We start from the raw sequence: 144,179 nt of genomic DNA, 5'->3' as shown, positions 1-144,179 counted from the left end.
AAACATTGATTTAAAGTAGTAGAAAGTCATGTCTATGGGAATGGTGAAAGGTCAAGAGTTGGCTTCTCTTGGCTTATTTTCTTTTAGGTAATGAAAAGACTGATCATGCCTTCATAAATTACCTAAAGATAATAAAATATATAATTCAGAAATTAAAAATACACTATTGGATCAGCGTTTCTACTTCCACATGTGATAAGCTGGAGATCTGTTGTTGTTGTTATACCAGAGATTGATCTCAGGGCCTCGTGCACACAAGTCATATGCTCTACCAATTTAGCAGACCTTTTGAGTACACTACCAGTCTCCCTGTCTTCTGATTTTTTTAAAGGTAGCTCTGTACTTTTTGCTTGGCTGGGCCTGGTCTGGCATCTTCCTACTCTTCTCTGTGTCCCTGAGGATGACAAGCATAGGTCACTATGCTTCTCCTGTAGCTGGAATAACAGGTACACACAACTCTGTTCAGCCTTGGTTGAGAAGGTGTGCATAAATTTTTCTTCCCAGGCTGGCCTTGAACTGTGATTTCCCTGAACTCTGCCTTGCAAACAGCTAGCCTTATAGGCTTGAGCCACGCTAGTGCTCAACTTACACAGCTGATCTTCAAGATGCTCTATTTATTTATTTGTTTATTTTGGGGTCTGGTCATGGGGCCTGAACTCTGGGCTTGGGCGCTATCCCTCAGCTCTTCAGCTCAAGGTTAGCACTCTACCACTTGAGCCACAGCGCCACTTCTGGCTTTTTTCTTTTTTGCTTATGTGGTGCTGAGGAATCGAACCCAGGGCCTCATGCATGCAAGGCAAGCGTTTTACCACTTGAGCCACCTTCCCAGCCCCTTCAAGATGCTCTAAATGCCATTCTATTTATTCCTGATACAATGATAATAAATCTAGGTAGCAAACATAGGATGAAAGAAAAGGAAAAAGGGACTTGGCACATATTACATTTTTAAAGTAGACACATACAGATTGAGGGTCCCTTTTTAAAGATATGAGACTTGAAAACATTAAAATGAAAGCTTTGTCAGGTGTAAACCTTAAAATAAAATAGTTTGCTGGGTGCCAAGCCTAATATGATGCCAAATTCATATATCTGGGTTAGCAACTGTAATTCTTGAAAGAAAAAGAAGTAAATCTTTTAAAATACTTCCTTTTCCTTATCCATTTGTCTTTCAGACAAGACCCTGGGGAAACTAGAAAGCCAAGATTTCTACCTCTGCTTCCTTAGGAACCCAGATTACCAACGCCTGCCAGGGAGCCACACGGCCACAATTGGTCATGGCGCAGGCTCATTGCTGGGCTGTAAAATACTAGCAGGTGGCTGTTAGCTGAAACCCAAAGCTGAAATTATCTTTACAATTGTGCCTTGACCCAGTGCCTGCAAATATAAGAGGCAGTAATTGTATATGTGGGCTGTAAAATAAAGTATTTCGGAGCTTAAATTCCCATTTGCAGTAGGCGTGGTTTCTGGATTTCTAAGCATGAGGATAGGCACTCTTTCTTTGGATGTATATATTTAAACGTAGGGAAAGGTTTTGCATGTTATTTCTTGTTGGATTATAGCCTTCCAAAGGTTTGTAAGGCCAGGTTAGACTGAAGTATCTCATGTGATTTCAGTGTGTAGCAACAGCAATAGAATGAAACATGGGTGGTGGGAACCTTAAGTCCAGCAGCCTCCAGAGCTGTCTGTGAACTACAGACTGAGTGTTTCAGCAACTGTGGAGCTGTCAGCAGCAAGAGAGGGAGGCCTAAAAGGAAAGAAAAAAAAGAATGAATATTCATACAACAAATGCCGCCTAGAAAACTTGGGAAAATAACTGATAAACCAATCTATTTGGCTGAGGTAGTACACATGACTGAAAGAAAAAGACATTAAAATATGGATGGGGGGAAGGCATTTCAGGAAGCACTTGTCACCAGATTGTACATAATTATCGCACTCTCGCTCTCTGTGTCTGCGACTTAGAAACAAATGGTCTTAGGGAAATGACCTCTGAGCTGTGTCCTTTTTTTAGAAGAGGCACAGATGACCAGTTGGTGCAAGTGATTCCACACTCAGCAGTATATCTTGGGGTGCCTTTTAATGAAGGTACCAAATTCATTTTAAGATTAAAGACAGTTATTTTTATGAAGGAGACAGCTCCATATACTGTTTGTGGAGAGAAATAACATGATCCTGAGGTTATATAAGCCACATCTTTATCTAGTGATTCCAGAAGTGTGTTTCCCTTGGATAGTTTTGGCCCAAGGCATTTTAAAATTAACTGACTGGATCAAGAAAAAGGTACTTTTCTGGACTATGCTGGCTTAAACTTGTCAGAAACATACTGGTGATGGCCTAATAGATGCTCATTCAAAGTTCTAAGCCAAGTAAGTACACCAAACACTACATTCACCTTGTGTCTCCAGTTCAGAAGCAGGTAGCACACTGTGTAGACTTTATTCTTCCTGGATAGCTTATCTCACCATTCAGGATCTCTAGGTGTTCATGAAGGGTAGTCTTTATGAACTTCAAAGTTCATACATACAGTTGGAGGAACAGGTTTTGCAGTACAAAAGTTAGTGTATTTCTGAAGATGATGATAAGAGAATTATGTTGTGAAATAGAGTGTGTGATGTAAAATACCTCCCAAGTTCCTGTGTGTGCAAGCTAGAGGGACTCTCTTCCCCCATGTCCCTTCTTGCTCTAAGAGGAAAAGGGAAAAAAAATCTGCAGTTCTAGAAGAGAGTCCTATATCCACACCCAGAAGAAATTAGGAACCTGTAGTGGCAAGCATATTTTTATGGGTGAAAGCAATGTGAATTAAATGAAGTAGTTTAGGATTTTTACTAGTGCCATCTGTTCTTTCTCTCTAGGTGTAGAGCTTTGAATTTTCAATTTAATCTCTGCTCAGTTCTAGTGAACCAGCTGTACGGTTTGCTGAGGGCACTTTCCACCGTGATTGCCAATGGGACTGGTGAACTGCCTGCTCTCTCTAAGACTCTGCCCAGGATTCCACAGGACCTTGTGGTCTGGTTTATGTGAATTTGGCTACCAAACACATCCCTGCATTCCTCTGATTCATATCGCATCTTTTTATTGGACTTTGTAACTTGCTTCAGAAATGACTATCAACTTTATCCATTCTAATTCTCTAAACACTCAAGACTCAAGAGTGAATCTCGCTATCTCAAATGGAAAATAGCTGGTTCTAAGTTTGAATTCTAACCCTGCCACCAACTGTGCAACCTGTAGCAAGTTCCATAGAATTCTTGGGCTTCAATTTCCTCATCCACTAAAGTACTAAATTCCCAAGGAGGTTTCCTCCCTATTTCCAAAGTTCTTTGATTTTGTGATTGCCTAGAAAAGGTTAAGAATAGCCATAAAAACTGGACTGTTGGGGGGAAAATGGCTTCCTTAAGTACATGCTCTTTAGAGGTGAAAAGAAACGCCAAGGGAGGTGTCCTTTGAGTATGTGTAGCCAGATAAAGCCAAGCATGACCTGAAATTCTTAGAAATACGATTATAGACATCACCGTCCTTTGAATCTGAAGTGTTGCTGACAGTGATTGCTGTGTGTGGACAGGAAGCTGGAAACACCTCTATCTGGCTGAAACCCTTTTAAAAACATACAGAAAAGGCAAACTTACGTGCAGAGCTTATCACTGACGGTAACTTTGGCTAACATCGTGAGCCACTTTTCTTGTCTGTTATTGACCATCAAGTACATCTCTCTGAAGCTGTTAGTTACAACTTCCCAAAGCCACAACTAGACAGGAAATCATTTCTCAACCTGTCTCAAAGTTATTTTTAAATATATGTTTTATCAGATGTTTTACATTCACTCTATTATTAATGACATGATCATACCTAGTTTCCACTTATGTTATTTGGGGCTGTGAATAGTTTTAATTACACCAAAAGCTTATTAAAACTAAGTAAATAAGATAATGGATTGAAATACTCTTACTTCACAGATGCTATAGAGAAATGCGCTGTGTGGTCTTGGGAATAATTTAGAAAATGATCAGAATCAAGACACTGCATATAGCAGTCATAGAATGACCAATAATTCTATTTTTTTCTTGGACCCCCAAACCACTGAAATTATCTTAGCTTTCTATCTCTTTAATGCCCTTCCATAGGGAAGGTACATTCATCAGCTAACTAACCCATTTAAGCTTTTTATTTTATTTTAAAGTACTATTATCTTGAGTTGCCAGTTCACAAAGAAGATTAGGAACACAGTGCATCTTAATCAATGCCAGCCTTTTCAACATTCTCACTTATCTCTCCCTTCACCCCTTCCCTCACTCCTCTTAATTTTGTAGGATATACATTGGATTCTTTTTTTTTTTTTTTTTTTTTTGGTGGTCATGGGGCTTGAACTCTGGGCCTGGGTGCTGTACCTGCACTCTTCAGCTCAAGGTGAGCGCTGTACCGCTGAGCCACAGTATCACTTCCGGTTTTCTGGTGGTTTGTTGGAGATAAGAGTCTCATGGACTTTCCTGCCTGGGCTGCCTTTGAACCATGATCCTCAGATCTCAACTTCCTGAGTAGCTAGAATTACAGATGTGAGCCACTGGCATCCGGCTACATTGGATTCTTATCTACATTCTGGGTACTCCTTCTGGGTACTCATTTTGTGGTGTTTTATTTTGCTGAATTTTAATCTTATCTTTCTAAGAGATTACACCATTTGAGAGCTTCTTTAAATCTACTATATTTCAGTTAATCCATTTGTATACACTTGCATACCAGCCAACCTATTTACTTTTGAGTTTGCCAGCTAAATCTAGTTTCCACATAGAAGGGAAAGCATGCATCCTTTTTCTCTTTGGGTCTGACTTAACTTCATTTCACCTAATTTCAGCTGTCATGGAGCATTGAGGTAGCTTAGCGTCTGTGGGTTAAACAATGTATTCCAAATCACTCAGCTACAAATGCCACTCTGACAAGTCTACTTTATCCAGTGTTCTTCATATACAACCAGCCTGTGATTGGCATTTGTTCTATGTTTATTCAGGTAGATAAAAGAGCACAGTTGATGAGTGCATGTGCCATTGTAAGCAAGTTAATTTTGAGGTGTTCCTGAAATTCCTGAGAGATCGAAATCCCTTTAGGTAAAAGAAACAAAACTATTTGAGACATTTGAATGGGCTGGTGTGCTACAAATATAATTCTGAGACTTTATTGATTTATAGAAGGAATTGATATGAATCTTGAGAGAATTTGTTAGCGAGAGAAAAGTTTTAGTAAAAGTCTTTGGAATAGGAAGATACGTGTTTGTGAAAGAAAGAGAATGATTAACGAGGTGTTAGAGTATCACCTCCTTTAGCTGCAGAGCCCAGGACAAAATTAGCAGAAAGAGTTATATACCTCCCCTCTTCTGTGCCCATCCCTCAATACACCAGGCTATTTGTGCATGTAGAGTGTGAGTGTATCTCCTTGCCTGAAAATTCAAATTATTTCATAAGCCATCTCCTGAAAACACTACTTGCTGGTACTGCTTAGGTCCAGGGATTGTATGTTCTGATAGCACTGTCCCTTAAAGAGGACAGAGATATATGGACAAAGAAATAACTTGGTACTGGTTCCTAAGGAAGAGAAAAGTTACAGGGAGCATATTCTTTTGAATCTGAGATTTATTATCCTGTCAAGAGTGAAAAATCAAAAAAGACACCCAAAGAAGGTCCTCTGATGAACAAAGACAAAGTCAAAGTGCGCCACAGAGTCTTATTTACATAAAGGTAGAGCACAACAAAACAGCAGGGTAAAAGGAAAGATTTTTAAATTTGGGGGAAGAGAAGATTTCCAGGTATGAATGTAAATGGCTAAAGAGATGTCCAGTAAAAAATAAGGGTTATAGGCTGGGAAGGTGGCTCAGTGGTAGAGCGCTTGCCTTGCAAGCCTGAGGCCCTGGGTTCAATTCCTCAGCACCACATAAGCAAAAAGAAAAAAGCCGGAAGTGGCACTGTGGCTCAAGTGGTAGAGCGCTAGCCTTGAGCTGAAGAGCTGAGGGACAGCACCCAGGCCCAGAGTTCAGGCCCCACGACTGGACCCAAAAAAAAAAAAAAAAGGGTTATAAAGTGTTGTTTATGTAGGTAGTTGATAATATTAAAGGGATTATCATTACTTTAAAAGTGTGATAATAATATCATTCTGAAAAAAGTATCTTTAATAGATTCTAACTAAAATCATCTATCTATCTATCTATCTATCTATCTATTATTTTGACCCAAACATTATTTATGTTATGGTAGTCTTAGATTTGCATCTATAATAAATAATCTGCTTGGGGAAGTGAATGAGATCATAAATGGCACAAGATACATTGATATTCAAAGTGTATTTACATGAGCCTCTTTACTTTTCTGAATATTTTAGCATTTCCCATAATACGTTTCTAAATTATATTTTTATTATCTCTATGTAGTTGTGTGAACTAGTTACTATTCAACAAATCAGTTTATAAGTACAATACATCTTGGTCAATATAATCCCTTTCATCATTCTTCCTTATCTCTCTAAACCCAACCACTCCTCTCAATTTTCTTAAGTTTATAGGACATGCATTAAATATAATGACTGAATTTTCCCTGCTCCCTGTCTTCATTCATTCCTCCACTTCTTTTCTCTTGATCCTCTGCCCACCACCTTTCAAGTGTGTTTCCTGTATTGATTTTGTTGGATTATGATTTAAGTTTTCTATGGAATTGCATCATTTGAATGCTCCCCTGCAAATAGTATACTTTGATTAACAAGTTTGGGTACACTTGCATACAACTGTGTATGTTTTACTTATATATTTGTATATTAGTCTTAGCTTCCACATATGAGAGAAAAGATATGCCCTTTGTCTTTCTGGACTTGACGTACTTCACTTAACATAAATTTTTCTCCAGATCCATCTATTTCTTGAAGATGATGTAATATTATTCTTACTTAATCAGTAAAATTCCATTTTATATATATATATATATATATATATATATATATATATATATACACTATATTTATACTATATTTTCTTGATCTACTTGTCTACTGAGTGGCAATTTGGCTGTTTCAGACTTGGCTATGGTAAATGTGCAACTATGAACATGGTTGTGCAAGTGGCTTTACTGTATCCTAATTTGCTGTTTGGATAAATGCCCAAAAGTGGTATTGCTGGAATATAGAATAGTTCTTGTTCAGTTTTCTATTTTTTGAAGAATCTCAAAACTGCTTTCCAGAGTGGTTGAACAAATTTAATATGGTCCCTTTTCCCTCACATCTGCACTGAGGTGAAATGGATTCTCAGTATTGTTTTGATTTCCATTCCTTTATGGCCAGAGATGTTGAACATTTCTTCATGTGTATATTGGTTATTTTTACTTTTTCATCTGAGAAGTCTTTATAATACATTTTAAAGTGTTTGTGCAATGTAGAAACTATTCAAGTCTTCAGTAGGAGAGAAATTTCCATGCAATAGTAGATGCAAGTTATGGTAAAAGGAAAGTCAATCTTAGAAAAATGAGAGAAGAGTGGGAAATGATCGTATTTCTGGAAAAAATGAAGTAGGTCAGAAGACAGTGAATACAGAGACAGAGCATGGATACTGGACTAAGTTTGAGTTTACTTATTTACTGAAGGAACAGAGCATTGAATTAGAGAGGAAGCAGACAAGAGATGGCAGATCATAACCTCCCTTTTTCCTAAGGGCAATTATCACATCATCAGAAATGTTGGCCTTTATCATTTTCAGGGCTTTATTTTTGTATGCTATGAGAAATGCCACTTCTACAGTGACTAATACTTTAGGTTTGCCTGAGACTTTGTCAGTTTTCACACTTAACATCTCTTGCCATAGAAAACCCTGTAGTCTTGTGCAAATGAAGCTAATTGTTGATCTTATATTTGACCTCTAAAAATATTTTATAAGTAAATAGCCTTTGAGAAAAATGCTAGAGCATTCATATGAATTTGTACTCAAAAAGAAGAAAAGTTGGGGGAAAAAGAATAAAAACTTTAAAAGATTATAAAACTTGCAGTTGATACAGATTTGAGCATAAATATAAACTGTTTGTCAGAGGATGTAACTGACAGACATTTTTTTTTAGCATTTGGAAACCATACCACTAAAAAGTATATAACAGATCAAATAAAGAAGTTTCAATTTTCAAACATGTGTTTGTAGTATAGTCCACATGTGGAAAAAGAGAAAACATCCAGTAATTGTAAAAAAATTGAAAAAAAATAAATCAAATAGATTCTTCATACATGACTTTTCTCGAGTGTGAACAGTATTTGTACAATGTAAGCAACATAAACACTGGTGTTTGCACCAGCAATCTCTAGAATACAAACTGGAGAGAGCAGTGGTGATGTGGGAGGTTGTAAGTACTGAGTCACCATCCTTCATGGCAAGAAGAGCACAGATGGTATCCAAAAATAATAAATTAGGTATAATTGTGAGCACAAACAAAGTGCCCTGTAGACTCTGAGCATATAAATCCAAAAGCCCAAATTGTTGGAAGAAGCTAGGCAGTCAGTCCCTTGGATGGGATCAGGCAATATGGAAGCACAAAGGAAAGTTCACAGAGATCCTGATAGTCATACCATGAAAAGGAAAGAACTTGATTATGGAGTCTGGGCACCCAGCAGTAGCTGGGCAGACTGGAGTTGCACATAGAGCTCTCCAGAGATAAATCTTGGTAGACTGTGTCTAACATATTCTGTGTTTTAATTTGGAAAGAGAAGTCAGTATTGGGATTTGAACTCATGTCATTACACTTGCTAAGCAGGCTCCCTCCCATAGAGTCACTTTGGGTTCTGGTTGTTGTTGAGATAAGGTCTTGCTTTCTGCTTGAGTTACAATGCTTCTATTCATGTTTCTCACATTAGCCTGGATGACAGGTGTGTACAACCAAGCCCAGCTATCAGATTCGATGATGTTTTTCAACCTTGTTGCCTGGGCTGTTTGTGAACTGCAAGCCTTCTGATCTCCATTTTTCAGGTAAGTAGGATTGAAGGCTTGAGCCACTGGCACCTGGCTGCATATTTTAATTTTTACTCCGAGAGAATTTTAATGAACATTTATTAAGTTCATTTCCAACCTAATGTCTAGTGAGTATCATTGTCGCAAATGTTTTATTTATGATACATTTTTCATATGTGATAGCAAAGAAAACAGAAGAACTTTGCTTTTTCAACCCACGACAACTCTATTCAGGGATCTAAAGAAGTTGGAAAAGATGAAATTGATGAATCAGAAATTTACTCCAAGGGAACTCAGAAAAAAACTGTAAGTAGTCATTGAAAATATGACTAAAACTCTTTTATCCTTAGCTTCACAACACGTATTGTGCACTTCTGGAAGGTCTCAGAGGTAAAAGTCATTTTCAAAATAATACTGAAAAATGATTTGATTTTTCCATATCTTTCATGGTGCATGTTGGAAATTTTCAGAGGAAATCGAAACTCTAAGGGTGTCAATTCTCTGATGGCTAGGTGAATTTTTGTATTTTCTAAGGTTATGGCCTTCAGAGGTAAACATACTCATTTTTAGGAACTAACTCAATTTGTTGTTAATACTTGGACTTTACTAAGTATTTTTTGACCTACCTGGTATTATTTTTATAAGCCTAAGCTTTCAGTAAAGCATTCTGAAATCTTGAAATTTTCCTTGTACCTATGTACATTCCATTTCCTGTTTTGCATTAATCTTAATTTCAAAGCTTTTCTAATTGATGTATTTCCCCTATTTTATAGTAAAGAGCTACTTTTTTCTCAATGAAATAAGCTTATTTTAAAAGTTTTATTGTAAAGGTGATGAAAGGAGGGGGTTACAGTTACATAAGTAGGGTAATGAGTATATTTCTTATCGAGCATTGGGAGTATATTTCTTTTTAAATATTGTTACCCTCTCCCTCATTTTCTCCCACTTATCACTGCCCAATCCCCTCCCCCCAAGTTGTCAAGTTCATTTCTAATCTAGTATCTCATGAGTATCATTGTTGCAAATAAGCTTATTTATAATACATTTTTTTTCATATATGATAGCAAGGAAAACAGAAGAACTTTGCTTTTTGAACCCAAAGTAACTCTATTCAGGGATCTAAAGAAGTTGGAAAAGATGAAATTGATGAATCAGAAATTTACTCCAAGGGAAATCAGAAAAAAAAAACTGTAAGCAGTCCTTGAAAATATGACTAAAACTCTTTTATCCTTAGCCTCATAAATGTTTTAACATTTACATTGCAGTGTCAAATGCAACTGAGTTTCAGAATTATATTTTATCCTAGTAAAGATGTGGCATCTTTTTGTTATCAATCCTTAAGAGTTTAAAGAAAAGTTAATCGATCATTTTAAATATAAGCAAGACAGAAATTGTAAAAGCCGAACTATGTTTACCACTTTCCAACAAGAAAGGAAAACTCCACTGAAGTTCTTTACAGGATAAATTATGTTTAATTTTGGAAGAAAAATAGCATACAGTTGAAAGTCTACCAAATGTTGTCAGTTGGCTTTACAAATTGTGGGATAAATGAAAAGCTAATAAAAAAATCACAAGGCTTGGCACAATTGGCTCACACCTGTAATCCTAGTTACTCAGGAGGCCAAGCTCTGAGGATGAAGGTTCAAAGCCAGCCCAGGCAGGAAAGTCTGTGAGACTCTTATATTTACTAAACTGCTAGAGAATAGCCAGAAATGAAAGTATGGCTCAAGTGGGTAAAGTGCTAGTCTTGAGCAAAAGAAGTTCAAAGACAGTGCCCAGGCCCAAAGTTCAAGCCCTGGGACTGGCACAAAATAAAAAATAAAGAATAATATTTTCTTACAATATAGAACTTTGAGGACTGAGTTCATATCATGTCAGCAGAATTATGGTGTTGCTTTATGACAACACTCCATAAGTGTCTGGACTATTGTTTTCTTGTCCATGTCTATCACAGCGTCAACTAACCATTAAAAAAACAAAAAGAAAAAGAAAAAAACATTTTATTTTATGTGTAAATGGACACTTAAGATACTGAAATGTTCAGAGTCAATATTTTTTTTCTTAATCTCCTATTTTTTCTGGGGAAAAAATAAAACACATTGCTTTTTACATCGATGGTGTAAAGCCTAACACATAGCGTGAATGCAGCAGACTGCATTGTTTTCTCCTGGGCACCTGCAAGGTGGCAAGAAACCCATTCACTTTAGAATGTCTTGCTGAAGAAGTAAAAGTGATCCTCTCCATAAAACGTCTACCTCTATGTACACATGCTTTTGACTATTCTGTGTATGAACTGAGAAGAAAAGCTGTTCTGGTATATTTGTCCTAAGGAAGATCTCTGTGCAATTATTTGTGTGGCAAATGGATCTGGATGCTCTTTTCACATATCATTATTTTTCTTTACCTGAGACCAAGATATATGGATAAATGGTGGTTATTTAGACTTACATATGCCAGATCTTTTATTTAAAAAATAACTTTAAGCAACCTGTCACGTCAGGACAAATACTGTGAATGAAGGGATGGGTGAGGTTGGGACAGATGGGGAGAAGGTGGAAAGGGTTGATCTTACGTTGTACTCATAAATTGACAGGTTGAATTGAAACCCCTTTGGACAACTATTTAAAAACAATTTTAAAAATAAAAAAATAAAAGGAACCAGTAAATGATTTTTACAAGTAAGTGATTAATCTTAGAGTTACCAAGCGAATTTTGGAAAGCTTGCATGCACTAACATGAGCCTGACAAGGACCAAATTCTTAAAGGCTTCTATCTGTGGTAATGATATTAACAAATGCAATATTTTGCTATTACTTAGTGAAATGTATCAATGTTAGGGGTAGCTATATAACTTGGCAAGCTAATATTTTCCAAATGAGTGTGTGATGTTATAAAATCAGTCATAAGCAAAGGATCCATTCAAATGTTAGACAGATGAATGTATTTTGATGTTATGTAGTATATGAAAAGTTCACTGATGAACTTTAAGAAATATTTCTCAGGGCTGGGAATGTGGCTCAGTGGTAGAGTGCTTGCCTAGCATGCATGAAGTCCTGGGTTCAAGTCCTCAGTACCACATACACAGAAAAAGCCGGAGGTGGTGCTGTAGCTCAAGTGGTAGTGTGCTTGCCTTGAGGACAGAGAGGCTCAAGGACAGTGCCCAGGCCCTGAGTTCAAGCCCCAAGATTGGGGAAAAAAGGGAGAGAAATATTTCTCAAGTTTTGGAGGAAAAGTAGAGGAATAATGAGGGAAGGGGTAATAAGTTTGACAAGAAATGTACTTATTACCTTACTTATGTAACTTTAACCCCTCTGTACATCAGCTTGACAATAAAAAATTAAAGAATATCTAAGAAATGTATTAAATAAATATTCCTCCCCTATGAAATTCTTCTTCTCTGGAAGCTGACTTGCTTCATAAACTTAAACTACAAGAGGTGCCTGACTTACATTAACTTAGTAATTTTGCTACTTAATGATGGTGCAAAAGAGATACGTAATCAGTGGAAATGGTATTTTGATTTTCTAATTTTTGTCTTTTCTAAGTCAGTGGCAATCAGAAGGGTTCTGTCTCACAGGGCTGGACAGCATAGCAAGCCAGAGCTCTTTGTCAGGGAGGGAGTGAGAAATCCAACTCAGAGGGTAAACAATTAATATTCTACAGCACTAGAGCTCAGGGGGTGAACTATGCTAAATGCAGTTTTGGCTTATGATACATTTCAAGCTTCTGTGGGTTCATCAGGACATAACTTCTCTGTAAGTCAAGGAGCATGTGTAACACATCAACAAACCGCAATAAATTGGGCCCTGCACTAAATTGCGGTTGTCTCATATTCACATGGACCTTCAAGATATCTGCAAGAATGTAAAGCATTGCTACTTTTGTTAGTAGTTGGAAAATTCTATTGTTTTTCGCAAGGTGTCTGTACTGCAATATGTAATGCCATAATTGTTGTGTTTCCATGAATCAATCCATGCATCAATACTTTCCAATTTCTCCATTTTCATTTCTGATATGGGAACTGATAATAGACATACCCAAATGTACTAAAGCTTTTAGAGGCTCTCAAAAATTTGAAGAGTATGAAGGAGCTCTGAGATCAATAGCTCCAGAAATGACTGCTCCAAATGCTCCAAACGACGGCTCCTCAAAGACAACGAACATGCTGGCATGATGGGGTTGGTGAGAACAAGTCTGTAGGAGATGTGGAGGCCAAGGGAAGAGCACTGACACTCTTGCAGTGTCTAATTGACAAGTGATGTTAGATTAGATTGATGTCAGAGCAAATTGAGAGCACTACACAGAGTTGAAAAGAACCCATTGGTAAATCCTAAATCAGACAGAAGGACTGAAGGGGTCGGGGGCATGGCGTAGGGAAACCTGGGGGAGGATGTTGTGGTGTTAGGGAACTACCTTTAGGTTTTATGGGGTTTTTTGGAAGACAGAAGACCATCTGTAAAGTACAAGAAGAGAAGAGGAATAAATAACGGAAAGGGCGATGATACTTTCATCATGTCCAATCTGAATCCTCCTCATATTGTCAGCTACATGGTAGGTAGATTTCCTCCATTATTGATTCCCTAACTGTGGTTCACTTGGAAAGGGTTTTGAGCTCATAGGCAGGGCAAAATTGTAATTCTGAAGACCCAAGTATTAAAGAAAAAAAGTACTATATCTAGCAGGGGCAAAATTTCTTGTTTGCCTTTGTGAATCACAACTCATTACCTTTCTTAACAAACTGCACCCCCCCCAACTGTGAACAATCTGCCCTTTACAAGCTTTAATGCTGAGAGGCAATGTGGGTGGGATAATTGGTATGTCTTTAGTATTACATTAAGCAATCATTGGCAAGCATTCACTAAGAAATTTTCTTTGGATATTTTGCATAGTGTATAAAATAATTCAGCCAAGTTCCAGTGGCTTTTCCTTATTTTATCCACCCAAGAATCTGAGATCTGAGGATCAGATCATGGTTTAAAGCCAGCCTGGGTAGAATAATCTGAGATTCTATATCCAAAGAATCCCCCTAAAATTTGAAGTGGAGTTGTGGCTCAATGGCAGAGAACTAACTTTGAATGAAAAATCTAAGGTATAGCACCCAGGCCCTGAGTACAAGCCCGTGATGGCACAAAAACAAAAATAATACAAAGGATAATCATTGCTCAATTATATGTATTATATATACACACATATATATATACTATAGATACTATGTATGCATATATATAGTATATTATTACTCTTGCTATGGCCATTCAAACCAGCAGGATAATGGGGGAGAGAGAGAACTGTCAGAAAACATTGATGACATTTAAATCTATAGTATACATTCTCTTCCAACAAAAGTGAAAGTTCACATTAGATCATCCTATCTCTATCCTAGCCTGACTTGATATCTATCATCTGCAGCTGCATTAACTTTGCCTTTCTGAATATTCTGTACTGAACATTAAACCATTTCACCTTAGCAAGAGATAAAATAAAAGAAAGAAAGAAAGAAAAGAAAAGAAAACTACACAGGGATTAACAAATAGAATGCTTAGAGCATTCCAGATATCATTGATGGTGGGCAAATGTTTGTGAAAAGAGTAAAATTAATTAAATAACAAATACTTCCCCCCACACACACTTTCTAGGACTATCTCTCCCTGTCCAACTTCCTGCTCACCCCTCCCCCCAACAGGGCCCCCTCCCCTTGTGGATGTGTTTGTACACACACATGAATTATATGCAGGGACCTTTTTCATTAAGGGTGCGGTGTTTTTCATGCTAGTGCAGAACCTATCTATCTTCTTTCTGGCAGGGCTGTCTGCTTTTCAGTCAGCATCTGACTAAAGATCAATGAGAGAAAGCTTTTTGAAGGTGCTTTCAGGTCCTGCAGCAAGGGAGATGATCAGAAACCTGCCATAAGCTTCAGACCCACTTGACAAATTAGGAACTATTTTGGTGCTCTATAAACTACTGCCACATCAGTTACCAACACTAATTAGAGATACAATACTTTGATAGGGAAAGTGTCCACTACATTAAATACCAATTTTGCTTACTGCAATTAGCTTATACATTGACTTACACTTTGTATTCTAAGACAGAGATTAAATTGCATCACCCATTATTAAAAAATTTATAAGGTAAATATGAGCTAACTGTCAAATAGCTTTTTCCTGTTGTCCTTTGACCCTTCCAGTTCTTATTTTTCAATGCTTTTGTCTGCCAAGGTTTTTTTTTTCTCCTACCCATTTTCATTTGTCTGGGCTAAATGTCATGCCATATGATGGCCAGTCACCCAGCATCAATTAATCAAATTCTGCCTCCTGAGAATGAGTTGTGTAAGGAATGCTGCCTTTGGTTTTCATAAAGCAATTAGCCATTGGGCCATTATAAAAGCCAACAGTCTCAAAGAAATAGAATTTTGTGCTGTTTCCATGATGCAATATTATTGACGAATAGACATTTAAAAATCCATCCTGTTGATTTTTGAAAAACTACTTGAAAGTTTTTTTTTAATGGCATTTCCACTTTGGTAGCAGGATAAGTCTGCATTTGAAAAAAAAATTGCAGCCATAACTGACAGAAGTGGTGTGTTTTTAACACAAGAAAAGAGTGGGGAAAAAATGTCAGGATTTTGCTGGTGATTATTTCTAGAGTTCTAAGAATACTTTAAAAAAATCAACGTGTGTGTGTGTGTGTGTGTGTGTGTGTGTGTGTGTATGCGTGTGCGCACACGCCTAGGCATGTATTTGTGTTCGGAAGATATATTTGAAACCTTTACAAAGATGAAAAAGCCTCTGAAGCAAAAAAAAATTCATCTTATTTTGATGCATTTTTCAGATGGCATAAGAAGCATTGTTTAAAACACACTCTTCCAAAATAAATAATCACTCCTGACTCCCCTTACCCATCCAATGTTGCTTCAACAAGCAGCATTGTAGTTCTCTCAGCCATATTTGTTCAGACATAGCTATAAAATGATCATCATTTCATAAGAACCTGTGTATCAAATAGAGATAACCTACATACTCATAAAAAGGTGAAAAAAATAAGCATGGTAAAATATATTCTAAGGAACAACCTCTACAGTGATAAGTTAGATGGATAGAATTCAAGTAATTGTTTTCAAACTATCTTGTGGATGTGCTTAGACCTTGCAAATAAAAAAAGAGGGGGAGGGGAGACTTATCTATTCTAACTGCCTAAAAAAAAATAAATGTGACTTAATTTCACGGAAACAAGCTCTGGGATCCAAATCTCTCTGTTCTCTTCCCACTTCAATTTATATCAGGGAGGCAGCATATGGCGCAGGACAGATGAAGGCCTGCAAGTCACCTCTGCAGAGATGGTTTCAATGGCAACATGGTGAAGACCAGTCTGGAAAATGGATGCAATAAAGCTCATCACTTTTCTACTTCACTGAGGGGCCGTGAGGATTAAAGAGCTTGTGCTCCAAATTCAAATTCACATTTTCTTCCAAACTCTCAGCAGAATTCTTTATCGTCCCCACAGAGACGATCTGAGTGAGAAGTGCCATTGAGGAAATAGTTGCACATTCAGAAGAGTTCCAGAGGGACTCAGAAGAGGCAGTGGCAGGAGGTCCGGGCTAGATATAAACTCAGCCCAGTGCTCATAAAGCACGTTGAAATCCTCAAGTGAAAGGCACTACAGGGGAACAAATCATTCTTAATTTAAGACATAAATATGCCATATCCAGAACTAATAATGAAGGGGACAGAATAAATACAAGACTGTAATGATTACAATCACTTATCCCTACATCTGGCTGAGTGTTTCAGTGACAGTTGGAAATATTACCACAATTGTCTGTCCTGTTGCTGTACAATGCTGGCAACATGGACAGTCTCCGATGTTGCTGTGGATGTCATGAAAACAATAGCTGTCTAAGCAAGCTTGATCATTCTGCAATGGCCCAGTCCTTTTTATTCCCCAGCACCTACAGAAAGACTCCATTCACCAGCCTTAGCAATTAGGGGCTGCTCCTGTGATTTGCAACCTGTCCACACCTGCTCCACATCTGTTTCCCGAGTTAGATATTCAAGAGGCAAATTGTGTGCACAGAGTCAGGTCATCAGTTTGTAAGGTCAGAGATCAGACCATCTGCACTTGTGAGAATAATGAAATCTGCAAGCAGGAAAGAATTATAATCCAATTTTGACCTTTTTTTAAGGTAATTTTTGTAAGGAAAATGTGTTTCCACCCAATAAAATTTCTGTCTCAAAAGACACATGCTATAAAAGATGATTTATTTATCTTGCTAAGGTTGAAAGCAGAAAATGTCTTGGAGAGCAAAATCATCTTTCCCTAAAAGTTAAAGTCATATTATGAACCTTGTGACATCTTTTTTTGTCTATGCATTGAACCCAATTTGAAAAAATGTGAAAGTATACTTGGTATATAATTATAAGTGATAGCATTGATTGAGTTTATATCAATCTGGTAATAGTTTGAATATGGTCCACCAAATCTCTTTTGAGCCATCTATTGGATACGATAATTCTTGTATGGAATATATTCTTTGAGCAGTGGTTTGCTGAAAGTCAAACAGCCCAGAATTTTTCAATCTGTAAATTTAATCCATCTAGCCAATGGCAATTTGTTGAGTCTAATGTTTTTATTTGGCCAATTTGTTGAGTCTACTGAGTTTATTTGGATAAGCTGATGTTGACAATGTTTGGATTTCTTTGTCTACACATTTTGAGACCTTCAAGAAATTGATAAAATGGGCTAGGTTCTGACAGTGTGGATAACCTTCCTCTTTTATAAATTGTTCCATCATTAAAAATAATACAAAAATACCACTAAGGCGTGATCTCACAAATATGTTGTATCTAAATAATGTTTATCTCCTGGGAGTTGAGAATAGGTGGAGGTTACCACAGTGTGGGGGAAGTCAGAAGGAAGGACAGGTGGGTGAAGGTTGAGCAATGGACACTAAGTTACAAATAGGATGATGATTACAGAAAACAATAATATACATTCCAAAAAGCTAGAAGAGAGGCATTTTAGAATTTTTACTAGGAAGAAATGATGTTTGAGGAAATAGCTATGCTTAATTGGATCTAAATATGATGGAATATGTTCATGATTTTGTTGTTTAGCACATTAAATAATCTTTTATAGTAGGTGTGTGTGAGAGAGAGAGAGGGGAGAGAGAGAGAATGGAGAGAAAGAGATAGAGTATATGCACATTGTTGTCAAACACTTTCAGCATAAAGGAATGGGATGAGAATGGTGTTGGCTAAAATATAAACTAGTTTCTTCTATATTATTTTTCTGAATTTTTTTTCAAACAGAGATGGAGAGTATATCTTGGAGAATTGCATAGGCCAAATCCATAGTTAGACAGACAGAAAGATGGATGGATGGATGGATGGATGGATGGATGGATGGATGGATGGATGGATAGCTAGATATAAGAGAGATCGATATACACATATAAACAACACACTACTTAAATTTCAAGGTAAAATTTATCAGTACGTACTGGGTTCTTTCTACTTCATTATTTCCAAAGTCTTTCTCACTTCATTTTCAATAAACAGTTCCTAAATATCAAGTGCTTAAGTCTTCATCGTGATTTCCATTTATCACAATGATGGTGAGAATATGAAGATGGCAAAAACCACCCAGTTTTCTGTCCCATTTTACTGTTTTCTTTTTTATATTTTTTATTGTCAAGGTGATGTACAGAGGGGTTGCAGTTACATACGTAAAGTAATAAGTAAATCTCTTGTCAAACTTGAGCTTTATTGGTTTAGATGACATTTGTTCTTGAGCAAAAGAAATCTCCAAATAATGGCCTCAAGGAAAGTCTTATAGATACAAATGATATAGGTATCTATGATATAGATGTAGACATAGTTATGTAGATAGATTCATATTCAAAGTCAGATATTGGACAATGGCTGTGAGACTCACCCTATTCATCCTATTCTTTCTTCCCAGCCTTCCTCTCTATGCCTGATGCCCACACTCTAGGCTGGCTCCAGGTTACCTCCTGTTCTGACCACTAGAATGAAAGCAATGTACAAGAATGCTTTCTCTTTGATTTCTTCACTACACACTTACTAGTTTCTTACTGTGTGTCAGATATTATTCTAAGCTGTGATGGAACAACTGGAAAGAAAACAAATAAAACTATCTGCTCTGTGACACTTCCCCTAGGGTTACCCTACACAAGGAAAATGCACAGAAACTTCCACCTGATGCTAAGATTATAGAGAACATAAGAGGCACAGACTATGGGGGAATATCTAGAAGTCTCACTTTTTAAAATGTCATTGAAACAAACAGGGGTGAATATTTTCGCCAATGGAAGCTCTTCTCACAAAAGCTTTGGTTGTGCTGTTAAATTGTTGAAGGGATCATACATTCAATTCCACCCATCACTATTCATTTATAGAAATGAATAGCTTGTTTCCTTTAAAATCTGTATTATCATAATCATGCACTTTTTTGCTTTTAAAACAATCAAGATTGAAACAAATTAAATTTACTCAAAATAAAATTTAAAAATTAACATGAAAAATATTTCCCCAAACAAATAGGAAATTTCAAGTGAAAAAAATTATTATTATTTTTAACTACATAATACTTTTAAGGTAATTTTTTAGTGTTAAAAGGATATTATTCTGGGCATGTGACCATAACAAAGGCCGAATTGACATACATTTAAACACCATTCTCACAAAATAATAATAATAAGTATTATTATTATTGTAGGAGAAGGAAAAGGAGGAGGAGAAGAAGGAGTAAATATGCCTGGCTGAAGACTAGGAAAAATTGAGACACAAATGCTCACGAAATAGTTTATTATTTATTATTTTTTCTTATTGCTATTTCTTTTTCAGTTGAGGAAACGATGCTTATATAGGATGCAGCATAATATTTTGGAATAGGTACAAATTGATTAGCAAATGTACTGCCTCAGATACTTATTGATTTCTGGTGATGGCACTTTATTAGCAATGTTCAACTATACAACATATTGTGACAGACTCTGCTCTGAGTTTTGTATATTGAGTTTTTATGTTGAAATTTTCTGTTAGCTGGCATGCTGCCCTTTGTTCAACATCTTTATTTAGTTATTTAGAAAAATGAAAGGAAAGGGACAAAACGACGGAGACTATACCAAAGAACATCCCAAATGAAAAAGGTAAGCTAAAATTACTAAAATATAAGTTTTAAAGTAAAGATAACAATAAACTATAGCTCACACATGCATTAGATGACATTCTGGTCGTTATTTTTAGTGATAGAGTGGGGCTAATACGCATTTCTTGAAAATGTTCCAGTGCTAAATCTGTCTCCTTTTCTAGCCTCCACTCTCCCTTGCTTCCCTCATCCCTTCTCTTTTTCTCTCTTCCCAGACTTTTGATTCAAATTTAAAGCATCTGTCAACGAGAGGCAGTTTTAAGGAGATTCGAGTCTGCGATACATTCTCAGTTCAATACTTTTGAGTGGCTTAAAGATTGCCTTTGGAAATTTGCCTAAACTTCCTGTATATAGCTTTCACCAGAATGGAACATGTTAGATTAGAGGTTGCTAAGAACTAAACTAAAATAAAATAAACTTATTTCTCTCTGATTTCTGAATTGCAATTTAAATCTCAAAAGCCGACAGCTTGCCTCCTCAGTTCTGCAGTGTAGTGCCATGGGAAAAGTACTGGACAAGCAGATTTTTCAGTTCCACACAGACATTTCCTCATAGCTATACCACCCCAGGTCCTTCTTAACTTCCTTGACCCTCAGGTTGTGCATCCTAACAGCTAAGAGTTTAATGTGGTGACTGTTTGTTACAGCTTATAATTCTATTACTCGAAAATGATACTGCTCCAATTCAATAGCTTACAAGAAAATATATTCTTCAATAAGGGATCATCTATGTATGTCTGTGAGAGTGAGAGAGATGGAGGTAGACAGAAAGAGACAGAGACTGAGTATGAAAAAGAAGGATGATATCCTAATAGCTTAATCAATTGTACTGATATATATATATATATCAAGACTACACAGTGAATGAACCAAAACTCTGCTGGGTATGGTGGTCCATGCCTATAATCCAAGCTACTCTCAGCAAACAGAAATTGAGAGGATTGAGTTTTGAGGTCAGTCCAGGGGAAAAAGTAAGGCCTCCGTGTCAACAAATCATCCTGGTGTGGTATTAGTGGTGGTATGCACTTGTAGATGACAAGTCAAAGGATGTCTGCACAAAACTGAGACTTTATCTGAAAAGTAACTAAAGACACACACACACACACACACACACACACACACACACACACACACACACACACACACACACACACACACACCTGCAAAAAAGGGCTGGGGTGTGGCTCTAGTGTAAAGCACCAGACTAAGTTTTATGAGACCCTACACAACCACCACTAAGTGACACAGGCTATCATACCCTAGTCTCCCTTAGGTAGTGTTAATGAATCAACCAATCAAGTGAAGAAGGGTAAAGTATGTCCTGTCACAGAGAAAAGCTGCCATGACACTCTTAGAAATCTTGATACTGACTTGATAGCAAGAGATACATAAGTCAATGGGTAAAACATTCATGTGTACTTTCTAGAAAATATTAGACACTTAATGCTGCATTTGGAATCGTCATTATCATTATGCTTTGCTCTCAATGAGTAAAAAGAGCCATATAGTCAAAATACAGATCTAAAGAAGATATTTCTAGCCACACGTTGGTAGCTTATGTATATAATCCTAGTTACTCAGGAGACTGAGACCTGAGACTTGCAGTTCTAAGCCAACCTGGGCAGGAAAGTCTGTGACACACTAATCTCCAATAAATTATACCAAAACAGCCACAAGTAGCACTGTGGCTCAAGTGGTAGAGGGCTAGCCTTGAGCAAAAGCAGCCTAGACAATGCTGAGGCCCTGAGTTCAAGTTCCAGGACTGGCAAAAAAATAAATAATTTTTTAAGAAAGAATGTATTTCTAAGACATTGAAGTCATTTTTCAGCATAGGAAAGTCAGTTCTAAAAATATGTTGGCTGTGGGGTTTTTTTGTTTGTTTTTAATCTTCTAGTTTTTGTTAAGCCAAGTAAATCTAAGAATGTTTATTACTATTTCACTATTTAATGTTTACAAAATTCCTCCTCAGAGAGCCTAGCACAGTGGTCAAGATATAATAAACATTAATAAAAATTGTTTAATGATTTTCAAAAACCTCAAATTTATCCTTTAAGTTAGTGTTTTTTTTAAAACCTTATTTTATTATACTTGGTAGTTAAACTAGTGAGAATGTTCATCAGTAACATGTCAGCTAAAAGAACATCTACAATAATAACTATTTCAAAAAGAAAAGAGATAACAAAATATTCATGTTTTAAGTTTGGGTTTAGAGAGATGGTGAAATAATAACTTAAAAAAATCAAAATGAGTGCTGGGTGCCAGTAGCTCACATCTGTAATCCTAGCTACAGATGAGACTGTGATTTGAGGATTGTACGTTGAAGCCAACCCAGGGAGAAAAGCCTATTCTCCAGTTATTCAATTCTCAAGTGTGAATGCACCAGACTTCAGCAAAAAAGCCAAGTAAGAGCTTGAGGTTCTAAGTTCAAGCCCTAGTACCAGTGAGCACAAACACACACACACACACACACACACACACACACACACACACACACACACACACACAAAATCAAAATCAGAAAATCTGAATGACTGTGTTAAATATAATTTTAGTTTTGCAGACTAATCTAATATAAATCAATTGACATATATTTTAGACAAATATTTGGCATCCTATCTACAAAGGAAGTAATACATGAAATATGCCCATTGCTACTGCTAATACTTACTACTGTCCTAAAATTGTTCAACAACATGAAAAGATAACACTTGAACTGAAACAGTAGGAACGAATAAAAATATTCTATTACTAAATGATGTTATATTCTAACTAGGAAATTCAACAGTGTGCAAATGAATTGCAATAAAGGTCAAGAGAATGAATAAACAATAGCTTCCTTTTTTTTGTGGTCGGTGGTGGGACTTGAACTCTGGGCCTGGGCCCTGTCCCTGAGCTCTTCAGCTCAAGGGAAGTTCTCTGCCACTTGAGCCACAGCACCATTTTCAGTTTTCTGGTGGTTAATTGAAGATAAGGGTCTCAGACTTTTCTGCCTGGGCTAGCTTCAAACTGTGATCCTCAGATCTCAGCCTCCTAAGCAGCTAGGATTACAGTGTGGGCCACCAGTGCCCAGCTAATAGTTTCTTTTTATCAATGGAACAGCCTTAAAGGTAAAGGGTGTGAGACAATTTTCAGATTTAGGAAATTTCGGAAAAACATTTAAGGGAAATGAATATATTTGTGTATATATATATATATATATATATATATATATATAATCTCAATTTATATATATATGTATATATATAAATCTCAAAAATACAACTTGAATTACTCAAGTTACTCATAGAAAAATGTCAGTTCTTCCTAAAATTAACTTTACAGATTCAGTACAATTTCAGTCACAATCTGAATGTTTGCCTTGGAACACAGCAAAACGATTTTAGAGTTCATCAGTTAGAAAAATGTTTGAAACCAGCCAAGACCAAAAGGAATCTACCTCTGTACAACGAACTGGAGGAATAAAGCAAAAAAGAAACTGTGTTAGTGGCCAGATGCTATCAATGAAAAAATAAGCTTAAATAAACTCACTAGATGAGAAAATATGAAATATTTGTATAAGAAAAGTTAATTTTCAGTCAATATGGACAAAGAGATTGCTTAGAACATTATTCAGAGACTGGAAGCCACCATAGAATAGGGATTTAGAGATACCAATTACACAATTCAGAGAAAAACAACTATTAAAGTCCCTAAATTGAATGTAAGAAAGGAGAAACAAGTAGGAAAGAATAAATTTGAATGTTTCTTGACTCGGGATTGAAAACTTTCTGAAAGTAAAAGGGCAGAACTAACAAAAGGAGCTAAATGATAAATTTGACTCCATGAACAGAAGTAAAATGTCTCAAGTGTTGAAAAACATCAAAAGTATGGCATTGTGGTACATGTCTTTAATCCCAGCTACTTCTACAGGTGAGTCTTGGAGGGACTGAAGTTCTGTACTTGCTTGGGCAAGCCAAATGAGGACTGTATGTCAATTACAGTGCAATACCCATTCCCATCAAACCAGCTCTGCTGAAGGTAAAAATAGGATACTGGAATCTAGAATGGCCTGGGCAAAATTGTAAGACTGTATTTGAAAAATAACTAAGACAGAAAAGGGCTTGGGAGGGGATCAAGTAATTTAAACCTCAGTACCACAAAAATAAAAAAAAAATAAGAAAGTACCCAAGGAAATGAAACTATGGCTCAAGTGGTAGAATGCTAGCCTTGAGTGAAAAACATTCAGAAACAGCAGCCTGAGCTTGAGCCTGAGATCATCTCCCTGCACCTCTCTCTCTCTCACACACACTCCAAAATAAAACTCCGACAAGTTGAGGAACTATTTGTGATGCATTTAATAAAGATTTGGAAGTTCTTATACAACATGTTTTAAATCATTTAAACATTTTCATCATGTTTTAAATTTATAGGAAAATATAAGTAATGTTACCCGAGCATGCATCAATTGCTCTTGAAAAGCATAAACATTAAAAAAATATTAGTGTTCCAACATTTTTATTGTATTTTTTCCAGAATTTTTGGTTGGCTGTGTGAATAGAAGTAGTAGAGATTCACATAAACTCAAATTAATACAATTCCTACCATTTCTTCTCCATAACAGCACTCTTGGTTCTCAAAATCATTCCAGGTTGGAGGCCTGGCTCAAGTGGGCAATGGCTACTGAGGGAGAAAATCAGGTACTATGTTTGTCCTGGTCTTGGTCAAAAATGGAAGGAAGAAAAGAAGGAAGGAAGGAGGGAAGGAAGGAAAGAGGGAAAGAAGGAGAGAATGAAGAAGGGAAAGAAGGAAGGAAGGAAGGAAGGAAGGAAGGAAGGAAGGAAGGAAGGAAGGAAGGAAGGAAGGAAGGAAAGAAGGAAGCAAGGAAAGAAGAGAGGGAGGGCGGGAAGGAGGGAGGGAGAAAGGGGGGGAGGGAAAGAATCAAGCCAGGCACTGCAGTAACCTTTGTAATCCTAGCTACCCACAAGGCTGAGATCTGAGAATTCTGGTTCAAAGCCAACTTGGGCAGGAATGTTTATGAGACTCTTATCACCAATTAACTATCAAAAAGCTAGAAGTGGAGCTGTGATACAGGTAATAGAGTGTCAGTCTTGAGTGAAAAAGCTAAGGTACAGCACCCATATGCTGAGTTCAAGCCCTAAGAGTGGCAAAAAATAATAATAAGAAAGACCAAAAGAACAGTATAAAGACCCTAAGGACTCTGTATACTACACAGTTTCCAAAGGGCCTTTGGTTATATATGTTTAGGATGCTTAAAATAAAGATATATTTATAAATAAATATTTCAGGTCTAGTTTTTCCTCAGGAAATAATCAAATTCATGAATAAAATTTTCATTGGGATCTTACATATGACCTCATTAAAAAATCCTTAAATATCCAATTAGGAAGAACTGGTCAAATAAATAAATTATGATACTTCTAAATAATAAAGCAATGAGCAGTTAGCTATTAAAAATGAAACTACAGAACAGTAAATATTGGCATGAGGAAATATATTTGTGGAAGAAAATTCAGCAGAAAAAACTGCAGGCTAAAAGAGTAGGTACTCAGATATGTAAAGCACTTACAGATAGAATTTTATGTGAAAAAAAGGATAAGAAGTTTTACACAAAAATACTAACAACATGACTTTCCTAAAATGGATATGTTAGTTTTATAATGAGAAAACAGAAATGGAAAATGCTGGGTTTTTTTAAAGCACATATTCAGTTTTTCCAGAGAACGCACATGAAGCCATCCAAACTTTTTGACAGTATCTAGTGATATTCATTACTACAGGTCCAGTTTCTGACTCTCCCACCGCATGGACTATCAAGGATAAAAGTCATATTTCATTGCTTTTATGATTTTACTCAGCACTCCCAACAAATACCCAACAATGGTATATGTAACAATGCATAAATAAACCCCAGTAATTAAGCAATTCTTATAAATGACATTGCTATAATCAACTGGCTAGAGGACAGTAAGAACTAGAAAAGTGAAATAAAGCACATCACTGTATTAAAAGGCATGTTAATAACAGCCTTAAAAAGTGCATCCAACGTCCCCCAAATTCATCTTCTGAAAGCGGTAATGCAACTGTTGATGGTATGCTTAAGATTTATATTTCTGGAGGCTGTTAATAAAATTCCAGATTGGAATAAAATATTTGGACTTCCTTTAAGAAGTTCAATGTACCAGTCATAACCTTTATACGTTGTCCTGGTTCCCACTGAAGGATTTAGCTGGATTGCTTCTGCTAATGGCTCTTGAGTTTATGCTTTTGAAAGAACACATAGGAGAAGAGAGTGGGGAAACATATTCAAGGTACTCAATACCACATTTCTTTTCCTAGCCTTACTAAGCGCTCCAGCAAGTGGGTACCAAAATGGGCTTTAAGTGATAGCTGCTGAAGTGCTGGCTTCATACATAAAGATACTCATAAAAATCACCCAGGAAAAAGTAAACCAAGACAGAAAACTCCTCAAAGGGAACATTTGAGTGTTCTATGTATGCCAACAGAGTGCTTAAAGGTTTTTTCTTCTGCTTTTCTATATTAGACTCCTGATGGCAAGTAAGTCATGTTGACATTTGCTTGGTACACAATCACCTTCATATTTTAAAAATAAAATCGATGTTCAATAATGTCACACCTATATAATCATAAAGGGTAAGCTTTGGGATTTTCAAAGGTATGAATGGCCTTAAAGAAAACCCATAATTTTATTAGCATTTTTATATTAAGAAATTCCAACCCCCTTTTTTTAAAGTATCTTACAGAACCAATCTACCATGCCAATCCAAAATATTACAATAAGATAAAGATAATTATATGATCAGATTCTGGTGTGAAATTCTGTCGGGGTGAATGGTGTATATTTTTAATCAGTCTAAAAAAATCTCTGATTTGGGAATTTAATATCAACAATTGCTGTTAATTTTTTCAGATTGCTACTCATTACAAGGGGGAAAAAAGATATTTCCATGTGAATTCTTCTTCTCTTAACCCAAGCTGGCTAAAATCCTTCTGAAAGCACAGTCAAACCTGTACTCATAATGCAGAGATAAAACATCCTTTATGGCAGCATTCATTACAGTACTAGACAGAGTACAAAAAAGCAGCAACAGGGAGCGTTCCCCTAAAAGCTTTTAATACAACGCTTTCCAAGACCCATTAAATCGGCCCAGCACTAAAGCCTTGGCTACCCCCTATATTGATTCTTATCACTATGATGCCCGAGCTCCGTCCAACCGAAGTCTTAGGAAATTTATCTCTGACGAATAGTCTACTGGAAATGTCACCAATCCAAAGGCAGCCAGTTCCAACCCTAACCCTGAGTGATGCCATTGTCATGTGCCTGGTGGATATTTCTGAAGGGTAACTGCCAATAAAATATTTGGCAAAGTTCTTTTCCTTCATTTGCCTTGGACTTACCCAAACAGGTGGCCTTTATTGAGCACATACTGTGTGGCTGTTGTGATGTGTGTTTAAGCATTACTTTCATTTAATCCTTATACTAGTATATAATGTTCTATTGATCTATAGCTTGTAGAGCAGGGAAGGAGACTCAGCTTATAGAAATGTCCAGAATCTTAAATAATAGTAGAATCAGTGTTTTTAAAACCTTGATAGTCAATTTTTCTTTCTGTTCACCCAACTCACTTTTTTGTGTCAGGTACTAGGGCTTAAACTGTCCCCTAGCTTTTCCACTCAAGGCTGGTGTTTACCACTTGAGCCTCTACTTCGGGCTCTTTTGTTATTTTTTGTTGTTGTTCTTTTTGAGGGGAGGAGTAGATAGAGATAAGAGTCCCAGGGACTTTTCTGCCCTCACTGGCTTTGAACCATGAACTTCCCATCTCAGCCACTTGAGTAGATAGGATTACAAGCATGAGCCATTGACAACCAATTCCTAACTCCCATTTTATTTTCCCCATGAGTTATTTTGTTCCAGTATTCCAGTATAATGTCACTGAAAAAATCAGACCAAGTTCTGAACATAAACTCAATAATGTTGTAAATCATTTAACTTCCAAGGCTCCAGAAATGATCAACAAAAAATGAGCTGCAAGTTCTTTTGAGAATTGAACATAGGTAACCAATTAAGAATGCATGCCTCAAACCTTTCTTTCTTCTTGAAGGAAAACTTGGAGTGCTTTCAACAGTACCACAACACATGTCAACTATCAGTAGAGTAATATTTTTCTTGATTTTTTTAATGTTAAAAATACAATGCTGCTAGGCAGCGGTAGCTCACGCCTGTAATCCTAGCTCAGGAGGCAAAGATCTGAGGATCTTGGTACAAGGCCATCCCAGGCAGGAAAGTCTATGAGACTCTTATCTCTGATAAACCACCAGAAAACTGAAAGTGGCGCTGTGGCTCAAGCACTTGCCTTGAGCTGAAGAACTCAGGGTCAGTGCCCAGGCCCAGAGTTCAAGCACCAGGACGGATTAAAAAATTATAATAATACTTTTTTTCCCCAATAGATAATTTAGTAGCCCCTTGTGAGCATGATAAATTCAATTTGGAGCTCTCTTATGTGTTTGTTTATTCCATTAAAGTGAAGAATCCTTTAAGAGCTAAAACTATGTTCAACTATGCCTCCAAATTGTGTGTACTTAATGTATCTTATAGATGGTGCCTGGAGGTCATTGTTTGTTGACTAAATGAATGACAGAATGAGTAAAGGAGTCAATTAAGCATAATGGTGAAGACTTGCATAAGTAACAAATTTTCCTGATATTTCTAAGCATAAAATATCTCACTATGACTAGGGCTATAAGGAAGAACATTCATACATTTTAGTTATCAGCCCTTAGGTGTTTTTGTTGTTGTTTAGTTTATGTAAATCTATTGCTCTTCCAGAAGAGAGAATTCCTGGAAAATGACTTTCAAAATTAAGCATACACTCACAGGTTCTAAATATACACATTATCGCTCCATTAAGAGTACTGTGATACTTGAAGTAATTAATTACTGAATGTTTCTGAATTTAGCACAGGTGGCTTTACATGATGATCTCCATACAGCTTCACTAACATGGGCAGCCAACACTCTTTGCATCTCAGCAGTAAAAACAGCAGTCGTTATTTAAGAATATTAACCTGACTCTGAGCAGAAATACTAAAAAAAATGTAAGACAAAAATATGTTTAAAAATATATTTATCCAGCAAATGGATTTATTGTGAGTTTTAGCCCACAGATTTATTATTATGAGTTTTACTGTGTTCAATAGGTAAGGCTACATTTTATTCCAATCTGGAAAAACAAGTATTATCTTAAGAAAATATTATATGTATATTGTATATGCATCAGGGGAAATCTTTTTTTTTGGGGGGGGGGTCCAGTCATGGGGCCTGAACTGTGGGCCTGGGCGCTGTCCCTCAGCTCTTCAGCTCAAGGCTAGCACTCTACCACTTGAGCCACAGTACCACTTCCGGCTTTTTTCTTTTTCCTTATGTGGTGCTGAGAAATCGAACCCAGGGCCTCATGCATGCAAGGCAAGTGCTCTACCACTGAGCCACCTTCCCAGCCCATCAGGGGAAATCTTAAAAAAATAAATGAGGGGGGGGGGGAGAAGGGGAGAGAGAGAGATTGGTTCTCCCAACCTATGAGCCTAGGAAGGAAGCTAAGCAGAATGAATAACTCTTACATTAACTGACAAAGTGTACTTTATAGTTTTTCCCCACCCCAGACAAGTCTGTGAACCACAGATAGCCTTTTAGAAGAATCCTTTACCTGCAGCCATTAGGATGTAGGTGGTATGGGGGAGGGGAGAGTGAACCTGAGAAGTACACTAAAAACTGTCGATTATCCATGATGACCCAGATCAATCTTGTCACACCCTGAGATAAATATCAAAGCTGATTTAACCAGATTGCCTTCCCACATCAATTTGAATATATCATTGTAACAGAGGTTTTAAGGATTCCACAAATAGAACAAAAATAAAGTATCATATTAAACAAGGGAAACAGAAAAAAATGGTTATGTGTCCTTGTTCTGAATCCTTCTGATGCTGAGGCTGATAAGCATCCATTTTAACCCATGAAAAACTTCCATCTCATGGGTCCTTATTTCTTCAACTGGAGACAGTAGTTAAGATTGTAAGTAGTCAGACTTGGGCAGGTCTACATAACAGAGGTAGAAAAGTAATCCTATCTTTTCTCAGACCGAAAAGGAGATGCTTTTGAATTATTTCTTGAATGGGATTATTCTCCTGATTTACCTGCCAGGAAGTTAATGGAAAAGGAGATCTAAACTTGCTACTTATCTGATAAGTGCTGACTCAAGAATTTCTTATATTCACATTCATCTTCTGCCTTCCCAGGGTCCTCCTTGTTGTCCCCTGGGACTTGGACTGAACTTACAGCACCAAGAAAGAGAAAGAGCAAGAAAAGCAATCTGCCAAGAGACTTAATTACCTGCTCTCTCAGAACTTAACATTGGGAGTTACTTCCTCAAGAAAATGATGCAAATAACTAATTTTAAATAGTTGATGTCTTCAAAAGAAAAAAGAGAGAAGTGGTCTGAAAGTAAGGGCCTCACACTGAGTCCTTTTTATTTGCATTTTATTAGTATTTTTAAATGTACAAACAAGTTTCATTTTGCTACATCCAAACATATGTGTCAGGTGCTCTGATGAAATTCACCCCTTCTAGTCTAATCCTTTTCTTTTTTTTTTTTTTTACAGTTTTTATTGGGTGTCTTTCTGTTTCCATGCATGTATATACAGTATTTCATTTATATCCACTTCATATCACCCTCTCCTGCCAATCACCCCTCCCATTCTGATTCTCTCCTAACAGTCCCATTTTGTAATCCATGTCTCTTTCTCAGCTGGAGACAGGCCATCTTGGGATTCCTCAGGATCAGATGCCTGCTGAGGTAGACCAGCATCTTCTTTGGACTAGACTAGACTTTGGACACTGTCATCTGCTGAGGTTGTTTGTACCTGTGGTCCACATTTTTGTCACAGGTAGATTCAGTCTGATTCCCACGTGTCATTTGGCACCTTGCTTCTTGAAGGTTCTCTAGAATCTTGCTACCATCTACTGTGGCCCCTGCAGCCATCTTCTTATGAAAACTCACCCCACATCCTTGGTAGATGAAGTACTTGCCACTTGCCATATTTAACTGGAAAAAAAACCCACAGGCCCTCAGTGTTATTTGTTGTATAAGCCTTCTTCATGTTGTTCAGGAAGTGAGCACAAAATCAGGCTTTCCATGGCTTAATCATGCTGCCTGCAAAGTTTGGTGGGAATTAGCCATCCTCTAGATTAATCCAGAAAAACCCAAGAGGCCATCTCTTTCCAGAACAAAATCTCAGGATGGGCAGCTTTGCACCCAGGTGTCTCACTATGAGCTTGCCTGTTTCATGTTTCATGATGGCCAGTAGAACCTGTCCAGTACCTTCACCCTCCGCTTATCTCCACACCCTCAGGAACACTGGAGTTTATGTAATTGGCAGGAAATAATTTCCATCCAGAAATGTCAGCTGCAATACATCCTCGGAGTGATTGAGTCTGACTTTCTGACTTCTGAAATAAAGGAAGACAAAATAGGAGAATGAAACCACTGTAGTCATTTCAAGAAAGCCACAATTCCTCTCATGCTGATCACTTCAGATAGCTTTACGCCTAGTTAGGAAGTCTGCTTACTCTGGGGAACTTTCTAGAAATCCTTCTGGGAACTGATTTCATATCCCGAGTATCTCCATAAAGGAAATTTTCATTTTTATAAGAATAAAGAATAATAATAAATAGGATTGCTCCCCTAAGAGAGTTGCCCCAAATGCCAAGAAGTCTTTCATATGAAGGAATTTGCAAGTTTACACGGAGGGAGAGAGAATGGTCTAGGTAAATTTCAAGGCTGCTTCTTTTGGCTTCCTCTACCTCTCTTTTATCTATGTAGGGAGCAGTTTATCCCTTTATTTAAAAGCCTAATGAGAAAGCCTGGGCTTGGCCTTCTGCCCAGTGAGGTCTGGGCAAGGGGCCTTCATCACATTAGGCCCAATAAGGCTTTAATGTGATGAAACCCAGGGGAAATTTGAGCCTTCTGCCTTTTCAACTCCCCAGAAACTGAAAGGCCCTTCTATTTCCTGGATGCAATGACCTCAATGCTTTTATTTTTTTCAAAAGCTAACTAGAGGAAGCAGGATCTCCCTCTCTCTCTCTCTCTCTCTCTCTCTCTCTCTCTCTCTCTCTCTCTCTCTCTCTCTCTCTCTCTCTCTCTCTCTCTCTTTCTCTCTCTCTCTCCTCCCTCCCCCTCTCTCTTTCTCTCTCTCTCTCTCCTGATCTACAAACAAAGATTGCTAGGATTCAACCTTTTCTATGTCCATATAGACAATTCCAGGCAACGTATTGGTCATTTTATCACATCACCTCACGTAGAAATCAAGGGCACAAACTCTGACTCTGGACTGCCTGAATTTGAATGTTGGTGGCTCAATCACTCTAGATGTACAATCTAGATTAATGTCTTAAGACCTCTGTACTGCCTTTCCCTCATATGTTGTAATGCAGTAAATCATAACACATCAACTTTTGTGGTAATTAAAATTGATCAGTATATGTGATGCCCTTAATGTGATGCATTAGCTAGATGGCAATTAACAAGCTGATACAACCCCTTCTTTGGCTTTTACAAATAGGGCAATATGAAACACCTCTTGGTGTCCTGACCTTCACATGGTAAGGTAAAAGGACAAGAAGCATCATAATCTGATCCAGAAAAAGCAAGTGCCTTTATCTGAAGCAGACTACACATTAGAGCTTTACTTCCTAATTTCTTTTTCATACAAATATTTATTGAGTAAGATGTATTAGTACATCTGCTGGGAGTGGTCTCATATCTTAACACCTCTCACTTCAAAACAAACCTCTAAGACATTAATTTCCACTTTTACAAATGAGTTTACATACAGAAAGATTGTGCTAATTTTCTTATGAACAAGGCCAAATAAAGTTTCTAGCTAGGATCCTAACCTCCATCTCATAGTGTTTAAGTCCAATATCTGTATCACCAAAAGACATCTGTAGAGTTATTTACTGCTCATAAAGAAACTGTACATAAAATATTTTATTTGATTATCACAATAATTAGATGATGACCATGATATGTTAGGCTCATTCAATGGCAGGAAAGCCAGAGAGACAGGAGAGCAGTTATTTAATCAAACAAGGATTTCTTCCTTGCACATAATAACAGATATCAGTCAATGTTAGCGTAGTTATTGGCATCAGTTCAGCAACTGGATTCTTTTCCTTTTACCATTTGATGTAGAATGAGTTTTGATTTTTTTTTTCTTTTTACATTCTCACCTTGTATATGAAAAGTGTTTCTAACAGCTCTGGAAAAAATAAGACCGGAATCAGGGAGTTGGGGCAAGTGCTGAGAAAGAAAAGAAGCAAAGAGAACTTAGCCCTTTAGCAAAGAGAAACAAATCTCTCCCCATGGTCACACCTAGCCGCAGAAGGCAATGAGAACAAGTGTAGACTTTTTGTTTTCTTGGTACTGGGAGGCAAGTTCAGGACAAAGGAGATTGGTGACAGAATATAAGGGCAAGTTGATCGTTTCTTTCATTCCTAAGCATTTCATATGTTTTTCTCAGGTAAGGTCAAGAATTCAGTGAAATGGTGACTTGCCCAAATCTGACTTTTATGTGTCAATGTATGAGAAGTACTCGTTACTTAATGAATGTTGTCATATACCATGATTTTCCATTTCAATCTTATATTACAATTATGAGGATATATATTAGCATGGTAGCTTGTTTCTTTTCTTATTAACTTTGTTTATTGATATTATAGATATGTTGTACAGAGGGATTGCAATTATATGAGTCAGGTAGTGAGTGCATTTCCTTTCATACACTGTCTCTGTTTCCCTCATTCTCTCTCAGTCTCTCCCTCCCATCTCCACCCAAAAGTTATATAGTTCACTTTCATCAGTGTCCAGTGAGCTCAAAAGCTGTACTTTTTCACCTTTTTTCCCTCAAGTTCTGTACCCTCTTCCAAGCCCTTCCAAAGATATATACTTGAATATACCATACATAAGGTAAAAGAATACAGAATCATCAAAAACTAAAATAATAATAAGGACTCTTGTTTCCATATGTGGTATGTTATTTTATAATAATATGAAGAGACACCTAGGCATTGTACCTTTCTATGTCTCTCACCCAGGATATCTTCTTTTGGTCTCACTGTGTGTGAGTATGTAGAGTCCTGTGTAATTTGTCTATCCCAGTGCATTTTAGATCTAGTTTCTGCATATTAGAGAGAACATATGCCGCTTGTCTCTCTGAGCTTGGCTTACCTCACTTAATATGACTTATTCTAGTTTTGTCCATTTCCCTGCAAATGACATTATTTTATTCTTTCCAATGGCTATGTAAAATTCTGTTGTGTATAGGTACCACGTTTTTTTGTATTTATTCATCTATTGTTTCTTAATTTAAATACTTAGGTTTACATTTTTCTTTTACTGTAAGTGAAGCAAAGATGTCAGGTCTGGCTGGAGCCATATTGGCCATATGGTGGGAAGATAGGGGCTGGCCACCCGTCTTCATGCTGGGGGAGGGAAACAACGGGGCCCATTACCTGCCTCTCAGGTGATGGGAGTGGGGGGCGGGAGACCCTGGAGGCAGGGGCAGCACTTGGCTGATAGGTTACTGAATTTGTCAGTCCAGTACCTGGGACTGTGAATTTCCTGTGGATCCGCCCACTGCTCAGGCCGCATTTAGGCCCAGCCCAGCCCAGTCGCCATTACTCAGTGATCGGTCCTGTGTCCTGGCTCCTGGCTTATCTCAGGTCATCATGGAGCCCCAATTCAACTCTCATGGGTTGTTAGTATTGTTGGTATTGTTTTTGTTCTTTCTTTCCTCTCTAACCTGTTTCCTAGCTGTGTTATGTGTATTTGGGGGCTGCAGGGCTTTGTAACAACAGGCTAGCAGCCTGCTAACTGAATAATAAAGACTCCAATATTCTATATTTCAAAATGTGGCCTCTGGGACGATTCACCTTACAACATATGGCACAGGCCAGACCTGACCTCCTTACTTCATAAGCGGAAAGGTACAACATTGTACACACAAACACATACACACATGCATATCATGTGTGTATATACATATGTATATGTGTGTGGTGTGTATATATATGTATAATTTTGTACATACTCTTGATAAGTTACCAAAAGTGGAATTGCTTTGTTAAAATGTTGACATGTGTTTACACCTTTTGTCACATACTGCCAAACTGATCATCAGAAATGAATTCCTTTACCATTTCAACTAAGCTTTTGACAGAAGCTGGATGGCAAATAATTTGAACCATACACTCTGAGTATGATTTCTTCCATGGCCTTCCCCATTCTCTGACCTCTGGGACCTGGCAATCAGAAGAGGTGGATTCTGGTGCAGGCATTATTACCTGGTGTACCCATGTAGTTAGTCATTGTAAGAGCAAATAAAACAACATATGTGAAGTTTTTTGTTTTTTTTTAATACCTTAGAATTTGGCAAATATAAGAATTTTCATTCAACAAGTTAATTTACGTAGGAACATCTTAGAAAGTGGAGACAATTATTTTCCCTTAAGTGAAACCAAAGCAAAAGAAGCCCCTGGAGAATTCTCACAGGTCTGGAATTGTGTGAATAGTGATATCTTATGCCACTTTTTTGTCTGAATGTTTTTAGAAAATATTTAAAGAAATGCCAACACACGCTTAGTGGTAGAAGCATCATGCTGGGCCTCTGGTTGATGGTGATTATCCCATAATGCCTAGCAGAAGTTGCATATTAAAGACAATAATATGAGAAAAGCAACAAGCAGCTCTTCATTCCTTTCTGATACAAATGAAGAATCTGAGCATGGTATGCATGAAACACAAGATCTCCTGGAGATAATGTTGTGTGTGTGTGTGTGTGTGTGTGTGTGTGTGTGTGTGTAATTTTACAATTCCTTTGTATAGATGGTGCATCAAAAGAGTCACTGAAACTTATTCAGTTCGATTATCCATTCAGACAGGATTGTTACTCTTACTAATTCTACACCCATTCTCATTAAGTAACAATCACTGTTCTACATTGTCTCCTCCAAAAGCTTAACTTTTTTTGTAGGATATGTTCATTGTTAGCATAGCATGTTGAATGATTTGTTCAATGTAAGTGATAGTGAATACTCAAAATAGCACAATATGGGACCGTGACAATAAAGCTTGTCATACATTAAACAGGAGAGTCTCATGCCAATGGAAATTATAAGTAGCTTTGCTTTAGAAAGTTGGTCGGAGCATGAAATATCATTTAATGTCATTTTTGGGAGGGTGTCTATCCATTTGGCAGAGGATGTCAGAGCATATTCCATTTCTGACAAAGTTTGACTCTTGGCATCAAAGAATTAATAGCATTGAGCTCAGGGAAGGAGAAATTTATGCACTGATGCTTTTCCATGGAGTTTTCTCTTGCTATTAAATCAGCCGTTCACACACACACACACACACACACACACACACACACACACACACACACACACACACACACTCACACAGTATTGTCTGCACTCATCTCACGATTCTATGCTCAGACAACCCCTGAATTCATGGCATTTTTCTTGTGTCATATACTTCATGTCACGCTGGCTTCAATTTCAGTACCTTTTTTTTTATTCCCCCAATATTTTAATGGGCAAACTTGAGTAATATATTTCCCAATTTCAGACCCTTCAATGCTGACAGTCCAAAACTCCTGAGGATATGAACTACTGCAAAAGGTTCAGGCAGCTCTGAGCATCTACAGCTTTGGCCTATCAGTGTCAAGTTCTCAAGCTCTTGAGAAATAATTTTACTTATTAAAACACATTTTCCCTCAAAAATACTGCAGGAAAGACAAAGCTCTTGGTGACCTCTGAAGGGAAAAAAATATTGAATTAAGGAGAGACATCTTCATAACTCCTGCATTTGAAAGTCTAGTGAAAGCATAATTAATGTTCCAAGAAAGAGCTCTGCTTTTTTGCTCACAGATTTGAATTATTGAACTGAACCTGGATTTAGGGCTGGGTGGCAAACCCTTGGTTCTCCCAGCCCATTTCTGTTCTCTGAAAAAAAAAATAAAGATAGACAGAGCCAATAGGCTAGATTCAAGAATATGTCACTCATGGGCAGGTGTTTAGTAAATGACTTAGAATCCTTTCTTCAGAAATTTCGTTCCTTTTAATTAAAAACTAATCATTGAAGATGTGACAGTGTTCAAATATCTGAAAAGTCATTGCTTAAAGAACATTTTATTTACTCATTTTCAATAACAAGGCAGCACCATGGTCAGATGTGTGTACTGAGTTTAGTGTTCATGAAAAAGCTACTTGTATGTTCATTAATTTAGGTCCATTAGGTGATTTGATGAAACTTTTATATAACTATTATGTATCCTGATGATAACTCCTTATGGAAATATTTATTCAATGAAAGACTTAAGTAAGTCTAATCATTAAGTAAACCAGGTGCCTTTGGTTCAGATTTTGAATCCTAGCTACTCAAGAGGCTGAGATTTGAGGTTTGCAGGTTTGAAGCCAACCCAGGAAAGATCTTGAGTCTCTTATCTCTAATTAACCACTACCAACAACAAAGAAAACAAACAAACAAAAAATAATGAAAACTCACCAGTGGAGTTGTGATTCAAAGTTCAGGAACAGAACTCAGGCACTGAGTTCAAGCCCTAGGACCAGTACATATACACAAAAATATTAACTCACATTCACATTCTTTATCTCCATATTTATATTACAATCACATTTATCCTTCCTCTCATGTAAGTAGTGATTATTCAGTTGTCACTCTGCACCAAGTGCAGGATCAATAATATCCCCAAATTTGTTCATTTATTAAAATAAACTATCCCAGTTTAAAGCAAAGTTTCTGATTGAAACTACCAAGCAAGACAATACCACCACTTAAAAGTCTGATGTGTCATTTCTCTTTTGAAAATATTGTCTTCATTTGATGATAGCCCTGGTCATCAAGTAACTTAGAGTCCAGTAGAAGCGAGCAGACAAATATTTATGGAAGAATCCAAAGATTTCCACACAGAAAACATTGCATAAGAGGTAGCAAATATTGGCTGTACGTACCACTCCATGCAGAATAAAGCTGAGAAGAGAGCTCATCATTAGCATTGTCTCCTTTGTCCTACCAATACCTACCCAGCAGTTCTGAGCATTTTTCAAAATGACTGCATCTAGCACCTTTCTTCTTTTTTTTTTTTCTTGGAAGTAGGGGGCAGACATTATCATAAATATTCAGAGTTAGGTACAAAGAATTTCAGTGCAATGTGGTTCATAAAAGCAAGAAAATTGACCTAATTTTCAAAAAGAAGAGTTTGAATACAGCACAGTATATTGAAAAAACATAAAACTGTATAACATAAACTATGTTATACAATCCAATGTGTCACTGAGAGATCTTCAAAATGCATGAGAAACATTATCCAATAATATGTACATAACTGTTTAGAAAATAGATAATAGATATTAAAAATGTGGATAGTAGTAGATTTTTACAAGAATTTCTTCTTCTGGCTTAGGTATATTTTTATACTATATAAACTTGGACTTTGTAAGGAGAAAAGTAATGTTAATGAATTTAAGTCATTTCCTTATGGACTCAGTCTAGTTAGCAAGCAGCAATCTGGAGGTCTTCATAGTAAATGCAGTGTTGTTTATGTCACTTTACTTACTATTGTTATAATAGGGAACTTCCCAAAACACACTTTCCAAGTGGACAAGTGAATCTTTCATGGAGAGATTTAATTGTTTGGTAACTTTCTTTGGAAAGGGCTTTCAGAAACTTCCTCCAAGATCATTCTTACCTTTGATCTGACTGTTAAGTTTGTTCCCAGAAACTCATGTGCAGGAGACCCGATTCCCCAGGGCAAGCGTGCTGAGGTGGTGGAGACTTTGAGAGGAGAGATCTGATGGAAAGTCATTAGGTTGTTGGGTCTCCAAGCTTGTGAATACACAATCAAATGTCACCCATCCATTAGAATGAGTGATACTGTACCATTCATAAAGGAATGAAAGAATTATATGAAGTGAACTAAGCTTGACCCAGAGAAACAAAGGGTGCATGGTTTCTCTCATTAGTGGTAGACATAATTTGCCTATAAGTCTATAAGTAAACACACTGGGTGGTATGCCAGCGGTTACAAATGAGTTAATTGAATTAAAATAGATGCCAAGGAGGACTCAAATACTACCATTCTTTTAGAATCTAGACGAAGTCAAAATCCAACAACATAGGCACCAAGAAATGGATAATTGCAAAGGAATGTGGGATCAAGGGGAGAGGGGTAAACAAATGAACGGGTAAGCAGGGGGGTAGAATGCAGTCAAGAATCCACTGTGTATGCTATGGTATTAAGAAAATAAGAGAATGGATGGGTCAAAGGAGGATGAGATTGAGATTTTTCAAGATGGTGACACAGAGCAAGATGCATTGTAGTCATATACTGCTTTGTTAAATGGCACCTCCCTTGTGCAACTATTTAAGGATAATCATTAAATTAAAAGTGTTCATTAGAGTGTCATCAACAAACTACATCTTACCCTATTAGTAGCAGTGTGATACAGACTTCAAGAGAGACAATCTTGGAATCAGGGCTCAGATTCAAATTCCGGCTCCAAGAGCTCGGATGACTTCTTTGCTTCACAGTTTCCTCTTCTGCATTTACTTTCTATGCTTTCATTTACTTTCTTTTTTTTATTGTGAAAATACTGTACAGAGGGGTTACAATTACATGGGCAAGATAATGAGTACATTTCTTATCAAGCATTGTAGCCTCTTCCTTTGTTTCCCTTTCCCATCCCTTCCCATCCTCCCCCCACCCCTCCACCCAATTCCCCCCACCTCCCACCCCAGTACCAAAGTTGTAAACATACGTGCATAGGAATTAGGACAAAATAAGCTTTTATCAATGTTAGCTAGTACCTGTTGGCATTATGTCACAGATTGGGAATATTCCAAAACATAACTAACACCCTTGCATGAAGGTATTGTCTGTGTGGCACTAACAAAGTAACAGTCTCAAAGAATATGGACTCTGACAGGTCCAATGATGCATTTGAGACTGTTATCTGACAAACAGATGGGAATGTGTATCTGCACACCTTCGGAGACTTAGTGTCTGATAACAAGCTCACTCACAGTAACTACATTTTATCTCCCTGAATAATAAAATGAGGGATGCTTCAGAGGTCCAGGACTTCACAAGAGGTCACCCAATAAGAAAGCTTCCTGAGTGTACTCATTATCTTACTCTTGTAACTGTAACCCCTCTGAACAGTACCTTTACAATAAAAACATATATATATTTTTAAAGAAAGCTTTCTGCTCTAGCCTGATGCTAGTGGCTCACACCTGTAATCCTACCTACTCAGAAGGCTGAAATCTGAAGATCATCATGGTTTTAAGCCAACTGGCCAGGAAAGTCTATGAGACTTTTATCCCCACTTACCCCTAAAAGCCAGAAGTGAAGCTATGGCTCAAGTGGTAGAGTGCTAGCCTTGAGGGGGAGGAAAGAAAAAATAAAAGCTTCTTGCTCTTTTACTGATATAAAATGTAGAAAACACAGATTTCACTGCTGAACAAAAAGATCTCAGGAGATCTCATAAGCTGAGATGTAAGAGGAGAAAACCCCAAAATGCCAATGCTTCTGTTTATAGCACCTTTCCCTGTTTATCTTGTCATTCATTGTCACAGCGGATAGGGTAAATACAGCACATGCCTGCCTATGGCCATGGCCCAAACATCATCAACTCACCACACAATGAATCACTTTGACTTGGAAGTTTAATTTTCAGAATTTGAATATCAAAGCCTAGACACATTAAAATATAATCGCAAATCCCCTTTGTATATGAAAGTAATTGTATACATTATGATTATGACTGTGTGTATGTCCAAACTTTCTCAGACAGAAACTAACTGGCAAGGCAGAGCTTAGGAGGGAAATTCTGTATTCAAGCATCATTGTTATATGATAACAGCATTCCTAATTTTGGAGAATCATGGTAGTAAAACATTACAAAAGTCACTAAGCTGCATTTCTTGAGTGGTTATCCTCTTAATACATGGCTGTTGGGAAATCCCAACAGGTTACTGAGGCATATGGAAAGTCTTGCTCAATTTTAATGTTCGAATGCACCATCGTTTCTTCTTTACTAACTCATTTTGCCTGTTCTATAATCTCCAGCAGTTATTTCCTTTTAAAACATTATTTTTCAAATAGCTGAATTAAGAAATATCTATCTATTAACCTGTCTGTCTGTCTGTCTTCAGTATTTGAGGTAGAGAAGAATGCAGGTTTATTTGTAGGATGAATCTATTATCCATCCATCAACTATCATCTATCTAGCGGTCTACCTATCTCATACATATGTATGAACATTTATCCATACCCACAAATATTACAGATAGTTTGAACATCTTGCAAGGTTCTAATGGCTCTGGGGAGTGGAATGTATTCCATGTCCTCCAGCCCTGTCTTGTACATTCTTTTTATTTGCTTCTTGACTCCACTACAGGAATTTTATCAAAAATAAGCATTTATGTTTATGGCATTTCAGGGGTTTCTACCCAATCTATTCTGTCTGTCTAGAATATACCCTTACCCCTACTGTCTATCTACCTGCCCTCCTCAAATCCACTTTTATTAAATCTCAGATTGTTCACTTATTCAGGTATTCTTTAAAACTTAAATATGTGAGTAAAAGAAATGTAGAATTCACTTCTCATAAAATTTGAAATCCATTGGGAAATACAAACAAATAATTATAGTAAATCCACATAGAATGTAATTATGGCAATTGGTTTGAACAAACAACAAGATTCTAAGAGAAACAAAAATATGAATCTAATTTAGATGAGCCTGGGGTTGAGTGGTGGAGGAAGTTAAGCATAGCTCTAAAAAGTGATAGGCTGAAATCTGAAAAATAAGCTAGATAAATGATGGTGGAAGAGCTTTCTAGTTATCAGAAACAACATCAAGACACAAGCTTACTCAGATCACCCCCACATTTTGTGTTCTTCTGGTTTTCTATTCCCATATTTTCTACTCCCTGATCACAATAATGATTAGAAAAGTGTTTGGAAAACATTTGCCTCTATCACCAAACTACAACCAATCTCCCATCGGATCAATTGTAGGGTCTGCCTTAGTCTCTGCCCTTTCCTAGGCCCTAAGGTCAGTATGGTCCCAGACAGATACTCACAAAGGTCTGTCATGGAAGGTAGTGGGTGGGTTGGAACGTCAGCCAAGGAGATGCTGGTTGTTATTATTATTAGTATTGAAGCTCTGCTTAAGTGAGTGAAATGTATTTTGCTCTCCCCTGGCCATTAAAAAACGTTTAAACTATGCTTGCAGTGGGAGATGAGTGGGTATTATTCTAAAAGGAAAACATGAGAAAGTCTAAATACTTACTCACTCTAAATTGATATAGCTCTCACTCTGCACGAAACCAACCCCAAGTAGATCAAAGATCCTAATATAAAACCTAAAACCTTGAAATTGCTAAAGGAAAATGTAGGGAAAGTTCAGGAAAATATAGATATAAGTAATTGTTTTCTAAATAAGACTCTAGTAGCCTGGAAAATAGGAGCAAGAATGGACAAATGGGACTACACCAAATAAAAAAGTTTCTGATTATCATGAGTGGGGGTTGAGCTACCTGGACTTGCCATTTTTCTTGTGTTTTTCTGGCTTGTTCTGCCCACTTGGTATAAAAGTAACACAAATTTTGTGCTAGAACACTATTTTAAGGCAAGCATCAACCAAAGTCCTGTAGTTGCACAGTCAAAAGTCTGCAGATACAATCTAGTTCAACAAATACAATCTACTCAACATCAAACAACAGCAAAGGAGAATTTGGCAAACCAGAAATTATTAGGTTTAGGGAGAAATGTGGGGGAAAATAGGATTAGAGGGATGTGGCGAGGTACCATAATCACATGTCTATATAGATGTCCATCTTCAGTAAATCTAGGCATAAAACTAAAGTTATCCTTGTCTTTGGGTCCTAATTTCTTAAGTCTCTGTGTCACATAAAACTTTGATTAAAGAAATATGTTATGCTTAAAAAAAAGTTTCTGCACAACAAAAGAAACAATTAGCTGAGTGGAAGTGGCTCACACCTGTCATCCTGGCTACTCAGGAGTCTGAATTCTGAGGATATGAGCGAGCCTGAGCAAGAAAGTCCTGGAGACTTGAGTTTTGCTCGATATAGAGGCAGATACGTCTTAAAGAATTTGAGACGTTAATAAAAAAAAGGAGAAAGTCAGATGAGTGACCTAAGTGCTACAAAGACATAACCTTAACTTACTATCTTGGTTGAGGAGGGGAAGTAAAATAGGCAGAAACTAGAGAGATCAGTGTTGAGGCTTCTTGAAATACTAAAAATAGAATTGTCATATGATCTTGCTATACCACGTCCGCGTATATTCTCAAAGGAATCAATGTCAGCCACAACAGTGAAATCTCTACACTCACATTTATTGTTGCACAATTCATTATAGCCAAGTCATGGAATCTGCCTATATGTCAGCCAGTAGATGAACCTAGAAAGTACAAAATGATGTCATCTGCAAGAAAGCAGAACGAACTGGAAATCATTGGGTTGACTGATATAAACCAGATTCAGAACAACAAATATTGTATATATTTCTCTTGCCTGTGAAATGTTGATTATTAAAAGAGAGCGAGAGAGAGAGAGAGAGAGAGAGAGAGAGAGAGAGAGAGAGAGAGAGAGAGAGAGAGTGAGAGAGAGAAACAGAAAGCCGTCAACTAGAGGAGAGAGGAAACCAACAATATGGGGTCTAAATGATATGGGTCCAAATGATATGGGGTGAATGTGATTGAAATAGATAATATGAAAATATGGCAATGTCTTGGTAAAACCATTATTCTGTAAACTTAATAATAATAGCAGAATAGGTAGGATAGTTTTTCAGTTTGGGGTCAGATTAACTAATAGTGTTTTCAAGAAGTGGTGATATACTCTAAAAGAACAGGACTTTACCCAAGATATGTAAGCGAGGAAACAAGAGTCCTTCCCGGGTATTTAAAATGTTAGCACTAAGGGTTGGAGGCATGGCTTAGTTTGAACAGCACTAGTCCATGAGCAAAAGCATCAGGTACCAAGTTCGAGTCCTGGCCTCAAACCTGAAGGAAAGAAAAAAAGAAAGAAAGAAAGAAAGAAAGAAAGAAAGAAAGAAAGAAAGAAAGAAAGAAAGAAAGAAAGAAAGAAAGAAAGAAAGAAAGAAAGAAAGAAAGAAAGAGAAAGAAAGAAAGAAAGGGAAGAAAGGGAAGGAAGGAAGGAAGGAAGGAAGGAAGAAAGAAAGAAAGAAAGAAAGGAAGGAAGGAAGGAAGGAAGGAAGGAAGAAAGAAAGAAAGAAAGAAAGAAAGAAAGAAAGAAAGAAAGAAAGAAAGAAAGAAAGAAAGAAAGAAAGAAAGAAAGAAAGGAAAGAAAGAAAGAAAATGTTAGCCCTGATTAATGGGGACTAATGTCTTGGTTGTCAGCCACTTGAGAATGATCTTCCCCCAAAATGATACCTGGTATTTAATTTTTCAGGCAAAGTTATTTTATACTTTATAGATTGCTGGCTGTGCATTAAACCTGAACACTGCCATCCTAACTCACCTTATTCATAATTACAGTCAAGGGTGAGAAGAGTGAATATATATTTCTTCCTTCGGAGAAGTTATGCTTTCATCTTTCTTTACCTCCTCACTCATCTTTGCTTTCTTTTCAACCTGAATGAATTCAAGGAGAAGTGTTGTCCACACAGGAGAATTTCTGAAACCAAAACAGTAACTTGGAATTTACTCAGGATCTGAAAATGTGGCAAATATGACAGAACTAAGCAGACATGACTGAGACCTGTTTGTGGTGAATTGCTAATTAGTATAATTATTAACATTCTGGGAATCGCAAAGCAGGAAATTTTCAGCCTTGACTGCTTATCATTCACATGACAGCACTAAATTAAAACAAAATAATACAGCAGCGGAATAACCAATAAAACATTATAGAAAACTTCTCAGAAGCAATTACAGCATGATAGAAGCTATTCAGGACTTTAGATTGCCATTTTGTTCCATTTTGATCATTTTATTTTAGACATTTTTAGAGGAAGAGCTCTGAAGAGAAGAAACATTCATAAAAATCCTATGTTCAATTCTTTCTAGATAGTGTGAGAACACATCTCACTACACAGCTTCCTCTCAGCCTCCTCAAATCCTTTATTTAATAAAAATCTGGACTCTCTTTCATTGTTCACATAAAACCTGAGAACTGTATGATAGATTGCATTTGAGGCAGAATAATATTCATGGAAGTACCCAGGCATGTTAGAGAAATCGAGAACAAGCTAGAAGTTCAGCCACAGTAAAGCTTTTGAAAAGGTTATGTATCTTCCTATAGTGAAATACTATATAATCATTAAAAGTTATAGACTATAGCTATGTGTAACATAATAAATAGATCAAAAATAATTCCTGAGTCTAAAAAAGTCCCAAGAATATACGGCATATTTTCTCAAGCTCAGAAACAGACAAAACTAAATACCTTATTGCTCAGTAAATTTATATGTGTGATAAAGATATTTAATAAAGCAAAAGAATGATAAGGGAGGGTATGTCACCTTGAGACATTGAAAGAGCACACAGGGACATGTGACGTTATTGGTCATACTCTAGTTCCTAGACTGTGGTCACCTATGTTGATGTTAACTGTGAACATTAAGCTCTACTAGTTGCCATGTATTTATTTTTAGATTTCAAATATCATCAAGTAAAAGTGAAAATCCCTCTTTCCTCATTTCAGAATGATGTTCAACTCAGAAGAGCCTGAAGTCCAAATCAATAAACACCATATTTTCCCAGTAAATCTTCCTTTATTCCTTTTTTGCATTTAACCAATTTCATTTCTTTATTGTTCCCTTTATAAGCCATAAGAAAGAGTTGAGTTCTTTGAAAGAATTACTTTCTAAATATTTCTTATTCCTTTACTGTTAAAATATTCCAGATCCGTGCAAGTTGTTTGAATGAATTTGCTCTCTGAATCATTTGAAGCACTCAGTCAAAGCAATAATGCCTAGCAATTTATTTCCCATAGGTATAATTTATTTTTTATCACATTATTTAGTACCTAGCACTTATTTCTCTCTTTGAAGGATCAGATAATTAATTTGTGAAAACTTCCTTGAATTATATGTCTGTCTCCACAGAGGTGAACAGCTTCATTGAAATTAAAGTGAATATACCTGATACCTCACTGATCACTTTGTAGCAAAGGAAGCATCTGGAATCCTATATTCTAACCTGACTGTCATGTCAGACACACTTGCTCATGGCTGGTTCTAACCAGTCTACCACATTCATATTCAATTTACTCCCCATAGTCCAAATCTTAGTGTTCTTACTTTTTACAGTTAAAGGGTTGTTTTAATTATTCATTATGTAAGGTATTTATATACATATAATTATTTAAATCATACTATGAATGTTTCATTTGTTTTTGGTACCAGTCCTGGGGCTTGAATTCAGGGCCTGGGTACTGTCCTTGAGATTTTTACTCAAGGCTAATACTCTATCACTTGAGTCACAGCTCTATTTCCAGCTATTTGGTGATTAATTGGACTATCCTGCCTAAACTGTCTTCAACCAGCAAACTGCAGATCTCAGCCTCCTGAGTAGCTAAGATTACAGGCATGAGCCACTGGTGCCCAGCTTATCATGAATATTTTGTAGAGCTGAAAGGAGACACTGTATAAAAGACACAAGGCATGGTGTTTGATGCTTAGGACTGATACCAATATTTGGGTTATAAAAATGAAAGTTTTCCTTCAACTGTACTCCATCATTTGCTGTTGATTCATTTCTACTCCACTCCTACATTTAAACATATTACTAGATTAAAAAAAATACAAACAGATACATCCAGATATAACTACATCTATTGAGTAACCGTATGTTGTTTAATATATGGTCTTAGGGAGGAAAAAAGTGTCCTAGTTGTTTTGAATTTCAAAAGCAAAACATTACTAAAATATCAATATGCAAATAATTAAATTATGTACACACTCACACACATTCACTATATATGTGATATATATATATATATATATATATATATATATATATGCTTTAGAGAAAAAACTCACGATAATATAAAACCAGTTTCTTTCCAAAGTAAAACATACAGTCAATAATCTAGGTGGGCAAAGGAGAGAATTGATGCAGGAAAACAATGGCATAAAACAATATCAGGCATGTTCTTTGGAGAGTCCAAGCTCTGGCGTCCTTGTCCTTGGTTCTGATGAGGCAGGCAGAGGCAAATAACAATCTCAGGTTTAAGCATTTTGTTTTTTCCCTTCCCCTCCCCAAATCAGAAAAGTATATAAACAAGGTGCAAGGTTAAATAGGGATGCAGGTTGACCCACTGTAACAACGAGATGTACAAGACACTATGCTGAAAAAGAACTTTACAACTTGTGGGGGGGAGGGAGGGAGGAGTGGGGGAGGGAGGGAGGAGTTGGGAGGTGGGAGGGAAGGGATGGTAGGGGAAAAACAAAGGAGGAAGCAACAATCCTTGATAGGAAATGTACTCATTACCTTGCTTATGTAACTGTAACCCCTCTGTACAGTATTTTCATAATAGAAACCAATCTCAGGTTAGTTTTATGACGTGAGAACAAGAAGAGCGCATGCACCGCAAGTGAGCAGAGCTATGCCCCTCACCAAGGAAGCCTACCTAACTTCTTACTGGGGCCTCTCCTCTCCCTTGGTACCAACAGAATCCCTATTGCTAAATAAGAAGTCTCTTGGTTATAGGTTTGGGCCATGTTTCAGTTTATTTCAGGGAAGAGAGAGACAGACAGACAGAAAGACAGACAGACAGAAACAGACAGACAGACAGAAACAGACAGACAGACAGACAGAGACAGAGAGGGAGGGAGAGACAGAAAGGAGAGAGAGACAGACAGAGGGGGGAGAAAAGAAGAGAAAAAGAGAGGAGAGGAAAGGAGAGGCGAGGAGAGGAGAGGAGAGGAGAGGAGAGGAGAGGAGAGGAGGGAAATGTGAAAACCTTAGGGAGGGTAGAGCTAGCGGACGGCAGGTAAAGAGCAAAAGAAGGACGGAGAACACTTAGATTTAGGCTAGAGGCCATGGCACCTTGATGAAACTCAGCAGACATGTCTGTGTAAGATGACCATATACCACAGAGACAAAATGGTGGCCAAGAACCACATATGCCCACCTCCATGAGGCTATCTTCACACAAAGAATATATATATATATATATATATATATATATATATAGTGACTTCTCTGAGTCATTATTTTATCCAAAAATGAACCAATGGTTCCTGCTAGTAATTCGAGCTCCTTGGTTGGGGTAGGGATCAGGAGAATAAATATTCAATATCAGCCTAGGTGAAAAATTGGCATGACCGAATCAGAGAAGTGGGATGGTACACTTCTGTAATCAGCACTATGCTCTGTGAGAAGAATAGGAAGGAGGACTGTGGTCCCAGACTAGCCTCAAAAACCACGAGAGCCAGTCATGTCCAACTGAAATGCTTGTGGCTGTAATACTTCGTTCCTTACTAATATATCTTTTCTGTAATATACATGTTAAATAAAGGTTATTAAAAACAAAAAAAGTCAGAGCCTATCTGCAAAGTAACTAAAGCACAGAAGCCTTGGAGCTGTTGCTCAACTAATAAGAGTTTATTTATCATGCAGAAAGCCCTGGGTTGAAACCTCAGCACAAAAGAGAAAGAGTGAGGGGGGAGAAAGAAAGAGAGAGGGGGAAGATAGAAAGAGAGAGGAAGGAAGGAGAAAAGAAAGGAAGGAGGGAGGGAAAAAGAGAGGGAGAAAGGGAGGGTGAGACAGACAGCAGACAGAAAGAAGAAAGAAAAGAAAGGGAGGGAGGAAGGAAAGAAGGAAGGAGGGAAGGAAGGAAGGAAGGAAGGAAGGAAGGAAGGAAGGAGGGAAGGAAGAGGGCTGAGAATGTGGCTTAGTAGTATAGTGCTTGCCTAGCATGCATGAAGCCTGGGTTCGTGTCCTCAGTACCACATAAACAGAAAAAGCCGAAAGGGATGCTGTGGTTCAAGTGCTAGCCTTGAGCAAAAGAAGCTTAGGGACAGTGCCCAGGACCTGAGTTTAAGCCCCAGGACTGGCAAAAAATAAAATTAACTTAAAAAAGAAAAGAAAGAATGAAGGAGGGAGGGAGGGAGGGAGGAAAGAGGGAGGGAGAAACAAAAATGAAGAAAGAAAGAAAGAAAGAAAGAAAGAAAGAAAGAAAGAAAGAAAGAAAGAAAGAAAGAAAGAAAGAAAGAGAAAGAAAGAAAGAAAGAAAGAAAGAAAGAAAGAAAGAAAGAAAGAAAGAAAGAAAGAAAGAAAGAAAGAAAGAAAGGAAGGAAGGAAGAGAGAAAGAAAGGAAGAGAGAAAGAGAGAGAGAGAGAGAGAAAGAGAGAGAGAAAAAGAAAGAAAAGAAATGGCACCTGGTAGCAAAATTATATCCACTGATTTTTATTTTCTTGAAGTAGCATTACATAGTTCTAATTAACATAGATTTATAATATTTGTACATAATAAAGCAAATCTTTCCTTCTTATTGTTGCTGCTTTTTTAAGAATAGCTTTGGAGTAAGGCACAAGTGGCTCATGTCTATCTTCCTGGCTACAGAGGCTGAGATCTGGAATATCACAGTTTCAGGCACAAGATACCATCTTCATAATAACAAGCAAAAAGTACAGGTGGAGGTGTTGCTCAAGTGAAAGGACCATCCAATTCAGTCCCTGAGTTTAAACCTCAGTACTTTCTAGAAGCTATGAAATTTTGGTTATTTTTATCTTCATATGAACTTAGAAATTAATATATCTTCTATGAAGTAGGTACAATGTACTATGTGTTTGAGACTTCATTATTCTTATACATCAGTAGGTTAATTAACCATAATTGGCTTGATATAGCATCTCATTCATAAACACTCACACTTAGTTCATCTTTAATTTCTCTCAATGATATTTAAGAATTTTCTCTATTTAAATATTATTTCTTCTTGCTTAGAATTATTCAGAATGCTATAACCTTTGTATTTTGTTTTAGAATGTTTTTATTTCTATTGTAGAGAAATATAGTTAATTTTAAATTTAATGAGAATTTGTTTAATTCATCAATGAATACTACTAATTTAACTTTAGATTTGATGTCTTTTATGTGTTACATGGATATACCATCAGCATATGATGATCACCTGATTTCTTCTTCAAAATCTTTGACACCTTTAATTTTTCTTCTTGCATCATTGCTAATAAAATATTTCATAGAAGTTGTGAAAGCTGACATCTGTCTATCTCTTCATGATCTCAATGCAAAAGATTTTGATATGTTGTCATTATGAGGCTAGTTGTGAATGATTTTGAGATTCAGCAGATGAAGAAATGTTTGGTTTGGGCTCAGGTGTGATGTCTCATACCTATAATCCACTCACATGAGGGGGTTAGAGAGGCCAGTCTGGACTACATAGCAAGACCATCAGGAACGATGGAAGGGAAGCGAAATGGAAAGGGAAAGGGAAAGGGAGAAATAAAGAAAAAAGACAGAGGAAATAGAAGGGAAGGGAAAGAAGGAAGAAAAGAAACAGTAAAAGAATGAAAGTAAAAATAAAAAATTATTCTACGTTTCCCAAAGATATTCTTCAAGCATAAAGGCATTAGAATTTTGTAATTATTTTTCTGCATCTATTCAGAGAATTACAACTCTTCTCTCTGTTCTGTCAATAATCTTAGTTACATTGTTTGCTTTTTTTTCCCTCCTCTTTTATCCCCAGGACTGGGGGACTCTCAGACCTCAGCCTCCTGAGTAGCTATGATTCTAGGTGTGAACCATTGGTGCCTGGCTATACTTTGTTTTAAATTTTAAGAAAAGTTCACATTCCTGGGGAAAAAAAAACATAATGTGGTTATATTACCTATCATACTCAGTATTGGGCAAAATCTGATACCTGCTTTTTATTATTTTTCTTGTTTTTTTAAAATGAAATTAGCCTGTATGTCTTCTTTCTTTAACATCTTGTCAGGATTTCAAGTCCGGATTTAAAATGGCTTTTGGAATCAGCTAGGAAATGTTCTATTTTCTCTTCTCCAGGATAGGTCCTAAGAATAAATGGCAGATTCACTGGTGAAGCTAGTTTGATTGTCATTTCTTCATGAGAAAGTCTAAAGTGGCAGAATGTGTTTCTATGTACATGATAAGACTATTAAAGTTATCACTTATCAATTTTAGTAACACATAAGAATGTATATATGTATACGATGTATACCTTAAAGGAAAATTTCTGTGTTACCTATTTTGAATTTAAGTTGCTCATCTCTTTCTTATTTCTTCATGTCCAGGCTTGTGAACTTGAGACCCTTTTTCTCCCAATTGAAGAATACAATTCTAGAACTTCCTTTTTGATACTTTTTTAACAGACATTTATATAACAGTAATTTCAATATTGTTTTTTAAAAAAATCATTGAAGCCAAAATGTTTTCTAACTGACCTCATCTTCTTTTTTCTTAGCCTTCAGGGGTTTTTTGTTTTGGAAACGAATTTTTTAAAAAAGTGATATTGGGAAAAGTGATATTGGGATTTTGACATGGCTGTGCTGTTATTTGTAGTACAATTCTATGGTAGTCAGAAAATAATCAATTAATTCTCTAAATTGCTAGAATGTTCTGTAGTCTTCAGTGCTCTTGAAGTTCAGGTCCATCTGCTGCACTTCACTATAGCACTAGAAGTGAGGGCACTAAAATGTCATGTAGATAAATGTAGTTTATTTATTGTATATTTTATTGCTTTTCCATCTATTTGTACTAAGTATTGAAAAAGGAGTATGGAGATCCTCACTAATTATTATGCATTTTAACTTGATCTCTCTTTTTTTTTTTTTTGCTTTTGTGTTCTGGAGTTCTTTTATGCTATTAACACATTTAAGACTTTTTCTCCTCCTGCTGAATGTTCCCTTTTACCAGAGTGGACTGTCTCTTCTTAACCCTGGTAAAATTTCCTGTTCTGAAATGTTCTTTGGCTGATATGAACATTGCCTGTCAAACTTCTGTCATTTGAGATTTCATTGTATACCTTCTTCCATTCTTTTATACTTACCTGTTATCATTGAACCTAACTGTGGTATTTGTTCTCCATGTGTCCCATAGTCTATTTGTTCATTTTTCATTGTTTCCACTGTTTGATTTGGTTTTGGTTGTTGGTGGTGATAGTCGTTGTTGTCGTGGGACTTGAACTCAGGGTCTGGGTGCTGTCCCAGAGTTTTTTTGCTCAAGGTTAGCCCTCTACCTTTTCAAGCCACAGTGACACTTCCAGTTTTCTGGGGGTTAATTGGAGAAAAGAGTCTCAAAGGCCTTTGCTGACTGGGCTGGCTTTGAGCCAAGATCCTCAGATCTCAGCCTCTTGAATAGCTAAGATTATGGGTATGAGATACTGGCACCTGGCCCTTTTGGGTATTTTTATGGCTCAGTTTTATCTCCATTATTGTCTTATATGCCCTAACTTCCCTTTTGTTTTAGTGTTTCCTTAATACAACCTGTATTTTCACTTATTACTAACTACCCTTAGAGGGTACTTAGAGCAGTCTATGTAAAACACAAATGCCTGAAATTTACTTCTCCTTTCTTTCCTTTGTTTTGTTCTGTCTTCTTGTATCTTACTTATAGTTAAATTAAACCAGCCAAAACCTACTGTTGCTATTTTTATAAGTTTTTTATTGTGAAAATACTGTACAGAGGGGTTACAGTTACATGAGCAAGGTAATGAGTACATTTCTTATCAAGCATTGTTGCCTGCTTCTTTATTTTCCCCTACCATCCCTTCCCTCCCACCTCCACATCTAAACATATAGCCATTATTCTATAACTTTTTTAAATAGAGGATGAGAAATGTACCATAATCTGGACAATTTCTACTGCTCTTCATTCGTTTGCATAGATTCTATTGTTATCTTGTATTATTTTCCCTATCCTTAAACTTTTTTTTTCTTTTAAAGACTATTTTTATACTGGAGTTCAACTACTGATAAATTCTCTAAGCTAAGGATTTGTATGTTTCTTTCATTTTCAAAGATATCTTCATGGAAAGATCTATATTGAGGTATACAATTTTAAGTTGACTTTTTCTTTCATCATCTTAAAGATATCCCTTCACGATCGTCTGGCATTAAAGATTCTGCCAACACACACAGACTTTCTTTTCATCTTTGTTCTACCCACATTTATATTTTCAATCATTGTCCTATGATGAATCTTGATGTGGATTATTTATGTTTAGCCTTGTAGGAACTCATTAAACTTCTTCATGTGCAGATTTCACAAGTAGAATAGGGATCGCCCCGTATGTCTATGGCTATCCTTCAAGAATCCACGAATATGTTGTATAACATTGCAAAGGAGGACTTAAGGTGGAAGATCGAACTTATTTTGTTAAGAAGACCTTAAAATGAGATGGTTCTTCTAGCTTATGCAAGTGAACTATCAGGATCTTTGTAAGTGAAAGATGGGGGGAAGAGAGTAAAGGGCAGAGTGAGGCGGGGCAAAGGCTAAGATCATCATTGGAATTTTGGAGAAACTATAGAGCCTGGGAAAGACAAGAAAGTGGGTTCTATTCAACCCTTCAGAATGAAGCCTACATCTTAATTTTAGGCAAGGGAGACCTATGCAATATTTTTACCATAAGATCCCCATTTTCAGTTACCTTATAGCACTCTGTATGTTATTTTATTATAGCAAGAACAAGAAGATAATCCCTGTCACACAAATTTTTTATTCTTTTTTTCCAAATGAATTAGGCACATTATATTAATGCATCTCCAATTCTTATTAATTTTCAGAAGTTTTCTTTTTCAAATTCCTAATTTTTTTCCACCGAGCATCTATTTAATTGAAATAAATTTTCCATCTTTAAAAAAAAGACTATAATCAAGAGGAATTGATAGATATTTCTCAAATTGCAAACAAAAAAAAAGGAACATCGTATTTTTCAACCTTTTCAGTTTTTCTCTCTTGCAATGCTGAGTTATGATACTTGATGTTACAAAGTAGGTCTCCGGTGTTGTACTCATTTTGTTTGCAGTGTTTCTCTGTTTTCAGTGTTCATGTTCACTGATCTTTTCCTCTTCAGTATCTGGTAATGTGTTGTTGCTACCTTGGATAGTTTCCATTTGCATGTTGTATTCTACACGTCAACATGCTTAATTTTAATATTCTAATTCTTGTCATGCTGTCTCATGACTCTGCTTATGTTCATATTCATGTTATTATCTTTTTCAATGAGTTCTATCATTAAAAATTGCTGGGCCTGCTTCTTTGGTCATTTCTTATTTAAGTGACATATTTTCCAATATTTTGAGACATTGCCAATTATTATTTGATTATAAATATTACAATATTATTGATTTTTTTCTTTTTTAACTGCTGTATTATATTGCCCTTCCTGTCTTCTTTTCTGCTTTCTTTTCCTCCCTCCCTCCCTTGGTAAATCTTGACTCTGATTAGAAGCTGGACTGTACACTTAATGCTTTATACTTAACAGTTATAAAGCAAATACCCTCTAGCAATCTCATCATTGCCTGTGTGATATGCTATGTTGTCCTTTGGTCATTTCTGACATAAAATTTATATCTTCTCTTACTTGTTTCTTTATGAGGTTTTGAGGGGGTCTGGTAATTTTATTTATTTATAAAACAAAAATAATTCACAAAGTGCTTCATTAAATGGCAACTCCTTTGTACAGCTTCTTAAAGATAATAAAAACAGTGAAAGTAAATAAATTAACTTTTGGTTTTGTTTATACTATTTATATTTCTTTTTATTTATCTTTCTTCCTTGTTGTTTTCTTTCTGTTGAATTTGCTGTGTATTTGTCAAGTTCTTAAAATTTGTGCTTCATTCTCTAGCCATTGTTTTATGCTTTTGTCTTTCTTATCAATTTATGATGTACATATTTATTGAAATATAAACTCTGATAAATTTCTCATACTTTGATACTTATATTTTTGTGATCATCCAGTTTAAGTGATTTTAATTTATTCATTCTCTTAATCTCTTAATAAGGGGGATTTTTTCTAGTTATCATCCTATAATTAATTTCTAGCTTAGTTTCATTATAATATGCTCATATATTCTATTTTTACTTTTCTTAGGAATGCAGTTTTCTTTGCTCAATATTTTGTTACTTTCTATAAATATCCTTTGTATATTTGCAAAGAAAACTATAAGACTTCAAAACAATATAAATCTAGTTACTCAGGAGTTTGAGATCTGACAATCACAGTTCAAAGCCAGCCTGGGCAGTAAGGCTCATAGGAAACCCACAGGAAATGATAATTTTATGAAAAAAAACCTGTAAGTCACATCTTATTATATAATTTATAGGAAAGCGTTTCCTAATAACATAATCATCAATTTAAGATTATAAGAATAGTGATAAATAGGTTGGAGCATATAATGTTTTGCCATAACAGGAAGTCAATACTAGAATTTAGTAAAGCAAAAAAGAATGGAGCCTTAGCACTATTTATAACTATAACAGTAATGCAAACATTTTTATTTAATTGTTATTATAAATTAAATTATTAAAAACAACCTATAATGCCCATGATTTGGAAGGATGAAGGAAGGACCATCATTTAAAGGTAGCTTTGGAGTTCATGAAAGACTTCTATCTCAGTCAATATCTAGATTCAATGGCCCATGCCTGGCTTCCTACCAACATGGAAGACTGAGACTTCTTCTGAGCAGAAAGAAGCTGGGCGTGGTGGCATGTGTCGTTGTAGCTACTACAGGAGGCCTAAATTAGGAGGATCAAACTTCAGAATGCCCAGGCAAGAATGAAGACCCTATATTTTAAATAATCAGCATACAAAAGGTATGGCTCAGAGGTAGAGGCCCTGCCTAGCAGGGAAAAACCCCAATTTCAAACTCTAGTATTACCATAAAGAAAGGAAGGAATAAACAAATAACCAAACAAATAAATAAATAAGAGTTGGGGGGCAGCTGGAAGTTATGATCCAATTCTGTCCCCAATCCCACTTTTTCTTCATCTTCCCGCCTATGTACTTTCAAACCCATTCTTCACATGTCACCTCTAATGGGTTTTTATCTTCATTGAACTCCTACACTTCATATGCAACTTTGCAGAGAAAGTTTTATTGCTTTGGACTAAATTCCTTCAGAGTGAAGCCCATGCACTCAAATCCACATCTCTTTTAATCATCCCTCTCTTCCCCTGTCTTTCCTGTGTCCAGCCACATTGATCATGGTTTATTTCTTTGGAAATGTCAAGCTTCTTGCACTCTGTGTTGTTTAAATTTTGTTTCATATCACCCCTCCCCATCTCTCCTCCAACTCTCCACACTTTTAAAACACACACACACACACACACACACACACACACACACACACACACACACACACACACACACACACACCTTTGATTTCATGAAGATGTCTCTGTTTTATTGTGTGTTTTATTAACCCAAGCTCACTCGTTTATTTTCAGAGAGGTTACACTGCTGACTCACAGGTTACCTGAGGATCCTCTGCTCTGAATGCTCCTGAAGATTTCTCACTACATTTTCCACCATCCATTACAACAAGCACTTCATTGGTGCCCTACCTACCCTCCGGTCCCTTCCTCACCTCACGAAGCTCAAGAAATGACAGATGCTATCTCTTCCTGCTTGTCAATGTAAACCAGCATACAGTGCAATATGTGGACCCAAACAGGCATTCAATAAATACTTTATGAATGTGTGAACAGTTGATAAATAGACTAAACTCCAGATCAGGTGCTACCTCGCTTTTCCACTTACTCGCTGTGTAACATTGAGCGTGTCATTTAATCTAAAATTGGCTTCCTCATCTGTAAGTCATCCTAATGCCTACTGCTAAACATTACCATGATGATTATATATATAAAAAAACAGCTACATAGAGAAACAATTTATTTCTTCTCTATATGTATGTTAAATAAATGCAAGCTTTCTTTCCTTTCCTTTCTTTAAATCATTAGTGCTGAGCCAGGGATGTATTTGATCATAACAAGTATGCTCTAAACTTAAAAGGATAAAGGGAAGACGCTGGCATGCATGCTTCAAGGGGCTGCGGAGTCTGTGTTCTCAGAGTAAAAAGGAGAAGGCTCCTCTTAGCTTTAAAGCTTCCGGCCCCCTTCATCGTTATTCACACACAGCCACCAAAACAAGCATAATTGTGACACAGTCCAGAAGTGCAAAATATAGCATTTGTGGCCGGAAGAAAAGAGACATATCATCCCATCAAATGTGCATTCGGTAGGAATTCCATATTACCATCTGTGGGTTTCCACACACTTCCCTGTAACTGAATTTCTCACAGAAAATTCAGCTCTCAAGGACATTATTTGAATGTGACATATCGGTAGGACACTTGGTAAAATAATGAACATGATCGATGTTTTTTTCAATCTATCTAGCTTTATCTGTGACATGTAACAGTGATCATAATTTAATCAAAATTATGCCAGCATGCCATATTATTGTGACAGTTAAGGTTATAATTTGATGCCATGCCCTTTTAATTCAATAAAAGTTATTAATGCATTAGAAATATTTTAGTAGTGTCAGTTCATATCTAGCTAGAATTTTTCTTTCTCCTGATGGCATAAAAATCATGTTTAGGCTAAAAGAACAATAGCTTCATGGCGCAAGTGACAAATTAAGGTATTAAATTTAGATTCCAAGAAGAGGTCTTGGATAATTAACTTACATTTTCACTTGTGCATTGTGCCTCTGTCTCTGTCTCTCTGTCTCTGTCTCTGTCTCTGTCTCTCTCTCTCTCTCTCTCTCTCTCTCTCTTTCTTCCTCTCTCTTTCTCTCTTTTCTGTTTTCCTCTAGCTACATTTGTCAGGGTTTTTTCCCCTCTCTCTGAAACATTTACTACCTCTCTTATAGTGCTTATTTCTCAATCTTCTTAACCCAGTTGTTTTATCTCTCAACAGAATTCACTCTTTTGACATCAGCCAACTAAATCCCCCTCCGTACCAGGTCTGGAGCTGAAGTAAAAACATATATAGGGACAAGACACTGGTCCACAGAAAAAGAGAAAAACAAGCTATTGTGATCGTGTTGGCAGCTCATCAAGTTTCCACTATTTTCATGTGATTTCCCCTGAGTCTATCGAGGATGATACTGGTGCCGTAGCTGTGCTAAATCCCAGGGCAACCACTCCTGCTGAGCTTCCTTCTTTATTAGAGTACTGAGTGCTGGGTTTCCAGACAGCACTCTGGATCTGGCTCTCCCCTGTTAAAGAATATACCAACTCATCTTTCGGTAACCTAGATTAGACCTTCTCAAGTTTGACCATATCCACTAATTCTTTGGTAATGTAAAGACAATGTAGAACACAACAAATCAAAAAAAAGTTGGACAAATGGGATTGCATGAAGCTGCAGAGCTGCTGCATGGTAAAGAACATAGCTAGCAAGATCAATAGAAAGCCCACGGATTGGGAGAAGATCTTCACTAGCCAAACAATGAACAAGGGTCTCATATCTAAAATATACCTGGAACTCAAAAAATTAAATCCCCCAACAACAAATCTTCAAAGAAACAACTGCCCAATAAATAAGTGGGCTGAAGACTTAAAGAGAAACTTCTCTGAAGAGGAAAGAAGGATGGCCAACAGACATATGAAGAAATGCTCAACTTCTCTAGTCATACAAGAAATGCAAATCAAAACAACATTGAGATTCCACCTTACCCCAGTTAGAATGGCTATAATCAAGAACTCTAATAACAACAAATGCTGGAGGGAATGTGGCCAGAAGGGAACCTTACTGCATTGTTGGTAGAAGTGTAAACTTGTTCAACCACTTTGGAAAGTAGTATGGAGGTTCCTCAAAAGAATCCACATAGAGCTCCCCTATGACCCAGCAATCCCACTTTTGGCCATTTACCCAAGTGATCACAAACAAGACCATATTAAGCCTACCAACACAACTATGTTTATTGCAGCATTATTTACCATAGTTAAGATATGGAACCAACCCAGATGCTCCTCAGTAGATGAAGGGATCAGGAAAATGTGGTATATATACACAATAGAATTCTATGCCTCCATCAGAAAGAATGACATTGCTCCATTTGTTAGGAAATGGAAAGACTTGGAAAAAATTATATGAAGTGAAGTAAGCCAGGCCCAGAGAAACAAAGGTCCCATGGTTTCCCTTATTTGCAATAACTAGTATATGTCTGAGACAAGCAGAAATGGTCAGATAAATTGATGGTAGGCAAAATGAACCCCAAGATAAGGACTCAATGGTTTTTTCTTGATATTGTTTCTAACATCTTTATAAAATGATTTCATTGTTGCTTTGTATATCCCTCCCCCACGGTATAACCCCTATTTTCACTGTATTTGATGTTGGTATAATTTGTGTATGGGAAGGGAAAAAAACAAATTGTTTAAATAGGGATACAGGTGGACTCATTGCAACAATGAGATGAACAAGACGTTATGTTGAAAAACGAACTTAATAACTTTGGCGTGGTGGGGGACGTGGGGGTGGGAGAGATGGGAAGGGAAAGCAAGGGAGGAGGCAACAATGCTTGATAAGAAATGTACTCATTACCTTGCTCGTGTAATTGTAACCCCTCTGTATGGTATTTTCACAATTAAATAAAAAGACAATGTAGATGCTAATGTGGTAGTTATGGGGTGGGGATAAGACACTGCCTTTTTTTGGTCATGGGATTCCCAATTGAATTTGATGCCACTTGCTCCTGGAAGAACACGACAGCTTGTTGATTATTTTCCCAAATTCAACCCCACAGTATCCTCATCTGACTTGTCTCACTCTCCACCTATCTCTTCCACTTCGTCTAGATTCCCACGTTTTTACTCTCGTGCTAACATTTAAAATTAAGAGCATAATTCATCCCAGAACGAACAAGACTTAAACAGAATAGAATTTTCCAAGGACACTTTCTTTGATTGAACAATTTGATTCTTAGAAAGAACAGCATGATAAAATATCAGCTACATAATTATACAGAGCGTGGTATAAATTTCGTTTGCAGATCTTTATTGCCAGGCAATTTTAGGACAAGTTATTGACCCTCATCTCAGTCTTTTCATCCACAAAATCGATGTCATTTATCCACTTCATATGTCTTTGGTGAAGCATAATAAGACAGTAGAAATTAGTCCCTAACATATAGGTTCTTGGTAAATATTGGGAAAGTTGATTAGATACACTTGTTTCAATTGAATTTTCTCAACATTATAAAAATTATTTGTAAGTTGAAATTTAGTGTGGTAAATATGTCAAAGTTTGAGACGATGCCTTTTTATTTTAAAAAAAAGGCAAAATCAAGGAGGTATTCACGATTATATGCTTGGCGAACAGTCTATTTTTAAATTTTGAGTTTCATTTGCGATAAATTATTGCGTATTATAAAGTGGTTGTGTGGCAGATTTTTTAATCAGCTTTTGCCGCCTTTGAAATACTTCCGTTAATTGGAAACAAAATAAGTGGCTTAAAATTTCTGTGGATGCAGCAACTCTACTTAATATTTTCTAAATGGTGCTTGAAAACAAATATGTATGTATCAAAAAGTACTTGATAAGCAGCTAAATATGGAAAGAATAAAAAAACCTGGGGCCTCAATCACTAGTGCATCAAAGTCTGTTGGTGCATGCATAGTATGGTTGGTAGTCATTTGTTGCTAATCATTTTTAGGGACTGGGTGACAGCAAGGTATTTTTAAACAACCCTTTTGCAGCTGAGATGAATTTCAGATTCTGTGACCTGCCTCACTGTTTCAGTGTGACTCTGTAGAAGGATATGTTCTTGATGCACACAGACCTTCACCTGAGGTTTAACGCTTGTCAGTAGCAGAGGAAGCCAACTTTCAGCTTGTAATGTATTGTCTCGCATCTCTGCCTTTTGACAACAACCCATCAGCAAGAGGAAGGCAAGCATATGAAGTGTTAACGCTGCGAAAGTCACCCAGCTTTATCCAAAAGGAGCAGGCCAGGAGGAGAGGGCTAATCTTCCTTTCCACGAAAAGTCAAGTTATGATCTGAAGATTTATTTATAACTTCCAGCCCTAAGCAGTCAGATTCACATTTGCATGGAACAATTGATTTCCTTTCTTTCTAGGTCACTATTGTCTCTACAAGGAAAATACTGAATTTCCTGGAGTATCTTAGACTCAAGGTATGAAGAAACATAGACTGCCAGCATGGGACTCGAGATAACTAGGGAGGTAGCTGATCCCAATGGAAAATGTTAAGTAAGTTAGGAGAACATGGTTTTTTTAGTGACGTGTTCCTTCTCCCATTCCCAAGTGGGAAAACAGAGCTGTGCCATGAGGAGCATGTTTGCTGGAGTCAAGGAGGACCAAGACTCACAGCAGAGAGCAGAGCCTTCCATCTAGTGTTCAACCTTGTTTCTTAACATTTCTTGTTTTCTCCCCAATTTTCTTTTAATAGCATTCTTCCCCCTCCCTCCCTCTTTCCCCTCCACCTCCCTCTCTCTCTCTTCCTCCCTTCTCTCTCCTCTCCTTCCCTCCCTCTCTCTCTGTCTCTCTATCTCTCTCTGTCTCTGTCTCTCTGTCTCTCTCTCTCTCTCTGTGTTCAATGTATATACTATATGTTGAGACATACTGTCTGTGGCTCACACCTTTAATCCTACCTACCGAGATCTGAGGATCAAGATTCAAAGCCAGCCTAAGCAGAAAAGACCATGAGGCCTCTTCTTCCAGTTTACCAGCAAAAAGTCCAGTGTGGGACACCAGCCTTGAGTGAAAAAGCTAACTGAGAACACAAGGCCCTGAATTCAAGCTCCAGTACTGGCACAGACAGAGACAGACAGACAGACGGACGGACGGACGGACGGACGGACGGACGGACGGACGGACGGACGGACGGACGGACGGACGGACGGACGGATGGATAGATAGATAGATAGATAGATAGATAGATAGATAGATAGATAGATAGATAGATAGATAGATAGATAGATTGTGGCTCTGTCTCTCTACCTCTGTGTATGGATGAAAGTGAAGAAGTATATTACATATCCATCAGAATTAATCAATGTGGACTCCCATCTTTGAAAAGCACTATTGACTTTGTTTTCTTAATGGTATCTTCTTTTGATTTATGGCATATGATAGAAAACAGCCACTTCAAACAGTTTCCATAATTTCTAATGTGCTTACATATACACACGTGTATGTATGTGTTCACACACACACACACAGAGAAGACAGAATGTGCTGTGCAATGAGACTGACTTTTATTCATTCTGTGAACCGGATTTCAAAGAATCTGTACAGTTTGTGGAAATGAAACAAATGATTTTTAAAACCCTGCCTATTTCAGCAAGTGCAACTTTCTATCCCTTTTTAAAACCCCATCTGAATTGCTTACAAGTAGAAAATGATTTTTTAAGTGTAACATTTTTATCACTTGGTCAATTTTACACACATTGAGATGCCATAAATAATGATTATCAGTGTATTAAGGGACAATAATGCTTAGATCAGATATCTAAAAATATTTAAATCACAAATCAAAATCAAGTTGTGTTTTATGGCTCCAGATCAAATCCAATCGAGTTTATGTGTTTATGTGAGCACATATATAGATATAACTGTACAGTCAAGTGTACATACAGATATAGATAATGTAGAGACATAATGTAGAGATAGAGGTATATTGGATATCAAGGTAGATATGTCTAAATATATAGATAGTCATATAACCATGATTTGATTTCATTAACACATGATACTAATAATATCTATAATTAGCCTATACTTTTATAACTACATATACTGAGATCTGAGTTTTTATTATTTGTCCATTTATTTTACCAATGTAATTCAAGATTGCATTCTACATACTCTCTTCTATAAGGTTTCTCAAGCCTCCAGAATGCATAAAGATAAAATAAAAATAAGAACATCTCTCTTGGAATTGTAATCTCTCTTGGAATTGTAATCTACCTATACACTTATTTCTGTTCTTCCTTGAATACACACACACACACACACACACACACACACACACACACACCACAAAAATCCCAATAAATATATTTCTAAATTTATTTTCCAAATTTCTAATAGTTGCATCTGAACTAACTACCAAATTACTGAAAATAGCAAATAATTACTCCTAATATTTAACATGTACTATCACAACTTCTATCATTTCCAATGTTTAGAACACAAAACAAATGGTGCAACTACATTTCAGGGAAATAAGAAAAAGAGAATGAAGGAGAGAGAGAGAGAGAGAGAGAGAGAGAGAGAGAGAGAGAGAGAGAGAGAGAGAGAGAGAGAGAGAGCTTTTCATAGCAAAAATAAATATGTATTCAATTACTTTTATAATTTCTCTATAATACCAAAGCAAATTGAGGTGAAATTCATGCCTAAAAATTCATAAACAAAGTAAGTGAGATTTGTTAAGCCACAGTGTACACATGGCTAAGAAACAAACTGTGTGTAAGTACAATGCAATCCATACTTATTTTATTACACAAGGACCTAAGTGTTATTTATCTAAGATTAGTGATACACCGTGATTATTCTTTTCCTAGGAAATCACTATATGAAACAGTTCAATATCACAACAGGGACATGGCTGCTTTTGATAGGCATAATTTAGGTAAAGTAATTGCTTCCAGTGACCTCCCTGCTTTTGTACATTTCATAGCTCATGTTTAACACGACATATTGTCTACAAGTAAATTTCTCTTCATTATTTCCCTTTATAAACCACAATATATTCCTGTTATGCACACCAGCCATGAGAATTCTAAAAAATTCAAAATTACAAACCATTTACATTCTTAGCAGCAAAAGTAACTGCTTATTATTTTATTTGTGTCCCCATATATTTTTGCTAATGCTAAGCTGGAAGAGGAAATAAGTAACGCAGTAGGCAGCTTTAATTTCAAGAAATGCAGGCAGCAATTTCAGGTAGTTAGTCTCTTTTACAGACTAGTGTCTTTTGATATATTGAAAATACCAGAGAAGCTGTTACACCGATAATGGAAGAACCTTATACATTTTCATTGACATCAAGTTGCCATTGACATCACAAAATTGACAAGGTAATGGTTTTCACACGTACTTCCATTGACACCATAACATCAGAAGTGTCAGACACAATGGAAGTGTCTCTTACAATAATCTATTGGGTATTTTTTAAAAAATAGGAAGAAAAGCAAATTCATAAGGCCATGATAATGTAATATTATGTACCTTCACATTGCTGTGTCCATAAATTCATCCAGTTCTAAAGAAGTCTCAGAGCACACATCCCCTTTCCCACCCCTCACACAAATAAAATTTGGGTATGGAATAAAGGTGAGATAATTGAAGATGATGAGCGCCAAGGCTATTGTGATGTAAAACTAAACTTCATGTGGAGTGAACGGTTATAAAGTACAATGTGCATTGTTCCAAAGTGGGAACAGACTGTGGTAATGAGAAAATAGTGAAGAAACTCACACTAGTTTGATATTTTAGGTTAATTGCTTTATTATTAATACAGGGAGGTTGCACATTAGTTCTGTATAATTAGACAGAAATTATGCAGTGTTTGGTAATTGTAGCAAAATTCTGTAATTTGCTGTAACTTTATGCTGAACCAATGTAAAAAAAATAAAGAATTATACAATCTCTAAAAGAGACACATAGTTGGCATCAGAAGCTAATATATGACAGATTTTCCTTATTTCTGGGAGGTGAGTTAACTTAATATATTTCTCTGAAAAAGTATTAGTATGATACTAGACATAATTTTAATTAAGTGGAAGTACTTTCAGTGGTTAGAGAATTTACTTGTTTTCTTCTTAGTTATGTGCTTTATTTCTGGATAACCTAGTTCATTATTTCCTCTTTGAGGTTCTAGAAAAGTAGAGAAGACTGACTCTTTTATGTAATTCTCATCAAAATTTACTTATTTGTACAAGAATGTTTAGTCTGTATACGCCTTAAGGCATTCTGTTTCCAGCACCCATCAGACAATGAAGACAGGAAGAGAGGAATCAAGAGTTACTCCATCTCTTCCCCTTCAGACATCACCTTTCCAACAAGGAACAGGAATTTCCTAATTGCTATTGCAGGACTATTGAAAGCTTTCTTGGAGAACTTGAAGGCTAAGAGATTGTATAAATGGCAGACCTGAAGCAGCCTTGGCAACGGGCTGCTTCTTGGAGCAAGTGATAACTCAGTAGACTCATTGGCATGAGGAAAGGAAACGGAGTAAACATTCAGAATAAAGGGAACAATTTATAGAAAGTCTCCAGGCACAAAGTATCGTTGGGGACAATCAGGCTGGCATGCGGTGCTCCTTAAAATATGTGTTTATTTTTGTTCTGCATCTTGAGTGAAATATACCCAAGTGAAGAAAGCCAGGAAGAAAGAGTATTCTCCACCAGGCTGTAAATTAGCTAGTGTTACCAGCCTAGTGTGTCAGCTTGGTTTCTCTGAGATGCCTCTATCATTCTGTCAGCCAGACAGTTTTGACACAGGTTTTTTGTGGGTTTTTTTCCCCTTCTCTCCTCAATTTATCTCACAATGCTTCTTATAACACCAGTAAATGGGTTGATTTTCTTTTCAAAACTGATTTTAATCTCTAATAATCAACTTATTCGTATCTTAAAGCTATGTGGTTTAGAAATTCCCATTCGACATCTGCCCAGCTAGTGAGGTAGGGTGGCATACACCTGTAATCCAAGCTACTCTAAGGCAGAGGACCTTGAGTTGAAAGCCAGCCTAGGTAAAGGTATTGAGATTCTATCCCAACAACAACAATAATACAAATGATACCACAGGTAATAGAATATTTGACCCTGGCCTGAATTCAACCCCCAGAACATATATATATATATATATATATATGACCAACAGGGATTACAGTGATAAAACACAGGAATTTCCATCTTTGGCCAAGGAAGACAAATACAAGTAATAATATAGAACACTGAAAAGCTTTAAAAACGTTCCTAAAATATAAATTAGTACCTAGCAGAATGCAAAGATGAAAGGTTCAATTAACTCTGTAGATCTGCTCCTTCCCAGATTTAAATCTATAAGGACATATAGCAGGAAATGTAAGGGCCTCTCTTTCTATGCTAGATTTACTTCAGTTCACTAACTGGCACTAACTGCTACTGACAGCTCCTGTGTAAAGCACTGGGACTCTGGCTTTCCCTCACTCTGCTTCCCCCCTCTGGCCTCCTTGCTGTTTTGAACACGTCCCAACATGCTCCCATCTCAGAGATCTGGGCTTGGAACCTCTCCATTCATGTTCTCCAAAATTATCTCTAAAATCACTCTCTCGTTCTTCTCTCTCTCCCTTCTTACCCAAAGTCAATCAATGAATGAAATATCCTTAGCCATCTTACCTAAAATGGAGTCTCGGTTCCCATCTGTTCTGTCTCCTTCTGAATTTCAGACATCTACGTAGGTTTTTTTTTCCCCCCAGCTAGCAAAACGAATATTTGATATAAATGTTTATGTTTCATTCCTGGTTTGTGGACTGCTTGTAAACTCTTAGAGACCCAGGGACACATCCTAGAATGACTAGGTCATCAACACTATTTATACATAAACCAATTATAGGCACCTAACAATTGGTTTGGCAGTGTAATCATTTGGAGTTCATAATCTTTCTCTACATTTATTTTATATAAATTTATTTTATATAAATTGTGTAGAATCTACATAAATAAAAATCAAAATTTGCTTAATATATAGAATAAATCCCATTTTGTAAAAAAAAAAAAAAAGAAAAAAGAAATTCATTTTCAATAGCTTCAAATCAGTGCATAGCTGTTTCAAGAAAAAAAAGACAAACGTAAATAAAGAAAACGTTCAAAGGGGTGTCATTGGTCAATATATATTGTATTCATAAACAGGTTTTAAAAACTCCTTTGTATAACTTCTTAACGATAATAAAAAGGGAGAAAAGTAGAAAGAAACATGAAAAGTAAATAAAACAAACCCATTAAAAATAACTTTTAAAAAGAGAATAAACCCAGTTACAATCTCAAAACCAATTATAATAATTATTGCTACCTCAATACTTTTCAAATTTGAAGTTGAATTTTAATGTTTTGCTGTTCTGTAACCCCCTCCATCAATGTCCTACCATTCAGATGTTCAGGCCTCTCACAGGTGGGAACTGATCCACTTCACAAGGACACAAGAAAAGGAAACTAAGAAGGATAGCATAACAGATCCATAACATCACCTTCTGCTGTTGGCTTTGACCTTTCCTTACTCACATGCACTCTCTTCCTCTTCCTAGACATGCACTTCCTGACCTATAGAAGCACCTGGATCTGAATCAGCTTCCTAGAAACCCTATGCTGAGCCTTGATTTTTCTTTTAAAAATACTTATGAAAGGTAATGTTTAAAAAATCATAGCAATTCTTCCATCTCTAATGAGAATTCAATACAATCATAGACTTTTTATACTCAGGGGTTTATACTCAGGATCTAGATACTATCTTGAGATGTAGCTTTATTTATTCATTTATTCACTTTTATTAGCTTCATTTTTATTAAGCTTCCTATGATAGCTCCATACATGCATGTAATTTACTTGGATTATATTGATCCAATTATTTTTATTTTTAATAAATTTAAGAGTCAACCATTACCGTGAAGTAGGAGTCTACCTTCCTTCAGTGTGGTTGTTCAGACAACAGTTTTTTCAAACATCATACAAGTTGAACATGCAAGTTGTTCTAATTTTACCTCACTTCATTTGCCATGGTTTCACAGCAAAATTTTGGCTCAGGCACAGAATTATTTCCATATTCTTAAAAATGATGTCGCATTCAAAAGATAGGCAAAATTTTAGGGCTATGTCACATGCATTCTCTATCCAATTTGAATAACATTTATGACACTCTATTAATGTTAATCCCTTAGCAACTCTTCTAAGGAATCAGAATATTTTCATAACATTGGCAGATGAAAGAAGACTATCTTGTGGTCACCTGCTTCAATCTGGTACGACCACCTGGTACAATCCTAGGAGATTTTAGAGGGCAATAATGGGCCCATCAGTAGGCCCAAGTCCAGAGAGAAAAAAAATTAAACCTTACTGCTAAGTGTGTGTGTGTGTGTGTGTGTGTGTGTGTGTGTGTGTCCTTTCTTTCTTTTTCAAGTAATGTCCATCCTTCTTCCCACAGCTCATGCCAATAGTAATTTCCTTTTCATGTCATAGATCTCAGTACTAAGCAAATTACACACCATATCCATAGCTATAAGCTCCAAATGCTCAGACCAATGTTTTCATTCTAAACCATGGTCAAAATGATTCCATGGTGGGCTCTTTTTTCTGATTGTAAAAGAAATCCTGGAAACTCTTTACAATTACTTCTGCCTGGATCAACATAGCATACAACAGTCCACAGATCTGTGTGAGATATATTTGAAGCCGAATCTATGCTGACAGTGAGATTCTTCCCATTCTTCAAATGCTTGAAGTGCCTGCTTTCCCTGGACTGGATTACATCTTCATACAGCACAGGCTACAGGGCTCAGGGCAGCTCAGCCCTGGCTTTGTTACTGAATATAGCAAGCAGATCTGTGAGTAACTGATACAATAGAATAATCTGTTTCAGAAACAAGCCAAAAAATAAATAAAATAAAAGGGAAAAAATAAATGTTTAGTATTTGGGAAATGAATCCACCCATTCTCAGAAACCTATTTGCTGTGATGAGTTTCAGTGTGCCTCAGGACTTTATGTTGGAATTAGGAAGACTGCTCTTGCTCAGTATTGAATTAATTATTCAAGAAGGATATTCAAGTTGATAGATCCCAGAAAGCCTGCTAAGTGCTTTTATTATATTATTTTATATCAAGGCAATATCATTGAGCATCTTTGTAAACAGACACAAAAAATACAAAAGCTTTTATTTCCTTTTCTTTGACTAGGTCAAAAATTTGTTCATAAAGCAAGATAAACTTCTTTAAATGGTATACTTGCTATCCTGGGTAGTTTAAATGTCTTAATTAAACACCTCTCTCTCTCTCTCTCTTTCTCTCTCTCTCAGTCTTAATAAGGACAACAGGATCATATCATTGACAAAACATTATCACTAGGTCCGGTGTGAAAAAAAAGGCTGCCTGTGGCCAGTGTAAGCTACAGTTTTATCCACAGCAAAGTGGGAACTGTAATGACTTTCAACATAGGCCTCCATTTCTGCTTTAATAAACTTTGTTTAGACTTTCCCTGACATTTTTTAAAACACATATTAAAGAAAGGATTTCACAACCCAGACTAAGGACAAACCCCGAGCCCTCTTAAGTATGAACATGTTCAGCTTGATATTTTTAGTTCTGTGTCTATGGAGAGAAAGCAACTTGTGCTCGACCTTCATCTATGAATTTCTTTGTGCCTATTGACATAGTATGTAGATGTCCTTGATCAAATGAAAAGACCATATAAAAACAAGGTATGGGAGGGGATGGGGGAAGAGGAAGAAAAGAAAAAATCCCTGCCTGTTGTAATCTATGAAGTTTTCAATACAAACCATCTCAGAGATCTTTCTATCTAATCAGAACAATTTTGCGAGGTTGAGACATGGCCTGACAAAACAAATAATAAAATAAAATAATGAAAATTATATCGAGTTAGCACAAACATGATTGCCTTTTCTGTATTGTTTATTGGTTAATTTTGTTTTATTTTTAATTGGAAATTTGCATTTATTTTTTAAATTTTATTGTCAATTTTATTTTAAATTTTATGTATAGAGTGGTTGCAGTTACAAAGTAAGATAGTGAGTACATTTCTTGTGAAACTTATTTGTTTTGTGCTTGGGCACTATCCCTTCGGTTTTACATGTGAGCCTGGCACTCTGGATTTGGGGTGATTAATTGGAGATAAGAGTCTTACAGACTTTCCTGCCTGAGCTGGCTTTGAACCATGATACTCAGATCTCAGCCTCCTGAGTAAGTAGGATTCTAGGCATGAGCCACTATCAGTGCCCAGTCAACTTTTCTGTGTTTAACCACAATAGATTCTGTTCTTGCTAAAGCAATCCTAGTTTCTCTTACATCTGTAAACATGTAGTCAACCAGCATTCACAAAGTGATCAGCTAATAGTAGATTACAAGTCTAGTATGCAACAACTAGCACCTGCAAGAACTCTACATGCAGTCTTGAATTCACTTCCATGATCAGCTCTCTGCACTGATTTCAATGTAATTTGTAAATGCCAAAGAAATTGTCTGTGAACTTGAATCTTCCATGACTTGATCCTTCAATGACAGGATCCTGTTAGTCTAAGTTTCAAACTTCGGGTACACTTTGGAATGCTGATTCCATTATAAAGACTGTTGACAATGTAAAAGAGATTATTGTCACATTCTCCAAAAGCTACCTTGTTTCCAGAATCATAAATGATCTTCATTTCCCAAATCAATGCATCCTTTATGCATGTTTTTCCTTGAAAATGTCAATTGTATATGTTTAGCTTTCACAAATAACTTGATTCTAGCTCTTTTCCTCTCTCTTTGATTACTGGAGATTGTTCTGACATCATGGGGAGATGTATAAAAGCAAATATTAAATACCACACTAGCCCTGCCCTGTCAGAAAGTAGTATTGAAAAAGCTTTTCAATGCAAAGCCACATGACAGCAGAACAGTTTCTGCCAGACATAAAGTGGACTTGCCTTCACTCGACATTTCAGCATTTTTTGGAACATGACCACTTTTTTAGAATTACAAGGTTTTTCTTAATTGAAAGTAGATTTTAAAATTATAGTAGTTGTTAAATACTAGGAGCTAAATTTTCACTTGTGTGCTTAAAGCTGTTATTTGGAGCTGAATTGAGCAGGCAGTTTAACAAGCAACAGGAAATGTTTAAAATCACCAAGAAGATCATTATCCAGTAAAATGAAAGTCCTCTCACCAGAGGGCTGAGTACTCACTCCATGGGGATTTGCAAGTGAAACCAGCATCTTGCTCAGGAGCACATGTGCACGGGGAAAACTGTGGCTTGCCCTCGTGCAAAGGATGGGGAGGAGAGGAGAGCAAGCCAGGCAGTGCCCTGCTTAAGCATGCCTCCTCTCCAGGGCATCAGATGTGTTGATCATTGTCCAATGTGAGACCTGTCAGGTCTCACAGAGAGACCTGTGAGACCTGACAATGACTCTGCATTGAGCAGCATTTGTGAACATCCTATTCTTCAGGCCTCCTTTCTTTTTTTTTTTTTTTTTTTTTTTTGGGGTCCAGTCGTGGGGCCTGAACACTGGGCCTGCGTGCTGTCCCTCAGCTCTTCAGCTGAAGGCTAGTGCTCTACCACTTGAGCCACAGTGCCACTTCCGGCTTTTTTCTTTTTTTTTTTTTTGCTTATGTGGTGCTGAGGAATCGAACCCAGGGCCTCATGCATGCAAGGCAAGCACTCTACCACTGAGCCACCTTCCCAGCCCCTTCAGGCCTCCTTTCTGATCCCATGCTCAGATGAAAACTGCTGTAGTGTAAGTGATTGACTGACCTGAACTGATAGCAAGAAATGATTCATTAGCAGCAGAGGCACTGTCTTCTAAAGATCCCCACATCCTAATACCCTATTTGCTCCATATGATAAAAAGAGGCCCAAGTAGAGTCAAAGAAAGGCCTTGAGGTAGAGAAGATGTTCTTGAATTTTCTCTGTGGGTCCAATGAAGAGGGCTCCAAAGAGGGAGTCAGGAAGCTCAGAGTCAGATAAAACACCGTGACAATGAGACTAGGAATCAGAGGGGAAGGAAGGGACTGCAGGATTTGAAAATGGAAGAAGGAACCACAAAACGGGAAATGAATAAGGTCTCTAGAATCTGGAAGACGAACCGACTAACTCCTTGAGCCTCCACAAGGCATCATCCTGCCAACACCTTGATTTGTCTCCCACTTGACCCTCAAAACTAAGTGAAATGTGTAGAACTTGGTTACAACTGCCATAGCCAATTAATGTGGAAGTGTTCTGGAAAATGAAAGAGAAGCAGCTCCCATTCTATCAAGAAACATGATGCTATGTGAAGCGGTGACTCAGTAGTTGTCCAACAGTTTTTCCAACAGTTTCATCCCAACTACAAGTCCAGAACATCTTTTCCATTCAGGCCATTACTTAAAGAACTTGCGATTGTACATCATTCCCTCTTTGGGAAGCAAATCTCCCAGCCTCTTGACAATTATATAAGTCAAGAATGTCCTCCTCAAGGCCCTAGGGAGATGGGCTGAGATGGTGGGCGTGGAGGGGGGGGAGAGGGGGCGTCAGTGCATTAAAGCAACATCCTCAAAGGAAATGGAACCTTCCCTTCTGCATGTTGATTACTGGAGGGTTGGATCCCAATTTCCACAAGCACAAACTAGTCAACCCAGATGTCCTACTACCCACCCTCAACATCTTCCAGTCATTCAAACTCTCCACAGCCCTTAAAACTCCCCATCCCTTCCACTTTTTGTATAGTGAAGTTGAGTTCAGTCTCTACCTCCCTTTCAACAGTCTAAACTCCTATTGCAATAGCCTGGAATTCAGTTTCCATCTGCTGCGCTCCTTCTTCTGGAGCTGAGAACACTGTGATTCAGTCCAGGCAGATGTGATGGTGAATAGCACAGTCCTGGCTTCTGAGAGTTCCTTTGTGAAGTGGAGCAGGTGATATTTGCTTCGCTGGGTGGTTGAAAATTAAGTAGGGCAATGCCAGGTGGTATCCACTGTGTGCCTAATTCTGTCTTGTTTGGCCTCCCATTTAGTCTCCTTCCTGCCACAACCCTGAACAGATGATTAACCAAACCATCTCTGTTCCCTGAAAATGGATACCTTTGTTCATCAAACTTTTGATCCATTCTTGTGTTCAAGGGAAAAGTAAATCCCAAACTCCTGCACTGGGAGAAGAGGCCAAACTAGATTCTAAGTCCTGGGGATTTTTTAATGCTCTCCAACCCCCACCTTTCAGAAATATAAAACCACATCCAAATTCCAGGCTCAGAACTTGGTTCATTTTTGCTGGATTTACTTCAAAATCCAGTTCAAGGCTTTCACATCTTCACCAGGGAGAGTTGGATCCTTTTTCCGCCAGCATAGGTTGTTTCTCTGTGAATCCTCTATGTCATCTAAATCAGTATTGGTATGCATGTAAAGGTGATCTGATGATTTCAAACCATCTGAGTGCTTCAATTCACCATGGCAAAAATATGGAGTCGGCCCAGATGCCCCTCAATGGACAAATGGATCAAGAAAATGTGGTTTGTATATATGCACAATGGAATTTTACTCATTCATTACAAAGAATGACATGGTACCTTTTATAAGGAAATGGAAAGAGTTGGGAAAAAATATTATTAAGTGAAGTAAGGCAGACCCAGAGAAACAAACGTTGCATGGTTTCCTCATTTGTGGTAGATAAAATGTATATATAAATCTATATATGTTGGGCAGTATGCAAAGGAATTAAGTGAAGTATAATAGAATCTACAGAAAACTCCAATAGTATAATCTTTTAGAAGACTAGGTCAACACCAACAAAATCAACCCCAGGTAGTGGGTACAGTCAAGATGGGAGGTGGAGCCAATGGGTGAGAGGTAGATGAGTAAAGAGGAGAAGAAGAGAGGTTAGAACGCAGGTGAGAATTCAGGAAGAGGTGAGAATGTCCAAGAGGTGACACTGATCAAGATGCATTGCATTCATAAACTGCTTTGATATACAGCACCTCTTTTGTACAACTACTTAAGGGTAATTTAAAAATAAATTATAAAATTGATGTGATTAGAATATAAAAATAAAGTGACATATATATAGCATGTTATCATCTACTCAATGCTTTTCCTTATACCATCTAAACTGATACTCTCACTAACATAATTATTCTACTTTATAAATAACTTGATGAAGTTAAATTAACTCTGCCTGCCTGTTTTCACTTTTTGTCAGTGCTACAATTGAACCAAGAACTTCACACATGCTGTGTACACACTATAACATTAAGTTACATTCACAGGCACTACTTATTTTTAACATATCCTACAAACACTATAAGTATCTGAAATTGGGCCCATTCCGTTGGCTTTCTTGATATTTACTATAGAGTAAAGATACTGAAAATAATTGTGGAATAGAAGTCAGGTACAAAGGACTCATAATCCTAGCTACTCAGGAGGTTGAGATCTAAGGATCGTGGTTCAAAGCCAGCCTTGGCAGGAAAGTCTCCAATTAACCACCAGAAAACTAAAAGTGGCACTGTGGCTCAAAGTGGTAGAGCACTAACCTTGAGCACAAAAGCTCAAAGACAGTGCCAGGCCCTGAGTTCAAGCCCCACTACTGACAAAAAAATGTGGAATAGAAACCAAAAGAATCAATGTTTGTCCAGTTTGAATTTCAAATTTTAGATAGACTCCAAGTTGTCAACCTATTGATTAAGTGAACTCTAAGTCACTTGTTAGTACATTCTATATGCCTTTGACAAACACTTGCCTGGTTTTACAATTGTTTCATTCCTAGCAGCTGCTATTTCATCAAATGAAGGTACCTAAGTAAATGGTTATAGCTTTTAAAAATTGTGTATTATTGGCCCTGAGAGTTGGTCATTTTTGTCATTGGTTGTTCATATGATAATGACACAATCTTCCTGAAAGTCTGGTGACATTTTGTATTTATTATTGGCTACCAAGTTTGTGGTGAGTAGAGAAAAAAATGTAAGCACTATACTAGAATTGACTTGTCTTTATAAGGTGCATTTGCATCTGTAGTTGGGTATGTTGGTGACATCAATGAATAATTGTCCATCTTCCAGCAATCAATGAAAAGGTGACCAAAGCATACTTGATAAATTGGATTGGATCTTAAATTTTATTCATTTTTCATTTAGTCTATGCAATTGCGCAAATAATTTTAATGTAACTGCCATTTTCTTTTAGAAATAGACCGTGAAGCTAAAACAGTAGAAAGTGGTAACTTTTTTATTAAGAAATTTATTGAAGAATCTCTCACAAGGAATTATCTAGAAGTTTATAGCAACAAGGACATAGTTAAGAAATAGTAGAATTTCAAAAATAATTTTCACATTAGTGCCTCACTTTAATATTGATCCTGAAAGTCTTGATAAGAAACAAAAACAGAATTCTACTCTATGTTGAACTATAGAAAGATGAAGAATTTAGATCAGAGAAAGACTAGTACCATTCATGATACCTCCATTCCAGGATTAGAATATAGTATTCCCCAGGGTAATAGTTTGTAGAGAAAGTAAGTTAGACGCTGGCTACCTCTTCCCCTATCTGTTATGCCAGAGGCTTGTTTTCCAGATAATTCTATCACAGCCAATCCCCTAATCAATGATTTGCCATTTCTTTGTGTGTGGTCCAAAGATGCTTGAAATAAACCTACATATCTTGTCTTTTAAACATCTTTTTGTCTTCTTCAAGTCTTATCTTGTTTAATTTCAGTATATATTTGAAAATTTTTTCATGCTGAAAGGTTTCAATTTTTCCATTATCTTTTATTTTGCTGTCCTACTTAATTGATTTTTGGACTGAATTTAGAAGTATTTATTTTTTCTTCAGAACTCTGCAATCATTCTTCAATCACTTCAGGGTTGAGTGTGATGAATAACTCTAGTTTCTATCCTTTGCAAGCACCTTGTTTTGCATTGTTTTTAACAGTAAGAGTGAAAAATCACTTTGGCTATAGCCACCCAAACTTCTAGGAATAAAGAGAAGGAAACAGAGGATGAAGAGTGACTGATGATACGTTTTTAACTTCTTTACTACCCAAATAAATAATTTTCCTGTTTTGCATTAGAAAGCAAAATTGCTTGGTTCCTCAAAGGATAGCAAGGGCAATATTAATTAAAATAGCTCAGAGACTTGAACTACTAAACCAATGTCAGTTCTGCCTTGTTTCTTTTCTCCCTTTGTCCCTCCCTCCCCCTTTCCTTCATCCTTCCATCCCTCCTTCTTCCTTCTCTCTTCTTCCTTATTTTCTTTCCTCCCTCCTTCCTCCTTGTTTTCTTCCTTCTCTCCTTCTTTCATTTCCTCCATTCCCTTCTCCCTTTCCCCCATCTCTCCCTTCCTCTTTTCCTTCTTCCTTACCTTCCTTTCTCATTTCTCTCTTCCATCTCTTTATGAATATTCTATTGAGTATTTCCCGTGTATCAGGGATTTTCTGGAGGTGAGAAATATACAGACAAATATACAGTGAGGTCTCAGAGGGTCACAGCACAGCCCCGCATGGCTGTTCTCATGGGGTGTGACCACAGTCCTCTGAGAACACAGTGCTCACCCATTAGATTTCACCAAGATGACAGTCCTCCACCTCTGTGGATTGCTTTCTGGGAAGATAGAAGCAAAGGCAGTTGTCACAGTGTCGTACACACAGAGGCCCCTTGTCATGGCAGGGACTGGGGGTGGTACAAAGTCAGCCTGAGAAGCACATGCCATGTACACAGGAATCATGTACACAGGAATCAACTTGTAAAGAACTTGTGTTCCCTGCCAAGGAACGTGGACTACAGTCCCAGAAAACAAAGGTTAGCACAGTAAGCAAGGGAGCAGCATTTACACAAATTTGGTGTCTGGATAGTAAATGTTCTCAGCTCAGGCTTGCCTAAACAATGACAATGACTGACTGGCTTTGAACTGCAATCCTCAGATCTCAGCCTCCTGATTAGCTGGGATTAGAGGCGTGAGCCACCAGCGCCTGTTGGAATAGTATGTATTAAATGAACAATTACACAAGACACAGTCAGATGATGTCATGCAGATGCATGTGCATTTACCTTTATTGAAACTGCTGAGAATCAAACAATTTTGTTTCCTTTGGGATGAAGAATGAGAAGGGGTATTGCAGCCTACCATGTGCCTTGGTTTACCAGTTTGGCCCAGTGATTAGAGTCAACGCTTGTCCTTGAACCTCAGCTATTCACTGAGTGGTGGAGTATCTGAGGCTACTTTCCCTGAGCCCTTCTTGTTGTCTCTTAACAATAGCTATTGAGATCCAGTTACCAATTCTACAGCTTTCAAAAAGGCCCCTAGCCTGCTGCTTTCAAGTCTAAGTAAAATCAGCAACGTTTTGTATATTGAGGAAGTAAATCCTTTCTATCTCTAGGCAGAATTTACAATAAAATGGAACCCTTTGGTGTAGCTCTGGAGATCACTTTTGCTGTGCAAAATCCTAAAGAGCATCAGTAGGGTCTTAGGGTTCTGAGCAAGTCAGCCTGTGGCAGCCAAGGCAATGGATGAGAAATTTTGGTTTGTTGGCTCTTAGTTGAAATTTAAGTAAAAATGAAGACAGATGCAGAAAAATCACACTAGAGGGGGGAAAGCAATGTCTGAAAAAGTGGCAGAGTGACCTCAATAGGAAGAGCAGCCTATGGTGAACATTGATTTTCTTTTATGAGGAAAAAAACCCCCTCAATTTTAAGCTTCCATATAAAGGAAATTAGTAGGATTATGAAACACCTATTGATTAGTCACGTGATGGTGATGAAAGGAAATTCAAGATGCCAGACCTCCCACTACACACACTTACATTTTCCTCCCTTTTCAGCATTTCCAATCCCACTCATCTTCTCTCTCCCTTCCACAAATCAATTCAAAGTGGCATCAAAATACAGAATAGCAGGAGAACACTTGAAAATGTTTTGTACTTCTCTTCCCCCACACTCTGCATCCCATCATTTAGATTCTCATTAATACATGTATGGAGATGTAGGCCTCTTTCAATGCGTCTATCTTAACGGTAAGCTTCTTAAGAGCAGAGATTAAATAAAATAAAAGCCTCCAACCCTCTTCTAAATGCCTAGCATAGTGCCATGTGCACAGTGAGCTCTTAATATTAATTGTTGTTCAGTTCTGGTGAGGCTTATTGATGAATAACTGTTTTATAGTAGAACAATGAGAGCAGGCTTTGTGCTGTGCTATTTGGATCTCTACCACAGTAATATAACTTTGTGCTGATTTTAGTCCTGAACTTTTTATGTATACAAAAAGGAAGAATATAAAAACTGATCTCAAAATCCATTTTGCTTTTGTGTCCTGGTACTTATTTGACCCTTATATAAAGCATTTCTGCTCCATTTTACTTTCTTTGGCTCTTCTTTCTCATTTAATTTGTGTCTCTGGGAGATGATAGGAATAAACTCATTTAACTTCATTTCTTTTCAAATTTTCCAACTTTAAAAATGTTTACACATGTACTTTAAAACATTATTTATCATTGTTCCTAAGTCCATCTTAATAGGTAGCTACTATGTGTCAACATATTCTGATTATTATTTCATTCTGTGGGCCAGTACTGGGGATGGAACGCAGAAACCAAGTGCTATTCCTTAGTTGTTTGTTGCTGTTGTTATGGTCTAAAATCTGGCATTCCAATACTTGAACCATATCTCTACTTCTTTCTAACTTTTTGGATGTTATTTGGAGATAACAACTTTCCTGCCTTGAGTGGCTTTAAGCCACAATCCTCAGATCTTAGCCTTCCTAGCAGCTAGAATTACAGGCATAAATCACCACCTCAGCAGTATTCTCTTATTATGAAGGATGAATCAAAGATATGACAAAAGGTAGTCCTTAAAACTCCAGTGAGTTGAACATCAATCTCAGATGCTGTATAAAAGAAACATATGAAAATATAGGAAGTGTGTAGATTTCACCCTGAGTCAAAAGAGGCTTGTAATTATCATGGTGGTTTTGAGTAGAGCGAGGATTTAATATCTAGAGAAAGGAAGTTGGAAGACTCTTGGGGGTGGGGTATGTGGGGAAGAGGTGGAAAAGGAAAAGCAAAGGTAAAGAAAGGTCTGCTCTGATGGCCCTCAGGCCCCGACCAGCCTGATATCCTAAGAGATAGTGACAGAGAGATGATGGATGGAAGACTACAACAGATGCCAAATGTTGACTTATTTTCAGTTTTATTAAAAATAACCCAACCTATCAGCATGAATAATCTCTCCACCCAGTATGAGACAATCATCAGAAGCCCTTAAGTTATGGAAGCTTTTTGTAAACCAGTCTAGGGGCTCAAACTCAGGACCTGGACACTGTCCTTGAGCTTCTTTGGCTCAAAGCTAGAATGGTACCACTTGAACCATAGTACCACTTCTGGCTTCTTCTGTGTATGTGGCACAGAGGAATCAAACCCAGGGCTTCATGCATGCTAGACAAGCACTCTATCACTAAGCCACATTCCCAGCCCCAATTATGGAAGCTTTAAAATATATTATAACAGTCACTTCACAGGGGCTTGGAGTCAGACATACCCCGCTCTATAGATTATTACCAAAATATTACACACTATTGGAAAACTACTTAAACTTGCTAAACTTCATTTATTCACCTTTATTTATAAAATGAGATTGCATTATTTATTCCAAAAGCATGTTGCAAGGAATATAGTATAGGATGTATATCAATGCCATATCCCATTGTCAATTACACTTAGATTTTTGGCTGTTAGTGACTATCAATCCCTCTTGATAACTTGAAAAAAGCTACCTAACATCCTAGAACTTTGTACCCACATTTCTTCAGATCATTACCCAAATCAAGTAACATTTCACATCATTAGTTGGCCAGTTGATTATGACTATTTCCATTATTTATGACACCATCATTATTAGCAGTCTCTGTTGGTTCATCTCTCTTGACATATAACGGTATAAAATGTATTCAATAAATAGTTGTCATGTAACTATTTCACAATATTGAGTGACTTCTGTATAGCATTTAGTTCTGTGAGGGAGCCAATGGAAATCTACTGATAAATTAAAGCAGTTGTTGGCAAAGGGCTGCATGGCCCTAGTTAGTCCACTCCTGTTTTTATGTAGCATCTACAGTTCTCATGTTTTACAGCAGCAGAGCTGTGTAGTTGTGATGAACAACATGCTCCACAAAAACCACAGCATCCATTATATTGACCTTTACAAAATGTGTTTGCTCACCCCTGAGTTGTAGTATTTCTCTCCTGGCAAGTTATAATGAGAGTATACACAAAAATCTCCATCAAAATATACATTTCATTTCATTAGCAAGGTTTCATAGAAGGAAATAACTAATCAATAGGCTGATCAAAACAATTACAGTAATCATGTTTGGAACTCTTTTTTATTAAAGTTAAGCTAGATTAATGAAGTCTAATTTTACATATCCATTTGATAATCCACCAATAGCTTCCCATTTACCAAGCATTGTTCTAAGTGCCTGGAATATGGCAATAAACTGAATAGATCAACACCTGTCTTATATAGCTTACATTCTAGCAGGGCTTTCAGCATACAAATAATTATTTCATAATATTGAGTGACCACTATGTAAAATTTACTAAGATGGAACCAGTGGATATTCTGATTAATTAGATCTACTGTTGGCAAAGTACTGCTGGTGGCCCCCATACCTATCCACTCATTTTTATGTACAGTCTACAGCCTCCTTTGTGTTGGTGGACAACATAGTCTGCACAGCCTAAGCTAATACATATATACATCGAATATTATGGACTGTATTCACCCAAGAATTTGGAGTAGTAGGGTAAGTTGGAATAACTTTGGGAAGATCAGTTTGGCAACAATGAGTGTGACAGATCTGAGCAACGAAGGCTGGAGTTGGAGGATCCTTGGTATTTATCACATTGGCCCAAATTAGCTGCATGGTGGCTTTAAACTGGGGTGGTGGTTTTAGGACAGGAGACAAGATGCATGGCCATAGGAGAATGAACAAAACAAAATGACTGGGAGGCCAGGTCTAGAAGAAGATGGGACATCTGGAGTTCTCAGACTTGAAACATTCTGATCTCACCCTTTGCTTGATGGAGAGGAGTTCTATGGTCACCTGTGAAGAGTTCATTACAAAATGGCGGTGGGGCTCTACCAGGCAAGAAGCTCTGGACTCCTATCAGCCTGGGACTTGAGCTAGGAATGACCTCAGGGGAAAATTGTGTGAGAGAGTAAGTGATTACGGCTGTAGGGAGATTCACAACCAGACGAGTGGGAGGAGGTGAGTAAGGACAAACAGAAGGGGATGGATGGCTTTTAAAACAAAGGGAGAGTAATGGACCAAGATGATGTCTTAGGATTGCTTCTAGTTAGCTGGCTCTTTATATTTTGTGATGCCTTTGGCAGAGATCTTGAGAAGGTATTGGCCCTTACCTCAAGGAAAGGAAGGATTAGGATTGATTGTACTATTAAGAGAGGGCAATCTCTCCCCCATATTCAAACAGAAACACACACACACACACACACACACACACACACACACACACACACACACACACACACACACACACACACACACACACACACACACGAAAAGGCAGCTTGGAAATACCCAGTGTACTCAAGTGAAGGGCAGAACAAGAACTCATATAGTGGTCCATTTGATTCCAAAGATTTTTGTCATCACCATTTCCTGGTTTCTTAAAATTCAGTCATGCCCCAGGTCACAGGATTTAGTAGCTCAATTATAACCGGTTGCATCGCCTTGGTTTCCAATTTCCATGCCATGGTTTTAATTTGAAACTCAAACATCCAGAGCATATTAGGACTCAAACAGCATCATGTCATTTGAAAATGCAAGAAATCATAAAATATATTTTGTCATGTGCAGTTGACCTGATTGTTCTTCATCACTGAGTCACCATGAGAAGTTAAAGGTTCCTAATGCAAAGTGATGGTAGATGGCAGATGTTTAAAGAGACATAAGTGTCAATTATTCTGATTCGATCATTACATGGTCTATAAACATATCAGATTTTCAGACTATAAAATCTGTGTGATATTCTGAGCCACATAGATGGAAATAAAAGAACTAACTATGCTCTTATATTTCAGTAAATAATGGGATTTTTTGTGCCAATCACAGAGCTTGAACTCGTTCCTGTTCCTGAACTCCTTTTTGCTCAAGGCTAGCACTCTACCAGTTGTGTCACAGCCCCCACTTCCAACTTCTTTTCTTCTTCTTCTTCTTCTTCTTCTTCTTCTTCTTCTTCTTCTTCTTCTTCTTCTTCTTCTTCTTCTTCTTCTTCTTCTTCTTCTTCTTCTTCTTCTTCTTCTTCTTCTTCTTCTTCTTCTTCTTCTTCTTCTTCTTCTTCTTCTTCTTCTTCTTCTCCTCCTTCTCCTTCTCCTTCTCCTCCTTCTCCTTCTCCTTCTTCTCCTTCTTCTCCTTCTTCTCCTTCTTCTTCTTTCTTTCTTCCTCTTCTTCCTCTTCTTTTTGGTTAAATGATTGGAGGTTAGGGTCTCACAGATGTTCCCACTCAGGCTAGCTTTGAATGGTAATCCTCAGATATCAGCCTTTGGAGTAGCTAGGATATTTGTTTTACTTCCTCCTCTCCAATAAATTCTGTTTTCATGTCATCTCTGCTTTTTTTCTTTTAATTTGACTAGTGACTCCTGATCAGCAGATATCAGTCCTTAAAGACTTTAAACCCTGATTTTCTTTTTTTTTTTTTTTTGATGACCAGAGATGTTGAGCATTTCTTCATATGTCCATTGGCCATTCTTATTTCCTCTTCAGAGAAGTCTGTCTTTAAGTCTTTAGCCCACTTGTTAATGGGGTAGATTTGGGGGAGGGATTTGTTTTGGGGGGATTTAACTTTCTGAACTCTAAGTATTTTTTAGATACTAGACTCTTGTCTGTTGTATGGCTAGTGAAGATCTCTTCCCAGTCAGTGGACTTTCTATTAATCTTGCTAGCTATGTCCTTTGTCATGCAGAAGCTCTGCAGTTTAATGTAATCCCATTTATCCAACCTTTCTTTGATTTGTTGTGTTTCTGGGTCTTTATTAAGAAAGCTTCAACCTGCGCCAACAAGCCCTAGTGTTTGCTCTATTCCTTCCTGTAATATTTTGAGGGTGTCTGCTTTTACCTCAAGGTCTTTGATCCATTTGGAATTGATTCTGGTGCAGGGTGATATATAAGATCTAACTTTGGTTTTCTACACATGTTTAGCCAGCACCATTTGTCTTGTATATAACTTTATCAGATCCAAGGAAGGGAAGGGGAATCACAGAAACAGCAGGGCAAAGGATGAAGTAATGCAACAATGACACTCACTAGACACTGTATTGGAAATGAACTATCCAACTTGGGGGGAGGGGCAGTTATAGAAAGGAACAAAGGGGAGAAAATGAGGGAGGAGATGACAGTGTTTAAAAACAAATGTATTCCTCACCTTATTTATTAACTGTAATCCCCTGTTCATCACCTTTACCATATACATATGATACACACACACACACACACACACACACACACACACACACACACACACACATATCACTTTAAACCCATTATACAATCTCTGACACTCAGTTAAGACCTTGCTTATTTATACACTGAGCAAAACTACAGCAGTTGGGAAAAGATCTGGATAAGCTCCCACCACTCCACCTAACTTACTGGTACTGATTTACATCTACTGCTTTATCTGCAGATCCTAGGGGATGAAGGCCATAAGGAGTAGCACCCCACACCCTCACTCCCACATGTGTGTGAGATCCTGACCATACCTCACCCAGGAACATTCCCATAGTGAATATGTTGCTATATTAATTAGTTTTCTCCTTCTTCCTGAATTATAGACACTCCCCAATCTATCATCTGCAAGCACTGAAGTTGTGAAATCTTAAGCCCACATCTGTTTCTAAGCTACCACTCCATTTTTTTTTCCACTCCGCAATGAAACTCCTCAAAAGTGGTTGACAAGTCATTGTTGACAGTTCACAACCACTCCCGTTCTGCCTGGATCCCAGCTTTCTACCTCTCTCTTTCAATAAAAGAGGCCGCATCACGTCGCCACTGAGTTCATTGATCCATTGCCAGCCCTCTTCTGATTCCACCTACCTCCAGCAATTGGCAACATTGATTGGGTCTTTCTTGAGGGGGAAAAATACAACAGGGTATGTTGTCTTCACTTTTCAAGCCTCTCTAACTTTCCAGGCGTGTGTACCTTTCCAACTCCTCTAACTTTCCAAGGCCTTCTAACCTCACTGGCCACCCTGACTTGCCTCTCTCAAGTAGCTTTGTTTCTTTTATTTTTCTATCTTGGTCTTGAACTAAGACCTCTTTCTTTAGATCTCTTTACTCTCAAATAAATAAACAGATCGATGAATAAGTAGGGGCCTTCGGTCTAGTCTGTTCAAAATGGAATTATGAAGAATAATCTGTATATTGTCCCCCAGGGAAGCATGCTTCTTTCTTCATGCACCCTATGGAGGAATTTTAATATGGAAATTTTTTTTGTTCTCCCAGGAAACACAAACTGGTAGGTTTTTTTATACAGAATAAAGCTGTCAATCTTATTCTAATCTAAAATAATTTAACTCAGACATCCTAATTAAAAATCCCATTTAAAATGCAAACTCAATATATTCTCATCTTTAAAGTAGGTAAGTCATTATGGCTTCATATAAAGAATTTCAGACAAATTCAGAGTTTTGTGTTATATTTAATAATTTAGTGTAGTAAGGTGTCATTTTCACTGGGCAACTTTATTTCAATTTCTTGGCCCTATGGGCTAACTTCTGGTATAGTACACATGGCGAAGGTCAATTTCTGAACTCTTCACCTAGAACTGACTATTGTTTTATTTTTATTGAACCTGTAGTCTCCATTCAATGACCACACAAAGCTGTTTTTGTATCTTTTACAGGGTGCCAAACTTTAACTTATTCACACTCTCTGATGATGAAAGAAATGTACAAGACGGATGCTAAAGTATTATGGCTCAAGAAAGACCACCTTGTTTATCCAGCATGCCCTATTTAGGTACAAAAGTACCATGCTGAGGTTGAAAGGCCCAGTTACAATTATAGCAGATTTTAAAAGAACCGTTATATTCTTCACCTGACCTGGATTTCAACTGAGTACCTAATTCCCTCAATAGTAGAAGTTCATTAACCTTTACTGGACTTTGTGTAGCAGTAAGCACAAATCATTCGCATTTCCCCCTCTAATGCCTGCAGTATTTAAGCCATAATAGGACATTTTTATGGAGATAAAACCATCATAGGACATTTTATGGAGAAGACACGGCAACACAAGTAGAGAAGAAAGATGATCCTAAATATATTATGATGCTATTCTATAAAATGTTTTCATCTTAATAAAAGAAACATTTTAACTCATACCGCCTGAGCATCCTTGCTTTTATTTCTCTGCGAAATGAGTCTGAAGTCTTATTATTGTGTATGTGTGTGTGTGTGAGGCTCCTTGAGTCTTTGAGATGTCATTTTCAGAAAGGGTTGAAAGAACCAAACAGATGGAGCACAACAACAAAGAGCATTCATTTCAAAATGCCCAGAAATGTATGTGAGCATCTGCACAATTTAGTGGAAATCTTCCTGAAGACCCATGAATCTTACCTCTCTTTGAATTTGAATAGAATGCATTTGAATTTTGAAAATTCTGCTGAGAAAAAAAATAGCTTCTTACAAACAATGTTTATGGCATTTTATGAGTGTCCTGATATTGTTTAAAATAATCAAGAATATCAAACTCCATTTAGTAAGTTTGAGGTAAAGATTTGGTGGTCTTTGAGTTTCATTTGAAGGATAAATCAATAGACAATTCTAAGTGACAGAAATATAAATAATAATTTGTCTTTGGAACTGTTCACCTCCATGATATAATTGTTATTCTATTAAGCCCTCATCTCCGTTTCTTTTATTAGCCTTTATTTATAGTGCCACATCAAATAAATAGTAACTGTCTTAATCAGGAAGTAAGTATCTGATTGCAAGGTATAGAGACCTATGAAAGTTATCTTGGGAAAATCAATAATGAGAATGTCCATAATAAAAGAAGTTTCTAAGATGCTCCTCTACAACTTGAACTTACCTGTGATTTTTAGGTAGCTAAGGTATAGATACTGGGTTCCAATGTTATATCACACTTGATACAGATTTTTTCCCATGGTTTTATTTTCCATGAAGAGAATCTGACAATTTGCTGATTTGCTGATTAATGTTTTTTATTATACAGTCAGAAATACTTGGCAGTAAGCACAAGACATATTAGATTCCCTTTTTTATAGAAGCTCTATGAAGTTCATATTCTCTGGAATATACTGCTGGAGATGAACAAATTAAACTAATATCTCCAGAATGTTCATCATTCTAATGACAATACTCCTATAAAATTGTCCTACATGTGTTCTGTCTCAGTTTTACAAGTAGATCTTGAATATGAAACAGCAGCTCTCAATTTTTTATGGGCCAGTTTATATGTGATAAATATATTAAATTTACAGATCATTTTAACAAGACAGAAATGAGTTTTTTTAAGATGAGATAAATTTTTATAAAAAGTTTATTATTTCTCCTATATCTTCATGATCAGAGATTAGTTTTCTATAATCAGTACTTTAGATATGTTGGATTAAAACAAATATACTTGGTATGTGTTGAGCATCATTCTGCATGCTTTTCAGATACTAATTCAATATTAACCCCTACCCTGTGATAAAGATACTGCTATTGTTTCTATTTACATGTAAGAAAATTGCATAGAATTTTAAATAAGTGTCCAACATCATAGACAGAACAGTGTTAACCCCCTCCCAAAAAATTAATCCATATGATCTCACAACTACTACCCTTTACTCTGTTTTTTGAGATTCATCTGTCTCAAATGTCAGTGTCCTAAGATTTCTCTGTCATAAAGCAACCCAAAATTTCCAGATGCTTCCATGGCCTTTGCCAAATATCTCTCTCTAATAAAGTTTTCTTTCTTTAGAAGATTCTTTATTCACTCTCTGTGCTCTTTGTGTCATAAGAAATAAAAAAAAAATCTTCCACAGCACTGGCAAAGTAATCAGTAAGCTCTCCAATATTCAGATTCAGTAAAAACACAATGTAGCTATAGAAAATCTTCAAACATGTCATTGTAGCTGTGGACATGGAGACCACCCTTGGTAGATTATTCTTGATATATGTATTAGGAAAAGCCAGCATCTATCTTAACTCTTACATCTAGGCTCTCAAAAGAACAACTTGATGTAGATTATATATTCTGTGTCTCAAGCAAAGCTGAGCTCATACTTCATGTGTGGCAGTAATAGAGATTTACATGATCTATTTTCATAGTAGGATCTATGTCAAGTATACACACCTACTGTTTATATTTATCTACGTATAATCAGAAATGGTTATGGTTATATAATGCAACAGCACCAGGAGAATGCTAGTAGATTATCTTCCTTATCGGTCTTTATGTCTTTTTACCAGGCCTTGTTGAAGTTTGGTTCTAACATGACTTCCCTCCCTTTGTGAATTTGAAGATTAAAATTCTTTGACAAAATGACATTTGCCGTTTCAATAGCTGATATCCAGCTCAACCAGGTTGTAGTGTGAAAGGAAGTAGGCACCGATTTCAAAGGTTGAGTGAAAATAAGAGCTTATCTTTTGGATTCATTTCTTAGCATTTTCACTGGGGGGACAGGTGAATGCTGCCCCTTTTAGCCCTGCTAATGTAGAAGACATTGAGTATAATGCTTTTTTTATTATTTGTCATCCTTCATTAATTCTCATGAGCTGCACAATACTTTGAAATATCAACTGAGGTAACATGTCATTATCAAACTTATGACAAACATGGATATTGTGAATTTTCAATCAACTCAGATGAATGGGGTTGTGCTTTTCAAGTGAACAGAAGACTTCTGCTAATGGAAGTGGACAGAAAAGTCAGAAAATTTCCTGCCCAGGGGAAGGTGAACCTCCTGCTTGCATTTCATAAAACTACAGTGCATTTGGGGCAAACAGAAGGAAGCCAGGACAATTGGGAAACTAGAAGCTTAAGAACTTCCCCATAGGTCTGAGCTTCCCTCCACTCCTCTCCCTGTAGGAATTCAGCAGAAATAGAAATAGTCTGTGAATAGGCATTGGTCTCAGAATCTTTGACTCTGCAAAGAGAGATTCTACAAAGAGCAGTCCCCAGATACCAAGCTCAGCTTCAGGGAAAGTTGCCTTTGATATATATGTAACATATGATAGCAAGAAACATAATATGAACTTCACACTCTGTTCAATATTAATATACTGCTACAACAACCAGCAAATAGAAAATGAGTTTGGGGAAAACCCAAGGGGCGGGAAGTCTTCTGGGAAGTGGTGTTCAGGCTGGTGGTAAAACTAAAAAATAAAAAGTATATGCTAGAAAATGGAAACCATAGAACGAGGTTGTACTTTGTAAGGTAAAGTGGCTACATTTCAAAAGTCGAAGAGCAGTAGCTTGAAAAACATACCAGTGCCAGTACCAGTGCCCAGACATCTAAGATGGTCAAATAGTAGTGTTCTTGCCTATGATGCCAGAAATCACGCATCACGACAGATAGGAGAGAGATTAAGAAATACTCCTGTGCACAAGGGACAGGCATCTCAGATCAGCTCTAGTGGCTCATGTCTGTAATCCTAGACACTCAGGAAGCTGAGATATGGAGAACAGTGGTTTCAAGCAAGTCCAGGCAGAAAACTACCAAATCCCATCTCCAACATACCCAGCAAAATCCAGGTTGGAGGACTGGCTCAAGTGGTGTCATTCAAGCAAATCCCTAAACTAAATCAAGGACAAGGCTTTGAATTCGAACAGTTGGTACCGGGGAAAAACAAACAAACAAACATATAAACTCCAAAAGCAAATCAGTAAAACAAAATAAAGGAAACTATTTATTAGGTAAGAGCCCTTGTGCTTCAATCCTTTCGAGAAACACTTCCATAGATTCCCCAGACTTGCAATTCACTATTCTCTTAGGTGTTGCTCAAGCTAATCAAGTTGAAAATCAAGATTAACCATTGCATTGCTTTACAGCCAAAATTCGGTTACTTGTAGGGAAAAAAGTCTCTTTTTTTGTATTCACCTATGCATTTGTGATCATTTTCTTTTTTTTTTTTTTTTGGTTAGTTATTGTAAATGGCCCTCTGGAAGTTTGCTTAAGGATGGAGTCATTATGTAATGTCATTATGTAATGGCAAGAAACATGCATTGATCTGACATTCCTCAGGGGCATGCGCAGTGGCTAGTCTTGCTATTGAAGCACTGATCTTCAATATGAGGGACATTAGGCTGCCAATAGTCTACATGGAACAGCTAACTCCTTCACTGTAACATTCATCAACAACCTTTCAGTGACTGTCTACACTATCCACACCATTGGCTCTGCTATTATTTTTTTACTCTCTTCTTTATTAAATTAATTTGCATTCTTCTGAACAACAACACATATAAGCAGTTTTCCATTACCTGAAACTATCTACTTGCCCTGAAATTTAGCATAGTACAAAGCAGGATAATGCTAGATTATTCCTTTATAATTGCTAATAATCAAAACAAGAAATTAGTCCTACTCATTTTTTTAATAAAAAGAGGACCTCTTATATTGTCCAGTCAGAAAAAGAAATAAGGAAAGCCATCAAGACAAAGAAAATAGAACTTTACTCCTTTCACCTTCCATATTTGACAAACTTTAAAAATTCCTATATGCTAAATTTACTTGAAAATATGTTTAGTGGGCTTACATGTGGAATAACCATGAATGAAACACTTTTATAGATAACATGATGTTACTAATTAGAATATATTCACTCTGCCCAGCTTTATCATCATTCTCTCCCACTCAAATTTTTATCATGATGTGGAAGAAGCCAGCCTCTGGTCTACCTCCTGTTTTAAATTTTTTAGAAGACTTTTGTTGTTGTTGTTGTTGTTGTTGTTGAAGCCAGGAAATTTGCTGCTGCCCTTTCAATTCTTTCATTTTGTTAGTTTTGAAAAAAAGATGTATAGAAATTTATAGCTCCTGTTTGATATTCAAAGAATTAGTACGACTGATTCTTGACCCTCACCTAGAAAGCGTAAAGATTGTCACAGTCTAGGAATAAATATTATGATGGCTTCAGAGAATGGTTTAAGGGTCATGCTCAATTATATTTCGTTCAAATCATCAATAATGGATATTTGTAATCTTCATTTGTACCTCCCCACAAGGAAACTCTAAAAAAAAAATTTAACTCCAATTCGCAAAACGAGCATAAATTTCCCCTCCAAGATAAGCAGTTTCATCAGGACACAAAATAGCTACAACTATTTTTCTTAATCCTGAATATTAATGTGTTGTGAACAAAGCATGAACTCCACAAGCAGATGGATCATGGATGAGGGGATTAAACAGCCCTCAAAAAGGCTCTCCAAAGAGCCATTAAAAATTGTCAAGGAATCAGAAAATTTCATAGTAAATGACCCAAATGACTTTGAGAGATGAAAAATAAAGAAGATAAAGGAGCAAAATAATAATAGTACTTGCTGCTTACATAATAGCTTTCTCATAAAAATTCTGAAACACTTCCCAAACATTAATCCAATAATTTTTGTCATCAGTCTACACAACATAGGGACCTTTAACGTTATCTGTCACTGAGCACTTGGAAAAATTAAGGCTTAGCATGACAAAGATCGAGTAACTTTAATAGAATTTTCCCTGCTGTAGAAAGATGTTAGTTTTAGAAGAGAACTCAGAGAAAGGATGAAATTTCAGGTTCCATCCTAATACTCCTAGGTGATAGTGATTCAAAATTAACTTGAAGCCAGGTGCTTATTTCAGTACTCTGAGCTACTCAGGAGACTGATCTAAGGATCATGGCTCAAAACCAGCCCAGGCAGAAAAGTCCTAAGATTCTTATCTACTCAGAAAAAGTGGAAAGGGGCACTGTGGCTCAAGTAGTAGAACCCTACCCTTGAGTAAAAAGAAGCTCAGGAACAGCCCCCAGGCTCTGAGTCCAAGCACACGGCCCCCACACACAACTTGAAATGTTAGCAGAGTGCTAACAGATAAAATAATAAAACATTGTGAATTCAAGATAACATGAATTCATTCACACAGAATAAAGCATCCCTGAAAGGAAGATGTAGAAAGAATGCAAACTCCACATATGGGAAGCTTTTGGAAAAAGACTTTTTTAAAAAAGGGAAAGTAAAGAATTATACCACACATATTTTTGGTCAAAATCACCCATTCCATTCTTAAAACGCATTAAGGAAAACAGCTCAATAAACTCGTTAATATAACACAGCTAAGTCTAAATGAAAAGTCACTGGTTAATTACAAAGGGCAAACCAGGTTCTAAGACCAAATTTTAGGAAGGAATCACAGCCTTCTGGTAATGAATTCACAGCTTCTGTGACACACACTCACAGTTTCATATAAACAGCAAAGCATCTGAGACTCACAAACGTCTGCTGATGGAAGCTAACCAGGTAAGGAACTCTGCGGGGGAGAGCGGTGCAAAGCAGTAAGTAGAAACAGGAGAATTGGGCGTGTAGTAGAAAAAGATTACATGGCACAATGAACTGGCTTGAGAGGAAAAGCACTTGCTGCTGATCAAGAATATAGCCTTTGGGTGAAAGACAACCCTGTGGGGGTCTCCAAACCTATTCTTTGTTATTGTAAAGATACAGAGGGCTTACAGTAACATGAGGAAGGTAATGAGTACATGTCCTATCAAGCATTGTTACCCCCTCCTTTTTCCCCTACCATCTCTTCCCTCCCCACCGCCCCAACTCCTCCCTCTTCCTCCCTAAAATTGTAAAGTTCATTTTGTATTTATTTTTTCATTATTGTGAAAATACCATACAGAGGGGTTACGATTACATGGGCAAAATAGTGAGTACATTTCTTATCACGCATTGTTGTTGCCTCCTCCTTTGTTTCCCCATACCATTCCTTCCCCTCTCTACTCCCCCACCCCCATACTCGCCTGCCACCACCACCACCACCACCTCCCCACCCCCCACCCCTCCAAAGTTGTAAAGTTCGTTTTTTGACATAACGTCTTGTACATCTCATTACAAAATTCATTTTCAACATAGTGTCTTGTATGTTTCATGGTTACAATGGGTCATCCTGTATCCTTGTGTCAGCATTTGTTATTTCCCTTCCCCTCCCCAAATTAGCAAAATGTATATACAAAGGGTTAATTTCCTTTATTCCTATGAGGAAAGAGTTTGTATGTCAGACTAGTAGTCCATATTGTGAAATACATGATGGAAAAGTTGGCTCATTTCTTATGCAAAGCTGTGGATCTACTGAAAAATAGGGTAGGGTGAGGACAAAGGGGATGAAGTTGACCATTCAACAGTACGGCTCAGCTGTTACCTATGATACCAAAAGGGCTGTGTCACCTATCCTGCCTCTTTTTTTTTCAGGGGGAGAAGGGGGACCTGGTAGTGGGGCCTGAACTCTGGGCCTGGGCGCTGTCCCTCAGCCCTTCAGCTCAAAGCTAGCACTCTACCACTTGAGCCACAGCGCCACTTCCGGCTTTATTTTTCTGCTTATGTGGTGCTGAGGAATCGAACGCAGGACCTCATGCATGCAAGGCAAGCACTCTACCACTGAGCCACCTTCCCAGCCCTACCTTGCCTCTTAAAGGAATAAAAAATGAATTTCTTGCTGGATGCCTAGTTCCTCAGGAGGCTGAGATCTAAAGATCATGTCTCAAAGCCATCCTGAGCAGAAAAGTCCTTGAAACTCTTATCTTCAATTAACCACAAAAATGACAGAAGTGGAGGTATGGCTCAAGTGGTGGAGCACTACCCTTGAGTGAATAAAACTAAAGGAGAGCATGCAGGCCCTGACTTCAAGCCCCAATATGCATGTACACACACACACACACACACACACACACACACACACACACACACACACACACACACACACACACACACACACACACACAGAATTCTTAGAGACTTGGATATATTTGAAATAAGGAAAGAAACAATTGTGGGTACATTTTGACACTCTCATTAAATATTGACTTATAGTTGGTTATTGTTTTTTATTTTCAATCCACTATTGGAAATATAACAAGCTCATTATAAAGCTGGGGACCTTCAAAGTTCTGTACTTTGATTCTGAAGCCTGTGTTAAGGGAAGTTAAGCATCCTAGAATACTGGGGATTGTTTTCAGATCATGGTGTCCCCGATTCAGAAATTCTGTGGACAGCCATAAATTATGTATTGTAGAATTTAGTTTAACTTTAAACTAAATCCTTGAGATTTCTATTCCATTGAATTTGACATTTTTGTTTTATTTTACTTTGGAAAATGAAGGATTTAATTTATAGAAATAGTCCCCAAAGCTATCAGTGTCTTCCTGATAATTTTGTAGAACCCATGAGTAGTAGCTCTCTGTGGGATAGCCAGGCCCCTGACATGAGCATACCTGCCGCAAATGCTTGCTAAAGTGATCATATTGGATTAATGGAAGAACTAAATGAGACTAAAAGTGATAGCATATATTCTAGACTTAAAGGGGGTGTCTAGGCCATAATAAGTACTCAGTAGACTTAAATTATTTTAGATCACTTCATACCACTGTAGCATAGTGAATCGGGATCTCATCAACATCATTCTATTTAAAGCTGACACCAGCAACTGAAAATATGACTTACAAAACGTCTTGAAACTTTAGAGACAAGGACACACCTTCGTCATGAAGGTACAAGCCAGCTCCAGACCTGTATCTTCCAGGAAAGGAACCTTGGCAAGTTCTAATGCTCTGTTCCCAACCAAAATGCCAGAGGTAGAGGTGGAGCTCAAGAGCTCTGCTGGGAAGGTAAAATTGCCTTGCGTAGAATGAGTTAAAGGGCCCACAGATTCACGTTACTGCTCCCAGGCTTTTCTCTTCCTAGTAGACGTCTAAATAACCCCACAGGTATGAAAGTACACAAGGTCCCTTGCCTGGTGAGGAACTCATTCTGGAATTCTGAGGTGTGGCAAATACAGTAAGAGTGAGCTGAGCTATGTCATCTCCTTAGCCACACTCTGCTATCCTGGCTTCTTTAATGGTTTCTCTCGAGAGTATTGAATAACATCACCTGCACTTCATAATAAAATCAGCCTCAGTTCAGGGTCTTCTTCTAGAAAAACCTGATTCTAAGAAGCCTTAGTTTGAAAGTATCTTACCAAAAAAAAAATGACAGGAGACATCGAAGTAGAAAAGAAAGTATATATTCCAATTTGAAAAAGCAGGCTTTCAGACTCATAGACTAACAATATTCCATGCCTATATCATACAGCCACTTTCTCTTTCCTTCTCAGAGTTCTTTACCAGTGTGCAGGCAAGGAACAGAAGAAGTAACAATTTAATGACAGAAAAGAGCTATATCCTTCCAGTCCCCTTTTCCTCTTCCAGAAGATGACTACAGGGCTGATCCAACTTGCTTCGGTGATACAGTGTTCAGGCAGAAATCACATGAAACTAACATTAAGTATAAAGTTCTGTCTTAGAGAGAGGACTGAGGGTCAATCAGTTCAGAGGAACGTGTCCACATTAGACATCCAATAATGAATCTGGGACAAGAATGAGAAGCCGAAGACCATGGAGACTCACAGGGACAGTGGAGAGAAGTAACAACTAGGCAAACCCTCCAGCAAACTCCACTGTGCTCCTGAGGCAGAATATAAGTAGTTGTTTTCTTCCAAATGTCACCCTCAACTGTATGAGATATGTGAGGGCTGGCTTAGAGAGCTACAGAGCTGAAAGTAGGTTATCTTCAACACATGGTACAGCTATCTGTGTGACTATAAAGAAAACTAAGCAAACACAGGACAATGTCTCTGTCTTTCTGTCTGTCTGACTGTCTGTCTCTCTCTCTTTCTCTGTCTATGTCACTCTCTCTCTCTCTCATATACACACACACACACACACACACACACACACACACACACACACACACACACACACACAATTACTTCTGGTAAATTCTATAGGACTCTAGCATTCCACAGTGAGACCAAATGATGGTACTCTTAGGAGAGGAACGCAAAGGTGCAATATCTAGGTGTATCTGCTCATATAAAATAATATTTATCAAAATGAACTCCAGGAAATAGAAACAAGAGTTTCTATGAATCTTTGTTTCTTTTTCTTCTTGTTTCTTTGTCTGTCTTTGGGAGAGTAAAGGGGAAACAGAAATTGAAGGACAAATGTAGCCATGGTCCTCACGACACACTACGTTGAAAATGAACTATACCACTGGTGGATAGGGATGGGAGGGAAAATAAAACTGGGACAAAGTGAGGGAAGGGGTGATATTGTCCATAAAGAAATGTATTTACCTGACTTATGTAACTGTACCTCATCTTTACAATAACTGTATTTTTAAAAATCTAAACAAACAAAAAAATTACTTTCCAGTATAATAGAGATGATATGAAAAGACTGTTAAGATTGACTCGGAAGGGGAAGGGGAAGAGAGAGCTAGAGGGGACAAGTGTGATCTAGGTACATTTTATGCATGTATGGGCATGTCAAAAAGAAATCCCTCTGTGCAAGTATTTGATGTAAATAATATTTTAAATGATTATAAGAAAAGATATAAGTATCCAAAAGATTTATCAGCCAAGTACTGATGGCTCACTTTTTTAATCCTAGCTTCACGGGATCATGAGATCTGAGGATTACAGTTTGAAGCCAACCCTGGCAGGAAAGTCTAGAGACTCTTATCTCCAATTAACTACTCAAAAAAAAAAAAAAGCTTGAAGTAGAGGTGTGGTTCAAGTAGTAGAGCCACTTTTTGCCTGGAGCAAAAACGGTTAGGGATAATATCCCAAAGTTCAAGCTGCCAGTGCACGCATGCACGCATGCACACACGCACGCACACACACACACACACACACACACACACCCCACACACGGTTTATCAACATTTATAAATTCTAGGCTATTGGATGTATACTGTGATACCCTAGTCATAATTTTAAATTATTAATTACATATTATAAAAATAAAGCACTAGCACAATCTCCCAAACGGAGGCTGAATATTGTCAAATATTTTGACAATAGTCTGTAGTAAGAAACCTATTTGAATCAGGACCAACATACACACATACACGTACACAACTATAACCAAAACAAATGTTTCACAACTAGTTCTGTCACTTTGCTTAAATGTGCTGGTAGTTCTTTCTTTTGCTCTAGTTCCTTAAAAGACACTGGTTGCAGGTTGACCCATTGTAACAATGAGATGTACAAGACACTATGTTGAAAACAAACTTTACAACTTGGGGGCGAGGAGTTGTGGAGGTGAGGAGGGAAGGGATGGTAGGGGAAAAACAAAGGAGGAGGCAACAATGCTCGATAGGAAATGTACTCATTACCTAGCTCTTGTAACAGTAACTCCTCTGTACAGTATTTTTACAATAAAAAACATACACTGGTCAAAATCTCCTAATATAATTCTATCAGAGGCTCAATGTTTGAGAAGCATTGCTCCATGACCCAGATGATCAAATCTGTCTGGGTGCCCAAGTTCTTAGGGCAAGACTGGTGGGTGACAGATGGATACAGAATTGGAAGGTATTGGAGGATATCTCCCAAATTGAGACAGAAGCTGTATATCAGAGTCTGAGACAAGACAGTGCCTGAAAATTAAGGATGCTATTTACAACAGGTTTTTGGTATACCAAAGGTCAACTTTTGTGAATATTACATACATACTATTTGTTAAAAAAAAGAAACCTCCTATGTTGTAGGTCTAGGGACTCTTGGGGTCCTATCCAGAAGTGTCATTGTATTTTATCCTTCACAAGGTCAAATTTCTCTCAGTTATTACTTAACATATTCAGGCATGAAGGAATAGTAGAAGGAGAAAATGTTCAGGGTAGGTACTTAATGGAACGAGTAAGATTGGGATAAAGATAAAAGAACAAATAATGGGCACAGATAGAAGAAGAATTTATGCAAAAATGAATTACTGTTGTTTTTCTTCCACAACTTCATTTTTTTTCCATTCTTCGGGCTTGAACTCAGGGCCTGGACAATGTCTCTGAGCTTCTTTTGCTCAAGGCTAGCACTCTATCATTTGAGCCATGGCACCACTTCCAATTTTTTTCTGTTATGCTACTGAGGAATCAAACCCAGGGCATTCATGCATGTTAGGCAAGCACTCTACCACTAAGCCACATTCCCAGCCCTCCACACATTCTTAGTAGGCTTTTTAGTATATTTTTAGATGCAACCAATAAACTGATGCAACAAATAATCATAATAATTCACACTAGGAAATTAGTGTAACCAATGACAAAAATATCAAATAATTTCTCAGTTCTCACTGTCCAGGAACCAAGTTGAAAAATAAAAATCACACAATTAGCTTATCTCTTACTTTGGTGACAGCCAAATCAATTAATGCACTTTTATCATTAATGACAGCACAGAACATGTTTTTGAAAGCATCTTTGGACCACAAGAAAAAATATGACATATTTCAGTAAGCTGCCCTTATGGCCTTTTGCATCAATTATTTAAAATCAAAGAGCCATTAAATCAACTATCTGGGTAGATATACTAGTACTGTTTCAAAAGACAGAGAGAGGGGAGGGGGGAACCTGTCAATAAAAATCATTGGACCTTTCAAGACTGATAAGATTTACATGGAATCATTGCAATCTAGCCAGTGCTGTGCTCTTTGTGGCTAGGCATGAGAGGTTTGAATTATTCATGTACTCCTGGTCAATATACATATGTACATACATGTGGGAGAGGATGCTTGTGTGCAGATACACACACACACACACACACACACACACAGAGACAACCCCCCATACACACACCAAGGAGCTCTTCAATTTTTAGACTGCTTGCATGGATTTTTGAGTCTTTTTTTTTGTTTTTGGAGAGATTCAGGGTCCATCAATAATGAGCCACATTCTTTGCACATGGACACCAACAGAGGCTTAAAAATAGGAGCCATGTGCACTGAGCTTCTTATGCCAACCAACAGATTCTATCTGCATCTGCTACATATGGACTGACAGGAGAGGGGCCAAGTATACGTTGGTGTGAGGCAGCTTGCTGCTTCTGTTTTGAGAAAAGCTCATCATTGTACAAATCCTGAGCAAATTAGCCTTCCAATCACAATGCAAGGATATTGAAATAGGGTGAAAAACCTAGATGATATCAGGAGTTCTTGCCAGATTAGGAGAGGATTAGAAAAGGAAGAGAAAAACCACGTTGAAGACTGATAATTAGGAAGACATAAAAGATGGAAGGATGTGTTCAGATAATTGGCTGAACCTCAAATTAAAATAAAAACAAAAACAGAACCCCTCCCCCCAAAACAAAATTATTGCCGCTGGTTGGAAAATAGCTTGAATGGATACAAAATAGCATAAATATTTCATATCATGAATCAAATGGATAGGAAATACCATAAATCTTTTAGTTGTTTGTTAGTTAGAACCAAAAGAATCTCAGTGGAGAGGTTAGAATCAAAGTTGGGAAAGGAAAGGAAGGTACATTTTTTGAGTCTAGAAGTCATTTATCAAAATTAATTGGGTCCACAATGATTTAAGGAATAATTGAAATAGAATGTATATTAGGATTTTAGTCACAATGGAACAGTAGTGTGAATGAGCCCTTTCTATGGGGCTGGGAAGGTGACTCAGTGGTAGAGCGCTTGCCTTGCATACCTGAGGCCCTGGGTTCAATTCCTCAGCACCACATAAGAAAAAAGCCGGAAGTGGCGCTGTGGCTCAAGTGGTAGAATGCTAGCCTTGAGCTGAAGAGCTGAGGGACAGCGCCCAGGCCCAGAGTTCAGGCCCCACAACTGGACCCAAAAAAATAAAATAAAATATAAAACTATGTACAGATAATAATTATTGTATCATCAGAATATTCTTGTGTTTTTATTACTATGTCACCTTCTGCTGAAAAGATATGTAATCTTTTTCCAAGTATACCACAAAATTAAGCAAATTTATAGGATATCAAGGTTGCATGTACAGGGTCATCTATCTACCTTCCTTTACCCCCTAAACCAATAGCAAATGTTGGTCCTCACTGAAAGGTAATAGAAACAATGCATGTGTCTATACCTAACCATTTTATTTATTTTTTTCAATACATGATACTGCTATCTTGCATAACTTTGACTTCATATCTGTGTGTGTTTGTGTGTGAGTGGGTGTGTGTGTGAGCGCATGCGAGCGCGCATACGCCAACCCTTAAACTTGACCTCAGGGCCTGGGTACTGTCTCTGAGCTCTTTTGCTCAAGGCCGGTGCTTCTACCATTTGAGTAACTGGAGAGAAAAGTGTCCTGGACTTCTCCGCCTGAGGTGGCTTTGAACTACAATCCTCAGATCCCAGCCTCCAGAGTAGGCGGGATTGCAGGCAGGAGACAACGGCGCCAAGCCTGCTTCATATCTTTTAATCCCGTTTGGACATTGGAGGAGAATGAAAACCTTTAAGAACCCTGCATGGCAATAGAACCCTGCATGGCAATACAGCTTCTTGCACTGGAACACGTTCTCTGAACCCTGCATAACAACCCCCAAAGTTATCAAGCATCTACAAGATACTACGGGGTTGCATTAGGCGAGGGTCACATGGCCCTGCCTGTGCGCTCAGAGCACAATGCCGGGGGGTGGGGGGGGGGGTGGGGGGGGACACAAAACAGGAGAACTGACTGCTGTCTTCATGTGAGGAATGGAGACCCACAGCATGGCTAGCTCTGGGAGCATGTGGACGGGTATGCCAGGCCTAAGCTGTGCAAGTCCTTAAACGATTACTTTAGGAAAATGAAGAGATTTGTATCTACATTAAACTCACTAAACCTATCACAAATGCATGACTTCTGATTTTAAAAAAAATCTCTGCTTTCTGCTTTGTGATAAGGTTCATAAAGAAACTCCCCTTCCTCCCTCTCCTCCTCCTCCTCTCTCCACCTCTCTCCTCTTCCTCCTCCTCCACCCCCACCATCTCCTCCTCCTTCTCCCTCTCCCTCCCTCCTCCTCCCTCCTTTCCCACCCCCCTCACCATCTCCTCCTCCTTCTCCCTCTCCCTCCCTCCTCCTCTCTCCTTTCCCATCCACCCCCCACCATCTTCTCCTCCTCCTCCCTCCCCCTCCCTCCTCCTCCCTCCTTTCCCATCCACCCCCCACTATCTCCTCCTCCTCCTCCCTCCCCCTCCCTCCTTTCCCATCCACCCCCCCACCCTCTCCTCCTCCTTCTCCCTCCCCCTCCCTCCTCTTCCCTCCTTTCCCATCCACCCCTTCCTCATCTCTCCTCTGCCACTGAAGTTTCCTTGGGGAAATTGTAGAAGGCGGTGAGTCTTCAGTGAAAACCAGATCCATCAGGTTCTAGACTACCATTTCTGCCCTGAAATATGTCTAATGGCTGACGACCTAAAAATATTCTGTCAAATACAGAGCACACTCGCCCTTTTTCCAGATGGGGCACTGCATAAGGAACTACTGTTCATAATTAACCTCTAAAATATACTGAGTGATTCATGTGTGCCAGGCACCAACTATTTTGCTGATGGCTGCTGTTTGAATCCTAAGAACCCTCTGCATAGATCCTATTATTACCCAAAGTTCACGAAAAAATGCAATAAAGTTACATGGCTGTCTGAAGGGTGCACACTTGAAAAAGTTAAGGTGTAACTTACACCTGTTATCTCTGAAGCAGTAGTATTGTATGTATGTGAGTCTGAGTGCACACATGCACTGAGTCTTGAACTTAGGGCCTTGCACTCTTGGTTATAGTTTGCTTAAGGCTAGTACTCAACCACTTGAGCCACAGCTCCACTTTTGAGATTTCGGTATTGAAGGGGAGCTAACACATATCTGCCAAGGCTGGCTTTGAGCCTGGATCCTCAGATCCCAGCCTCCCCATCAGCTGGAATTACAGGAGTCAGTTACCAGTGCCTGGCTTGTTTAATATTATTACCATTATTATGAGTTCTCATGTCAATCCTTTATAATTTGTTTTGGATCACTTATACTGTTTTTCTAGTTAAAAACACTAAGTGAAAAAAAAAGATACTAGTATTTCCAGATTTTTTTTCTTTTGGTTTATTACCGATTGGGAAAGTAGCTTACACTGCAGAGTAAAGAAAAAAATAATCGCCTCTTCTCTGAGCACAGAGGGATACATACCGTGGCCTTAGTTATTAATTAAATGTTTTAAAACATTATTTATCGGCATGCTTTTTCACTGTCAGGATGCCTTGGGGCTCTACACAGCAGGTCTTCCACAGCTTTCCGGCAAGTACTGCCAAGAGTCCTTGCTCAGGATTCACGGCTATATTTGTTCATTCTATTACAATATATACTGCATTTCTCATACTGACTTCACTACTTTAATCTATGTCAGCAATCATGCAAAAAAAAAGAGATGATAAATCTGGTGATCGGTTAGTGCAAGATATAACAAAGAAATTGAGATTATGCAAATGGGATATTTTCTCTGGTCCTCAAGTAAAGAAAATATTTACATCTCTGTGGAATAAACATTGGCCAAAGGAGAAACACAAGTATACTATGTCTACATTCTGCATTTTTTAGCCAGGAAGTAGTCATCACACCTATGTGGTAAAAGCTGATGGGATGAAGGAATAGTGACCTGAGGACATTCTCATGTAGCTCTTTCAAGTGTCTATACAGATTCTAATAACTATTTGGGTAAATATTCTATTAACTGCCTTTCAAAGTGTCATTACCTACATTTATTTGTGCGTGTGAATGAAATTATTGTGGTTTAAAGGAAAGGAAATATATGCAGTAAGCAGTAAGAAAAGTCTCTTTTCCTTCCCCTTTCTGCTCCCTTTTCTTAGGGTATGCCATAGAAGATGAGAATTCTGGGATCTTGTGTCCTATCAGCACAATCTTAATCTCTTTGACTTAGGGGGTTTAAAAAACTCTGAGGGGAAGTGGTGCTGTGGCTCAAGCGGTAGACTGCTCACCTTAAGCTGAAGAGCTGAGACAATGCCCAAGCCCAGAGTTCAAGCCCCATGACCGACAAAAAAAAAATTGAGGAAGTTGAACTATGGTTCAAGTGGTCGAGTTCTATCTTGGACAAAAATACTCAAGGACAAGGACTAGGTCCTGAGTTAAAGACCCAGGACAGTGTGCACGCACGTGCACAGGCATGCACACATGAAGAAGAAGAAGGAGGAGGAGGAGGAGGAGAAGGAGGAGGAGGAGGAGGAGGAGGAGAAGGAGGAGGAGGAGGAGGAGGAGGAGGAGGAGGAGGAGGAGGAGGAGGAGGAGGAGGAGGAAGAAGAAGAAGAAGAAGAAGAAGAAGAAGAAGAAGAAGAAGAAGAAGAAGAAGAAGAAGAAGAAGAAGAAGAAGAAGAAGAGGAAGAAGAAGAAGAAGAAGAAGAGGAAGAAGAAGAAGAAGAAGAAGAAGAAGAAGAAGAAGAAGAAGAAGAAGAAGAAGAAGAAGAAGAAGAAGAAGAAGAAGAAGAAGAAGAAGAAGAGGAGGAGGAGGAGGAGGAGGAGGAGGAGGAGAAGGAGGAGGAGGAGGAATTATTATTAGAGGAAGAAGAAAAAAATTGAAACCCCTATCAAAGTATTGACTCATAAAAGACCTAAGGAATGACAAACCAAACAAATATCCTCATGGAAAATGCAGTCATGAAGCACTGCAGAATCTACCTGTAACTACTTAGATTTCTTAAATTAGAGCTGAGAGGCACGACTATGTTTATTGCAGCACTATTTACTATAGCTAAGATCTGGAACCAACCCAGATGCCCCTCAGTAGATGAATGGATCAAGAAAATGTGGTATATATACACAATGGAATTCTATGCCTCCATCAGAAAGAATGACATTGCCCCATTTGTTAGGAAATGTAAAGGCTTGGAAAAAATTATATTAAGTGAAGTAAGCCAGGCCCAAAGAAACATGGGTCCTATGGTTTCCCTTATTTGCAGTATCTAATACATGTCTGAGTCAAGCAGAAAAGGTCAGATAAGATGATGCTAGGGAAATGTACCATAAGATATGTATTCAAATGTTTTTTTTTCTTTCTTGCGATTGTTTCTAACGCATTTATGAGATTATTTCTTTGTTGTTTTGTATGTCTCTCCCCTACAGTATAACCCTTGCTTTCTCTGTATTTGATGTCGGTATAATTTGTGGAGGGGAAGGGAAAAAAATCGTTTAAATAGGGATACAGGTAGACCCGTTGTAACAATGAGATGTACAAGTCATTATGTCGAAAACGAAATTTACAACTTTGGTGAGGGGGGAGGGAGGGGAGGACTGACTGGGGGACAGGGGGAGGATGGGAAGGGGAAACAAAGGAGGAGGCTACAAGATAATGTACTCATTATCTTGCCCATGTAATTGTAACTCCTCTGTACAGTATTTTCACAATAAAAAAAATTAGAGCTGAGAGAAGTCAAGAACCTCATCCTTCCCATTCAAGGTTGCTTCCTATCTGAAGCTCCAACTAAGCAATCAAAAATGACTGGGACTGGGCTGGGAAGGTGGCTCAGTGGTAGAGTGCTTGCCTCACATGAGTAAAGTCCTGGGTTTGATTCCTCAGCACCACAGAAGCAGAAAAAGCGGGAGGTGTGGCTCAAGTAGTAGAGTGCTAGCCTGCCCAAGCCCAGAGTTCAGGCCCCATGATCGACAGAAAAAAAAAAAGGCTGGGATCGACAGAAGAGACAGAGAAGAAAGAGGAACTGGTTACATCTTATTCCCTGAGTGGTATTTGGTTGGTGCCTACATTTGCATTAGTGCCTACCTGCTTCTTGCTTTGGGATTTAGCTATATAGCATTTAAAGTAAGGAAGGTCTCACCAGTACTAGGACAGAAACATGCCTCTCCACAGGCAATGATACCAATGGTCAAAAAAGTCACAGGCTGCTTTTATATAGCTAAGTAACATTTATATCTCCAACACAGGCAAATAGATACTATGTGGTGAAGAACACTGGCAATTATGACTTTATGAAAGGATTCTGTATATAATTAGAAGAATGCCTGTTTTTCCCCCTTCTGAGCCCAGTGGATCTAAATTTAACTTCTTTTCTCACTAATGGTATTTTTCTTCTTAGAATAAAATCCAATTCCAGTGGAAAATTTGGGTTCACAATGTGAAAAGCCACACTTAGCATATGTAGTAAGTGTAATGTATTCATAAAGGAAATTTCCTACCCGACTTGGTCTCTGTCAACAGTGCACAGAAAACAACATAGTGTTAATTAAGTTTAAAAATGTTCCTTCCATTTTAAAAACTAATTAGCATATAACACTTCCATCAGGTTTATTGATAATTTATACCAGAAAATTAGCTTCACTGATCACTGCTTCATGGCATAGAAAATCCCTCCTCTGGTAAACTCCCCAGTGTGATACATGGATCTAATTAGTTGTTATCTAATAGGAAAACCTCGAATGCTTTAATTACTGTCACTTGTCTCTATCTTCCATTTTACTGACATCTAGTATTTTATTTCTTTTTGTTTAAAAATTCCACCATGAGTTCTTGTGCCAGGATTGCTTTGGTTATGGTGTGTGCTTTACTGCATCTAGGAAGATGACGCATGATAGTTGCAGTAGGAAATTATTACAAAGTTCAGGTCAAAGATAACGGTGGCATAGATGATAATGAAGCTGGAAACAAGGGTGATGGTTACAAAATCCTTGAATTCAGGATATTTCAAAAGGTAAGCCTCATTTTATCACTGTGGTCAATTGGATAAGTGCCCAGGAGTGGAATTGCTGAGTTCTGGAAAAGGTCTATGTTTAACTCTTTTTGAGGAATCTCTGTAATGGTTCCAGAGTGATTGAACAAACATTCACACCAACCCACTACCTTCTTTAAGAGCATCTCTCTACCATACCTGTTGCTCTTACCTCTCTTCCCAAGTGCTGCCACATCTGTCTACACAGAAACGTTGTATCTGCCACACTGAGGAGACCAGTGCTTCTGGCAGGTGGCACTTTTCTATAGTGGCAGTATTTCTGGCTGTCCTTCCACTTCAGGTAACTTATTCACAGAGTATCTAAAGCAGGAAGCAAATTTTCTTCCAGAATTAGGGGAGTTTCATAGGAGCCACTAAGTTCAATCAATCAGCCACCTTGTCTTAATTCCTAATTCTAAAGCAGTTAGCTCTACCTTTCTGAATTATTTAAGTAGAACTCAAGACACCGCTAGCTTCTATCTCCCAAAGCTGAGGGCTCCTTCCAATTCACCACCAAAGCCACTGCTTCGAGTTTCATGTCTGAAGTCATAATATATTCCATCTGATACCACCCCTTCTTAAGCCTGAGAAAACACCTCCCTTGTGCCACAAAAACTTAGCCGAGTAGTGAAGAATGTGATCATTAGAGATCCAAATAGCTATGGGCCAATCTGAGCAATGTATGAACTGTGTGACTAGCAAAGAGTTGTTGCTTGCATCTCAGCTTCTCAGTTTGAAGAATGATGATACTAATAGTCATTTATAGGGTTCTAAGAGGCTTAAAATTATCCTTTGCATAGATTTGTGTCTGCCCTCTGTGAGAAAAATGGGAATTAATCACATGCATGCTAATTTTCTCAACATGTATACTAATTTTCATCACAAATGTAGTAGTCAATCACAGAGCACATGTGCTATCTCAAAATACTCTCTCTCTCGTGCTATCTCTGTGGCTAGGGGACCAGGGACACCTAATCTCTGTCCTCAACTCACAGTCTCCTAGGCTGCCACTGAAGAGTTGGCCAGGACAATGGAATCTGATATTTGGAATAATCTTCGAAAGTCAACCATTTGGTAGAAAATTTTATTTTCCTGTGTCCATAAAACCATGGCCATTTATATCTTTAAGGTCCAGAGGAGACGATCCTACTGATTCCCTCTCTGATCTCTGTTCTTTCTTTATAATGATTTGACAACTTAGAACAGAAATACTCAAGATTGTTTCCTTTTTGTTATTCTAAACTCAAGTAAGAACTTTGACTATTTAATCAATACCACATAAGGAAATGGAATTATAGGAAAACCAAGTTACTTGTCTGACATAAACCTAAACTGACATAAACCTAAGTGAAGGGGCACATACAAAGGCCTGAATTGGTAGGAGAGGTTTCTTAACATTTGATTATAATATGAAAATAAATACAGCAAAGAGTATATACTCCAAACCCCAGTGGTAAATTGTAGCCACAGATGATAATTAACCCCATTTACCCATTTATATTGGTGTTTTTTGTTCCTGTGAACAGACACATACGACCAAATTTAATATATAAATTGGACACAATACAAAATAACTAATAATTAGACAGAATGATTACAAGAAAATGGTAAGTGTTATCACTCTCTCTTCAGTGATCAGCATCAGCATCATTATAATTATTATTATTATTTTGTCAATTGTGGGGTTTAAACTCCGAGTCTGCATGCTGTCCCTGAGCTTCTTTGTGCCAAGGCTAGCACTCTACCACTTAAGCTTCACCACCACTTCCAGTTTTCTGGTGGTTAGTTGGAGATAAGAGTCTCACAGACTTTCCTGCATAGGCTGGCTTCAAATTGTGATCCTCAAGTCTCTGCCTCCTGTGTGGCTAGTATTACAGGTGTGAGACACCAGTGACCATTATTAAGTAAGAGGAGGGTTAGTTGCACCATATCCTTGAGAGAGAGAGCAGCAATTACTTTGACAACTGAGATGACAATGGTATGGATACAGCAGACAAACAGGTGACTTGTTATGGCAGGACAAAGCCTGGACACCGAGGCAGACAGATGATAAGAAAGCCAGCCAGATGGACAATGGAACTGCAGTTTCACTTGGAATGTGGGATTAAAGCAGAAATACAAGAAAACACTGAAGAGACTTAGAAGCAGGGGGACTTAAAACATAAGGGATCCCTTGTATTGTTATAAATGATAGAATTACAGATTTTATATATTTTTTACTGTCATTAAGTACTTGGACAAAGCAGTTGCCATTCAACAAAGCAGTTTATGAAAACAGTGTGTCGATGTCACCCCTTACCACATTCTCATCACCCTCCCATCTCATCCCTTCCCTTATTTTCTTAATTTTGTAGGATATTTATTGATTATTTTGCCATTTAACACAGCAGTTTATGTGTACAATGCATCATAATCAGACAGATATTTTTTTTTTAATTTTTTTTATTGTAGAGATACTATACAGAGGGTTACAGCTACATGAGTGAGGTAATGAGTACACTTCCACTTCCTCTTGAACATTGTTACCCCCTCCATTGTTTTCCCCCTACCATCCCCTCCCTCCCTCCCTTCCCCAAGGTTCTTTTTTTTTTTTTTTTTTGATCGTGATTAAGTGATTACTTAATTTCCGGAAATTCACAGTATTGTGGAATAATGATGCTCATTTAAAGTCACAAGTTCATTCTAACTTTCCTGGAGCAAATTGTCTATCACAGTCTGTAATATATAACGGTGCTCATATGTTATATACCATATATGTGATCAGCAGCATGGGGATATTTAGTAGTGGTTCAACCAGATGAGTGGGAGTTCTTTGTTTCTTAAGTCCTGTTAGTTTTGTCATATCACCTAACATTTTGGATTCATCATCCACTTATCAGGGAGACCATGTACTGTTTGTCTCTTCGTTCTTGGCTTACCTCGCTCAACATGATTCCTTCTAGCTCCATCCATTTCCCTGCAAATGCCATTATTTTGTCATTTCTAATGGCTGCATAATATTCCATTGTGTATAGATACCACAATTTTTGGATCCATTCATCTGTGGTGGGGCATCTAGGTTGTTTCCATATCCTAGCTATTGCGAACAGTGCTGCAATAAACATGGAGGTGCACGTGTCCTTGTATATTGGTTCCTGTTGTTCAGGGTAGATGCCTAGAAGTGGTATGACTGGGTTGTAAGGGAGGTCAATCTTTAGCTTTCTAAGGACCCTCCAGACTGCTTTCCAAAGTGGTTGTATGAGTGTACATTCCCACCAGCAGTGTAATAGCGTTCCTCGTTCTCCACATCCCCTCCAGCATTTGTCGTTGGCTGATTTGTGGATGTGGGACATTCTGACTGGGGTAAGGTGGTATCTCAGGGTTGTCTTTATTTGCATTTCCTTCACCACCAGGGATGATGAACATTTCCTCATGTGTTTCTTTGCCATTTTTATTTCTTCATTTGAGAAGTCCCTCTTTAGTTCCCTTGCCCATTTAGTAATTGGTGTGTTGGGTTTGGGAGGGATTAGTTTCTTGAGTTCCCTGTATATACAGGATGTTAACCCCTTGTCAGACAGATATTTTTAAAGATTAGTAGGTGAGAAATTTTCCAAATAAGAACATAAAAGAAACATTTAATTACAAATTCAAAATTTTCTTATCTGACCTTTTCTGCTTGTCTCAGGCATATACTAGTTATTGCAAATAAAGGAAACCATGGGACCTATGTTTCTTTGGGCCTGGCTTACTTCACTTCATATAATTTTTTCCAAGTCTTTCCATTTCCTAACAAATGGGGCCATGTCATTCTTTCTGATGGAGGCATAGAATCCCATTGTGTACATACACCACATTTTCTTCATCCATTCTTCTACTAAGGGGCATCTGGGTTGGTTCTATATCTTAGCTATGATAAATAATGCTGCAATAAACATAGTTGTGCTGATAGCTTTAGTACAGTCTTGTTTGTGATCACTTGGGTAAATGCCCAAAAGTGGGATTGCTGGGTCATAAGGGAGCTCTATGTGGATTCTTTTGAGGAACCTCCATACTACTTTCCAAAGTGGTTGAACAAGTTTACTCTCCCACCAACAATGCAGTAAGATTCCCTTCTGTCCACATCTCCTCCAGCATCTGTTGTTATTAGAGTTCTTGATTATAGCCATTCTAACTGGGGTGAGGTGGTAACTCAGTGTTGTTTTGATTTGCATTTCTTTTATGGCTAGAGAGGTTGAGAATTTCTCAGATGATGTTAGGTGAAATGAACCCCAAGGTAAGGACACAAGTGGTTTTTTTTCTTGCTATTGTTTCTAACATATTTATAAGGTGATTTTTTTGTTGCTTTGTATGTCCCTACCCCACAATATAACCTCTGTTTTCACTGTATTTGATGTTGGTATAATTTGGGGAGGGGAAAGGAAAAAACAAAATGTTTAAATAGGAATACAGGTTGACCCATTGCAACAATGAGATGTAGAAGACACTATGTTGAAAAACAAATTTTACAATTTAGACAGGGAGGGGTGGAGTGTAGTTGTTGAGGTGGGAGGGCAGGGATGGTAGGGGAAAAACAAAGGAGGAGGCAACAATGCTTGATAAGAAATGTACTCATTACCTTGGTAATAAAGTAAGAATAGATGGGCAAATTCATATAAACCCTATACTTAATTGTTGCATTTAAAGTAAAATCATGTTTAAGGACATTTGATACCACAAAACCTTTGCTCAAGACAACAGAGATTTAGGCAGACATGTGTATGAATCTGGTGAGCTAGCTTAGAAGAGAATGGCTATAGATTTGTAGTGTATTTGAGAGGGAGAGAGAAATACCGGGGAGATGGAGGCTTTGTTGGAAGTGTTAATACTTAATTACGCATGTCAAAACAATTAAGGAAGCTCTTTCTGCTAAAAAAAAAAAAATAGAAATTTAACACAAGGCCTGCAAAGCAGCAGAATAAATATACAGGAAGTTTTAGGATAATCAATTCTAAAGAACAAAGGGAAAGGAAATTTAAGACAAAGAACAAAAGAAAATGTAGAAATGATACATATTTATAATATACATAAATGCATTTTAAAAACAAAACATGCTAAATGTTAACAGAACACCAAAATTGGACTAAAAAAATCAAAGCATCAAAACTGAAATGAAATCACTTAGAAAATTTAAAGGAGTGAATGGATGAAAATTAATTGCTAATTATCATTAGAAACATCGATATTAGATAACATGGAATTTAATACAAAAAATAAGCACCCATTACAGAATAAAGATTGTAACATAAGAAAAAAGTCTACCTAGAAGAGGTAATTATCACTATGTAAAATTATAGCTAATAAAATGTCTATGTGAATACATAGTTTCCCAAAGAATTTACTGGATGACAGGTAGCACTTGGGAAGTTTCAAACCATTATTCATTGGGAAAATCCAACTCAAGACAAAAATGAGCTACTACCAGAATCCAATTGGAATGACAAAACTAAAACAATACTAGACATGAAGTGATAGCATATAATGATAAAGATGCAGACAGACTAAAATTTTCATCTATTGCAAAATGATAGCAATCTTTCTGGAAAACGTTTTGACAGATTTTTACAAAGCAAAATGAACACTTGTCTTCAGTAACTGCCTTGGAAAAATGGAAAACATATGTTCACATAAACCTATTCAAGAGTGCTAAGAGTAGCGTATTTATAATGACTGAAAACTGGGAAGAATTTCAATATCTCACCATAGGCTAGTGTATAAACAAATTGTGGTATATCCATACAGTGAAATATTATTCAGCAATGAAAAAAGTCCTTATTTTTAAAAATGGATGAATCTTATGATAGGTAAGATACATCAGACTATAGACCATTTATATTGTTTTAAAGAGACAAGTCAATATTCACCTCCATGTAGAAGAGTGAGTGAAGAGTTTGTTGCCCAGGAGTGAGCTACTTGGGGTGATAGACCTGTTCTGGAATGATCTAATACTGAAGTATATAGATCTGTCAAAGCTCAAAAAAGTGTGCACAAATATACTTATGACTTTTATCTCATTTAACTTTAAAAAATGAACTAAATACCTACATATGAAAATCACAACTAAATTTTTGAAGAAAAAAGAAAGTATAGGAGAATGTCTTTATGGTATTACTGTTTTAATGACTCAAAGGATTAAACTATAAAATATTAATTTAGTTATATTAAAATAAAAGCTTATGGACCACAACAGAAAAAGCTAAAAAAAACATGCTTCACATAGAGTAATGTATTTGTAATGCTGGCAAACAAACAAAAGCTTCCTATCCAAGCCAGGCACCCTTGGCTGCTGCCTGTAATCTTAGCTACTCAGGAGGCTGAGATTTGAGGATTGTGGTTTGAAGCCAGCTCTGGGAGGAAAAAAGCCAGAATTGGTGTGGTAGCTTAGGTGGTAGAGTGCTAGTTTTGAGAACAAAAGCTCAGGAACAGAGCCCTAGTCCTGAGTTCAAGCCCTGGAACCAGCAAAAAGAAACAAAAAGAAAAAGAAAAAGCATTCTATCCAAATTACTCAAATAAACCTACCAGTAAACAAGGAAGCATGGAAGAATAGAACAAAAGTAAATTAGAGAAATGAGTGGAAGTTCACAGCAAATGAAAATTAAATAGCCATAAGCCTGGACATAAGGGCTATCTTACCCACCCATCATGAGTTAAATAAACTTTCAAGCATGATACATTTTTTACAACTTTATAATGGACACAATTTAAGATATCTGAAAAGGAAAGTTGCAGATCTATCAAATGTCCAAGCCATAAATCCTAGGTTTTTTTAATATAACTTAAAAAATCTGTCTCACATATGTTCAAAATACAATTAAATTACATAGAGGTTAAAATGAGTAATCTTGCATATACTTACAGGTATGGTAAATCTGGAGACACAACATCAAGCAAAATAAACAGTTATAAGATTAAATCACATATTGGAATTTTCTCTGAAGTAGGGAAGGAGGGACCAAGAAACTTGTAGGTAAATGTCTAGGGGAAGCCAGGTGCAAGTAGCTTATGCTTCTAATCCTAGCTACTCCGGGTGCTGAGATGTGAGAATCATAGTTCAAAGACAGCCAGGGTAGAAAAGTGCATGAGACTCTTTTCTCCAGTTAACCACAAAAAGCTACAAGTGGAGATGTGGCTCAAATGTTAGAGTGCTACCTTTGAGCGCACACGAGCACACACACACACACACACACACACACACACACACACACACACACACACACACACACACACACATCCTATGGGGAAACAGTATAAAATCATCAGTGAGAAATATAAGCATTTTAGAATAATTGTTAGTCTAGAGTTAAGAAGAAAATATAGGGGCTGGAAGAATTTTAAAGTGTTTCTATTTTTAAACATTCTGAAGTAAGTTTAGCAAGATATAAAAATTTGTGAAATTGAATGGGATGCAAAGGTGCAAATATATATATATATATATATATACATATATATATATATATACATACATATATATATATATATATATATATACATATATATATATATACATACATACATATATATACACACACATGTGAGTTCAAGCCTATCTATCTATCTAACTATCTATCTATCTATCTCAACAAGAGATAAACTGAGATATAATAAACAGAAATAGCTTTCTATGTCTCATCTCTACAGCCTGTTACTCTCCACACTGGAAGTAAATGTACCTCTTCAAGCCCCAAATACAAAATGTAATTCTTGCATCCTAAAGAGTTTATAAAACCAGCAATAATGACAGAAATTACTTCATTTCAAATCATAATTATATTCTTCACCTTTAATAGATTTTAAAATTTGTGTCTTTAGGCATTATCCACATTTAGTAAATAAACACAAGATAATATCCTACATGCAGTGGATGCTGTAAGTTTTACTAATTAGTGTCTAGTCAAGAATTTGGAGACTGTTACACCAAGTCATGATTCTTCTACTTTGAATGACATGTGTCCTTTATTTTTTATTTTATTTTATTTTTGTCGGTCATGGGGCTTGAACTCTGGGCCTGGGCCCTGTCCCTCAGCTCTTCAGCTCAAGGCGAGCACTCTACCACTTGAGCTACAGCGCCACTTCCGGTTTTCTAGTGGTTTATTGGAGATAGGAGTCTCACGGTCTTTCCTGCCCGGGCTGGCTTTGAACCGCGATTCTCAGATCTCAGCCTCCTGAGTAGCTAGGATTACAGGCGTGAGCCACCGGCGCCCGGCAACATGTGTCCTTTAGAATGGGGATCATTGCATCCCATGCTGGGTAATTCAGTTCCTTTGGCCTGAAGTGAGACCTGATGATGCATGTTTTTAATTCCAGAACTGGTGGATAGCGTTATCTGAATTAGTTATAAGGATTTATTTTTTATGAGTCATACTAGGGTAGTAAAAGCTTGATCTTCTTCTCTGGGATCGTTTGTAAATATAATAGTTATCTCAGTCATATTTATTCTTTTTTAAATTAATTTACTATATTGTTGTTATAGAAGTGATTTACAGCGAGATTACAATAACATGAATCAGGTAATGAGTGCATTTCCTTTCCTACAGTGTCTTTGATTCCCTCACTCTCTCCCAGTCCCTCCCTCCCATGAGCTGTATAGTTCACTTTCAAGCTGTAGAGTTCACTTTCATCAGTGTCCAGTGAGCTCCACTGCTGAACTTTTTCACTCTTTTTCCTTCAAGTTCTGTATTCTCTCCCTTCCCATCCCAAAGATATAAACGTGAATACACCATACATAAAGAAGACAAAATCATCCATTTTTTAAAAAAGATCCATTTGGAGTTGATTCTGGTGTATGGTCATATATAAGGATCTAACCTCAGTTTTCTACACATGTATAGCCAATTCTGCCAGCACCATTTGTTGAAGAGGCTGTCTTTCTTCCGTCCATCTGATGATTTTGGCTCTCTTATTTAAAAAAATAGGTGGCCATATGTCTGTGGGATCCTTTCTGGGTCTTCAATTCTATTCCATTGGTCCTCAGGCCTGTTCATGTACCAGTACCAAACTGTTTTTATAACTACAGCTTTATAGTAGAGTTTGAAGTTTGCTTCCATCAGAAAGAATGGCATCACCCCATTTGTAAGGAAATGGAAAGACTTAGAAAAAATCATATTAAGTGAAATAAGCCAGACCCCAAAAAACATAATCTCCATCGTTTCCCTCATTTGTAATCATGTGTATTTGCCTAGGATAGTCCTAACAGAGGTTCACAATAGTCTAATAGGCATGTATATATGACCATATAAAATGATGCTAATAAAAATGATCTCTATGATATGGTCACAAGAGAGTTTTTTTAATATGGTCATTTTTCTTTTAAGTACACTGTTTGCAATTTTGTCTTTTGTGTTTCGTTTTTTCTCCTCTGATTTCTTTCCTGTAGACACTGTTTTTGATTTTTGTACCCTTTGTCTTGTATATAAGTTTATCTTATTTGGGGAAGGGAAGAGGAATCACAGAAACGGTGGGACAAAAGGTGAACCAATGCAACGGAGATACTCACTAAGCACTATGTTGAAAATGAACTTTACAACTTCTTGGGGGGGGAGGCTGGGGAGAGGGAAAGCAGGAGAAAATGAAGGAGGGGGTAACACTGTTCAAAAAGAAATGTACTTTATATAATTTTATATAAATATGAAGAGGCACAAAGGCATTGCACCTTTGTGGTTCTTTTGGTCTGTGTGTGAGTATCTATAATCCTTTTAACAGGCATCTCACAGGATATACAAAGGACCATACTGTAAATCAACTGCTCTAGGATAATATTCTCATAAACAGTATTGCAAGTAAGGTGGCAGCAGCTCAATCTCGTCAAATTTCTGCCATATTGCACATTTAGTGGTTTCTATACCATGTCGCTGACAGAATGCCACATTATGCTACCTATTTTCCATTTCCACTGACAGCAAAAGATACAACTTTTAAAGTAATTTAAAAAAAAAAAGAGGCTTCTTTTTTCCCCCTCCCTTCATTTCTATAGGTGGAAAAGAAACTGAGATAGGAACTTCAAGTCTATACATCTGGAGACATAGCTGACATTATAGTAGATCACTTGGATCTCCAATGGCTACACTATAGTTCCAGAGTCAACCATCCTCATCCTATCCAACAGGTGAAGAAGCAGAACAAGTAACAAGAGTCACAATTAAATGGGGTTCCAGCTGACCCAGCCACGTAGTCGCCACATCTGTGCATTCCTGTGATTGTTGCTCCAAGCATCCTTAGGAAAGTCCGTGCAGGGAAAAAAACTCTACAGAGACAAAACTTTCCCAGAAAGAGGCTGGATTGTCAGTGTTTCATTTGCCATGAAAACTCATGTGTGTGTGTGTTCGGGTGCAACAACTTTCCAAATGCAAAATGAAAATTAAGGCTTCCTGGAAATGAAGAAGAAGACAAGGAAGGCAACGCCCTTTCTCTCCCTGCACCCTGGAATCAGCCTGCCTGCATTCAGCAGGTCTGCAGACCCAAAGGTGAGGCTTGCTGTCTGGATTAACCCAGTCTGTGTTTAGTGTTTTGGTGAAGCAGAGCTGTGTGGATCTCTTACCACTCTCTGGGAATTCTGAGACAGGAGACATGTTTTATCATCAGAAATTGTGGGTGGTTTTTTTTTTTTTTTTTTTTTTTTTTTTTTTTTTTTTTTACGTTTTGACTGCTGGGAATGGAATCCAGAGGATCAGGATGGTGGAGGCAAGACCATCCTACTGCACTGCCTCCCAGCCTGGCTCCACCACGCTCCCACTCCGCAAGGTTTCCCTGCATTTATCACTGTTTTATTGGGTAGAGGAATTTGCTAAACCTTAAGAGATCAGCTTTAAGATTTTAATGTGTTTTTCTCTTTTTGGAGACTATTACTCATATTTAGCTAGCATCCAGGACACTTAACCTTCTACACTACCTACAGCTACTCTTACATAGGTGAACAATTTAGAAGGGGAACATCACATGAATGCAACTCAAATGATGATGAATTTTGTGGGTTGTTGGGATTTATTTTAGATATGATAGTGGTGAGTTTTACTGACATTTTTTCTGTCAATCTGACCCGAAGTATGAGAACAATAATGTTTTTATGGCATATATGTGAGATTATATGTCTGTCTGTCTGTCTGTTATCTCTGTATCTCTGTATTTCTGTATCTCTGTATCTATCTACCTACCTAATCTAACAATGTCACACTTACCTCCAGAGACAAAGCTCTGTCTTACAGAGGGTTTTCTTTCATGTCCTCCTTTAGTATCTGGACTAAAAAATGGTTTTTTTGCCATTCATATACTATATGAAATAAATATATACTATATATAATTTTATATATAATTGTAATATATAAATTATATATTGTATATTACATAGTATATAGTCTAATAGTATATATAACATATATAGTATTATGTACTATATATTATATAATATGTATTAGTATACTATGTGTAGTATATATTATATAATGTATTGAACATATTCTAAATAAACAAGATACATTTAATATGCATTTTAATATATTAAGTATATTATATATTACATATTTTAAATATATATATTTATAATAGGCCATTTAGGATCCATGTGAAATGACTGTTCTCTTTTGAATAAAGTATAGGTCAGGAAGTTCTGCTTTAATTTTTTTTTTTTTAGTTTTTAAAAACAGCTCTCCACACAAAGAAGTTGGAAAGCCCAGTCCAGTTAATAAGGGTCTGAGAAATGACATTAAGTCAGAGAATTCTTTGGAAGAAAAATCAAATCTCCAAATTAAATTTATTGCCTTTTTTTAAGACTATGAAATAAAGCTGTAGAATTTCAGAGGAAAATTTTCCTCAATTGAACAAGTGGCAGGCTGTCTATATAGAAGTAAAATATGACTGAAAAGTGTCTTGGCCATTGAAAGGAGAAAAATCTTATTTTTACAATCTAGCATACACATACTCTTTCATATATAGTGTGTACAAACCACAAGACCACAAACAAGCTACCAAGTAAAGCTACCAGCACAACCATGCTCAATGCAGCACTATATAACCACTATATTAAATGAGGCCAAATGCCCCTTTGTAGATGACTGAATCAAGAAAATATAGTATACATATGCAATGGAATTCTGCGCTTCCATCAGAATTATACTGCACTATTCATAAGGAAATGGAAATACATGGGGAAAAGTTGTATTAAATGACTCAAAGGGACATAGGCTGCATGTTTTCCCTCATTTGTAATTATTAGAATGTGCCTATAAACCTACAAATAAATGCAATGAATAGTAAAAGATAAATAATTACCCTTGGACATAATTAATTAAACAGCAGTCTAAACATTCACACAGTGAGATCAAAGGAGGATATTCTTAGGAAAGGATCACAAGGACTCAATAGCTATGTACATATGATCATACAAAATAATGCTTATTGAAGTGAACTCCAAGAAATAGAAGCAAGAGGGTTTTTAAATTGTACTGTGTGATTCTTTTGTATTTCTCTCCTTTTTCCTTTGGTTTATTCCCTCTGTTGCTGAATGTTTTATGTGTCTACTATTTATTGAACCTTTGCAGGGTCCTCAGAGATAACAATTAGTACCCACCATTTTATGCAAATGAGATTCAAAGGTGCAACATGGAGAGCCTATGGCTGAATAGTGCCTTAGATGATGCACAGCTAGAGCTCTTCAACTTGCAGGCAAAGACCCACTTGATGACTGTTTCTTCTCAAATAGTTAGAACATGAACGAAACCCTGAGTAACAGAGTAGGTTGATGATTGAACACTGTAGATCATATTATGTGTGAAAACACTAATGAAGGCTTTGGTTAGGAAGACAGCAACCATACCAAGAATAATAAAGCCACAGAATATCTTTGTATCCACTGAAATCACTTGCCTATTTCCTGTTTTCATGGGGAGTTCTAATTGCCAGAAGGCATGTAGGAAAAAGATGTATCTTTTAGTGTAGAGTTAAACTCAAGAAAAACCTGTTATTATTGATAATAGCTGTCAGTCAAATGGGATGTATATCTTTTTTAAAAAAAATTTCAGTCTGGGGGATGAAAATGTGAAGGCAAATAGCATTTAAAATTTGTTCAGTGGTATGGGTTGCTTCCAGAGAAAAGAAAGAAAACAAAAGTCATATTTTTTATTTCTTATTCATTGAAATTATTCCTTTGTATTACTCCTCCAGATACCTAATGAATACTTATATGTTCTTGTGGGGGGTTTTTATGCGATGTACCAAACTATTGAAAAGAGTATCCAGAAAAACTGAAAGGAGACATTAGTGTCTGCAGTTTCCTGCATTTTAAAACTCGAATGAACACACACCCTGTAGCTTCACTATTTCCCATCATCTAAAACAAAAAGATCATAAAAAGCATTTTTTTCTGCGTTTAGCCATTTGTGACAACAGTTCATTTGAGTGTTCTCATTCCTCAACCTCTCTTCACATCTTAATATCACATAAAAAAAGTAATACAGACTACATTTCCTCAGACTCATTTTGGTGCTACTTCCCTGATGAAAAAAATCAAGTATTAACAACACGGGCACAGTTTGACCCTCCTTCATAGAATTCTCCAAATTCACAAAGACTTAAGTGCTTCACTACAAATACTGTGCAAGTATCAACTTGTTAACCAGACAGCAGACACTGTAGCTAGCATGGGGCTTTGACAGGAAGCATTGAGCATTAACGTGGGTCACTTGTGGATGGACACTGTTTTCCTTTAAAAAGTGTACTCTAGTCAAAGATGGGTTCCAGCGTGCAGAAGTGAAGTAGAAGGCACCACCAATCTATACACCGTTGCTAAAGGGTAAGTGATGAAGCAGGGTAGGGATTTAGGAACATCATACCTAATTACTCCAAGAGGATGAGATTGAAAGAGTCCAACCCAGAACAATTTCAGTCACTCCAGCTAAAAGCAACGGGAAAGGTATAATATTTATTATAAAAACATTAGAATTTCTGAGATTATTATCTAGATAAGAAATTAAGGAATGACTTCATGTGAAAACCATCCATTTATTTTTACCACTCCTTCATTTCATAATATTCTCTTTGATAAGATCATGCCAGCCCATCGATATAAGGATAATTACAAACTGCAAATAAAATTCCAACAGCCACTTATTGATTTCATCTGATTTATAGATCACCCAAGTACAACTCAAAAGTTCCCATGACTGATACTTTTTCTCTACTACCCGATTCTCATCTCAATTCTATTGAACCAGTTCTTTTCCTTTCCTTGAGGAAAACACACAGAAATTGCCAGAGTAGTTTTGATTACTCTAAAATGATAAAGGTAGATTAAACCATGGTAGTGACTTGGCCGAGCACATATAAGTCTTTGGGTTTAATATACAACCCAGAATCTTAAAAAAAAAGTGAAAGAAAAATGCATTTTAAATAAAATATTAATAAGCTTTATTTTTTGATTCACTTTTCACGTAGGTCTTATGGAAATCACAGCTGGGTTACTGTTTTCTAGATTCAGCCTAATCTTTTTGTATTTTGCTGGTAGTGGATCTTGAACTCAGGGCCTTGAGCTTTCTCTTGGCCTTTTTATTCAAGGCTGGCAATGTACCACTTGAGCTTATAACTTTCTGTTGGTCAAATGGACAAAGGAATTTCACAGATATTTTTCCACTAGCATATAGCCCAATATAACTTTTTTGTTTTTCTTTGTGCCCGTTCTGGGGCTTGAACTCGGGGTCTGGGAGCTATCCTTGAGCTTCTTTTGCCCAAGGGTAGTGCTGTACCACTTGAGTCACAGCTCCACTTCTGGATTTTTGGTGTTTGATCAGAGATAAAACTCTCACAGACTTTCCTGCCCAGGATGACTTTTAATCATGATCCTCAGATCTCAAGATCCCTGAGTAGTTAGGATTATAGGTATGAGCCACAGGTATCTACCTTCCCATTTAATTTTTGAATTAAAAACATAATTTGCCTACTGTTTCTTTGGCATAAGCATAGCACTCATGAAGCCCTAACAATTCGAGAGTGAAAATGATTTATTCAAATCTAAAACTTTTTATAATAGCAAGGTCATTATAAACATGATACTTACATCAGAGGTTTGTATTCCACTAGCCTTTTGTATTAAAATACAGACTTATTAAAGTCCACTGTTGAAATCCCTCTTACCTTCTGTGTGTGTGGCCAGGCTTTTTACCTGGGGCCACTTTTTAAGAACTGTAAACTGGCAGAGCTCAGATATAAAGAATGAGTCCATGTTTTGCTGAACTGAGCAGGCTGTATTTATGAGAAACCCAGCGACTAGAACTTCCATGAGAATGCATTCAAGGAGTTAATCTGTACCTACAGGTGTTTCTAATGTCTGAAATACTTGAGGTTTTCCCATAAGTCTGACTGAGCATTTTCCATGAGTCACTACACTAACTAAGATAGGTCCTAAGCTAAGATTTAACACAGGAATACAAGACTTAACAAAAGTCATCAGTCTGAATCGAAGAGGTGAATTGAGATATGGAAGATACACAGGTTGAGATAAACATAACTCAGTGATGAAGTCATAAAATCTTATTTCATTAGAATTAGAATTGAGTCATTAGAATACTGGAATTTGGTATCAAAACTACACACTAAAATTGGGACTAAGGAAAACAAATAAACCTATCCTAACAAGGCCTAAGACTAATAAGCCTTAAAGATTAATAATACTCAATTGAAACTTAACTGCATGCCAGAACAAAAGCAAAAACACTATTTAAGGAAAGCAATAAAATTCTAACTCCTTCCAATGCATGATTTACAATAGCCAACATACACTGAAAACTTACTAGACAAAGAAGCAGAAAACTTTCATTAGTAAAAAGGGAAAAAAAACACACAATAAAAACATCCCCCCTAGATTACTCAGGTGTTGAAATTCATAATCAAAGACCCTAAAACTAAGATTATAAACCAGGTACTAAAGCTCATACCTGCAATCCTAGGTACTCAGGAGGCTGGGATCTGAAGATCACAGTTCAAAGCCAGCCTGGGCAATAAAGCCTACGAGACTCTCATCTCAAATTAACTACCACAGAAGCTGGAAGTGGAACTGTAATTCAAAATGGAAGAGTGCTAGCCTTGAGCACAAAAGCTCAGGCACAATGCCAAAGCCCAGAGCTCAAGCCACAAGACCATCACACACACACACACACACACACACACACACCACACAAAACCTAGGATTATGCACATGTCCAAGATTACTGCATACAAGTAGACAGCCAAATAATAGAAACAAAGAAATGGAAGCTATAGAAAATAACCAAACAAATTGAAAATACACTATCCACTTGACAGGCTTGATAGTTGGACAGTACAGGAAAACAAAACAAAAAGAACATTGATTTTTTTTTAAGACAGATCAAAAGAAATGAACTATTTTGAAAATCATGATGGGAAAGAGCAAAAACCAAATAACCTATGAAAAAATACTTACCAGTATAAATGCATCCATTTAGAGTTCTGAAAGAAGAAGGAAAGAGGCAATAATGAAACAGAAAAATAATATTTTAAGAAATAGTTATACCATATTCCCAAGTATAAAAGATAAATTTATAAATTAAAAAAACTTAAGCCAAAGCTGGAAGAATTCAAAGAGAATCATATCTAGATGATGCTTCATTGTCAACTGCTGAAAAGCTAAGATGAAATCACAAAAGCAGCCAGGAAAGAAATCATTTTGTATGAGAATAATAATATCTAATAGTTTTACTTCTCATAAAAAATAATGGAGCCCAAGAGAGAAAGTGAAATTTTAAAATTATTGCAAGCTAATCAGATTTCTATATCCAGTGAAAATAGTCTTCAGATGTACAAGAGAAATAAAGACATTATGCAGATAAACAAAATCTGAGAGAATTTTTTCCCCAGAGATCTGTGCTACAAGAAACACTAAAAAAAGTCCTTAAGACTAAAGGGATTTAGTAGAATATAGAAATTTGCATCAATAAGTATAAATGAATAATATAAAACTGGTAAAGTTATAAGTTAATATTTCAAAATCATTTTTTATTTCTTCTCTTAATTTCTGAAAGAGAAAAATTATTCTTCCAAGCAAAAATAACTTTGTATTTGGGAGTTCAACTCTGTGACAGAAATAAAATTTACCATGACCATAACACAGTGAGTGAGGGTGAATGGAATTCACTACTGCTAAGAACTTATATTTTTCTGGAATATGTATTCCAGAAAATTATTTTAAATGAGAATAATAGTCATCCCAAATTCATTGCAGTAACTAAAGGATACATATTGAAATTTGTCTAGCACTAATTGTCTAAGGAGCCAAGAGTGGAAATGGAAAGGGATGCAATATATATTCAATTAACAAAAATTAAAGAAAAACTTTAGCTAATAGAAAGAGCAAACAAACCACAAGATGATAATTTGAAGATTAATCATATCAATGATTGTATTCCATATAAATGAAACTGAAACCAAAGATTTCCAAACCAGATTTAAAAAGTACTAAGCACAAGCTTTCTACAAGAGATATTCTTGAAACCAATATTTTCCCACATCCCTACGATATGTATAGTAGTTTATTATGCCTTGATAGTTCTCACTTCGGGATCCCATTTGAGAGGTGAACGAAGTGAAGATGCACTTCATAACTGCATAAACCAGGCCAATCTGTCAGCTTTTTCCTGAAGGAAAAAGTAGGTTTTAAAAGTAGGTTTTAAGTTGTTTATACTGGGAAGAAGCAGATCTACTTGTCGTAAAGCTGCACAGATCTTAGTTTTGAGGCTCACATTCGTTCACCGTTTCCATTTAGGGAAAAACTAATTCCATTTAGCTTTCTTATTAACTGTGTGCAATGTCTCAAATAGTTGGTTTTTAGGCATAATTTGCTATTCTGTTTTCAGAGTTCTGTAATCATATATATTACAAAGGACATTTTCTCCAGGTGCTTTTCTTATTTGAATTTGAATTGCATTAATTCAGTGTTGAGCTAACCACTGCTTTCTTTTTTAAAGCAAATACATACCTTGCACTGTTAGGAGCTGAGTATTAGCAAAAATTGACAAGATATTAGAGTTTGCTCCATTGCATCCCAAACCCAGGTTCCTTGTTTTTTTATTAATTTCTTACATAAGTCTGATTCATTTGTCATGGTTTATAAAACTGATTCTATATTATTATTAAAGTCTATACTTTATTCATATTTTCCTAGTTTTCCCCAATGCCCTATTTTTTCCACAGGGCCATGCAGGAGGCCACATTACATTTGGCTGTCCTATCTCCTTAAATGTCTTTCCATTACGACATTTTGTCGTTTGTCCTTTATTTTTAATGACCATGGCAGTTTTGATGACTATTGGTAAAGTACTTTGTCGAATGCCTTGCACTCGGAATTTGTTAGATATTTTCTTTACCATTTGACTCGAGTTAGGAGTTTAGGGGAGAAAAGATCAAGACCATTTTCACCAGGTTGCTTGCAGAATACAAGCGAGCTTGTGCATGCTCACCTTACCTGAAGAGTACATGCCAGGTGATACCAAAGTTGTTTGTCCCCTTCCTGTACTGACCTCTGTGAGAGGCAGTCTCTGAACAGCCTACCCTTAAAGAGTAGGAATTATGTTTCCTCTTTCTATTGGTAAAGATTATCTAGAGAAATGGAATCAGTAGTACATGTGTGTTTATATTCATTGTAACATATTATGTTTACATATTTATTTTAGGAATTTTGCACATGTATATTCATTCATATGAGGGTCTGGTAGAGAAGGAGAGAGGATAGAGAGGAAAAGGATGAGGGGGGGGAGGGAGGGAGAAACTGATTTAAGGGAATTGTAAAAACTTGCAACCTAAACCAAGTTTGAAACTCACACAGGATTACGGTTTTGAGACAAAATTGAGAAAAACAAGCTGTTTTGGAGAACTTGGTTTTGCTCTGAAAGGCCTTCAATGGGTTAAATGAAGCTCCGTCACATTATTGAGGTTAATCTCATTTAGTTAAAGTCAATTGATGGTAGATGTTAATTACACCTACAAAATATCCTCACAGCCTCATCTAGATTACTCTTTAACTCAATTCTTGAGTGCATTGTAGCTATGTAAGTTATTTGGAATTAATCTGTCTAACTTTGCTTTTTCTCTCTTTTATAAATGATTTAGTAATTTATTTTTAATCAGTATAGATTCAAGTATATTTATTTTAATCTTTAATCTTTCTACTATAATCCAATGCCACTTACTTTATTTTGTTGCACAAATGATTGAAATAATTGTCCCTATTTAGCTGTTGGACAATGTTTGATCCTTTGACATGACCTATATTTCTTTCTTTCTTCTCTCTCTCTCTCTCTCTTTCTCACACTCACACACACACACACACACACACACACACACACACACACACATTTTGTCACCCATGAGGCTCCAGGTTTATCTTGTATATTTGTATATATTCTGCCTCAGATTTAGAAACAGACATTTCTCTGAAAAGTGTTGGTTTGTTTCATTTTATTGAATTAAAGAAATAATAATAGTAGAAATCAAGACCTTGTTGTTGGCATGTCCCCTGATTTTCTTTGTTTCATATAATAGTTTTACAATTTGGGTCAAAAATCTTCAATTTAGATAATCTAAGTGGACTGAATAAAAAATAATCTAAACTGTCTATATAGGTCTTTATCCACTTTTTAATTGGGTTGTTTCCAATTTCTGGATTTAAAAGTTCTTTTAAGTAATCATTGTTAATTTTAACAATATTTTAGTGCCCACAGAAGGAATATACAATGATAATATGCTCCATTCTAAAATTACAATTTTGTTTGTTTCATTTATTAGCAATTTAAAATGATGCACCTACTACTGAGAACCTTTTAGTAATATATTGTAGAGACTAATAATGGTTTCCTTGCAAATCATCTAATCACAAAGCCCTGAGCTCTCTGGTCTTTTAATCATTTTTCACTCCTTCACGAAGGAAATTCTGTTCATCAAATAAGATTCTGGCTGAATCCCTTCTTGGATTCTACAGCCTGCCAGCCAAACAGCCTTGGAAACAAAGTAGAATAGAATTACTGTTTGTGTCTGGCTGTGATGATCACAAGAGAGGTTTTTTTCCTTCTATAGAAGAAAATCTTCGCAAAGAGGAAAGTTCACAAATGGAGTAGAAGGTTATTCAACAAGTAGCTCTTCAGACACATATAATCCATATTTCGATGATTTTATAGTTTTACAAGTCCCCAAATAATACCCCCAAGTGCTTCACTCTATATCTATGTCCTCATAAATCACTCCTTACTTCAGACTGTTAAAACTGTAGGGAAAAATCACAACAGTCCTTCTAAAACTTTGCTTCTTTTCTTCTAGACTGTGAAAGACTGAGGCAAATGTTCTAGACATCTTTTACAAAACATAAGAGGCCATGTGTCCAAAGGGCCAGGAGCCTAGGCTTTGAGACAGACAGGTGGAACTCTGACCAGCTATGTGGCAGACAAGAATTACCTGGAGGAAAGTCTGTAACTTGTCCTATCTCCACAATGGGACATGATAAATTATACAGGTCTCTAGGCATTCACACAGAGTAAAACCAAAGGAGGATACTCTTAGGAGAAAAACACAAAGGCACACTAGCTATGAGAAGCTGATCATACAAACTAATATTTATCAAAATGAACTCCAGGAAATGGAAATAAGGAGGTTTTGTTTTCTTTTCCTTTAGTCTTGTTTATTCATTTTATCTATCTTTGGGAGGGTAAAGGGACACAGAAATTGAGGGATAAAGGGTAAACAAATGCAGCAGTGGTATTCACTGAACACTATGTTGAAAATGAACTATATAATTTATGGGTGGGAAAGGGAGGGAAAAACTGGGAAAGCGTGAGGGAAGTAGTGGCATTGTCCAAAAAGAAATGTACTCTTTACCTGACTTATCTATCAGTAACCTCGCTATACATCACCTTTACAAAATACATTTAAAAACCAAATAGAGTAATAATTTTAACCTACTTCACAGAGCCTATTGGAACTAAATAAGCTCATATTTTGTCAATGACTGCAATGGCAAAATAGTACACACTATCTCCTGAGGTAAAGAAGATCCATTGAATGTTTGTAAGGGTTCTTGAGAAAGACTTGGTTGAGTACATCTTCATTACAGAGGTAGAGTTATCCAGATCCTCCATGCAAACAGAATTTCTGAAGAGTGTAGTCGTACTGTTAACTTTGAAAGAATATTCATTGTTGGGCTGATTCAAATTGTCAAGTGCTTGCCTAGGAAGCATGAGTCCTGAGTTCAAGCCCCAATAATTTACCAACTATGATTTTTTTAAAAAAACAAGCTTTTAAAGGAGTTAAGTTCACTGTCAATTGGTACAGCCTTGAAGTTTTAAACTTAGATGATATAAGTACTGTTGTCTAATTAATAACCATTATTCGTGTACTTAACAATTTTCTAAATAAAGCAAATTGTCACTTATTGTAGAAATAAGTCTGTAACTAGTTCTTATATGTACTTGTTACTATGATGGATGGTGGCTTTCTTTCCTACGAGTTTGGGAAGCTACTTGTTTCCAACAAAGATGCCATACATACAGGAAGCACTGTCATTTAGTCTGTGGGAATTTTATGATTGGTTAGCAATCAATAGTTGGAAAGAATACATCTTTAGCACATTTGCATTTTCAAACAACACATTTCCAATCGCACGAGGCAGAGCTAAGAATGTAGGAGTCTCACACAATCTCTTCCATCATTGTAATAAATACAATAACTCTACATATACATATGGTTACTTTTTTCGTAAGAGCAGGTATGAGAAGGCAAGAATAAAAGTGGCCAGTTGGTATAGGTAAGCACTAGCATGGATCAAAACATGTGATCTGATAGGTTTATGTGGTTCCCTCTCGTGGAGAAGCAAAGAAGTGACTTCCTGTGAAGGGTTGTGGTACTGACTTTTGTAGACTTATCCAAAGGAACGGACTCTGTGAAATCAGAACCCAAACTAAAGCTACAGAGTAGATAATAGACTCGTGGTGTCCATGGGACCCGGTTCCAATGACACCACGACTGATGAAAAACCATGAGTGCTCAGGATAATGGAATTGCGTACTGCACTGTGGAGGTTTGACACCTACTCGTGACATCCACCAACTTCTGCTCAAGACATTCTTCCTTTCAACAAATCTCAATTTACACTTGATCACTGAAATTAAGCACAGTAACTTTACCTTGATTCGTGGGGAGGGTGGGGGTCATTTGCTTTAGGGCGGACTGATTTTCCCAACATGAAGGGCAGGGAAGCAGCTGATGATGACGTGAGTTTTGCTGAGAAATTCTCCTCCTCAAGTGAGCTGAACAATGCAAGGGCAATTGTCTAACGTTCTGTGCCTAAATTTTCTTTCCTTTTTTTTTTTTTGCTCTATTATTATATTTAAGTAGTTGTTCAAACATGTTGCCATTTAACAGAGCAGTTTAGGAATACAGCATACTTTTTTGTTGTTGTTGTTGGTCGTGGGGGCTGAACTCTCCGCCTGGGCACTGTCCCTCAGCTCTTCAGCTCAAGGCTAGCATCCTACCACTTGAGCCACAGTGCCACTTGTGATTTTTTTTCTGCTTATGTGGTACTGAGGAATAGAACCCAGGGCCTCATGCATGCAAGGCAAGCGCTCTACCACTGAGCCACCTTCCCAGCCTGAATACAACATACTTTGATCAATGTCAGCCTTGTCAACATTCTCACCCATCCTTCCCCTAACCACACCTTCCCTCACTCTTATTAATTTTGTAGGATATACATTGGGTTCTTGTCTGAATTTCTTTCCTCTTTTCACTTTATCTGTCTACCTTTGCTCTGGCCCCACCTCACCCCTTTGGATTTTATTACTAGTTTTTGTTTTGAACCATATGTGGTCAAACCACTTGCAGTAAATCCAGAAACGAAGAGTGCTTACTGAATAGATAATAGTACTGTCTATATTTAGCAACATGAACTTTATTTTCTAAATTGAGCATCAATGAGATCTTTCTTTTTCTTTTTGGCCCATGATTTTACAAGCACATTACACACACCTTTGAGATACAAGGCAAAATAAATAGACAAAGAGACATTTATGACTTCTGTACTAAAGACTAAGGTCTTTTGTATTTGAAGATTGAAATGGACTCTTATTTCTCTTACGTACTCATTTTATAGCCACTAAAATGTACACTGTTTCCATTTTCCCACAGTAAAAAACTTAAATCTATCTGTGGAATGTTGATCTTCTAATCAATTAGAGAAAACTAAAGAGGGATTTCATCTTTCTCTTAATATTGGGAGGAAATCAATTTATTTCACTTTGTCCTTCTTTGGGAGAATATTTCCTGAAGAATTTCCTGAAAAAAAGTGAAGCCGCCATATCATTTTTGCATAATAAACTATGTATAAAATTATAATTTGCTATCACAAGTTGTTAGCCATCCAAAAATAATTCAACAAGCTTCAAAGGAGAGATATAAATGGCAATGTAAGATGATCCGAAACAATTTTCTGCTCGCATATGTGTATGGTGAGTGATAGAAAGTGTCTGAGGTGATGAGACATAACTATGATGCATTGAGGTGTTGTCAAGGCCTTTTTGTTGTTGGTTTTTTTTAAATTTCCAATTAGTGTTTGGAGAGCTTTCACTACAGTGTCATCAGTTACAGGACTGTGTGAAGGCATTTTCACTGCTGAGGAAACCAGAAAAAAAAAAATCATGTCTTGTCTTTCCAAGACTTACAAAAAGTGAGAAATGTAATGTTGCATGCTGACTTATTCAGGATGGAAAATGGCACTGAGAAACTTCACTCTTGTCCCATTGATTTTTACATTAACTCTTACAAGTCTTCCTTTCAGAGTTCTTCCCTGAGAAGTTCGTGTTATCTACTCCAGGTAGGCTTCAGACTCACCATCCTCCTACCTCAGTCTCCCAAAAGCTAAGATTACCTATGTGCACCACCACAATTAGTTTAGAAATGTAGACTTTTAAAGACCACATACTTACATGTGCTGGGTACTAAAATTTCTATGATAGACAATTCAGTAGTTCTCAGAGCTATTGAAGAGCAAGTTGACATATTTCAGTAATGATGCAAAACAATGTGTCCATAATCACTAAAATGAGGTTCATAACTCTTAAGTACTATAGGAGGCTCAATGGCACCAAGGCATAACAGGAGGAAAAAATGAAGGAACTCTATTGTTTCATCTTTCTGGAACTAATTTTTTTTCTTGTACAATTCAGAGGTAGACTCATAGTTTCTGAGATCCCAGTGGGATCTCAGAATGGGATCTCAGTGCAATGGAGAACGGGAGAAGGTCTGTAAAGAAATCATGGTGTTAGCCGTGCCATAAAAAGTCAGGAAACACTTAGAAAGTACAAAAACCTCCTATGCTCCTGGATTGGAAGGATCAACATAGTGAAAATGGCAATACTTCCCAAGGCTATCTACAAATTCAATGAGATACCTATCCATTATTCCAATCTCATTCTTCAAGGAAATAGAAGAGGCAATCCAAAAATTCATATGGAACAATAAAAGACCTTGAATAACAAAAACAATCCTTCACAGAAAGAACACTGCTGGAGGAATATCAATACCAAATTTCAAACTCTACTACAAAGTCATAGTAATCAAAACAGCTTGGACCAATGGAACAGAATTGAAAATTCAGAAATGAACCCACAGACCTATAGCCATCTAATCTTCGATAAAGGAGCTAAAAAAATAGAATGAAAGAAAGACAGCCTTTTCATAAATGGTGCTGGCAAAACTGATTAAGCACCTGTAGAAAATTAAAGCTAGATTCTTATATATCACCCTGTACCAGAATCAACTCTAAAATGGATCAAAGAACTGGGAGTCAAAGCAGACACTCTGAAAACATTACAGGACGGAATAGGAGAAACGCTAGGTCTCCTTGGCATAGGCCAAAATTTTCTTAATAGAGTTCCAGAAGCATAACAAATCTAAGAAAGGTTGGACAAATGGGACTGCATGAAATTGCAGAGCTTCTGCATGGCAAAGGACATAGCTAGCAAGATCAATAGAAAGCCCACAGATTGGGAGAAGATCTTCACTAGCTATACAACGGACAAGGGTCTCATTTCTAAAATATACCTGGAACTCAAAAAATTAAATCCCTCCAAGACAAATCCTCAAAGAAACAACTGCCCAATAAATAAGTGGGCTAAAGACTTAAAGAGAAACTTCTCTGAAGAGGAAAGAAGGATGGCCAATAGACCATGAAGAAATGCTCAACCTCCCTAGCCATAAAAGAAATGCAAATCAAAACAACATTGAGATACCACCTCACCCCAGTTAGAATGGCTATAATCAAGAACTCTAATAACAAAAGATGCTGGAGGGGATGTGGTCAGAAGGGAATCTCACTGCATTGTTGTTGGGAGTATAAACTTGTTCAACCACTTTGGAAAGCAGTATGGAGGTTCCTCAAAGGACTCCACATAGAGCTTCCTATGACCCAGCAATTCCACTTTTGGGCATTTACCCAAATGATCACAAACAAAACCATACTAAAGCTACCAGCAAAACTGTTTATTGCAACATTATTTACCATAGCTAAGATATGGAATCAACCCAGATGCCCCTCAGTAGATGAATGGATCAAGAAAATGTGGTTTATATACACAATGGAATTCTATGCCTCCATCAGAAAGAATGACATTGCCCCATTTGTTAGGAAATGGAATGACTTGGAAAAATTATATGAAGTGAAATAAGCCAGGCCCAAAGAAACATAGGTCATGGTTTCCCTTATTTGTGATTACTAGTATATGTCTGAGACAAGCAGAAACGGTCAGATAAGTTGATGTTAGGCGAAATGAACTCCAAGATAAAGGCTCAAATGTTTTTTTCTTTCTTGTGATTGTTTCTAACGTATTTATAAGATGATTTCTTTGTTGCTTTGTATGCCCTCCCCCATGGTATAACCCCTGTTTTCATGGTATTTGATGTTGGTATAATTTGTGGAGGGGAAGGGAAAAAATTGTTTAAATATGGATACAGGTGGACCCATTGTAACAATGAGATGTACAAGACGTTAGGTAGAAAAACGAAGTTTACAACTTTGGAAGTGGGAGGGGGAGGGAGGAGGGAAGGGAAGGGAAGGGAAAGGAAGGGAAGGAGAAACAAAGGAGGTGGCAACAATAAGAAATGTACTCATTATTTTGCCTATGTAATTGTAACCCCTCTGTACAGCATTTTCACAATAAAAAAGTCAGGAAATACTTGATTACAAAGAAGGAATAACAGGAAATGGAACGTAAGAAATAAAACTTGGACACTAAAGCATAAGATACTGTGGTCAGGAGAGAGTGACACGCTTCACTGGCAATGAAATGACTGTGTGCTGATAGAGGAAGAGTAAGCTTTGGAAAATGCTGAAGATGTGCTGAAGATGTGAATGTCACTAAGCAGCCCAGAAATGTTGGAGGTAAGGTGGTATTGAAACTCAGGACTATTCATTGTATATAATGGTTAATGGAAAGAAAAGAAGAACAACAGTAGATAAATACAAAGATGGCTGCCATTGGGAAGAAAGACTTGCCCTGGGGTAACAGAAATGAGAATGTTCATGAAACACTAACAGAGACTGACTGGAAGGCCCTAAAAAACCAAGAGCCAGAACTGCCTCCAAGCTTGTATTTGTTTGTTTGTTTGTGTGTTTGTTTTTCCTTCATCTTTTTTTTTGGGGGGGGTGCTGATCCTAGAAACCTGAGTTCAGGTCCAGGGTAACTGTTTCTAAGCTTCTTTGAGCCACAGCTCTATTTGCAGCTGTGTGTGTGTGTGTGTGTGTGTGTGTGTGTGTGTGTGTGTGTGTGTGTGTGTGTGTGTGTGTGTGTGTGTGTGTGTGTGTGTGGTGTGTATGTGTTTGAGAGAGGGGGGTGTTAATTGGAGATAAGAGAGTTTGAAGGACCTTCCTGGCTTCAAACCAAGATGACCCAGATCTTGCCTCCTGAGTAACTAGGAATGCACATATGAGCCACTGAGCCTGGCAGTTGGCTTAATTTTAAGATATGTGAAATGAAGGTGACAGCAAATAGGAAATGGAAAAAAAAATAGTTCAGAAGCAGGGAATGGACATCAAAAGATCCTGAATCCTCATCTATTGGATAATTTCTGTCCTCACACAGTCATTCTAAAAAGTGTCTGGAACAAACTGGAGCTACACTTCTTAGGGTGTAATTTTTAGAAATTCTGAGGAGTCTTGGCAGAAATTCAGGACCAACCAAGGAACTGTAACATCCTAAACAGATCTTTGTTTACAGGTTGGAAATGGGTTCTAACATTTCTTCTCAAACAATGGGCAGAGGTATTTTCCAGTATGCAATCGCTTCTTGCAATAATTACATTTAATTTAAAACATTCTTTCACGAACATTTTCATTGCATGTGCATGTATGTGCATGCATGCGTGTGCGCACACACACACACACACACACACACACACACAAAGAATATCAAGATAAAACTTGGCTCATAGATAACTACTTACTTCATATAGCATATATTTTTGTTAAGCTAAAATAAATCTCCATAATTAAGTTTACTAGCAACTTGTGCCATTATATTTTGTCAAAATCAAGAGGTGACATGCAATTAGACTTACTTGGCTTTGTAACTTTTCCTGTGAAGATGGGTCTTCTAAACCTGTCACTGGCAACTCTACTGAGAAGCAGAATTTTGATCTTGTAGGAGCAAATACATACTTGAGAAAATGGTAGTTGTTAGCACAGAATCTTATTACTTTGTCTTAATGAGAATCAGTCCACATTTACAGAGTAGAATTTATTCAATGTATGAATATGAACACAATTATGCTCTCTATTTGTGACAGTTAAATGGCCCCCTTCTCCAAGAAGGCCTCTTATCTAGAGATCTTATCAGCATAAATACACTAAATCTTTATTCCAATAATGCATCCATTATACCATGTTCACACAGATTCTTCTAAGTGTAAAAGAGATTGCAATATTTCTACAAAAAGGTGAAGATTGTCTGTCAGGATCAGTTCAACCGGCTAGAATAGGTCTTAATTCCCTCCTATGTCTTTCAATTTGAGTTTGCATAGCAGTGAACACATAGTAGGAGCTTTGTATTAAAGAACTCTAGAGAGTTCTAAGAAAAGAATAGGGTGTAAAAAAAGAGGGACATTGTGCATGGGGGAGGACTCTGAGGTTTGTTTCTCTGCATTTGCCTTCCTTTTCTCTACTGTGCCAAATAGGGAATGCAAAACAGATAAGTAGACAGCAAGTAAATTTTTAGAATGAATAAATAATGAATACGCTTTTCTCCTAAGGTTTATCTTCCTATCCCAACTCTGATGTAATTAGCACTTTAACACAAGAAAATCATCCTAATTATAGAGTGCAAGCATTTCTGGAATGCTAGTAAGACTTCTTCATAGTTGTGATTTCTGCCTTTATAAAGAGTGATGTTTTAATATAGAATTGTTATCAACCTTGCTATCAAAGCATTCCTGAGAAAGTTTGCTCCATCATCACCCCGTTCTACATCTAATAGATACTGCCCAGCTAATAGATACTGAGAGTGTCTAAAATCAGCATTGGGGACACACCTTGTTCAATTTAATGCCCATCTTCTATCTACTAGTTAGTTTCCAGGAATGAGACTTGGGCAACATTATCAAAGTCTTCAGTTTTCTGGAGTAAGTTCCACCCTCACAATTAATGAGAACATAGGCAATGCTTGGATGAATGCAAAGAATGGGGATAAGTGTGTATTGTTTAGAGGAGAGCCTGATACTTTCAAGCAATAACAGAGTAGACATGCAATGAAACACACTTGGCTATACGATTGCTGAGAGAAGTCTGCTACTCTTGTCTTCTAGGTTATGTTCTAAACAAGGAAGAAAATTATTCTGGAGGGAGGGTCATAGTGGCCGTGGTGGATATAGAGATGATAAACCATTTTTTTTTTTTTGCAAGTCGTGGGGCTTGAACTCTGGGCCTGGGCACTGTCCCTCAGCTCTTCAGCTCAAGGCTAGCACTCTACCACCTGAACCACAGCGCCACTTCCAGATTTTTCTGCTTATGTGGTGCTGAGGAATCAAACCCAGGGCCTCATGCATGCAGAGCAAGCACTCTACCACTGAGCCACCTTCCCAGCCCTGATAAACCATTTTAAAGGCACTCTACTCGCGTTCATTCATCTTTGACCTCTAGTACAAGTCTTCAGAGACTATTCTGAGTCCCCTATTTTGGAGGTAGGAAAAACATACAAGCTGAAAACCCTTACCACCTGCCCATGTACAACAAAATAATAATTGCCCAGATTCCACCCAGAAAATGAACATAGTACATTATAAATTATATTTGTACTTTTATAAATTCACCAAGCACTTTTTTGTGTGAGTATTGGGGTTTGAACTCAAGGCCTAGGCACAATCCCATACGTTTGGTTTGGTTTGGTTTGGTTTGGTTTGGCTGCTCAAGGCTAGCACTTACCCACATGAACCACATTCTAGCCTTTTCTGTTTAATTGGAGAGAAGAGTCTCATATATTTTTGGGGGGGGCGGGTCCGGTCATGGGGCCTGAACTCTGGGCCTGAGTGCTGTCCCTCAGCTCTTCAGCTCAAGGATAGCGCTCTACCACTTGAGCCACAGCACCACTTCCGGCTTTTTTCTTTTTTGCTTATGCGGTGCTGAGGAATCAAACCCAGGGCCTCATGCATGCAAGGCAAGTGCTCTACCACTGAGCCACCTTCCCAGCCCCAAGAGTCTCATATTTTTATCCCAGTGCCTGGCTAAGAAATACTATTTTACTAATATTTATTATATACCCGGACATCATCAGTTTTTATATGTCATGAACTTTAAACCACTCACAATGTGTCAAGTAGTTCACTATTCATTGGCTCTTAGTATATTGTGGTTTTTATACATTGTATAATGGATGTTAACAATTGTTTTATGTAAGACAGGGAACATATGTGGAAATCTTTCCTACTATAAGTATGTACTTGAGGAAAAGTATTCAAAGGGGTCAAAATTAAAGAATATTTTATATACTTTGACTTTGCCTAAATATATTTAGCCACTCCCACATTTATCCTCATCAATCAGTCTACATCTACCCATCTATACACGTATCTGTCTTTCCATCTATCTACAACAGTATGTTCTTACAGTGTTTGAATGAGTTACACTGTTTTGTTTGTTTGTTTGGGGTTTTTTTCATGTTTTGTTTTATTTTACTGGTTTCAGTACTGGGGTGTGAATTTAGGACCTGGGAGCTATCTTTTCATTCAAGGCTGGTACTTTTCTACTCCACTTCTGGCTTTTTGGTGATTAATTACAGGCATGAGCTACTGGGGTCCAAATTCAAAATGTGTGAACAGCTGTGGCATAGAAACACAGAGCATGAGCTTATCCAACCTTGTAACTTCATGTTGTCCCTTCTACCAAATTGGTAGAACACATTTTTCCTACTTCAGGAATGATGGTAGCACCCACTGAGTGAAGCAGTGATTTTTTTTTAACACAGAAGCGGCACCAGGGTCTGCAATAAGCGAGGGTTTAAGAACTAAGACTTTGGGCTGGGAAGATGGCTCAGTGGTAGAGCGCTTGCCTTGCATGCATGAGGCCCTGGGTTCGATTCCTCAGCACCACATAAGCAGAAAAAAAAGCCGGAAGTGGCGCTGTGGCTCAAGTGGTAGAGCACTAGCCTTTAGCTGAAGAGCTGAGGGACAGTGCCCAGGCCCAGGGTTCAGGCCCCACGACTGGCAAAAACAAAAAGAGTACATAAAAAAAAAAAGAACTAAGACTTACGACCATGGTCAAGATGTTGGTATGGAGTAATTACTTAAATAGCATTTAAAGGCAGAGATAAACATTTCATCTACTCATTCCTTCATCAACCTCAGTGAATCTACTTTCCTATGCACACAGTCAAGTCAAGAATAGTGTCACACACCTGTAATCCCAGATCTAAGGAGAATGAGGCAGGAGATCGTGAGTTTGAGGACATCTTGAGCAACATAGTAAGATACTGTCTCAAAAATTTAAAAAAAAAAGATCAATCAAAATAAAGAATGTTTATGGTCACTGAAGTCTCTTGGTCATAAAAAAAATTGTTTTATAATATGCAGATATGTGTTCATTAGAGCCCCCATTCAAAGATGAAAACATGTTAAGATCATTCAGTTAGCTTTTCCTTTACAGAAAGATTATATGCACATGAGATGTGCAATTTTTGTTAAAGCAATTGCAGATAGTAACCTGAAATCTACTCTCACTTCATTATTCAAAAAGAGGAAAAATTACATAAAGGCAAATTATATAAATATTGCATAAAGTATTTTAAGTTTATGCGAAACATTCAAATTTATATTATATACTTGCATAAATATTGAAATTGTATGACTACACTTTTAAGCACAGAATACAAAAACACCAAACAGCAATTCATAAAGACAATCATTGTCTATAGTTAATATTGAAAATAGTTAAATTCAAATGTATATTTTAATATGTTCCTGGTCCTCAAGCCAATATTTTAAAATGTGTTTTTCAGTAAGTCATGGTTTCCTAGCACAATTTATCTAAAACAAATGAAACATCCATGCTTGACATTTCATTGAAAGAAATAAAACAAATCTTGTTTCTTTCCGACTGTATTAAAATGCACTTTATAATGGAATCTTTAAAAGATACTGATCTGACATAAACATTTGAAAATCAATTCTTTGCCATACATTGAAAAAAATTAGAAGATGTACATATTCACAAGGAATGATGAAAGCTTTTGTAAGTAAAAGAAAAAAGCAAAGAAACAGAAAGGAGGAGGGGAGGGAGAGAGGGAAGAGGGAGGAATAGAAGAAGGAGGGAGGGAGGGAAAGAAGAAAGAATACAAGTCAATACACTGTAATGTATTAGGAAATAATATCTGAGTGTAATGTTTATTGCATACTCAAGAAGAGCAGTGTTTCTATATTTAGGTCAGAAAGAGTAAACTTTTTTCTGTAAAGACCAGATAGATGTCAAATATTTTAGGTTAACAGACATTACAGTAAAACCAGCCATAAATAGCTCAGAAACAAATAGGTATGACTGTGCTAAAAAAAAAAAATCTCTATTAGTGCACATTGACATATGAATTTCTCATATCCCCAAACATTATTTGTTTTATAACCATTTTAAAGTGCAATAGAGGTGGTGAATTCACATGTATAGAAATATCTGGATGAGATCCTTTTGTACAATTAATATCTGCTAATAAAATAATGTACAACAATCTTAGTTATTTGGAACATATGGAACATTTGCCATCTGACCACAGTGACCACCTCTTTTCTTTGTTGTATTTAGCACTGAAATGAAGAAATTTGCAAATGTCCTATGAGATGTACAGAAATTTATTTGCATGAGGCATTGAGAAAAACTGTATGAGACTTCCTTCATATAAACCTATTCAAAAGTGCTGAGATAGAGAGGATTCTATTCAAAGCCAGTTCAGGCAGAAGAGTCCACAAAACTCTACCTGCAAAAGTGATCCATTCCAGCTGGGCTGGAGGTATCTGCTCAAGCAGTATAGCAGGAGCTGAGCAGACAAAGCTGAGCAAGTACAAGGCCCTGTTAACTAGTCTTGGTCTGAGAATGGAGGGAGTTGCCAATTCTGTGTGGTATGTTTTCATATTGCTTTGCTTAAAACACACACACACACACACACACACACACACACACACACACAGAGTGAACTGTGTGTAAGCTCCTATGAAAGACCTAAGCATCAATGTCCTCCCAGCTTTCTGTCATGTAGATACTATATAAGGCACTAGAACAGACTCGGCCTGTTCCACTAAGGTTGTCACCCCAAAAAAGGAAATTAAAATCCTCTTGTACTTCCCACCAAACACATCTAAGCTTTGTTCCTTTTTCCCATTTTGGAAATCACAATCACTATGGCTTTTTAGTGGCTCAGCCAGAGTAGCGGAGCACAGTGCACAGCTGGGTACGTAACAGATAAGAGATGATAGAACAGGAAATGAGGAGACTTCCATCACACCGAGGGGAATGTGAAGACTACACTGAAGACTCCTCCCAAGGAGGAGGTGAGAAAGAGGGAGGGTCTTTGGCTGATGGCAGGTAATCACAATTATGAGCAGGTATGACATTAAAAGACATAGAGCAAGAAGATATAAAATATGGCTATTACCATCATCACAATCCCAGATTCCATCCTTAATGTCACCTTTATAATACTCATGGTTGGGCCTTCACATCTCTTTTCAGCCCTAAGCATTCTTATGGTAAGCAGTTCTCACAGACATTGCAGCAGGAGAGAAAGAGGACACCCACCCTTGTGGTTGGGAGGGGCAAGGTTGTAGGGACTATGGGCCATACCAATTCCAGCCTTTATTTTTCTATTTTTGTTGCCTTGCTTTTTTTATGTAGGACGGTTCATATGTAGAACTGAGTGGATCTCATCCCAGATATGTGAGCAGTTTGGGGGCATTTAGCTTTCCTTTGTTTTTTGTTTCTTTCTTTGTTTCTTGGTAGTACTGGGGTTTGAATTCAATCTCAGTCTCCCAAGTAGCTCAGTTTAATCTTTTGCTTTTAACATACATTAGCTGGGACAGGTGATGACCTAAAAATCTAAATAAATGCTTGAAATCCTGGTTATCATAATAAAATGCTATCATTAAGAGTGATCTGAATCTTCATCTAGATATTTTGAAAATCTCAGTTGACAACTGAACACTTGCAGCTCAATACTTCCACTCATCAATAAGGAAGAGAGTATCTCGAAACATACCAATAATTGCATTTTCCAATTCATTTTTGGAATTGATTTCTATTGAATCATCATCTCATTTCCTAGCAGCTCCCCATGCAGCACCGCCGCCTTTGAAGCTGGGAAGATTTTCATAAACTCAACCAGAAGACTAGTTTCAGAGAATTATTTTCTAAAATAATGGAGTTGAAGTTATAGCAATAACTCAGTAGTATGCCCTTGTTTTCCTGTGTGGTAAGTAGATGTTGGTTTTTGCTGTGTGTGTGTGTGTGTGTGTGTGTGTGTGTGTGTGTGTGTGTGTGTGTGTGTGTGTGTGTGTGTGTGTGTGTGTGTGTGTGTGTGTGTGTGTGTGTGTGTGTATGTAATATGCATATGCATTCCAGTCCTGGGACTTGAACTCAGGGCCCTCATGGTGACCTCATGTTCACTGAAGGCTAGCAATGTACCACCTGAGCTACAGAACCACTTCTGGCTTCTTTTTTATTGGGGGGGGGGGGGCGGAGTGGAGAGGGATTAATTGGAGAACAAAGTTTCACAGACTTTCCTGCTCAGGCTGGATTACAGGCATGAGCCACCAGTGCTGTGCTCCACCCCCTGTAAGTGAACCACAGGCCCAGCCATAACTCTCTAGCAGTGGTGTGGTGAGTCCTCGCCACTCCTGTATCCTGATCAAAGCCCGCATTGCCCCTAGTTTACAACTCTTCGACTTTGTTGCTATTCCTGTGTCTGCTCATCACACTTTGATTCTTCAATTTCTGTGTCGGAGCTCTAATTTCTAGATACCAAAAATGTCATAAGCAACACAAAATCAAACAAAAAAGGAAGGATGGATGAAGGGAGGAGGGAGAGAAGGGGAAGGTAATATAGGAAGGAAGGAAGGAAGGAAGGAAGGAAAGAAGGAAGGAAGGAAGGAAGGAAGGAAGGAAGGAAGGAAGGAAGGAAGGAAGGAAGGAAGGAAGGAAAAGTAATTCTCAAAGGATGAACGATGACTTACAACAAATCCATTTTTCCTACAGAGGGCACCATTCATATCTATAGAGTCTACTCGAAGGGTAGTGAAGATGGATCAGTACTTTTTTTTCCACCAAGACCCACTGTGATACCCTCAAGCTCTCTAAAATTGTGGTGAACACACACAATCATGGGATTACAAACCTCATCATCCATAACAAATTTTCAATCAAAAACAACACACCTAACTTATTAAGTTGCATCTCCAGCTGACTTTGTATTCCATTTTCTTCCTGCATTCAGCTGGAAGTATTCACAAATAGCAAAATATAATACTTCCCATGTTACGTGTTGCCAGGCAATCAGGGCAGAAAATAATTAACACGAGAAAGTGGACTGCCAGTATCCTGCTGAATGGTTCTGGAAAGAGTTCAAGTATGACAAACATTCTTAGCTGTCCCTTCTGGGACACGTGCTCTGAAATAACAGTGCGAAAGGACATCTGCCAACTCCACTTTCAGTTTGACAGCACTACAGAATTTCATTCTAAAATCTGACTTCAATTTTATTTAAAGGAGAATTCATCTCTGCACACTATGTCATTCTGTGCCCGTTCCTAAAAGAGTCCTTCCTGATCTCCTGCCGCTCCTACCCAAGTCCAACTGCGTAATGAAGCTAATCCTGAGTACTGGATCTTTCTATAAATGTAGAACTCACACTGAATTCAAAGGGAGGCATGGGTCTGTGAAGAGACTCGTGTCAGGCAGGCCAAGTGGAATAGAGCTTTCTTTGTAAAAATACAAAAAAAAAATCCCTATCTTGATTTCTATCTAACTGTTCAAATTTGTTTTATAAAAAAGTTGGAAACCCAATCAATTTTGTAAACACTTTCCCACAGAGAGATCTTTCATCAAAAGCACTTAACAAGAGAAGCATTGGGATAAACATCTAAATACGTTCTGCCAATCACAGGTGAATTTGTTGTTAAGTCAGGTCAATGAATATTTGTTGAGTATTTATAGGGCATAAGGCCCCATGTTAAGTATTAGTAGTATAATGATACATAGGTCCAATTCTCAAGTCACTTTAACCTGGTAGGAAATAAAGATGAATGAATAGGCATTTTAGTACAATTTACTAAATGCTTAAGCAGAAGTCCAGATTGAGTGCATCAGGCATAGAGATCAGAAGCAAAACTCCACAGTATCTTTGCTTCTCCAGATATCAAGATTGGCAGAGTCCAGGGTTATCATCAAATACAACTCATCCTTAATACAGAATGCCACCAATAACTATACTTGGTGGCACAACCACAAAGGTTGGTATCCTCCTTCATTTGGTATTTTCTGAGTTCTTCAGAACCTGTGGTTATATGAAATAAAAAAAGGAAAGGGAAGTGCTGCTTTCAAGGAACGGTACAACTTGAAAATAAAAGACATTTGTAAATAATCTAAAACGATGTTGGGGGTTATGCAAGAGGAAGAAGGCTTTCGTTGACATGCTCTTGCTCTATATCTGAGCATTTCAGTGTGTCCCTTTGCCTCTCTTGGTTTCAACTTGGAAGTCCATTTCTAATGCTGATGATGCTATAGTTTCTAAAGCACAACTAAGATATGTTCTGCTTCTTTGGAAACTAATATGCTCTTGTTAAAGAACCACTGAGCTCTGCTAAAACTTGATATAGTATAAAGGTGTACTTTTAGAACCCAAAGTATTTGTTTTTACTTTTTGAGATTCTGGCGACTGAAGCTAGGACCTTATACATGCTAGTAGTTATTTTACTACTTGAGCTATGCCCTCAGACTTTTGTGTTTTTTTTTTCATTTTTATATTTTTTATTGTAAAAACACTGTACAGAGGGGTTACAGTTATATGAGTAAGGTAATGAGTACATTTCCTATTAAGCATTGTTACCTCCTCCTTTGTTTTCCCCCTACCATCTCTTCCCTTCCACCTCCTCAACTTCTTCCTCCCTCTTGTTTGTTTTTGAGACTTTGGAAATTCACAATCCTCCTGCCTCTGCATCCTGAGTATCCAGGAGTACTGGTATGTACTACCATGCCTGGTCCACACAAGGTTCTGAGATTTACCATCAATATTCGATAGTAGTGTGACTTAGTGATAATTTGTATTCTCCTGAGTTTTAGTTCTCCTTGTAATGTGGGAGTAACACCATACTAAGGCCCAAAACTCTGAAAATTAGGGCTGGGAAGGTGGCTCAGTGGTAGAGTGCTTGCCTTGCATGCATGAGGCCCTAGGTTCGATTCCTCAGCACCACATAAGCAAAAAGAAAAAAGCCGGAAGTGGCGCTGTGGCTCAAGCGGTAGAGCGCTAGCCTTGAGCTGAAGAGCTGAGGGACAGCGCCCAGGCCCAGAGTTCAGGCCCCACGACCGGACCCAAAAAACAAAAAAAACAAAAAAACTCTGAAAATTATATATATGTACCAAAAAACTAGTAGAGTTTAGTGGCTGGCATAAAAGCAATGCCCTCTCATGCATTTCTTTTCTCTGCTGGCCTCAAACAAATTGATCAAATAGTGACTTTATTGGTTATGGTCATTTACAGAATGTCTATTTTCCAGGCATTGTATCAAGTCATGAGGATACACTGCAGAAGATAACTGCTCAGCTACCGCCTTCATAAAAAGTCTGATTTGTCTCAGCCAATCTACGTTCTAAGGTAAAACCATTGTGCTTCCTACGTAATTCTTCCAGACTGCTTAAGAGCCACAGCACCCAATGCAATGTCCACGGTGGCCCGTGGACACATTCAGAAGATGACCACAATGCTTTGTGAGTGTTCCTGTAGTAGCTCTACCTCAGAAGGGCCAAAGCTGTATGAATAAACATCAAGGCAACTTCTATTTTTATGCAGTTTCAAGTAAACCTTGGCTCATTTTCTCATTCCTGATAACTTGAAATCAACCATAATTAGAAAAGTCTCCACTTTTTGGAAATATCCACCACTTAAGTGTTGCTCTTTTGATTATTGATCACATGCAGATTGCCCCTCTGAGAAACTGGGGAGAAAATATGGTGTACGCAGTTTTAATGTTCAAATCCTTACACAGAAAAGCCAATGGTCATGTTAGGACTTATCTTTGAGGGTTTTGTTCAAAGTTCCATTTACTTTATGGATTCCCAAACAAGGAAAATTATGAGACTCACCTTTATTTTTCCAGTTCAGTTATTTTCAATGATAGCATTTGCTAAGTTCCTAAAAGATTCATCATAAAAATATTTGACCTGACAAACTCTCCTACCTATTTCCAATTAGTAAATAGATATATTTTTTGACCTGAGATTTAGTAAGAATTATTGTCTATTTCCCCCCTTTTTGGGTAAGATCTCAAAATTGTCCTTGAATAAGAAATCAATCCTTCCCGCTGAGAATGTGCTTTTGTTTTTGTTTTTAAGAAAAGCTGTGCAGGGTATGTTGGCAACCATTTGAGTCATTTTCTTCAGACAATACTGTGTCTACTGCTTGTGGATTAATAGACAGTTGTTTACCAGTGCCTCTGTGGACCAGACAATCAGTGACTTGCCCTGGTCAATGAGCCCTGATGAAGTGTCATCAGTAAATTCTTTTATCACCATGGTAACTGGTATAGTCCTTAGACAGTGCCCTATCCTGGTACCTTGGGGAGAGAGCTAGGTGATACATCACTGTGGTCTCCATCCACATTAACCTATTGCTAGATTCACAGTCTTCAGGGGATATTATTGTTCAACCAATTACCAAACCATAAAAATGTCCACATCCATCCTGCATCCTCGCTGTAAGTGATACCATAAGGAAATTTGACAGATGCTTGACTAAAGTCAATATAGGTGAGGTCCAAACTTATTATGCTCATAACAATTTACAAAAAAATAAAGCACAGTTTAAATGTGAAATGTTCTTGGAAAGGTCAAGCTAGGTTTGAGGGTTCTTACTTTTCCTGAACACTCAGAAAACATTGGTTTAATTTTTATTTATGTTTTCAGTTTCTGATTTAATTCTGACATAAGACAGGCTCTCCTTGATTTAATGTAAAGTGTTTTTGTCTATTTGCCCTGAAATAATCAATAGAGTTAGCCCATTTTCTAACTTTGTGTTTCCATGTCAGTGGATATCTTTATGTGCTACAGCACAATTAAATTTCTCCAGAAACAGTATTAGCTCTATCAGAACCCTCTATTCTAATCACTAGATCCATTTAGTTAGATGTTCAATTTTAGTATCACAATCATTTGCAAAAGAATGTAATAGGTTGGTTGTAGGCTATTTGCTGGCTTATATGGAGAAGAGAACTAATTGCCCTTTAATGAACTCAACCAATAAGTTCTATGCCTCCAAACCATTGTATCCTAAATGCTTAGCAACCTCCAAAAAATCATATCTGTTTCTGAGACATTGACCTTACCAAGCCTTTTTCTTAAGGGCATATCTCTGCCAGATGACAAGCTGTGAGCAGGTCTTGGAGTTCATATTTTGCATTCACGATAATGTAGGAAGTGATATACCTAGCCAAGACTAATGGCTTATCGGCTAGAAACCATAGATGGGCACTGGCAGCTTTTCAGCTTTCCACTCAACTTTTTTTTTTCTTTTGTGCAATTTGCAATCTAAGGGAGACGCTAAGCCTCACTTGGAGATACTTTTTGCAGCTTACTTTATCATTATGCTGGGCCATGTGATTTCATGTCACAGCCAAACAAAGTGGATTAATGGAACTTTTGCATTATTATTAGCCACAAGCATAGCTCAAATGTTCTGAGCCTTCCCCAGCCTTTTGGGTAGACCCACAGGA

The 144,179-nt window shown here is 37.3% G+C and overlaps 2 long non-coding RNA genes across 2 annotated transcripts; both read right to left on the bottom strand.

Moving 5' to 3' along the window:
• Nucleotides 1-30,747: 30,747 nt before the first annotated feature.
• On the bottom strand, nucleotides 30,748-37,891 carry LOC138816999 (uncharacterized). Its single transcript, XR_011368747.1, has 3 exons — nucleotides 37,767-37,891; nucleotides 33,428-33,497; nucleotides 30,748-31,645 (listed from the first exon to the last, which is right to left on the bottom strand). It is a non-coding gene; the product is annotated as an uncharacterized lncRNA (long non-coding RNA).
• A 1,821-nt stretch (nucleotides 37,892-39,712) lies between these two features.
• Nucleotides 39,713-121,151, bottom strand: LOC138817000 (uncharacterized). Its single transcript, XR_011368748.1, has 3 exons — nucleotides 121,123-121,151; nucleotides 44,795-44,950; nucleotides 39,713-39,874 (listed from the first exon to the last, which is right to left on the bottom strand). It is a non-coding gene; the product is annotated as an uncharacterized lncRNA (long non-coding RNA).
• Between the last annotated feature and the right edge of the window lie 23,028 nt (nucleotides 121,152-144,179).

Source organism: Dipodomys merriami, unplaced genomic scaffold (genome assembly GCF_024711535.1).
Source record: "Dipodomys merriami isolate MVZ:Mamm:240054 unplaced genomic scaffold, mDipMer1.0.p SCAF_7, whole genome shotgun sequence".
In the NCBI taxonomy this organism is placed as follows: Eukaryota; Metazoa; Chordata; class Mammalia; order Rodentia; family Heteromyidae; genus Dipodomys; species Dipodomys merriami.
The sequence above is the reverse complement of the archived record's forward strand: the minus strand, read 5'-3'. Positions and strand labels throughout refer to the sequence as shown.